The 144179-nt window shown below is 33.8% G+C and overlaps 2 protein-coding genes and 1 long non-coding RNA gene across 4 annotated transcripts; 2 read left to right on the top strand and 1 right to left on the bottom strand.

Moving 5' to 3' along the window:
* Positions 1–45158: 45158 nt before the first annotated feature.
* LOC133189971 (zinc finger protein GLI4-like) lies at positions 45159–114270 on the top strand. Its single transcript, XM_061325423.1, has 17 exons — positions 45159–45853; positions 60945–61074; positions 84136–84375; positions 84675–84810; positions 89308–89477; positions 91902–92039; positions 99307–99513; positions 103611–103828; positions 104718–104844; positions 104977–105122; positions 105478–105627; positions 106488–106652; positions 106891–107052; positions 107322–107597; positions 107814–107931; positions 108299–108397; positions 109686–114270. The coding sequence occupies exons 2-17, from the start codon at positions 60978–60980 to the stop codon at positions 111971–111973; spliced, it is 4737 nt and encodes a 1578-aa protein (XP_061181407.1). The 5' UTR covers positions 45159–45853; positions 60945–60977; the 3' UTR covers positions 111974–114270.
* LOC133189972 (uncharacterized) lies at positions 47204–72663 on the bottom strand. 2 transcript variants are annotated; one of them, XR_009721544.1, is made up of 4 exons: positions 72204–72663; positions 54599–54735; positions 54454–54489; positions 47204–47856 (listed from the first exon to the last, which is right to left on the bottom strand). It is a non-coding gene; the product is annotated as an uncharacterized LOC133189972 (long non-coding RNA). The 2 variants fall into 2 exon arrangements; XR_009721543.1 differs by lacking the exon at positions 54454–54489.
* A 7848-nt stretch (positions 114271–122118) lies between the features above and the next one.
* Positions 122119–140351, top strand: LOC133189973 (peptidyl-prolyl cis-trans isomerase G-like). The gene is made up of 22 exons (XM_061325426.1): positions 122119–122185; positions 122370–122444; positions 122553–122660; positions 123814–123858; positions 124311–124398; positions 124667–124696; positions 124875–125020; positions 127610–127766; positions 130282–130407; positions 130679–130790; positions 131014–131237; positions 131715–132119; positions 133155–133268; positions 134220–134375; positions 134537–134620; positions 135020–135416; positions 135776–135835; positions 135979–136088; positions 136204–136584; positions 136872–137009; positions 138292–138771; positions 139028–140351. Exons 1-22 carry the CDS (start codon positions 122122–122124, stop codon positions 139374–139376), a joined length of 3849 nt encoding a protein of 1282 aa, XP_061181410.1. The 5' UTR covers positions 122119–122121; the 3' UTR covers positions 139377–140351.
* The last annotated feature ends 3828 nt before the right edge of the window (positions 140352–144179 follow it).

Genomic DNA, 144179 nt, shown 5'->3' with positions numbered 1-144179 from the left:
TATCTATTTTTATTAATCCGCAGAAGTGATACGCTTTATTACAAAACGGTAGGTTCAAGATTTTATAAAACTCTCAGGGTCTGTCAGATTTCTTCGATCGTCTTTTTTAAATGCACATTGTTTTTTGCTCACCTAAGCTGAAAGCTAATGTGAGCTTTTCTGATCACATTTTGTCTGGCGTCCATCTGTCCAGCCGTCTGTCTGTAAACTTTTCACGTGCACATTTTCGTCTTATTCTCAAGAACCACTGAGCCAACTGCAACCAAACTTGCCACAGAGCATCCAAGGGAGACGCGAATTAAAATTAGTTCAAATGGAGGGACACGCCCTTCATCAAGGACAGATAATTAAGAATTAGCGAACATTTAATGGCATCTTCTAAAAATCTTCTCAAGAACTACTGGGCCAGAAAAGGTTAACTTACGTGAAATATTCGTTACTGAATAAATCTAAGGCTAAATGCAGGTTAATCCTGGTTTCTTTTGGACACAAGTAATTCCTTAAGCCAAGAAAGGAAACCAGGACTTCAAAAACATCTCTAGTCATTGTATGGGGTATCATTATATATCCTTATTTTTTAATAATGCAACATATTCCGATTTGTTGACAAAAGATTTAGCAAGCTTTTTTTCACTTTCATAGTTCCGGTGTCGTGTAGTAAACCTTCTGCACAGCAAACCTTCCCCCGGAAAAGTTACAATATAGTAACAGCTGAGTAAAGCTTCTCCCTCAGATTAATAGCTATTTATTGCAAAAATTCCTCCCAGATACTCTACTACAAGTTAATTCTCCCCCGGGGAAAGTTTACTATAAAGCAAACATTCCCCCACCCCCACATAGGAAATCATCCCTCAGATACTTTGCTATGTAGTAAACGTTCCTCCTTATTCCGGATAATTTTTCATAATTCGGAATTAAGTGCATTTATGTTTGTTTTGATTGTTGATAACAAAAAAAAATTGATTTGATGAATGTACAAGATTCTGAATCAACACATTTTGTTATACTAGACTTATATACTTTTAATCTGCTTATCTAAAACAAGAGGCCCAAGATCACATGAGTATAATACAAAATTGTAAAGGATCCATGGAAGTATAAAATTAAAAAAAAACAAGAGGCCCGGAAGAGGCACATTTGCTTATCATAACTATGCACTTAGTTGAAGATTTTCAAAGAATTAATTTTTTTTAACTATATAATCAATAAAGCCCCGCCCTTACAGTCCCTGAAACAGGACCCACGATATTCACAGTTTTGGAAGTGGAACCCTTGCGCATCATAACTATATGCTAAGTTTATTTACTTAATACCAAAGAGCAGATTATCAAAGAAATAATGCATTTTCATTATAAAATAAAAGAGCCCCAACTCCACAGGAACCCCTGACCATGGGGCCACACATTTAACAATTTGAAAGAGGCACCCTTGCTCATCATAACTATGCACTTGGTCTATCTGCTAGATACACAGGAGCAGAGAGAAAACTTTCAAAGAATTGATACATTTTTACTATATAACCAATAGCGCCTCACCCTAACATAAGAACTTCTGACCCAGGGGCCAGAGAATTCACAATTTTTGGAAGAGGCACCCTTGCTCTTCATAGCATTTAGTTTGTTTGCTGAATACCCTGGAATAGAGGAGATTTTCAAAGCATTAATTCATTTTCACTATGTATGAAAAGAGCCACCCCGACCCTCCTACTGAATCTCTGATCCTGGAGACACACATTTCACAATTTTGGAAGAGGCACACAGTTCATCAGCACTCAGTTTTTTAAAAGAATTTATGCATTTTCAAAATATAATTAATAGAGCCCCGCCCTTACTCCTGAACCTCTGACCCGGGGACCATGAAATTCACAATTTTGGAAGAGGCATCCTTGCTCAATATAACTATGCATTAAGTTTGTCTGCTGAATACCCCAAAAAACGGGGGAGAAAATTTTCAAAGCATTAAGTCATTTTCAATATATAATCAAAGGACCCCCCCCCGCACTCCACCCCCCCCCCCCACACACACACACACAAACACACAAACACATACACTGAATCCCTCATCCAGGGGCCATGGATTTCACAATTTTGGAAGAGGCATCCTTGCTCATCATAACTGTGCACTCGGTTCATCGGCTTAATACCCAGGAGCAGAGAAGAAGATTTTCAAAGAATTAATGCATGTTCACTATATAATCAATAGAGCCCCGCCCTAACTCCAGAACCCCTGACCCTGGGGTCATGAATTATACAATTTTGGTAGAGGGCTCAATACGTATTACAATCATGCCAACAGTTGGACTACTTGATGTCCAGGGGAAAAGAAGATTATTAAAGATTGCATTGATTTCGATGGTTATAGCCCCACCCCTTAGGCCCCCGGGGGGGGGGGGGGGAGGGCCATGAATTTCACAATTTTTGTTTTCCTTTACCCATAGATGCTATATGCCAAAATTGATTGAAATTGGTTCACTGGTTCCAGAGCAGAAGCTGAAAATGTTCAAAAGTTTACGACCGACGCATGCCGGACGACGACGGACAAAAACAGATAGCAATAGATCACCTAAGTGACTCAGGTGACCTAATTACTTAGAATTATAGTAAAAAGAGGTATCTGAATAGACTATCATCATAAAGTTTTAAATTCACATTAACTAGAGCTTATTTTCTTTTCAAAGTTGAAATTTTTCTCATAATTTGTTGAGTAATGAAATATAGTGGCATTGAAATGAATTAGGTAACGGTGAATTAAAAAGGCATAAACACAAAAAAAATCATTATAGATTTTTTTTTACTGGACTTCAACACAATAACTCTTGATCACCATAAATTTTACATAGATAAAAATCCTAATATGAAAAAACATTAACTGTTAAAGGATATATTTCCCATAGAATACGTAAAATCCGAACCGTTTATGGCTACATGTAGGTGGTAAGGTTTATCATGCGGGAAAAATGCTATATAGTAAATCTTCTATGGAAGAAGGTTAACTATATAGTAAATCTTTCCCCTGGATATTTTATTATGAGGGAGGTTTTACTCTATATGAAACCAGAAGTAATTTGGAACTTAAACAGGAACCTACAGTTTCCGATAATAATTTTATTCTTTTTCCGATCATAAGTAGTTTCAAATAATCTAACGGGTCATTTATGCCTTTTTTTGGCACTAACATTTCATTTCAACGAATGGTAGAGATTATTACGATCAATACATCAATATTTTATCTCAATATATCCTTAACTCTAACAAAACTAAGCTTTTGTTTGTTCTTAGGTCAACAAGCACGATTACTGTCAAGAAATTATCAGCGCAGGTGAATTAACTCGTACTACAATGCACTTACATGAATAATTATAAAACTGATAATTTCTCCACTTAATTTCAATATAAAAGCAAGAGTTGTCAAGAAACCTTTTTTAATATATGGCTTGGATTCACATATAGAATAACAACGTTTCAAATAAAATGTCCATTTCAGGAAACATTTCAGATGTTGGTCCTCCTTATGCAATGTCCCATTCGCTGTTTGTTATTCATGTGGCCTGTTCCATTACCATATTAGTAACTGGAGTTTTTGTGAATGCTATAAGTATTGGTGTCATCATTCATCTGAAACTGTTCCGTGAGATATCTGTTCTCTTTACCCTACATCTGATGACTGTCAATTTTGTAGCCAGCATCGTATCTATGTCCATTGCTCTTGTGAACTCATTTCATCCAACCGGAAAAGCGGATATGTTCTGTAGGCTTACTGGGTATGTTATATTTGTTTTTATTGGAGTAAAATTGGGAAATATAACACTGATGTCCATCACTGCTTTTGTGAATGTCTCCCTGTCGAATTTTGGGAAGGCACTCTTTTCCAAAACAAGGAATGTTGCTGCATGCCTCTGTGTCATTTGGGCCCTGCCTCTTCTTAATATGTTGATGCCTATTACGGAACTTTGGGGGAAATTTACGGTCGCAAGTTACGCACCTTGGTGTTTTCCTTACAAGGGGGGATTTGGAACGTATTTGGTGTGTTTTTCTCTCGTCATGACGCTCTCAGCACTTTTATTTTCTTATGTTGGAATCATACGAAAGGTATTACAAAGCCGGCGTAAGGTCGGAACAGCGAACAAGCTTGATATTCAGAAAAGAAAGAGACTCGGTAACGAAAGACAACTGATCATTTCTGTTGTGGTCATGGTGACGTTATTTATTATCCTTTTTCTTCCAACAGGCATAATTCCGGTTTTAGATCCGGAATTGAATCTTGGTGTAACTATTCATGTGATTTTTACTTATGTCTTGTGGTCCCAAAATATAATAGATACTCTGATATTTTCCATTTTCCATTCCAAAATAAGGAACGGAATTAAAATGTGCTTGTTGTGTAGAGGAAAAAGCTAAAACTGGATTAACTGACTAATTATAATAGAATATTGTTGTAAGGTGTTTTCTTTTTCTTTTAAATTATTTCTGTTCTTTTCGAAAGAGTGAAAAATCTAGCAATTGATTTAAGACTTTTTTTGTGATGAGATCCATTTTGATATTAATTATCTGCACCTCTCGACATTTAAAAAATACAAAAAATAATTTTCTTTTGAAAACTTTGTTGGATTCCAAACAATCGGTTGATTGCGCTTCGTTCCTTACTTCAACAACCGCCAGCTGTTCATGCTCTCGAATCCCTCGTTATATCGACCATTTCAACTAGCTCTTATAGAATCAAAAGTCCTTCATTATCGAAAGAAATGCTAAAACGGGAGGGTGATGATCGATGCTTTTGTATTCGCTTGAACCCCCACCCCTTCCCTTTTTTTTTAGTGTTGTCAAATCGGACATTTAGTAACCGGTTACTCGCTCACTTTTCCGATCGAGTAACCGGTTACTCGGATAGTTTTTCTTTAGACCTCAAAACATCCTTTTTCGCGGTATACATACTCAATGGAAACTGAAATACATTTTGTATATGTAACGTCTTTACCATCTCTATATAAATCTTATCATTTGTATACCTGTATATATATAAAATAAAAATGCACTACTTATGAATTTATTTCTTAATTACGAACTCAAAGTATTAAATATCTTCTAAATATATATATATATATATATATATATATATATATATATATATATATATATATATATATATATATATATATATATATATATATATATAATTTTTTTTTTTGCTGACAAGGTCGTTGTATCGAACATAGAACTTGCGAAATGATGACTTTAAACGAGACTGTTGATATTCTTGTTTCATTTACTTGTTTGTCAATAGCTTGCCTCGTTTAAGAAATTGTTCGTATGTAGAGCATGGTCTTGCGAATCGAATCAGCTGAGAGACATAAACCCCATATGCAGGTAACAAGGGTATTGCTACATAATGCTACATAATGCTAATAACGGAAGTTGACTATTGAAAAGTTGAAGTCATCACGTTTACAAAGCATTTGTTGCGTAACTGACAAAGCACATATATCACTGATAAACCTCAGTCTTGACTCCCTGTCAAGAATCATGCAGCAGAACGTTTAATGTAAAAGTGATAATGTTGTAAATGAGCTGTTATCCAATTACAACGAAAGCGTATTAATTAGTGCCACGTAATATGTTTTAAAAAGTTGGTGACTCCAACCTTAATCTTGGTAAATTCCAAATCAAAAATTTTCTTTTCAAACTTTATAGTTGGATATTTCAACTATAAATTTGGTAATGCCATCCAACATCAAAGTTGGCTTTCCGAACTTTAAAAAGTTGGTATTTGGCTTTTCCAACTTTAAAGTTGACAATTCCAACTTTAATCTTGACTTTTCAACTTTAATTTGAGCTTTTCTAACCTTTTCCTTAGCTTTTTTTTTCTTTATTCAATATTATTATCAACTTCATTTATGCAAAATTAAAATACGGAAACAAATTTATAAGCTATTTAAACTGTGTCAATTATTTTTTACATTGACCTTCCATATAACCTGAAATATAACTTTCAATTTAAAAAAAACCCTTGTATTTCTCTGTGTCCACCTATAATTTTATAGACGTTAACTTCATGCAACTCCGTAAATGAGAGTACTTCAACTATACCTATTTAAGAGATAAAACATCTAAATATTTGTTGAGAATGAGTTTAAACAAATGAAACCATATTAGGTGTTTGATATATAGGATGAATCAACACAATATGTTATGCTACAAAGACAACTGTACTAAATGCACCAATTCTATATACGAAAACAAAATTATTCCTTCTTTCATCACAATTTCATGCTAGTAATTAGATCGTTTCTTTCCATTGTAATTATAAAACAGTAACACGAGTCAAGCTACAAAGTATAGAAATAAAATGCCTACCTACCTTAAATCCTTGCTGCACCCTGAGGCACATGTAGAGCAAGGACTTGGGATTTCCACTCTTCTCTGTCTTTATAGCTATCCTTTCCACCTGTCTAGGTAAGTTTTATGCCTTTAAGTTCTTGCTCGACAGTTTGCCTCCACGCGTTGTTTTGGGTCGGCCTTTCCTCCTTTTCCCTTCTGGGGTCCATCTGAGCGCCACTCTTGTTATATCATTTGTTGGCTTTCTTAAGACATGGCCGATCCATCTCCATCTGTATTTTTTTCAGTAATGTCCTCACAACTGGTGTTTTAGTTACTTCATATAATTTTGGTTGGTTACTTTTGCAGGCCCGAATATCCTCAAGATCTTTCTGAGGCACCCATTATGCAGGCTTGATAGTTTGTTTATGTCACTTTCTGTGAAATAAAATGCATGAAGCCGTAAAAAGTTGGGAAATCCAAGATTAAAGTTAGAAAAGTCCATTTTCAAGTTGGAATTACCAACTTTAAAGTTGGAAAAGCCAAGATTGAAGTTGGAATTACCAACTTTAAAGTTGGAAAAAGCCAAGATTAAAGTTGGAAAAGCTAAGAACTGCGAACGATAGTATTGTTCTCCCGCCTACCCTCAAGTCAATTTTTCAAAAGTTAACACATTTGAATGATTTTTCATATTCATATAGATATTTATATGAATTTTCACATAACATTACCTCTTTGGGAAAACAAAGAGAGATAACACTATAATTTTGGTAAAACTTGTGTTTTTCACTATAGAAATCAACGGAAAACAGAAAATATTTTTTAAACATCCCCCCCCCCCCCCCGTGAAACAAAAATTCCTTTTTACAGGTAATATGGACTGTCATTTCACAAATTCATACCAAAGCTTTTTGTGTTTCACCGGAGGGGGGGGGGCATATGTTTACAGACAAAAAACTACAAAAATGCTTATTTTTTCACCAATTTCAAAGGGTTTTACAACTAAAACATTGTATTTTATTGATAATATATGTTTAATATTATATGCGTAAAACATAAGAAAAGATTTAAGGAACATTTATTCATGTCCAAGAATATGTTAAAATGTGTTGATGCTTTAAAGCCTGATTTCAATGGAAAATATCGTCTACCCCCCTTATTTAAAGAGCTGGAATTAGGGGTAATTAACTACATTAAAATTATCAGTCAATTACCATTGAACTGTTCTTTGCATTCAACAAAGATTTTACGGCCAGATTGTCATTTGTATTGAATTAAATGGGTGTAAAATGTAGGCGGGAATCGGGAGTTAGCGTGCGTAGTTCTTTTAAAGTTGAGATTACCAACTTAAAAAAAATACTACTTGGCACTAATACGCTTCCGTAAATTACAGTGTTACTGCACAGGAACAGAGAGTTATCAATTATTTGATATCATCATAATATCAAACATTTTAAAGATTTAAATTCAATGTCATTTTCAGATTGAACAGTTTTCAAATGAGTAAAAGCATGGACAATTTAACCTTGTCATCATAAAAAATGTCTCATATGCATTGGATAATGGTAATGTTTAATATTTAGAAATGAGTAGAAGTATGAACAATTTAAACATATTAGCATTAAAATATTTCTCATCGCATTGGATAATGGTAGTGTTTAATATTTAGAAATTATGAAATGCCCGTACTTCATATATCGAACATCAGTGTTTTTATTAGATGGTAAAGACATTATACCAGTAACACAACACTATACGGTGTTAAGTAAATCATCACTAAACAGATCGGAATCTGTTAAATCTATTAGTGACATTTCAAATGTATAATTAGTAAAGACTCTTTTCAATGTGACCATTTTTGAAATGTAAAATAAACTTTTGAGACTTGTTTTGATAAATAATCATATCAAGCAGACATCAGCAGTGTGTCAGTATAAAATGTTTGCTAAAAATAAAGGTATTGATATACACAAGAGAATATACTACGCACGAACAATTTCTAAATCGAGAAAGGCTACTGACAAATACGTTGATGATACAAGGGTATCAACAATCTCGTTTAAAGTCAACAAGTCGAATTTCTATGGTCTATACAATGACCTTGATTGCAAATATAATTTGACGTTAGCTCGAATTTTGACTGACGTTTTTTAATGCAAATTGTTAGGCCATTATTTTCAAAATAAATTATCTACGGAATTCTCCGTTTACTTTACCAAATTATGACAAGGGGTTCACGTTTGATGTGTTCGGTCGACAAGAATGCTTACTCCTTCATAACACCTGATCCCACCTCCAGTGATTTCAGAGATTTGTGTTTGCTCTGCTTTCAATTCGTATTCTTTGTTTGACGTTTTGAGCATAGTAATATTCGTTATCGTTACAATTATTAAATATATCGACGACGTTTTTTTTTTCTTCAATAAACAAGTTATTTTCATTTGTATGTCGACTCAATAATGGGCTGATTGAAAAAAAAAAACTATAAAGGTAATTTCACGATTTGGAATGTTTGTGATCTGGTCCTTCAAAGGAAGTATTCAACTGTCTGAGTTTACTTTTTGCGAATCTACTCGAAATGCAGTAAAAAAGATGTGAAATTCGATTATTTATGATTTAGGGAATAACTATCTTCTCAATCAATTTTTAAAATTTAACAAAACCACCAAATACCACAAATATTGGGTAAAATATCCATTATACGACAAATGCAATCTTTGTTGTGGCCTAGATATTTTACGTGATCTTTATTCAACGTTATACCTTCAAAATCAATGACAGAGATATTCAAAATCTTCATTCAAAGACTTTCAATGATTTGCGATGGTTAGAGGAGGAAGTGACTTACATTTGTATTATTGTTAGAAAAATCATACGTTCTACTTTGTTTTAAGTTGCACAATAATTACTGGTAATGAAAAAGAAAATCTTATTGAGTATTTCAGATTCACAAGACCTTTTATTTCAATCTGCCAAAAATTTACAAATAAACGAAACTTTAAAATTATTTTGTTAATAAACATAAAAAAATCTAATACATTTTATAACTATGTGTCGGCTATTAAAAAAAATAAATTAATTAAACAGTTTCAAAAATAAACAATTTGAAGAAAATTTCTTTATTTCTAACATGTACTCTAACATGCAAAGATTTGTGACAAAATCATTGATAATTAAATTATTTCCGTAATAGGTCAAAAAATTATATATTTTTTCTCAATTTGTATTTGTTTTATAGTAACACACCAGAATTCTTATTAAGAATTAGAAATGAGTCTTAACAATATCAGTGATTTAAGCAGAAATGTGGTACTTAGAATACTGGTAATTAAAATTGACCTAGATATAGTAGTGAGAAGTTTAATCTCCAAGAAATTTGGATTAGAATATTTAAGAGGTTTATTGCTCAACTCTAGTTGTTTATGTATATTTAGCAACACATTTCCAATTTCCATTTTATTCCAATATCTGAAGAGTTTTGTTTAATTGTTATATTTATTGTTAAAGAAAATAATGACTCGTAACTAAGACCACTCCCTCCCTTCAGGTAACCGTACGGTAAAAAAATAGGGTCTTTAAAAATTGAGGTATTTCCTGAGAAATACTAAGGGGCCACTAGCATAAAAAGTAGGCCATTGACCTAGTTATTTGAAAATGAGTAACAATGTACAATAGTTGATTTTTCATTTTTATCATAGACATAAGTATTTGCTTTAGGTCTATGTTTTTATCAATGGATTTGTTTTGTCCTCTGCATGAGTAAACTTCTTTCTTAAGATCTATTCTCTGTAACCACTTAACCACTTAAACTGCCACACATGGTCACCGTTTTTGATGAAACTTTGCCCATTATTACAACTTGACATCAAAAACATATATCAAATAAAATTTGGTTGCTATGTGTTTTGGTTGAAATGGTAACAGCCGGAAAAGATTGAAAAATTGAGATTTTCAGCTACTTTGAATCTCTTTATTGAGCTTTAATAAAGACTATGGAAAACAAACGTACCATTCTCACAAAAATATGACACCTTGTTGCCACTTATGCTATGAAAAAAATATATAGAATATATGTATCTTTAAGTAAGTGGTAACCATGGGTACATTTTGAATACATTTTATATGAAGAAAAATGCTCAATATTCACGAATGATAAGGTAACATGATAAATCTTGATCAACAACTCAAGAAAAACGATAAAAAAAATTTTCCTTTAAGCAATAAGGTATTGGCAATATTTTTCTAAAAATAACTTTTATGGTTGCCATGTTAACACAGTGTAACCATACGAAATTTGTTGCTAAGTTTTGGTTAATATAACTATCTTAAGGAAAAACATTGAATGTACATCACCAGGACGTTGTAACACACAGATAACATAAGAAGAATTGATATTAATTGCTACTTTGCAGTGTAACCATGGAAACAACGTACGTCGTACCAGTGGTTTAAAGTGATTTTTGTTGCTTTAGGAATTTTGTTTCCTTTTATTCAATAAACATATTATTTGAATCACCTTGAATAGTACTTATCCGATAGAACTAGAGTTGAATATTATATATTGGTAAAGTCTGATGAAGAAAATAACACTGTTGCTATGGTTACCAAGAAGGGAAAACGTTCGATTTTGTTTATTTTATTGCAATATTAAACCCCATGTGGTAGCTTCTTGCATCCAGTTAGATATTATGTGGTAGTCAAAATTGAAAGTCATGTTAGTTGTTCATAAATATCAATCATAAAAGTTTTGGGAATCTACATACAAGGGTACGTAACCATGGAAACAAAATATTTTTTAGCTTTTTATACATACTTTTCTGCTTATTTCCATAACAACGCTATATTTAAAGGATTTTATTTGAATTTTTTGAAATGTGAAAATTAGGACAACACCAATGCCTTTAAAAATTGATCACCAGTTATACAGAAATTTGCTTTAAAAAAAAAAGCTAAGGGATCAGATTTAAACATACATAGAATAAATTTTAAATCCCTTTGCGGTATGAAAACCAGGCCATCATTGCTAAACAATAAGAAATATCACATATCGTCCTTGATATGTTTTACTAGGATCTTTATCTATTATTGGTTACATTTCAAACCAACAATGACACAAAGCAACTAATTTTTTGCCTGATTTGAGATTATATCAAAGACTTTCATAATAGAGAGAAATTCTAAGACTATGCGTGCCACAGCTCCTATATAGTTTCAAGTCATTACATGTATCGAGAATGACTCTTAAAATTATGTCGTGTTTATGGAACGCCAAATTAACATATATTCAAATATTTGAACCTATCTTCAATTAATTATACCTATCTTCAAATCAATTGTACCTATCTCCAAATGAATTAAAGATAGGTTTAATTCAATTATACCTATCTTTAATTCATTTGAAGATAGGTACAGATACAATTGATTTGAAGATAGGTACAATTGATTTGAAGATAATGCAAATGCCATGAATTAAAGATAGGTATAATTGATTTAAAGATAGGTGCAATTAAATTGAACCTATCTTTAATTATAAAGATACTGACAATAACTACTACTCTCCATAAAAATGCACTGTATAGTTCCCTCCATGTTCAAGTCGCTGTTAGAGGGAGCTTTCATTATTTTCAATAACACAAAACGAATTGAACCTAGGTATAATTGAATTGTACCTATCTTCAAATCGTTTGTGGATATGTTACAATTGTACCTATCTTCAAATCAATTGTACCTATCTTTAAATCAATTGTACCTATCTTCAAATGAATTGAAGATAGGTATAATTCAATTGAACCTATCTTTAATTGAATTGAAGATAGGTGTAATTCCATTAAAGATAGGTGTAATTTATTTGAACCTAGGTTTAATTATTTAGAGATAGGTATAATTATTTACACCTATCTTTAATTCAATTGTACCTATCTTTAATTCAATTGTACCTATCTTCAATTCATTTGGAGATAGGTGCAATCATTTGAAGATAGGTACAGTTATTTGAAGATAGGTTCAAATATTTGAATATATGTTAATTTGGCGTTCCATACGTGTTCGCTGAAAACCATACATATACATGTATGTTGATGTGAGTGGTCTCCCCTTCTCGGGTGCTTACACATTTTTTAAGGACAGATGATACAAACTTTTATAAAAAATCTTGAAAACAACAACTTAAGTTTTGTATATATAAGTAAAAAGTAAAACCGCGTAGTTTTCAATTTTTCACTCAAAGTTTCACAATATTGGGATTTAAAGTGACAAAAGGTTGTATAGATTAATAAGGATGGTTGCAGAAAGGTAGAATTTTGAACATCGTAGAAAGTTTACAACTTCTTAATAAGGAGATGGGTGAACAAGGCGCGCAGAATGCCTATAGCTTCAGATATATAAAATTCATAATCAATTTGTGAATTTAGTATTTAGAGTAATGTTCTCATTATTGAAATTTATGAAATAATGACTTTTCTGGGGAAAATTTGCTCGGCAAAAATTATTCTGTTATTAAACACATAATGTGGTATTTGTGGGGTTCTAACCCTAGCAATAAAAATCGAGAGTATCATCTTCCTTTGAGACTATAACACGCTAACCACTACGCTACATAGCTGTTGATGAATTGTGGCATTTAAATCGTGTTTGTGATATGACCCTTGACTAAATGGACTTCAAGTATTTCTCGGAAAGATGCGAATGTTGTGTCATAAAGTGTGTATTTAAGGTATAGTGGGTCTTTGCTTCATGTTTTTGTTAACCAAAAAAACGTATATTTTTTCGCAATCTCTGAGGATAAACTTTGAAAAATATGGAGCGAAGACCCACTCATATCGAATAATTGTGTTTTAGTATGAAAAAAATGATCCTTTTTGCCCTCTCTAATGTGTGTATACTATTTCACGGGCAAATAAGTTCAATCTTAGTGAGATTTTTGGAAATTGTGGAGATTTTACATAAAGTATTCTTTTAATTTTAGATGAAATATCAAAGAAAATTTTGTTATGATTGAGATTTAATTTTTCACCTTCATGTTTATTGCACTATATAGGCATTGCACTCGCCTTGTTCGCCCATCTTCTTTAGAAATTTATTATTGGCATCATTTACAACCAAAATAGGTTAAAAATATATACTGTTATGGACTTTATGAATAGTGACTTTTATAATTTTAATGTTTATTTTTGTACTTTAATGTTTATTATGGCACGCCGATTGCTTCAAAATTATTTTCTGCACGACCTTAAACAAAAATTACACGAGTAAGTAAAAACTTACACAAAGTGAGGAAAATATACACGAAGTTATTGAAATTTACACAAACTATTGAGAAACTGCACAATCAACAAAATATTTACACGATATAGTGAGAAAATTACACAAACAAAAACGAAAACTGCACGAGTAAGGATACAACATCGACATAATACGCAACGCATCCTCATTGCGCACATTTCATTAATATTCATTAGAGAACAGGTCAATGTGGCTTGGATGCTTGAAACACACTATAAATACAAAAGGAGGAGTAAAGTGTTAGTAATCTTTTTAAAAAAGATTCTTTTAAAATTCCGCTAGACTCTCAAGAACATGAACAACGTATATTATACACGTAGATAAATTGACAGGCACACAATCTTAAACTTGTAGTATATGAATACTCCCGAATAAAAAAAAAAAACATTCTACAAAGAATACATGTATAGATAACGTAAAAAAAAGGGGGGGGGGTGCATATTACAGTTGTGTGTTTAATTGTTGGATTTTTTAGTAGGTCATTCCTCTATATAGCAATTTCTTTTGAAAGTTTAAAACAATGACATAAAGGCCTAAATTAAAATAAATAAAAACAACATGTGATATAATACAGGAGAGTTAACAACAAATCAAACTCTTCTCCTCCACCACCCACTGAGTGTACTTTTGGTAATAATCAAGGATGTGCATGCGTGACCTTTTCATAAAGAGATCCCTCCCTGCTGATTCTGGAACTAAAGACACCTGTACGCTAATCGATTTATAGCTATTTCACACACCAATAATACCTTTTGATTAAAGATTACTGGCAATTCATACAAAGATTTTGAAGCAATGTTGCAATCATCTGGGTTGTGGAATTTGACCGAAAACTTTTTGGAAGTCAACAGTAAAGAAAATCGAGCAAATAATTGCGCAACTGAAATTTCAATATTGAAAAGCATATCTCACTTTTTGATATATGTATGCAACAAAGTAGTACATGTAGTCTTAACTTTTGAGCAACATGTGGTGATTTCTTAAAACTCCATGAAACTGTAGAAAAATTATACAGTCGTTTTACTTACGTGAATTAAAGCTTAATTTTATGTTGTTTTTAATGTACCGGCGGTAGTCTATTTTGAATAGTTAAAATGCACATAAAGGAGTGAAGAAAATTGAAAATTATAAAATACAGGCACGTAGTATCGTTTTTGAAAGGGGGCAGCCAGATTTTTTTTTTTTTTTTTTTTGACAACCTACCTGAAAAAAAAAACCTTGACAAGCAACAAAAAAGGTAAAGTGTCCAAACTCGAAAATCCTATTTTGTGTGTGTGTGTGTGGGGGGGGGGGGGGCACCTTCCACTCTGTTTTCGAAACACATTATAATACCAAATTACTTTGATTTAAACTATCCTACAACAAGGGGGGGGGGGGGGTAACCAGCTTTTCAGTGGACATTTACAATAGAAGTAGGTTGTGTTTGGAAAAAAAAGGGGGCAGGCCCCTACTGATGCTACGTGCCTGAAATATTTTCTAAGAATTTAAGGGTACATTTAATAGTCTATCGAAATCAGGATTGCAATTTAACTGATTTGTAACGATATTGTAAGACCAAACTCAAGAAGATGTACAAGATGAACTTAATTAGCTGGGACTTGGCTACACATGCATATTTATTTTCAATGCAGATTTTGACAATAATAAATTTGCACACGGTAATAAAACAAAAATTTCTTGCAGTTTATATTCATCATATGTTTTCTTATATTTATTCGTAGTCATGCTCGAAGTAAAAACAAGACCTGGTTGATGCCATTGATACACATGTACAATATTGCTATAAAGCAAACTTTTTAATTACTTGGTACATATATACGTATAAAATTCATATTACATAGATTAGGCTTTTCAACTCATAATCTGAATTTTCAAAAATGTTAGATATGCACATGAATAATCTTTTAAAAAGTGGAGCTTGTATCCTTCAATGTTATTGAAGATTATTTTCATTTTATAATTATACAGTCATGTTCTTTTTATAATGACTATATCTTTGGATAAAAAAGTGTTAATACAAAAAAAAACAAGTGTTCGGATAATAATTAAAATTTTATGCATACAAATTCGAAATGTAAAGAAAAATCTTGGAAAATCTTTGTCAAACCGCGAGCTCCATAAAGAACATGATTTATTTGCATTTTTCAAGAGCGATAAAACGCGTTCTATGTTCTTTCTATTTATTATAATATCCATTCCCATTTTCTTATTTGTAACATTGTACCTAGATGTATTTAGTATAATTCACTATGTTTTAAAATTTCTGACATGTCATTATGGTCCAACGATTTGAAACTTTTATAAATACATAGATTCAGATGTTGCGACTCAATCAATCCACGAACCAGATCCGCCACTAATGTCATTAGTTTTTAACCGGTGCCAGGATCATTTGAGCAGAGTTTTGTTATTTCATTTGGACAAATTTTAAGTAACAAAACACAAAACCGCATGTATATTAAGCGCATAGCATATATATTTTTCCTTTATCTTGTCCTTTTTATTAAAACTGAAAACATTTATCAAGTAATCGCCATTAGGAATGAGGATAACGCTTTCCATTAGGAATGTCTTGTTGTTTATTGGGTAGTGTTTGACTGAAAATATGCGATATCATAGGAATTCATAATAGTGTAGGCTACAGATATTCAACCAAAATTGATATCCTCATATTTTATAAGTAAAGATACATGTATGATTAGAAATTTTTTAATGTTTGACTTTAAAATCATACTGTGTATATCTAAGGTATTCAGGTAATCCCCACTTTTTAATCTTTATGAAAATAAAAAAAACATATCCAGCTAACTCCCAAATGAAAAAAAAAATCTGCTCAAATGAAATCATAATTAGTACAAATGAGAAGTACCGAAATAAATTCTACAATTTAATGATTATAATCAGCAATAATTCTGCCATCATTTTCATGAAGAATCCACTTTATTTATCGTTTTATTATGCATGTGTTAATTTTATTTTATACAAATAATTTCCGTTAAAGTTGTATCTATAAGTAAGATAATTTTAAAAGGCCATAGAGCGTATATTTAAAAAAAATAAATTAATAATTCTATCATTTTTTAAAGCAACACCTGTTTATCGTTAAGAATTTAGAGTTTGCTGTGTATTACTTTTAATTCAGAGTCGAGTGCATCATATGCAATGGTACTTTTCCCCCCGAATTATAACACAAACATGCGATTTCTTTCTTGTCACAATTTATGTCCGGCATCATATAATACCTCCATATTTTGGCTAGGATCTCGGTCAATATAAGAAAAATATTATATCTCCGAACAACTTTTAATTTTTTTCACACAGTTCACAAGAAAACACTTCATTCGTTTGATTGGCATTAGCTAGAAATCGGATCGAGTTTTAGCAAAGAAATAAAGAAGCAAACAAACATGCATATCATCGTCAACGCCATTTTCTCTCGATTACATCCAGAATTCAAGAAGAGATAAAGAGTACAGAAAACCAAGAACACAATGAATATTCCATGTGCATAATAATGATATGCGCAGCTGTATGCGCAGTAAAATTGTTTGTGTAATTTTTAGTTTCCTCTGCTCGTGCAGTTTTTGATTTTACGTTTGTGCATTTTATACCCATTAATCGTGTAAAAAATTTCGGATTCGTGTATTTTTCGTTATGTTTGTGTTAAAATCTTTCAAACTATGTGCAATTTTTACCGATACGTGCATTTTTATTTTACTCGTGTATATTTTTCATCAAGCTCGTGTAAAAAAATCGTGATCGTTGTGCAGAAAATAATTTTGAAGCAATCGGCGTGCCATAGTTTATCGTTCTTTGTATAGATGTCGCTTTATTTTTATTTTAATCACGTGAACTTTATTATATGTATATATCTATATATCATGATTTGTGTTGCTTTGGTTAATCTGTTGGCTCGCTTGGTTCTGAATAAGAACATATATAGTTCCTGAATAAGGAAATTAGTGCCAAGAAAGTCCTGAATAATTAAGGCAACATTCCTGAATAAGGAAAGAAAACAATTATCAACCTGAATAAGGTTACTAATACCGTGCAGTGCGTATGCCATATTTTGATGAATGATAGACTTCCAGTAAATTATATAAAAACTACTACATCTTTTATTTCCAAGAATTAAGAGAGCAAAACGAACCCCGTAACAATACCAATCCAGGGATCCATTTTTTGTTTGTATAATCTGTCCTTATCACAACGACATTTTATTCTACCGGTAATTATCTGTATAAATTTGTATTGCATTATATTTTTTGTTCCGTTTTCCGTATTCTATGTTTATGTGCATGTTCAACAGCTGTTCAAGGTTCTTCACAATGGATATACATGACTATTTACTGGTATAAATCGTATTTAAGCAGTTATTTAGATAATTAAGAACAATTATTGGAATATATACATCTGCTAAGTTATTAAGCTGTCCAGAACTATTTTTTTTCCGTTTTCCGTTTCGGTTTTAGTGTGTGGGGCCAACCCCTCCCACACCCTCTGCTTTCGACTTCACAGCATCTTTGCTAACTTCCGGTTGGTTTTGGCGCGAAAAGGTAACCTAACTTTACAGTTTACAGACGGTCTATGTACTGAAGTTAAGGAACAGGTACAAATTAAAGATGTGATAATGTCAATTCTTGATATAATTGATAATCGTAGTAAATTTCTAATATGTTGACGGTGCGACCGTTGGGGCGAGCGCATTGTTCACTTCATTTTAAGATCCGCCTCTTCAAACCGCACGAGACATTTGGAACGTCTAGACTGTGACGTCACATGACGTATGTTAGCTGTATTTCCATAAACAAAGTTTAAAAAGTGCACATATTTTAACAAAGAACGTTTAATCTCCCATATGCATGCAATATCCATTAAATTAAGGTGAGTTTATTTTTTGTGAAATTTTAGTTGTTGTTGCCGCGTGAATGAAGTTAGCAGCGAGAACAAGAAGCGATGCATTGTGGGTCAGAATTACTGCGGAAAAAAATTCTATTGAATGAATGTGCAGTAGTCCGAATTTTCTCTTCGCCCAGGCGTTGTCGTTAGAGCTCGCAGTGACGAGCGGCGCTTCGCGCCGCTCGCTGCGCTCGCTATAAACACAGGTAGATTTAACTTGTTGATTTTAAAAATTTTATTTTGACCAGGTTTTTGCATGTTCCCTCATGAGAGTTGTCTTTCTTTAAACGATTAACACCGAAAGTGTGGAGCACACACATTGTTTTCCGACTCCTACATGTAAGTTCAAGTACACGTCAGATTTCAGCCTAATTCTGATGGAGAGGGGAATCAGTCAGTGTAGTCTGCCCTTAGTACCATGGTATACTATATTCTTGACGTTTTAAATATTTCTGATAAAAAAAATTCCATGCTATAATAACTTAGGACCCTCTCTACACTGAACAAAAATGTTTTTTGGACATTGAGAAAAATTATATTGTATAAAGGTGTAAATATTGAGAATATTTATATCATTTTCAACATAGGGTGCCTGGCTTTTACCCCCAAGAAAAATGTTCAAAGTCAACTAAGTTTTGATGAACAGAAATCACTGTTGTTTACCTAAGTGGGGAAAAAGCATGCAGATGAAGTGTTCAATTAATTTATCTTAGCCCATCAAAATGTTAAGAATGCTTGAATTGATTAGAAATTGATTGATAAACTGTAGATTTCAATTTATCTTATTTCAGATCTAAGGGCAGATTACTCTTACTACATAAAAATACCACAGAATCAGAACTCTTTAGTGTGAAGTGTATAGAGGGTTCTTAATATCTTTTTATGAATGAATATAAATACTGAAAAGTTTTACATCAAGTACCTGTGAACCACACAGGTTAAAAAAAAATCATGTTTCTACATAATGAGAGTATCACATTTGCTCCAAAAATTTGTTGCTTAATTCTTTTTTATAGAGACTAAGGCACACTCAAGGATGCACCACAGAAGTGGCTCAGTGGTCTGAAGACGCCAGAGAGCTACAGATCTGCAGGTAATACCAGGAATGAGTATTTTCTATTCCTATTACTAAACAATGCTAAGCATTCTAAGACACCAATTTAACTTCACAAGTATGGTGACCAAGACATTCTTGGACTACTTCAAATCTTGACATTGATTTTGACCTTAAGTGAAGTGGTGAGATGGTAGCATTTTAGCTCACCTGAACCAAAGCCAAAGGCTCAAGTGAGTTTTTCTGATTAAATTCTTCTGTCTATTGTGTTTCAAGTGTTAGATATTGTCTGTAAACTTTTCACATATAATAGAGGACCCTCTATTATATGTCTCTGTTTATTTATATTGTTTTCCAGAAATTTTTATTGGTCCATTCGGACTAATTAGCCACAGATTTTATTAGTCCAAATGAAAATGTATTAGTCTGAGACTAATGGACTAATGTTAATGTTGAACCCTTAAAGCTAGTGATGGGAATCGGTTAGAATTTCATAATTGATGATCAGGCTACTTAACTAACTAATTATCAATTATAATCGGACATTTACAAAGTCTGTCAATTTTAGTTTATTAAATGGTAAGAATGGTTGAATAACTACTTTCTGTGGTGGCCCAGCTGTAGTTGGAATAACTGTGTCTCGGAACAACCCCTAGTCCTTAGGACAATATCATTTTAACGACAGAATGTTCTATCTAGTCAAGCTGATTCAACGCTCATTTTGTAGAATCCAAAGTACGTCCATACCCCGGAATGAGCATGTTACCCGGGTATGAATACAATGTCTCTTCGTCTGCGCCATTACGATACACAAATAAGTTAATAGAAAAGTTGCGGCTGGAATATTTGGCTTAAAAACTATTAAGCTTTTAAAATGAAATAAATAACCCGATTAATCAGAATAAAAAAATTGTAATCGAGCGCTTAGATTATGCCAGCAATCGACTGATTTTCAATTATAATCGATGATTGGAACACCACTACTGAAAGCTATAAGTCATATCAATATAGATGCATCCTTAGGTAGTGTGAATTCAAGTTTGTTCTAATCATGACCCCCGGGGGTAGGGTGGGGCCACAACAAAGTTATTCATAGGAATGTATAGGAACAAATCTTTAAAAAAATCTTTGAAGAAGAACAACAAAGCCATGATTAGCAATATTGATACAGAAGCATCCTCAGGTAGTGTAGATTCAAGTTTGTTCAAATCATGACCCCATGGGCTACAATTGGGGTCAAAGTAATACATAGGAAAATATAAGATATATTTTTAGAAATCTTCTCAAAAACAGGAAAGCCATGAATAGTCATATAAATGCAGAAGCATCCTCAGGTAGTGTAGATTCAGATTTGTTCAAAACATGTTCAACATCAATCTTTTACACACTACAAATATGTGGGGGAAAATCTTTTAAAGCCACGATTAGTCAAAGAAATATGGAAGCATCCTCAATTAATGTAGATTCAAGTTTGTTCAAATCATGCCCCCAGAAAGTAGGTTGGAACCATTTATATATTTAAATTTTTCAATACCGAACTCATTTCTGCTTTTCTGTGGCCAGTGTGCTCAAGTGAGCGATGTGACCCATGGGCTTCTTGTTTATACATCATGCAGTCTTATAACTTCGGATTTTCCTACAATTTCTACAACTCTCTGCCAGATGTGCTTAATGATTTCCTTTCTGAAACAGACACTGGTAAATAAACGACCCCGAGTACTGTTTTCTCTTACAACAAATGTTGAGTAATTTGCAGTGTGTTTGTGTTATCGTCTTTACCAAAGAGATGAAAATGAGAAGTTAATACGGAGGTTAACCATGGCTGATATAGTGGGATGGGAGTGCACTTTTTTTCACAGTGTGTTTTAAGTGAAACATTAGTAGATTTTATTTGGAGAACCACATGTTTTTTGATAGATTGGATTGAGCTCTTTCAGAGATGGACAATATTTATGGCAATCCAAATTCAATAAAATGAGTTACACATAGTTTTATAAAGCAGGTTAAACTATTTGATAAAGTAGGTTAAATTTTTAGATTTCAAATGTTGTAAACTAAAGTTTATGATTGCTAAACCAAGTTTATCTTCCTGTGAATAAAGGTTAGTGATAGTTTTTGTTGAAAAGTATAAATTAAATGTTAAATGTGATAGCTGTGTACTTGTGAACATTGCCAAGACTTGGGATAGAAAAAAGGAACTTCAACAGTTTCAACTTGTTGGATAAAAATCATATCCCAACTTCAGACCATGGGAAGTTCTATATTTATCAGATAGACCATGTTTTAGGCTTTCAAATGTTATTAATATACAGGTAAAGTATATCATTGAGGAAGTTAGCAAGATTCCAATTCCCTAAGACCAGGACTATTTCCCAAGGCGAAGGAAATAGTCCTGATCTAGGGGAACTGGAATCTTGCTAACTCCTGCAATGGTATACTTTTAACTGTTTTATTATACCGATACAAACATAAAATTTAGAGGATTCAGATAGCGTGATTTCAAGGCAGGGATTAGCTCACTGAACTAACACATGGGGATTAGTCCGCTCACTTATCATACCAATATAAAAGTAAAATCTAGAGGATTACGGATAACCGGGAATTAGTTTTGAAGCAGGGATTAGCTCACTTGACTAACACACGGGGATTAGTCCATTCGTAACGATTTCTAGGAAATTAGCCACATCTAATGATCTTATGTTATATAGGGAAAATATCAGTAGAGGTATAATAAGTATATTTAGAAATCGTTATGAATGGACTAATCCCTGTGCATTAGTCAAGTGAGCTAATCCCTGCATCAAAAGCTAATTCCGGGTTATCCTTAATCCTCTAGATTTTACTTTTGCATTGATATGATATGTGAATGGACTAATCCCCGTGTGTTAGTTCAGTGAACTAATCCCTGCTATGAAGTCATGCTATGATCTGAATCCTCTAAATTTTACGTTTGTATCAGTATAATAAAACAGTTAAAAGTATATCATTGAGGAAGTTAGCAAGATTCCAGTTCTCCTCGACCAGGACTATTTCCCTCAGCTTCGCCTCGGGAAATTGTCCTGGCCTTGGGGAACTGGAATCTTGCTAACTCCCTCAATGATATACAGGTGACTCTCGATGGCTCAAACTCTGATCTTTCCAAATTCTCAATCTCTCGAAGTGAACCTCCGGTCCGGTTTTTTCCCTCTATGTAACTAAGTAAATTTACTGCTGATCTCTTGAACTCCCGATCTCTCGAAGTTCTATATCTTTCGAACCAAGACCTGGGTCCCGTTACACATATTTCATGGTTTTTTACTCTCTATCTCTCGAAGTTTTGATTGCGCATGTATAACGTCCATCAAGCGTAAAATTAATTCAGCTTGGACTTATCTGGATAACAGTGAACGTCTGGGGCTGGGATGGACGTGTTAATTGGGTGTTTACATAGATGATACTACACCTATGAGTCGTCCGAGTGTTGATATAATTAACTGGTTAATTGGTAAATTATAAACAAATCGCTTAACAACTTATTTGACTGGATGAGATGATAATTTTGAGAAAATAATTTTAGGACGTGTCAGTAATTTTCTATAGATTATGAACTTTAATATTATTAGAGTCTACACAATCCCAGTTTGGCAAACATTGCACAAGAAATCCTATCTCAAGAATTGTAAACCGATTATTAGCAATCTTGTGAAGGACCGATCAAACCCGCTCCCGGGGATTAGCAAAATCGACAATTGCTATTCAATTTTCATGTAATCATGAAATGTTGAAACTTAAATAAATCATTTTATTATACCCCATGCAACTTGTTGGGTGGGGTATAATGTTTTTGACCCGTCAGTCAGTCAGTCAGTTGATCCATCAGTCCTTTTTTTTTGTCAGCACAACTCCTCTTAAACCGCTGCACAGAATTTTGTCAAACTTTGCAGATATTTAGGACACAGGGTATAGTTTTGCATATTTCCAGGAAATTCTGATTCCTTTATTTTTCTTGGAATTTTGGCACTTTTAAACTTAGGATTTTTGCCATATCTTGAATAAAGAGAGGAACAGTTTGTCAGTGCAACTCCTCTTAAACCGCTGCCCAGAATTTCAAGAAACTTTGCAGATATTTAGGACACAGTGTGTAGATGTGCATATTTCCAGGAAATGCCGATTCCATTATTTTTCTTGGAATTTTGGCACTTTTCAACTTAGATTTGTGGCTATATCTTGAATATAGGGAGGAACAGTTTGTCAGCGCAACTCCTCTTAAACCGCTGCACAGAATTTTGTCAAACTTTGCAGATATTTAGGACACAGTGTGTAGTTATGCATATTTCCAGGAAATTCTGATTCCTTTATTTTCCTAAGAATTGTTGGCACTTTTCAACTTAGATTTTTGGCCCTATCTTGAATAAAGAGAGGAACAGTTTGTCAGTGCAACTCTTCTTAAACCGCTGCACAGAATTTCATCAAACTTTGCAAATATTTAGGACACAATGTATAGATATGCATATTTCCAGGAAATTCCAATTCCATTATTTTTCTTTTAGAATTTTGGCTATTATTGAAGAAACTCTCCAGCTAAATAATAAGGAAATCAACTGGAATCAGTAATGACATTTTTTGTGAAATATTTCATGACCTTTAAAAACCCCTACTGATTTTCAGATCAAAATATTAATGACATAAAACACACACACAAATCTTGGATAGAAGTACACAAAAAGTTCTCAACCCCCCCCCCCCCAACCCCCCCTTCCAATTAGTGCTTTGCCTTAAATAATTTCATAAGTACAGTTTATAATTAAATTTATATGACTACATCATAATTCTGTTTCCATCAGTTATTTAAAGGTGTAAATTGTCGTATGTTGGACGTGGACTTACACTCATTAACAAATTGAAATCACTGAGGAATTTAAATAACAGTTTGTCAGCATAACTCCTGCACTGAATTTCCTGAAACTTTGTAGGTATTTCAGACATAATGTCTGATTGGTATATTACTAAGAAATTTTGATTCCATTATTTATCTAGAAACTTCAGCCCAATTAAATTTGTAACAGACAAAGATTTGAATGTCCTTATGTGCAAGAAGTTTTGATGTGATGATTTTTTGCAAGTAATGCTCCTTTTTGAATTATACTGTGTATTTAAAGTGCACCTTGCCATTCATTATGTGTTGCATTGTCAAGTTTTGGGGGAGCATGGGGTATGTGAGCTTGCTCACTTTTTCTTTCATTTATACAGAACACGATCATTGTTGTTGAAATCAAGTGAATTACCTGTAAAATACGCATGAAAACGTGTATATAATGGGAAAATCTATAAGCCCGCTTCTGGTATGTAAAATAGTAGAACAATGATGATCGGAACTGAAAATTCCGGATTTTATTCACTTTCTATCTCTCGAACCCCCCCCCCCCCACCCCCCCGATCTCTCGAACTTTTCTTACGGTCCCTTGAACTTCGAGAGATCAAGAGTCACCTGTACTGTAACTGTATAATATAGTTTACACATGTGAAACATAGATTCAGGTGTAAACTTTGGTTTAGAGATGTAAATACAGATTAAAATAGTAAACGATAGTTTATGCTTTGTAATCTGTAGTTTACAATTTATAAACCTAGATTATCAATCATAAAACTATGTTAAGCTCATTTTAGCTCACCTCGACAAAGTCAAGATGAGCTCATGCTATACCCCTAGTGTTGGTGTCAGCATCTGGGTTAAAGTTTTAGGAGCAAGTCCATTCCCAATTATCTATAAGTCCTACCTGAACTAAACTTGCTTGGATCATGCAGCTTGGGATGGACACTAACTAATCTGCTTTGGATGCTGGATCTGACCTATATTTTAAGATGAGTGACAGAGTTAATGTTTTTGGAGCAGGTCCATTCCTAAGGAACTGAAAGACCTACCAGGACATAGGGGTGGACATTACCAAACTTGCTTCGGATGCTGGATCTGACCTACTTTTTACTTATGAATGACCGGAATAAAGTTTTTGGAGCAAATCCATTCCAAAGTAACTTTAAGACTTACCTGAACCAAACTTGCATGGATGATGCATCTAGGGATGCACACTACCTAATCTGCTTCGGATGTTGGGTCTGACCTATATTTTCCAGATGTGTGAATATTTGCCCTACCTGAACCAAACTACCATGGATGAGGTATTTAGGAATGGACACTAACAGACTTGCTTTGGATGCTGGATCTGACCTTTATTTTCCAAATGACTGACCAGGGTATTGTTCTTGGAATAGCTGTTTAACTATATGGCCTGTTATGATGAGACTTGCATGCAGACCTGGGGTCAATTACTTTGAAATGTAATGAATTAAATTACAATTACTTTGGAATTTTTACCATTACAGTTACCATTACCATTACTCTCATTCAGAAAAGTAATTAATTAAATTACAATTACTTTGTTAAAGTAATGAATTACATTAAACATGACATTTTATAAGGGAAAAACACAATTTTTACGACCACACAATTTATATCCATAAATTAACTTTCTCACACTTTGTGCTCTGTTAATATGCTTTCTCTCAGGTCTATAAGTCAGCGTGGTATTTGGATTTTGGATTCATTTATCATGCTCATGTAGTTTACCAATCTACAGTTGACAAAGAAAGTGGAAAGGAACACTTTCAATGTTGTAGTTTTGTTCAGACTCTGATGTTAGTTCCTCTTTTTTTTAATTCAGTCTCTGATGTTAGATCCTCTTTTTTTTATCAAATAAATGATAAACATTTAATACCATAAGTTTTATGTAAAGTCATATTTAATTAACCGATAATTCTATAATTGTAAAACGAGTTTGTATCAATAATTTCATTAATTGGCACTTGTAATTAGCAGTGCAGACATTATCAATGATATAAATTTAACACAATTAACCAAAGGTGATAATTACTAGTACCTAAATATAGGGTTTGAAGTTAGAGGTGACTCTCAAGCTATCCAAATGAATGACAGACAATATCAATATTTATATTTGTCCTTAGTTTCCATTTATGTCTTCAAGCAGATCATGCTGATCTTGTATCTTGCTTACCAAGTCCATTTTACCAGAATGAACTTTGTGAAAATAAAAAAAAACAAGTTGAAAAATATAGTTTGTATCTTAATTGGTAGTCTCAGTTCACATGTATTTATGTCACTTGTTTTGTGACTATCTTTGAAACCTAATGATTTCTTTTCATATTATTTTTTCTGGCTCTCAATTGATTTTATAACTGTCTTGTCAAGAAGTTTTCTATTAAAACAATGATTTAGTTTGTCTATCAATCCCCATAAAATAAACATTTTTAAAAAATGGTAAGATATAGGATTTTAATTTTAGGATATTAAAATACAAAATGTAATTGAAATTAATTGAAAAGTAATGGTCATTACTGATATTTTTTTAAAGTAATGCATTACATTACAATTACTTGTAATTGAAAGATGGATCCATTACACATTACAACCAATTACTTTGAAAAAATGTAATGATTACAATGCATTACCATTACACATTACCATTACCCCAGGTCTGCTTGCATGGATGATGCAACAAGGGATGGACATTACCAGACTTGCTTTGAATGTTGGAACTAACCTACATTTTGTGGATGAGTGAACAGGTAAAAGTTTTTGGAGCAGGTCCATTGCCAAGTAACTATGTGGTCCTACTTCAATTAAACTTGCATGGATATTGATCTCTGAGGATGTGCACAAACTAGAAAAAAAAAACTTGTGTGAGTTACTTATGCATAACATTCTATCTTTGATTACCTATCTTTGTGTTGTAATCAGAATGTTTCAGAACTGCTTTGCTGAAGTTCATTTTGCTTGTTGGGACTTTTAAATATTACGGTATATAACAATCATGGCCACCCTTTTTAGCTCACCTTAGCTGAAAGCTCAAGTGAGGTTTTCTGATTACCTATTGTCCGTCATCTGTCCATCCGTCCGTCTAGCTCTCCATCCATCTGTAAACTTTTCACATTTTCAACTTCTTCTCAAGAACTACTGGGCCAATTTTAACCAAAGTTGGTACAAAGCATTCTTGGGTGAAGGGGAGTTTAAAATGTTAAAATAAAAGGCAAAGCCCCCTTCCAAGGGGAGATAATCAAGAAAAGCCAAAAATAGGTTGGGATCATTAAAAATCTTCTCAAGAACCACTGGGTCAGAAAAGCTTAAACTTGTATTGAAACATCCTTGGGAAGTGTAGATTCTAAATTGTTTATATCATGACCTCGGGGGGTAGGTAGGGGCCACAATGGGGAATCAAATTTTAACATTGAAATATGTAGGAAAAATCTTTTCAAAATCTTCTTCTCAAGAACCACTATGCTAGAAAAGCTGCAACTTATATGGAAGCATCCTGGGGTATTGTATATTATAAATTGCTCAAATCATGACCCCCGGGGGTAGTGTGGGGCCACAATGGGGAATCAAAGTTTTACATTGAACCACTGGGCCAGAAAAGCTTAAACTTGTATGGAAACATCCTTGGGAAGTGTAGATACTAAATTGTTTAAATCATGACCCCGGGGGGTAGGTAGGGGCCACAGTGGGGAATCAAATTTTAACATTGAAATATGTAAGAAAAATCTTTTAAAAATCTCTTTCTCAAGAACCACTGTGCTAGAAAAGCTGCAACTTATATATGGAAGCATCCTGGGGTAGTGTATATTATAAATTGTTCAAATCATGACCCCCCGGGGTAGTGTGGGGCCACAATGGGAAATCAAAGTTTTACATTGAAATATATAGGGAAAATTATCTTTGAAAATTTTTTTCTCAAGAACCACTGGGCCAGAAAAGCTGCAACTTAAATGGAAGCATCCTTGGGAAGTGTAGATTCTAAATTGTTCAAATATTGGCTCCCGGGGTAGGGTGGGGCCACAATGGGAATCAAAGTTTTACATTGAAATATATACGAAAAATCTTTAAAAATCTCTGTGTTTTTTTTTCAGTACTCTGGGACTGGGGGCTGGGGCCCTTAGAATTGGGAATTTCAGCGTCAATTAGGCTAAATTGGGAATCTCCCAGAAAACCCAGTCACTTAAAAAGCATTATCAAAAAGCTTTGTTTTTGTCTTTGTACTACTTTAACAAACAATTGTGATAACAAATCAAGTCTATTCTTGGTATGAATTATCTAATTACTTGCAGCAAGAACAATAGTGGTATGAAGTATCTAATTATGAAGAAATCCAACATGGCTGAACAACAAAATCTGCTTGAACTTCACTGAAATCATGCAATAAACAAACTGAATTTGATCACATATTTTGTCAGTTTTTCTTTGGGAAAACTTCCACTACATTTTGGGAAAATACAGGCATATTTTCATTTGGGACTGGGGCCGAATTTCGGCCCCAAATCGGCCCTAAAAAAATCACTGAATCTTCTTCTCAAGAACCATGGGGCGAGAAAAGCTGCAGCTTATATGGAAGCATCCTGGGGAAGTGAAGATTCTAAATTGTTCAAATCATGACCCCGGGGGTAGGGTGGGGCACAATACTTATTACAAGGGAGAAAATCTGGTCAAGAACAGCAGGGCCAAAGATTCTCCGGTGAGCGTTGTGGCCCATGGGCCTCTTGTTTCTTCTGTTTTTAAAATATGATTTGAAAGTTTACATCGGAACCTTAATGTGAAAGAAAATGACATTTTTTCTTCTAAGGAAAATCTTTGTAGAAAAAGACAAAATATAAAATTCCAGCAGTGAAATAGTAAGGAGAGAAGTAATTGAATATGTAAATTTATAGAGACACAAAGGGAGGGTTGATTGGCCCAGTGTGAGAAATATGATTTATTATGCCTCTATTATATCCTGTCAGGCAGGGGTGATTAAAGTAAACTTAATGGGGTTTCAAGGAAGCAGGATGGGGCTATACTGGAAAAAGGCATACTGGAAAACTGCAACAGGTTTCAATTCAGAAACTACTAGGGTGTCTATTTTTAGAAACCTAAAGGTTACCTGAATCATTTGACCTACGCTAAAAATGACATCATTGATTTAAGTATGAAGGTCTTTAAATGTGCCCATACAGTCTGAAATAATCAAGTCTGCATGTATTTATAAATAACATATGCTTGCTCTTTCAAGTAATGATCAACATTTAAGCATATAAGGATGTTTTATGACTTTCAAATTCCTGATTATTATTAGCCATTAACATTGCACTATTTTATCATCTGTTTTTGTATGTATTGAACTGTTTCAGTCATGAAGACTAAGGATGCAGAGATCTGTATGGTTGGAGCTAGTGGTCATTGGAGATTGTTCTTATAAGGATAATGCTGGTATATTCCGGTAACTACTTGTTCTGGAGTCCAGAAAGCAGATGAACAAAAGAATTTAATCATTACTGTCTTTTGATGAATAATTCAGAATTTGGTGTTAACCATAAGGAGTTTTACTTCACCGTAGGCTGAAAAATATTGCAAAGTGTTACTTTTGATCGACACATTATATCTGCCCATTTATATGAAGAAAAAAAACCATCATATATTTTTCATATAAAGCTGGACCAATTTCAATCAAAGTCCACAAAGTATCCTTTGGTGAAGGGAATTCAGATTTGTACAAATGAAGGGCAATGCCCTCTGCCATGGGAAATGATCAAGAAAAGACAAAAACAAGATATGTTTGTGAAACACTGATGCCCCTGTATGGCAACTTATAGCAAAGGTTAAACTTTCTCAAATGCAAATCAAATATGTTGGTACCCAAAGTGAGGTCTTGTCTCAAGGAATATACCTGTGAACTATAAAAGCCCAAGGAGCAACCATTGAAAAGATAGGGAAAAGGTTAAAGTTTTTTGAAAGTAAGTCAAACATCAAAGTCAAGGTCAAATGGTCAAAATTAATGGTACCCAGGAAAGGCCTTCTCACAAGAAATACACATGTGAAATATAGAGCCCTAACCCAACCATTCAAAAGTTATGGCCAAAGTTAAACTTTTTCAAAAGTAAGTCAAACATTAAGGTCAGATGGTCAAAATTAATGGTGCTCAAGGAGAGGCCTTCTCACAAGAAATACACATGTGAAATATGAAAGCCCTAGCACCAACTATTCAAAAATTATGGCCAAGATTAAAGTTTTTCAAAAGTAGGTTAAACTCCAAGGTCAAAGGGTTAAAGTTGTTGGTATCCAAAGTAAGGTCTTGTCTCAAGGATGACATATGTGAAATAGCTTACCAACTGTTCAAAATTAATGGCAAGGGTTAAAGTTTTCCAAAAGTAGGTCAAACTCCAAGGTCAAGGTCAATGGGATATAATTGTTGGTATCCAAAGGAAGGTCTTGCCACAAGGAATAAACATGTGAAGTATGAAAGCCCTAGCACCAACTATTGAAAGTTATGCCCAAGGTTTAAGTTTTCCAAAAGTAGGTCATACCCCAAGGTCAAGATCAAATGGTCAAAGTTGTTGGTATCCAAAGAAAGGTCTTGTCTCAAGGATTACATATATGAAGTATGAAAGCCCTGGCACTAACCATTTAAAAGTTATGACCAAGGTCAAAGTTTTCAAAAGGAGGTCAAACTCCTAGGTCAAGGTCAAAGGGTCAAAGTTGTTCTTCAAAAATTTTCTTCTGAAAAACAGCAGAGCCATGATTAGTAATATTGATATTAAAGCATTCCCAGATTATGTTTGTTAAGGTTTGTTCCAATCATGGTCTCCAGGGTAGAATGAGGCCACAAATGGAGATAAAAATTTTCTGTAGACAGGGTTGTCCCTAACAATTGAAATAGAAGGGGACATTTATAAAGTAGACAGAGGTCTAGGGTGCCTCTCCAAATTGAGAGCTTATGGGGAATACCAAAATAATTAGGGATTAGATCATAATTATAGGTGGGGAAAATCCCCAGCCCTCCGGGTTTTATTATTAGTCATATTTGTATGCAAACATCCTCCGATAGCATAGATTCAATCAGATAGCATAGATTCAAATTTTGGTGGGGCTACAGTTGAGGATAAGTTTTACACAGGAATATATAGGGAAAAAATCAAAAAATTACTATAGATTCCTTACTTTTCACGAGTACTTAAAGTGACACCGTGACGGAAAAATGGGAAAATTGACAAAAGTATAATTTTTGCATGACACATGCAAATTTTGTTCAGTTCCGAAAGATATTAGGGTTCAGAAAATTACAGGTTTCAGAACCTAAAAAATCTACTTTTATGGAGAAAAATAAAAGTAAAATATATCTTTGTATAACCCAACACAAAAATATTGCTTCACTATTTCCTCTTTAATGTACGCATGCACTGAAAAGTTGAAGAATTTACCATGGTGTCAATTCCATAGATCTATATAAATGTCGGATGAACGAGAATTATAATACAATCTTCAAAAAAGATGATCAGAACTTATTCCTCACTTTTGCTTTCTCCAATTCAATGTTGTTTACAAGTTTCATGCTAAAAATAAAGGACACATGACCTTGACATTGTTGACATTGACGATAAAAACTACGCGATAGCTACAACATTTCTTTTTCCGGCACTTACATTTTGCAGTTCTTCTTTTGGTTTACAGTGCAGTTGAGTTTTCAAAACTTTGCTTTATTCATATTTCACATAAATCTTTTGTTTTGTGATACAATTATCTTAACAGAGACACATGATTTTGACTCATTATGTAACTTTAATATAGCAAAATGGCTCTTTGACGTCAAATTGCCAGAACAATAATTCGCAAGTGGATAATTGATCAAAAGATTTTATATGGATTTCAGTACCATAAAAATAAAAGCGAGTGGATTTATTTTTGCGAGAGGTGCTTCTCACAAAATTACGTGATAATTAATTCAAATCATACATTTAAGAATCTTTTGTATTCTGGAGAGCAGCAGGGCCATCATGTCATATTAATGTTCAAGCAACCTCAGATAGTGCAGATTTATGTTTGTTCAAATCATGGCCCTGGGGACCAGGATAGAGGATCAGAGCTTTATGTGGGAATACATAAAAAAAATTTTAAAAATGTTTCAAGTACAGCAGGGGTACACTAAATCCCACCAAACCTTTGGTTCAGGTACAATAGTGGACATAAGTTTGTCATATATTGAGAATTCATAACAGTTTTGAAAATCTTTTGGTCCTTGATTTAACATTAGGCCCAGGTTGTGGCTGATTATGTCATTTATTGAGAAATCATAACAACTTTGAAAATTTCTATTCAAAAGGACATCTAGTGAGAAAACTGATTTCATGATTACAATGAATGCATAACCCTTTACCAAATTTGGAAAATCCATGTCCCCTGGGTCCAGCTTTCAGGCTCTAGGGTGGGGATAAGTTGGTCATATGTTGAAAATGCATTTTTAAAAAAAATCTTTGTGTTTATTTGTGGACATCTAGCAGGGGAGGGGGACTAAGATGGTTATATGTTGAATTTTTGATACAGTGTATCTTATTTCCTTTATTCCTGATTATCTATGGGGCAAGCTTCATATATATATAGATTCCTCGTCAAACTAAAATGTGATACAAGTCTAGGCCAGTTCAAGGTAACCCAAATTGGTCATGGCCTGAAAAACTTGTGTTACTCAGGTGACCATTAAGGCCCATGGGCCTCATGTTTTACATATTTTTTTTTTTTAGAAAACTAAGATTTAGAAGCTGAATTTGTAAAAGTACAATGGAGGAACATGGATGGCCAGGTATGCAGGGCTTTTAAATGTCACAAGGTAAGAATGTAAACCAGTTATGAATGAATTTATATCACAGTAGTTTATAGTTTATAAAGCTCTTTATGAATTGATACCCTCACCCCACCCCAACAATGTTTAGGGGGTGATACTGGAATGGCCATGTCCCTCTATGTGTCTTGTCTGTCTAACTGCCTGTTATTTTGGCTACATTTTTTGTGCAAAGATCATCTCTGAAATTAAGTGATATATGTATGTTTTAAGAACTCTTTAGAAATGATTTATGCCACTGGATCATTTCAGGGTGATTTTTCAAAAGTAAAATAAAATTACAATTTTTTTACAGATTCGTTGAATAGAAAACTTAATTGTGTCAGAAATGAGGAGACATAAGATTCTTTTCAAGAAACTTCACATGCTCATATATGATACAGTAGCTTGTTACAAGAGGTGTGTTTTGACCCTGTATCAAGATCATTAGCATGAGGTCAAGGTCACATGGGTATTGAATTATTATTCTATCCACAACTCTGAAATGGAGGGCTGGAGTATTATGAGGAGGCTAATATGTGTACATAATAAAAAAAGTTGGTTGGTTGTTTTTTTTTTTACCCTAACCTTAGGTGATTTGAACAAGGTGAAGGTCACATGTCTTACAGGTGTAAATTCTTGCCTTAATTGATTATAATTTTTGAATCGGAGATTAGAAAATTATACTAAGCAAAAGGTTGCATGTTACCAGAGGTGTGTAACAACCTGCATGATAGTCATTTGGACATGGTCAATGTCACTGGGTTTAAAGCAGAAATTTTGAGCCCATACCATAATTTTGTAAATGGATTAATTTTAGAAGATTGGACTGTGCCTTAGGGTTGATTATGACTACATGTATAGGACATTTCAAGACCTTGAACAAAGGGTCATTAGACAGTGTCAAGGTCACAGGTTCAGAAGTATGAAATTGTAAAGGTTTTGAAATGTAAAAATTTTTAAAGACAAACTTCGAATTGGAGAAGCATCAGGAGGTAAAGATTGCTTGTGACCAAGGGGTAGAGGACATTAAAAAAGTAGAAGGGGGTCTTGAGTTCCTCCCCTAACAGGGGGTTGAGGGGGAATACCAGAGTAACTGGGGGATAACATCATTATAGGTGGAGAAATTCCCAACCCCCGGTTCTTAGGGACAACCCTGAAGGGGTTGGTCACAATTCTAAGCCATAACTATTTGGATGAGGTCAGGATCAGAAAACTCAGAAGTATGCACCTTCTTAATTTGCCCAAGATGGGTATTTGTCCCATTAGGAAAGTTCTGGTCATATATAACTAAACAAAACATTCCTCCATTTCATGTTTAAAGTACAGGTAACTCTTGATGGCTCGAACTTCGATCTCTCGAAGTTCTTGATCGCTCGAAGTGAGTCTCCGGTCCCGAATTTTTCCACTATATAACAAAGCAAATATACTCTTGATTTCTCGAACTCTTGATCTTTCGAAACCCTTGATCCCTCGAAGTCAAAATGCAGTCCCGCTATGCATATTCTATTAGAATTTACCATCGATACCTCGAAGTGGCTATGTGTATACAAGGTTATTTAATTAGCACCGTTACATGGACATTTAAATGGTCCCAGACAGAAGACACGGGTCTCGAGGAACGGGATGTTTATTCAGGTGACACTTATGCTGCAAGGTGATAAATGATTTATAATTAATCCTATTTTGCCTATATGTTATCAAAATAATTATCATCGACTGTCTTACGATAATTTAGAGACGCAGTGTCATTGAAAAGTAGTAATTGAGTAAAAGACAAAACACTTATTTAATTTTTATTTCGAGTCAGTGTCAAAGTTAAACAAAATATGAAAAAAGCAGAAACAGCCTCAGTGTCGATATGACGACTATTATTGGACAAATACTTACAGAACTGCGTTCAATGATCATTTTTGGAATAGTCAAAGCTATGTACGACGCTGTAAAATGTCGTTTTCATTTAACGAATGCATAGTATGTCCGCATTACGAAGAATAAATAAATATACATGAAATGACAATATACATTTTTTGCTTTACTCAGTTTAATGAAATATTCATCTGATTTACGAAAAAATATCGTTGTTTTATAAAAACCACGTGTAAAAGGTTAGCACTGCATGAAAAACATTACATCCAGTAAGACTAATTTTAAAACCTAGCAACAATCCCGGAAAATTCCGGACTCTTGAAAACTCGAACTCTTGATCTCTTGAAGTTTTTCCTCGGTCCCGCGGACTTCGAGGTATCGAGAGTTACCTGTAATTGTATAGTACATGTGTATACAGTAATTGTTGCAATGAAATAAATCTGAACAATGACCTTCAAACAAACTCTGTATTCAGGATATGTTCTCTGGATTCAGGCAGAGACTGTAGTTCAATGGGGTCTTAGTCTGTACTTCTAGTTTGTCAAAGACCCCATCTAGCTGGCAACATGACTCATACAATGTATAAGCATGTTAGTGTCTCCCCTCTACACAGACAAAAGATGTCAGAAATCCTAAACGACCATAAAAACTCATTTTTTGTCGACCTGCTTTCCTTTCAAATACCTTGTATTTATGTATCACAATCATGCAAGTTTTGTTTTTTCGGTCATTGTAATTTTTATTTTCTAAAAACCACAGGCAATTTATTAGTGAAACCCACACATACAGCCTTTTTTTGGTGGTGCAAAAGGAAAACATGGGGGAAATTAGGCCATTTCATGTTAGCTTGCCAAAGCAATTTTTCTGTTGACATGCTTAATATATATAAAAAAAGGAACATTTAATTTTTAAGGTAAATATAAGCATTGGAAGATGAAAATGATTTATATTTTATTTTGAAAGTCTTTAAAGAGTATTAAGATGATAATAAAAAGAAAATATCCTAACTGCAGAATGTATTTCACATTAAATTTGTCAGAGTGTTTAAATAAAGTGGCATCTTTCATTATTTTATTTTTTTTTTTTTTGTTTGTTTGTTTATTTTTTGTATTTGCTTGATAACCAATGAATATCTTATTTTGTTTAAGGCCGGTTTACACTAAGCATCTTGACACATGCATCTAAATTCATGCTTCTAGTTTGCCTCATGCATCTGGTTATATTTAGACTATGTGTCTTGACACATGCATCTTCAGAATACTTTATATAAATATGAAGTTTTATCCTCTTAAAAAATAACAAAGCCTTCAAATTTCCTTTCTAGATTTATATTAGCTGAGCGAATCATTCCTAATTTCCTTTTTATGGTAATTCTTGAAAGATATAATTTAATATATATTCTAAAGAAAACTTCTCTTTATGATAATAATCAAATTACTTTCTCTTATTGTATTTTAACCAGTATTTTCTTTGTTTTGGTTCTTTTTGGATGCAATTTTTGCAACAATATGGAGGAAAATAAGGCTTATGATCCAATCTCAACTCTGACCTTTCTTTTAATTGGTCAGTTCCATGCATCTTGACACATGGAATAGAACAATTAAGTTCTATTCCATCTGTCAGGATGCAACATCTATTAAATTTAACTCAAGGCCTATTTACATTGTGAATTTAGATGCATGCATCCAAGATGCATGTGTCAAGATGCATAATGTAAACCGGCCTTAAAGGCTAGAATTTTGGGTTGTATATATTCTGGATTTTTTAGCAATAATATGAAGGGGAGATGTTGAATGTCCATAAATCTGACACGAACCTCTGATATTTATGTAGAATATGTTTGTTAAAATTAATAGCAACATGAGAAAAGTTGAACAGATAAAATCAGGGAGTGACAGAGTTTAACTCAGTCCTAGAGCAGCACTTCTCAGATGTTGGTTAAGGATAATTTCCATTTATTCAACACCATATCCCATAATTTGTGAGAATTAAGTCTTTGAGTACAAGTTGTGATTGATGTATATCTGGTCCAAAACTGTGAGTGTGAGGGGGAAAAATTATCCTTACAAATACGTTATTAAAATAAATAAATAAACAAAGGAGAGATTTGTTATGGGACATTGAGCATGGATATTGAAATGGTTATTGCTTTGTCTATCTGTCTGCATGTAACTAGTATATACCGGTAGTCATAGCTGATACAGTATGATTCTGGGTCATAATAAGAAAAGTTTTACATAATTTAAATGATTTCATAAGTCTCGGGGGGGGGGGGGGGGGGGGGGGGGGGATATTGACACAAATACTGTAAAATCACAAATTTTTGCGGGTTCTTTTTTTGTTGTTGTTGTTTTGTGGTATGAAGAGACCCACAGATTCCTTTCCTCCTCAAATATAAAACTGAACACTTCAACCACAAAATCAAATCTTCACAAACTAAAATTTTTTCCTCAAACCACAAAAATTTGACCCCCACAAAAATATGTGATTCTACAGCGTACCTGGATTTTGTAACTGGTATATCTAGATTTGTGGATCCTATTATGTGATCCATAAATAGATGAAGTGTGTTAGAATTAATTTAATGCCTTTCCACTTCTGCACATGTGATAACCTGAGTAAACGAAAATGCACAAACTATACAGATATCACATATGCATGTCACATTTATACAATAGTGTTTGCCATGCATAGTTTTGTTTACCATGAAACTCCTTGGGCATTTAAGTTTGAAAAAGTAATGCTTCTGAATTATAAGCAGTATTTCAATGGCAGCGATTTCATTGGCTTAAAAGGTTACTTTGATGTTACCCCAAACGGGATGTTGTGAGATGTCTAAAATGTGGTAGCAGATTCAAAACATATAATTTTAATTAGATTTTGCTAAAATGTGGCTAGGACTTTCCAAATGCTGGTGTCCTGAAAAGGGATTACATAAAGATGAGATGGCTTATTTGGGCTGTAGCAATACTCAGTTCTTTAAAAGTTAAATGTATTTGTTTCAGATGATTTCAACATTGATAATTAAACAGATATATATGCCTCCCTTCGAAGAAGGGAGGGCATATTGCTTTGCTGCTGTTGGTTGGTCTGTTTGTCTTTCTGTCGGTCCACCAACAGTTTCCATTCATTTTCTTTGCAGAGGTTGCAAATACTGAAATGAAATTTGGTATACAGATTTATCATAAGAATATCTAGGTCAAGTTCTGTTTTGGGTGCGATTGAGCAATTTTTGATAGAGTTATGCTCCTTGGACTTAAAAAAATTCCAATTATTTGCAGTTTCCGTTCATATTCTTCGCAGAGGTTGCACATACTGAAATGAAATTTGGTATACAGATTTATCATAAGAATATCTAGGTCAAATTCTGTTTTGGGTATGATCGAGCAATTATTTGGATGTGTTAACGATAATAGAAACGGTGTTTTTAATAATTTTACCGATGAAAAAAAAGAAATTCAAATCTGTTGATAATTCTGACTTTTGCAAATTAGCAATCTTACCTCATGTCGCACCAAATCTATCAAAGAGATGTTTGCTATATATTTTGCATCAGCCTAAATGAATTTCACTGGTTTTTATCAATGTTTTCTGTGTTCTATGGTCAAAGAGTTAAGATTCATCATCTCTTTGATATCATCAGCACACAAATATCTAAACTGTCCTTGTAAATGCCTTTTAAGTAAAGAAAGGGACAAAACTTAATTTATACAAACATCTTTAACCAGAAGCTGGACTTTTCAGATGTGTACCGTACATTCTCAAATGTGTGTATAGTTTAGTTATAGATTTAAAAACATAGGATCTGTAAATTAGCAGAAATGAAAAATCTTAGTTCCATGCTGCTATAGTTGGTAGACTATTGGATTGTTTGACTGATGAGGACATACAGGACACCAAACTCAGGTCTTCAGTGAGAAGTACAAAAGTGAATATTTCCCATAGTGCTAAATATTGATGGTTAATTAAGCCTGTTTGAATTTTGAAATCTTAAGAAGTTTACCCATATAGGAAAGACATTGTAGGAGGAATGTTGCTGTGTTAAGCATTAACAAAAGGTCAAGTGTAACTCAAGCTGACAAGGGATCTCAGAGGGAAGCATGTCTTTAACAAGTTTGCTGAAAACTTCCAAATGAGCGGACAACACAAACTATGATGACAATGTGAAATATTTAGGGGAACACCCACATGTCAGATTGAAGGGGATTATCCCTTCAATTTGTCATAGTGACCAAATCCATTGACCTCATACAAAGCCGCCAAAGTCTCTACAAAGAAGAGAGACTGAAGGAAGGGTGTTCGTGGACCACTCACAGGGTTCCAGCCAATTTATTATAAATTTGGGGCATATTAGTAAAATGCTTTAGGAAAGAGCTTAGCAAATTAAAGCCCAAGCAAAAGTTTGTAAAATAGGTAATTTTGTTACAGCTATTGAGAATAGGGATTAGGGGCAAAGATGGTTTAAAAGATTGGGATTTCATTTTTTGCTTTCCTTTACTAGACTTCAAGCTGTGCATTACAGAATCTATTAGTTGAATACTCTGAGATTTAAATGCCCACAGATAGAATAAAAATAAACATTAAAAGCTGTTGTTGGTACAAAAAGGAGAAAATCAAAATTCTTTAATCTGAAAAAAATCTATTGAAATGAAATGATCATTGTAGTTCTCTTGAGAATACCAATTATAGGCAATCTCTACTTAACATAGGCTAACCCCAGGTACAAGGGTGTGAAATATTCCAGTTCAATGTTTGTAAAGTGCTTTTAATAATATTTTTGCAGATGTTTTTAAAAAATGTGATTTAACTAGCTGTCTTGAAATATTAAATGTGTGTGTTCGTACAAACATTTAAATGTGGACTTCCAGGATAGAACACCCAGTATATTCTTTAAACTGTTGTTGCTTATTGAAATGTGGCTGTCAAAGCGAAGATATTAATACCATATAACTCTCAATCTTGACTGGTGAGCCTCTTTCAGTAAAAGCCTTAAAAAGAGTATATTAATTTATAACTATATTGTGATATTAGTCTATTGATACATTAGTATTCTTTTTTTACAAGCAGATAAACTTAATATTTGGACTGATTACATACTGTGTATGTTTGTAAAGATTTTCAAGAGACATTCAGCAAGCCTTGTGTCTCCTGAAAATTAAAAAAAAAATTAAGAAACTTGAGTTTGAGAAAAACTGATTATTAACGAGCACTAGTATGGAACCTATACATCTTTCATTAAATTTTCAACATAAATAACTGAATTCTTCATACTACCGGTAATGCAGTTAATTAATCTTTGCTTATTTTCAAGCAGGAGAATTATAACATTTTATCCTTTACAAGTATCTTACATTCAGGAAAGAGATGCAGGTTTGTTTTCCCCCTTCTGGGCTAGAATAGATTTTTCAGAGAATAATCTCATGATGCAACTAATTTGTGTAAAATAAAATGTCACGTACTGCTCAGCTGAAGACCGGAAATAAACCACACCATTTAGATTTACTGAAGAGGATAGGAACAAAAAAACTAAAAAGAGGTTTCCGTTCAGATAAAATTACCCGCAATAATGAAAGCATTGTGTCAATTGGTTATTCTTTTGTTGTGTGTGGCTTTAAGAGTGGATTCCCCATGTTTGCAAAGAAAACCTATAGCAAACAGTCAGTAAATGGTTATGTGGAATCATTCGGTTTCAATTCTTCGACAAGTGTTTGCTGGTCTTGTAGCCTCTATTAAATCTTCTTAATCTTGTAGGCTCGGAAATTTGATTATTGGTGGCTAGAAACATCTTCACCAGTAAAGAAAATATAGATTTAAAGGTCCATATTTCATTTCCTTTAAATTGATAATGCTGAGTCAATCACCAAGTCTCCACAAATAAAGCATGGGTATTTATGATTAGTTTCCTCAATTAAGATCATTTATACTGTATGAAAAAGTAAGATCGCAAGAAGGCCAAGAACTTAGTACCTGTAACAATCGAGTAATAATTTTTAAAAAAAAAAAAAGCTACAGTAGATCACCAAATTTTCGCAACACATTATTTTTGCAAGATAGTTATTTGCTATTTATAAGCGAGACAAAATTTTCACAATTTCTGGTTATTGTTGTATGTAAATCTTAAATAAAAGTAATGTAAGCAAGAATGAAATTTTCGCAAGCAGACAGTCTCTTAATCACACAAAAAAGTTGGTTAGAAGATGATTTACAGTATCATAAATGGATAAGGCTTCTTGAATAATAATATACATTGCTGCAAATAACTTTTGAGATTAACTTTTGTGTGATATTTGAAGTGAAAAGGAATGCAGAAAATACTTTAGATCTTTGTAGGTTCCATAAAATGGGTCTTGGTCCATTGAGGTCTTATGTCTTGTTGCTTTATGAGATACAGGGTGACATGATGTATTGTTTTAGGGTAAAGTGTTTTTAACCACAAGTTAAAGGAATTCTTCAGAATGCAGTTGTTAATGGTGGGGAATGGCTTGACATGACAGGGGGGCGATATTTGCCATTAATAATGATTTGGCCTCAGTAGTCCTGTGTGCTTTTTATACACTGACTGACAGATGGACAGCCTGGGACATAGCTAACTGATTTAAGTGACAGTTATGACTGAAAATGAAGTAATGACCATTCACTGGACAAACATAGCTGACCTCATCACAGTCCGAGTTCTGTTGGAACACCTGCATTAGATGTACATTGCTTCTATTAGTTCCTTTTATCCATATTTGTCTTTGAAAGAACTACAAACTTTTTTATATGTAAGTTTACTTAGAAAATCAGAATATACTGTTGTACTTCATTTACTGCAATTCTTGTCAGAAAATAATAGCTGGCACACTTAAGGTTTCATTTCAACTTCTGATACAGGGAAAAGGAATTACTTGCTTCATAAAACTCCCATTTGCCTTGTATCTCCAATATGAATTTGATATATGAATATTAGAAAATACCATACATTTTATTTCACCCATAAAATTATTTGTCCAGTATGCTATTAAAAGAGATAAAAAGTATATTTGGTATCATTCTTCAAAAAAGGAATCGTAGGAAATGAAACCAAGAATGTTCTAGTGACCACAGACCTCAATAGTTAAATTTTACATAAAACTGCCACCAAGTAGTGTCTTAATGTCAGGAGATCAATTTATCAGAGTTATCTAGAGTTATCTACCTTGTAAGAATCCCAGTTATTTAGGATCAGTGAGGAAGTTTTGAAATGATTGAGAATTAGTAAATGTTTTTGCATTTTGTTATTATTTACTCTTCCACTACATAATGAATTAATGATTGCAGTCAATTTGGAAGGACATACATACAGTATAAACCCCATTATTTCATTCAAAAAATCTTGAAATTTCAGTAGAGTTAATTGATATACAGTTGAACTTCGGTATCTCAAACATGGATATCTCGAATACCATGGATATGATGAAGTGATTGGGAAGTCCTAACCATGTATTTCTTAAATATTTTCCCCTCGATATCTCGAACCCTTAAATATCTTGAAGTTTCTTCTCTGTCCCATCGAGTTCGAGATAACGTGGTTTGACTGTATTTAAACCATGATGAACGTATACTTAGACTAATAATTTTCTTTCATTCTCCCTTTTAAGAAATCGGAGCATGTATCTTGTTTACATCAACATGCAGATTCAATTTGAAATTTTGTATAGTGGTTGCACAAACATTGAAGATCTTTATTGTCTTGTGCTATGAATAATTATCTATGTGTTAGGGACTATAGGAACCATGGTAGCTTTCCCAACCCTTTTTATGGAACACATGTAGGGCAAGACCTTTGGAAATCTAATGCAGAATCGGAAGGGGTAAATATAACAAAGTACCGGTAGCAAGTTCCCTATGACTAGGTTATGACTAAGAATATGATATGACCTTGAATCATGTTCAAGGTCCTGGTACAGGAATGGAAAGTTTAAGATGCATGTCCAGTTCACAAAATTGTAATGTGAAGATCTATGTGTCAATTCACTCTGAGCACAAAGGTTTGTGTATTTTGTTTTGTCAAAATACAGTCATAGATTCATGCTTGGTCAAAGGCTTTTGCAGTATAACTTTTACCTGGCCAGATTGTTGAAGGGGTCAGTTGAGAAGGTCAAGTTCAGAGTCATAACCATAAATTTTTAATGTACGTCTTTAAATAATAGGTCACAGAAGTTATTAGTGATTGATTAAGGTCATTTTGAAAGGTTAAGATCAGTTAGATATAGATAGAAAAGTCTTGTCTAGATTAAAACTTTGCAGTGCAGGGATTTGAAGCATTTGATATACAGCATATCAATTTGCAGTCAACCAGGAGTAAAGATTGTTTATAGTCAATGTGTAAGGATGAGTGGTTAAGTTCTGCAATATTTCATACACACCCCATTTAAAGTTTACCTCATTAGGGAGGGTAGTGAGGGTTATTCAAGTTCTTAAGCCCTGGTATGTATTGCATTGTGATGGTAGGTGTGCATCCTATGCCCTGTTCATACAGAGAGTTGAATTCAAATTAAACATAAGTTACTGCCAATCAAATTTGAACCACATTCGCATGGAGAATTTAATGCGAATTTGTTTAATTTGAATTAATTTACTGCGCATCAAATGTCAATGACATTATGTCAGATGTATTATCTGATCTGCTTAAGGTGACATGATTTGCAAATGACATCATAATAGCCTGACTGTAGAAATAAAATGTTGATATCCATAAGCTTACTTCGCATTGTCGTGTGAACATACTTTAATTGGCATAAGTATAATTCGCACATTTTACTTTGCATTAATTTACTGCATGTTAAATATTTAATACATATTCATGTCAACAGGGCGCTAGACTTGGATACATTTTATTTTCTGCTGGTGAAACGGTCATCTGTATAACTGCAATGATATTTATCTATTAATTCTTCCCTCAGCACAGTGACTACAGCTAATTACTGCACATAAATACAGTCAATTACTGCACATGTATTGAAGATTATGCAACTGATTTTGGAGAGATCGGTTATCTCTTTGCAGCAACGCATGTCCTACCAAACTTCTGTCCCTCGTGTTCATTGTTCACAAACACGGATCTAGTGAATTTACAGATTTGATGATTTTTTAACAATTCCTTGTAAAATAAATTTGGATATAACAATTTTATGGATATAGTGAATTGATTTTGTGTCCCATAGAAGTTAAAATATACATCTTTTACCATGAATTTTTTAAGATCACAAAATTGTAAGTATTGAACTGACATTATTTTTCATAAATATTTACGTTTGAAATTAGATTTATCTGAAATTTTTCAGTTCTCCAAAATAATTTTTGTATTTAATACCTGAGTTCCCTGAACATATTAATACTTAAAAGAAGACGTGTGTGTATTGTGAATTTGCTATAGATAATTAAACGAACTGGTTGCATTGATATTACAATTACAAATATAGCAAAGTCAATTCACAGGTCCCCAGGTCTTCACTATCACCAAATTTTACTGTAAATACTTTTAAAAAGAATTCACAAAATATACATTGAGTTAAATATATTTAGTGTTTAAGAGGAAGGTAATAGACTCTCACTTTTAAAATAATAAGTATGCATTAAGGTTAATTAGGGTACATCTGATACACTGGCTGAGAATCAGAATAAAAACTTGGAAATTAACATTTTTTGTTCTGATTTTGCTCTGATTTATGACGTCTTAATACGTAATATAAAATTAAAACTGCAATTCCCAGAATAATTTCATTTCATATAAATTAAATTAATGAAGATTAAATTTCAGATTTCTATCTTCTTTCTTTTATAAACCTTCTTTTTTTTCAATTTTATCATAATTGCATGTTATAATGTCCTCTTTTCAAACATAAAAAAATTGTTATCAAAAATCTTTTTGAATTTTGATATGCAAATTGATATACTCTTCATAAAAGTCTTTCTTTTTTTTTCTCCTTTAAATCATATAATATCCCCACCATAAAGAAGATTGCACGAAATCAGCCAGACAAAATTAAGGGGGGAAAGTCACTTATAACATCATCAAAATTTACATTTGGAGCAGAAAACATTTGGATGCCATGCAGGGGTGACTAGGATCAAGTTTCAAATCATGTAAGCAGAAACCTAAGATAGTGACTATGAATCGCTTCCATTCACAAGAAAAATGTTAACGTTCAACTTTGGTATTTCCTGCAAAGAAGGCATGTAAAGGGATTCCTATTAAAGCGGGACCCATTTACGTGAGGTTTTTTTTGTGTATAGTGTGTCTATTCAAAAATGAGTTTGAATGCATTGTGGAGCGAATATGCTTGAGTGAACCTGTGAAGTGTTGGTGTTATACCAGGTATAGTGAAGCACACCGTATAGCCCTGAGGCAACACAGACAGAAAAAAGGTGGGATGGTTTGGTTAACGCTACTGAGCCTATAGATAGTGTATACACACATGCAGAAGGGGGTTCCCAGAGGCAGATGGTGACTGAGGATATAGTTTACAGGAGTTGGCATGCATTGTGGGGGATTTATTTTTCTGTGAATGACTGCCATAGTGGTGTATTCCGATCTACATACTGATTGTCTGTTTTGGTGTTGAAAGCACGTGTGTCTGTTATGAACGGGAGTTAAATGTCTGACCCCAAATTTCTCTCAGCAGTATAGTTGGAATAGATTATTGCTATTATTAACATTCACGCAGGAAAAAAACTGTGTTAACTTGGATGAATTTATTTTCAAAAATCAGTGCCTTCTGTGCAGAATGTGTTGTCTGTAATATGTAAGTATATATACCTATCCTGATATACATGTCTGAATGACCATGCATGTCTTATATGAAGCTATGAATGAAATTGATAAGGGCATGGAGATGCAGTTCTCATCTACAAACATTCTTGCCATAGCGGACATAATACTAGGTATCAATAAGCATGGCCAACTGGGCACCATTTGGGTCCAGACACAATGCTGATCACTTGTTGAGAGATGTTGTAAGCTGCAGATAATTCAGTCAATTACTGCAGATCATTATGTGGTCAGTTATCTGTTAACTTCTGACATAAAGTATGGCACTCTCTTATTTTTTATACAAGCAAAAGATGAAGAAGAGAAATTGAGGAGATAATAATGTCTGTCAAAAATTTGTTGTTGATGTGTGATAATATGTGATGTAATGGTATAAATCTGTGAATCTCTATCCAAGGATAGGGAGGTATTTCTGGAATGAGAGGTGATGTCCAGGTTTGATTTACCTTTTTATAGTACCTATCATCGTTTGGCCTAGGGTCACAAGTGCTGAGTATTTTACTATTAACTTAGCATTGTCATTTCCTCAAAACTTTGGAAGTATGTCCATTTCAAATTCAGGATATATCAGAGATATATTTTATGTTTTCAGTAAGAGTCGAGAAATTTCAGCAGTTAATTAGAATATACATGTAATGTGTTTTTACAATCCCGAGTTGAATGTACTTAATACAATGCTCTGACATCCCCTGCTAACTTGTCATGTATAGGCAATTGTTAATTAATATACATTTAATACTGTAGATCACCAAATTTTCGTGACACCTTATTTTCCCAAGATAGGTATTTGATATCTATAATCTAGGACAAAATTTTCACAAATTCTTGTATTGCTCTATATAACCTATATTAAAAATATACGCGAGATTGAAATTTTGAGAGCAAACTGTCTCATGTTATTAAGCAAAATTAAAGTTCTCACAAATAAAAAGTTATTTACAGTACAATTGTATTTATATTTTTTTCCTAATTAATAAAAGGCATACACATGTACACTGTCAAAATTTCTCATATTGCATTTTATAGGATTATTGATATCTCTTGTGTTGTAGACATCTGCAGAAACTAAAGGGTGAATTTTTATTGTCTGTCTAGAAGGGAGAAGTTTGAAATGTCTAATCATGAAGTCTTTGTACTGTATATTTGTAACAGTTTGATTGATAATGACATATTTTATGAAGAGCTAGATTAAGTTAATTTGTTTCTAATTAGGTCAAGTCTGGAAATTCTCTTGCGTTTTGTGTACATAGCTTATATTTGAGAGGGTATAATCAGAGATTACCAGAATTACAAGGCTATACATTGTGTAGTAAATTTTTTTTTTTTTATTTTTCAATCTTTGCAGTCAAATTTAATATGGATGTAACTTCTTTCCCACCTACATTAGCTAACATTATAAGACAAATGGTACCTAAAATATATGTCTCTTCTTTTACATATTTTATAATAGTCATGAAATTTATGCAATTTAAATTTATGGAATATTCCTCATCATCTTTGAATACAATTTTCTGAGGTTGTTGAAAAGCAAGGTCTTGTTCATGTATATTGAGGTGTTGCCAGTGTTGAATCTCAAGTGTTTCTTCACTTTTCACTTTTGGCTACAAATTTCCCTTCTCCAATGTGTAACAGCAATGTTTTAAGCCACAGGAAGTATAGAATATCTGAGAAAGGTCATACATAGACGTAAAGAAACATGTTTTTTGGCTGTATGATAAATGGATTTACTAGTGATCTTGGTGATAGGGTCGAATTTCTCTGCTAACTGTTTTATGGGGCAATGGAATGACAGCTGTTTTGTGAATGCCATTCCCAATGGTTTGGGGAAAAAGAGGAGGTCAGTTATGCACCGTAGAACGGTGATAATCTGGTAGAAGCACGCCTCTGTTTCCTCAGGAAAACCAAGTTATGAAGATTTTATTAATATCTCCTCTATGGCAGCTCGCATATCACCACCCTGCAGACTGTCAAAGTTACCTACAATCAAATAAAAGTGCAATAATTATCAGAGGTTTACAGGCAATGAATTTAATATAATAATGTTTGAAAAAAAAAAGATAAAATATTTCTTTATTGTACTTTGATTTCACAGAATCAATGACCCCCCTCCTCTCCTCCCTTCCCATTTTAAATCAATAAAGTGAGTGAATGGAGAGAATGTGTGACCAAAGACTACAGTCAAACTCCCTTATCTTGAACTCATTGGGACCGAGAAAAAAAGTGGAGATACCTGAGGACTCAAGATATCAAGGGTAAAATACTTAAAGAATAAGTGTTTTGGACTTCCAAATCACTTTGACATATCCATGGTGTTGAGATATCAGTGTTCGACATGCTGAAGTTCAACTGTATAGTTTTAATTTTTGACAACAAGAAGTATATTTCTCATAAAAAAATTGAGTTTTCCTAATTTGATTTTCAGATTTTTACTTAGATCTGCCATTCATCCAATTATATTTTGTATAACACATGGTAATTGCTAGTGGTTGCAAGTTCAAGTGCAAATAAAATTGCTGGAACAGTAACAGTTTCATCAACAAACCTGCAATTCCCAAATGTGTTATTGCATTACAGTGACTCTATACCATTTGAATTGACCAGTACATTTAGCCCTGCTTATAAGGCTCTTTTGAAAGAGATTGCTAATCACTTGTGAGAAATTAATGCACATGCATTATGCATAAGCAGTTGTTTGTTTTTTGCAGGCTTCATTTTATTTGAATTAATATGCTTCTTTAAAAAAAGTCTATCAGATTTCATGTTCTACTTAAATTTGAAAGAAGTAAATTAATGATTATATTCTAGAAAGATTAACTTGTACATATAGGTATGGCACATCCTGGATACATGTATAAAGGAGTCTTTTTTTTTTTGGTTTGTACCATATACTTCCAGCTTTTGTTGTGCCGTTGGTCTTCTATGTATAGGGTGATTGATCTTTAACAGGTTTGTCTCTCTACCTACTGGGTTGTTAGGCCCTGTAGACAGAATACAGATAGGTCTAGATAGGTGGTATACACTGCTTAAAATCAAGATAACATTCAGCACCCACCAACAGTCAGAGGTACAGTTCAGCTTTGATGGAGGTTTCCATTGTTTCCTCATTGTCTCGGACAATAACAGACTATGTGTGTTTTATAGGTCTTTGTCTTGATGTAAGAACAGAACCTTTGATCTTGCTATTTAATTGAGTTAGGTCTGAATGCAAATGGTATTGTGTATTGGGGAATAACAGTTGACTTGAAGAATGGAATTTGGTCAAATATGGTTAAACAGATAATGAATAAAAGGCGTAGGCTGAAAAAATTCCTCAAATTAAATATGCATGCTTCTGTTGTTTCATTATTATATTTTTATGCTTATTTCTGGAGTCTTTGGTATATGGGTGACAACTCCAGTACCTGTTATAACAACTTGCACAATTTTCAAAAATGATGATTGCATGATATACAGAAGAAATATTGAGAACATAAAAAAAGCACATGATAAACTTGTGTAATAATTACAGTAAGTTGAATATATTTGATGATTTAAGAAATGAATGTAATATTTTTTTCTTTGACTGACGTATCAAAGAAAAAATTTGGAAGGAAAACGTCATCAATGCGCGTAGCGCATTGATGAAAACGTTTTCTGTCCAAATTTTTTCTTTGATACGTCGGTCAAAGAAAAAAATATTACTTTCATTTCTTATCATTTAATTATGATTTTAAAATAATAAAATGAAACTTTCCTTCAGTTTACTATAAAATTTACGCATCAAAAACAGTGCGTAGGAATAAATCACAACAATGTTGCTGAAATTCAAAATGGCTAGGCTATAGGCCTAACGAAGAAACAACGTTCTCAAATATTGTCGTGTCACTACCAACCTTTTCTAATAATAATTAACAGTACTTTAACACAAAAAACTTACCTGTTGTGTTATTAATTTTTTGCTATATCCCAATGGGTATATTTTCCCGGTAAGCTATCTGGGTTCGTAAATTTAAAGGGATGCTACTCGGATATCCTAACAACTCTATCGATCTATAGGTCACAGAAATTTTGGATTTCATTTGCGCATCTCTTCATCTGAATTTTAAACCGAACATATAAATATGTATCACAACCTGTCCATGCTGTAAGATCTGAAAGAGTCTGTTGCCTACTTTTAACATTGAAAGAATTCCGTCCTCATTCATGCAGCGCCCTTTATGCCGTGTCGTTTTTCTCGAACATTCGATTCCTAAGAATTAACAGATTAACGGCATTTCCCCGCTTTGGTAGCATAAAAACATTTCTTCACAGTTCTATTGTTCATACCAGTTATCTCAAAGTCAAACATTTAACATAGGTATGCTGATTTCTTTCCTTCTTTCCCATTACAGTATTGTTGTCATGCAGACGATCTGATTTGTTTAGCAAAGGGGGATAATTCAAAAAGAAACGAAAGTAGACGATAAGTCAGGAACGTAATGGACAAGTTTCGAAATTCAGGAATATATCTATTAGAGAAAAGGTATTCAATTGTTCCTTCATGAACTTCTGGAAGCGGGAAATATACATGTAAAGACAGCGAAAGTAGTTCCGCCTGCTAAGTGCAAGCGAACTACAAATTCTATTGATGCAGTTATCAAAAGAATTTTTTATCCAATCAGAATCAATTATTTTATAGAAATTAAATGATTAGCAACTTTTTTATTGACTGCAGCATGAGAAAACTGTACTAGTGAACAAAAGTACAGTTCATAATCCAGATTTGGAATAAAAAGTGGTTGATGGGTAAAAAATAGGGTCGGTTAGGTTACCGGAAACACACATATTTTTTTTTAGCCTTAAGAAAGGTAAGGACATAATGAAGACATTATTACAATAGGTGTATTTGGAACCCATGCAGTTGAGTTTATAAGAAGTTAATGACAATGTTTGTAATGATTGTGTTATAAATAGTAAATTTAAAATTGATCATGTACTCCTGTAATTAGTTGACCAAATTTGTTGAGTTTTAATGCACAGTATCTCTCTTGTCAAACATTAGATATTAAACTTGTTTCAGATTGATTTCCGCAAATTTTGCAGTAACCTCACATTTATTCTTATGACCTTTGGTGAATAAAATGCAAGCAAATCATCCAATTTTGTAAAATTTTGTCATTTGCATCAACCACAGCTATACATACAAAAATGTTCTATTGAAGAAGACCTCAAAGCTGGTTTTGTATCTGTTTATATTATATAAATCGGACTTTGAATACCCAGAGTGTGCCATTTGAAATCCTAAGGAACTACTTTTGAGAGTTATAGGCAGACAGAAGAACACACTTATAGACTATAACAAGATCTGAAATATGGATGCACCCCCCCCCCCCCCCCCCCCAAGAAAAAAAGAAAAAGAAAGATACCTTATAACATATGATGAGGTGAACATAAAAGGCAAAGGAAAAAAAAGGAGGCAAAGTAAAATTAAAAATTTTTATTTAGTAATTCTGTGTTCCTAAGGAATCCTTAGTTTTACATGGGGATATGTTGGAGGTATAGTGTAAATTATTGCAGACTCCTAGTAAGCTTAAAGATTACATAAACATACATAAGTCTTTTACCCAAGAACAGTAGAAAATTTTTAAAATCATTTCAAAATGCTGTAAATTATTCTATCATGCAGTTTCCCCTTTTAAAGAAAAAGAGAAACTTTGAGTTGTTTTTTTAAGATGCAAAATTCAACTTAAGAAGTTCAAATACATGAACACCTATTTGCCCAATTTTGACTCTGAAAAGAAAAACAGTAAAGCTTCAGATTCATAAGATACTTCTTTCTGATTTTGTAATTACACATACACTGTACCTTTCTTTTGATATGAATTCAAAATTATTTATTTAAAGGAGGGAAGGGCTGGCCAGGGCATCAATTTAGATGTTAGCTGAAAGCAGTGATAAAAAAAGATATATTTTATCTAAAATTCAGCAAATTTTATTGACTTTGCATGATTTTCATAGTTTTATAAATCAAAGGGATCGAGATGCCATATATCATTAATTATGCCTTTGTGAAAGAGACATTATTCTGCTTAACCATGTTAACATAATGTTTTTATTGAAAAACAAATTGCACTTAAATTCAAATAGGAGCACCTGTATTTTAAAAAGTCTAGATAATTTTGGGGAGGTTGATATTTAGTTGTTTTTATGCCCCCGTAATCGAAGATTCGGGGGCATATAGTTTTTGCCCTGTCCGTCCGTCTGTCTGTCTGTCTGTCTATCTGTTTGTACACAAAAACTTTAACCTTGCCCATAACTTTTGATTGGTTGGAGCTATGACTTTCATATTTCACATGTGTATTCCTTGTGACAAGACCTTTCTTTGGGTACCATAAAATTTGACCTTTTGACCTTGACCTTTGAGTTTGACCCACTTTTGCTAAATTTTTTTTCAGACTTTAACCTTGGCCATAACTTTTGAATAGTTGGTGCTAGGGCTTTCAAACTTCACATGTGTGTACCTTATGACAAGACCTTCCTTCGGATCCAACAACTTTGACCCTTTGACCTTGACCTTGAAGTTTGACCTACTTTTGAAAAAACTTTAACCTTGGCCATAACTTTTGAACAGTTGGTGACAGGGCTTTCATACTTCACATGTGTAATTCTTGTGACAAGACCTTCCTTTGGATACTAACAACTTTGACCTTGACCTTGGAGTTTGACCTACTTTTGCAAAACTTTAACCTTGGCCATAACTTTTGGACGATTAGTGCTAGGGCTTTCATACTTCCCATATATAATCCTTGTGCCAAGGCCTTCCTTTGGATACCAACAACTTTGACCCTTTGACCTTGACCTTGGAGTTTAACCTACTTTTGCAAAACTTTAACCTTGGCCATAACTTTTGAACGGTTGGAGCTATGACTTTCATATTTCACATGTGTATTCCTTGTGACAAGACCTTTCTTTGGGTACCATAAAATTTGACCTTTTGACCTTGACCTTTGAGTTTGACCCACTTTTGCTAATTTTTTTTCAGACTTTAACCTTGGCCATAACTTTTGAATAGTTGGTGCTAGGGCTTTCAAACTTCACATGTGTGTACCTTATGACAAGACCTTCCTTCGGATCCAACAACTTTGACCCTTTGACCTTGACCTTGAAGTTTGACCTACTTTTGAAAAAACTTTAACCTTGGCCATAACTTTTGAACAGTTGGTGACAGGGCTTTCATACTTCACATGTGTAATTCTTGTGACAAGACCTTCCTTTGGATACTAACAACTTTGACCTTGACCTTGGAGTTTGACCTACTTTTGCAAAACTTTAACCTTGGCCATAACTTTTGGACGATTAGTGCTAGGGCTTTCATACTTCCCATATATAATCCTTGTGGCAAGGCCTTCCTTTGGATACCAACAACTTTGACCCTTTGACCTTGACCTTGGAGTTTAACCTACTTTTGCAAAACTTTAACCTTGGCCATAACTTTTGAACGGTTCGTGCTAGGGCTTTCATTCTTCACATATGTAATCCTTGTAACATTAAACCTTCCTTTAGATGCCAACAACTTTGACCCTTTGACCTTGACCTTGGAGTTTGACCTACTTTTGCAAAACTTTAACCTTGGCCATAACTTTTGAACGGTAAGTGCTAGGGTTTTCATACTTCACAAAGACCTTACTTTGGATACCAACAACTTTGACCCTTTGACCTTGAAATTTGACCTTCTTTTGAAAGACTTTAACCTTGGCCATTACATTTGAACAGTTGGTGCTAGGGCTTTCATATTTCACATGTGTATTTCTTGTGAGAAGGCCTTTCTTTGGGCACCATTAATTTTGACCATTTGAACTTGACCTTGATGTTTGACTCACTTTTGAAAAACTTTATAACCTTTACCATATCTATTCAATGGTTGCTGCTAGGGTTTTCATATTTTACAGATATATTCCTCGAAACAAGACCTTGCTTTGGGTCCCAACATATTTGATTTGCATTTGAGAAAGTTTAACCTTTGTTATGAGTTGCCATACGGGGGCATCAGTGTTTCACAAACACATCTTGTTTTGTTTTGTTTTGTTTTTTTCATCAATATTTCTTTTTTTTTTGTCATTGACTTTTAATTTAATTTTAACAAAGCTCTTAAAAGATTTTCTTAAAGAATTATTTTTGTTTTAATATGCATAATAAATGATAAAAAACATACATGTATTAATTCTTTGGAATGATGAATGATCAAAATGTATATAAGAAAGTTGCAATAAAAACACTCTGCAAGCAATAATACCCTGAATTTGAAGGAAATGCTTAACTTTGCTTGTGACCTCATTCTTTGTTTCCTGTGTTACCAGAATACAAAAAACTGCCAGTATCTGCTGCATTCTCCTGCTTGATAACTAATGAGAAAGAAATGTGAACTTGATTTTTGTTGATGATTTAGGGCCACATGTTTTGTTTCATGCAGAAATAGGAGGATGCAAGGGTTATCTGTCAGTTGAGTTACAGTAATACTTTTATCTCTATTAGTTACCTGGCAATTACTTCTGTAACTGGGGTCTGGGATGGTAATGTGACTAAATTACTGTATTATAAAAAAAATTACAATTATACCTGATATCACAGGGTAGTTTGTTGGGTCTGCCATTTCTGTAAATGGTGAACAGAATTAAATTGTTCACTTAGATACAGAAGATTTAAACAGCAAACACCTCCAAATAATTTTAAAGTTTTAATAAATGATTAAAAGTGAACAAACCTATGCCAAACAAGTTTTTGGGCACCAGAGATAATACGGTATATGGGTATCCATATGGTATAATGCCTGTGTATTTTGTATCATCGAATGGTATCATCACTTCAGATGAGTCTGGATACAGAAGATTGATAGAAAACCTATAATAAAGAAAGTAAAACTAAGAATGTATATGAAATTGGCAGTTTTATACCACTTTAGGCTGTGTCAAAAGGTTAAGTTGTTTAAAAGCCCATTGTTGTCGTAGACACAAATCATGCAAAAAAATTTCAGTCTTCTACATGTTGTTTGTAGATAGATGAATTATATTTATGACACTGGAACATGAAAACTCCATTTATTCTGAAGCAAAGTTACCTAACCTTGGATTTTTATAAATTAAAAAAAGAATACCAGGTGAAGGATACATGAATTTGTTCATAGAAGTTCACATAATAAATTAGACCTATGAATAAAAAAAAAAATCATCAGAAAATATTTATGTTATTTAGAACCTGATACATCATTACATTTCAAAGCCTTTGAAAGAAATTATATATTCATACAGAATGTTATTTAGTTTTCAAAATAGAATTTAATTGCTTGGAGAAGGAAGGAATTATTATTCAGATTTATTTTTTTGGTGCACAGAAAATTAATAATTCATTGTATTTATTAGTTTGCTTTGTCTTGAATACTAGCATTTGTCTGGGATTTTGCATAGATAATGACACAAAAACTGTATTTGCCCCAATAAATGCCATGATGACTAAAAATGTTTTAAAAGAATATTATAGGGGTTTATTCCCAGCTAGCCAAACATTTTGGGTTATCCATTATTTTTAGATAGCTTTACAGGCGCGGATCCAGGAATTGAAGTTGGGGGGGGGCGCAGAAGGTAGGCAGGGGGTCTGGGGGCTGCCTTGAGGCCCCCAGTGGGTCCACGGTGAAGCCCTGGTGGGGGCCCAGAGGGTGAAGCCCCCGGAAGTTCCTGGATTCTAGAGATTCTGTAGGGTAAAAATGAGGTCTACCAAGTAGACAAATTTCACATTTTCTTGACGAAACTATAATTTACACTAACTTTGTCAGTTTGGGGGGGGGGGGGGGGGGGGGCACGCGCCGGGTGCGCCCCCCTTAAATCCGCCACTGGCTTTAAGAAAATTTATGCTTGTTAGGGATAAAAGATGGTTCAAAAAATGTAGCAGAACTCATAGCTTTCTAAATAAAATTGTCAGATGTACACAAAGGTATGATATAAATATCAAGGTATCTTAATTCTGATTTCATTCAAGTATTGTAATTGCTATTGCTTCAGATATTTTATTTGCTAATGGTTACAAAAGAAATGGTATTCCAGGAATTAAAGTTGGGGGGGGGGGGAGCTGATTAGGGAGTAGCTCATGGGGCTACCCCCTGGAAGCTCCTGTATTCTGTAGATTTATTAGGGCAAAAATGAAATCTTATTAAACTTTTTTGCTATTTTTTTTAATCAAAATTAATGATTTAGGATTAATAAGCAAATTCAGAGAATTGTGGTCCCACACTTTTGGGGTATTATTGTTTGGGATGCATTTATTTATGGCATACCATAATTGTCTTGTCTGTCCATCATACAAAAAAGATTTAAAATTTTGGCATTAATAGAAGTTTGGGCCACGAGTAAAAGTTTCTGAAAAGTGAATGAAACTTCAAGGTCATGAGGTCAGATATCATAATTCCAAAAGGTCTGTTACCATGGTTACAAGTGAAGTAATGCACATGTGAAAAAAATATCAAAGCCCTGTCTCTTCTGGTGCAAAAGTTATGGCCAAAGTTAAACTTTTGAAAAATAGGTCAAACTTCTAGGTCAAGGTCATGGGGTAAAAAATTATATTTAGTTTCTGAGAAGTGATGTCACAGATAATGTACATGTAAAATATGAAAGCTCCACTTTCTCTCATTCAAAAGTTAAGATTAAACTTCAAGGTCATTAGGCCAAAATCATAATACATTTGGAAAGGTCTGGTCTCAGGTAATGTACATGTGAAATATGAAAGCCCTTTCATTTTTGACTAAAAAGATATAGCCAAGGTTTAAGTTTTTGTGACTGACAGATGGACAGCTAGACAGACAGATGAATGAGATTTGATGTCCCCTCGCTTTTGCAAGAGTGGGGGACAATATAAATAATACAAATACTTTAAGGTCTGAGGTCAAAGAGTAGGAATCAATCCCTCAGAACCCCCTGCCATGCAGGAATGTAGAAATAAAACCATTTATTTACACCCCTTTATTTGATAATTCATCCCCCCATAGCAAATAAAGTTTTGGGGGTGTATAGGAATCGCCTTGTCTATCTGTCCATGCAATCTTGTCTGGTTGGAACTTTGTAGTGGAAAATCAATAGAAGCTCATACATGTACAAATATTGTTTATGACATGAGAAAATGTTATGACCTTGACCCAAAATCATTCCTGCAAGTACAAGGTAACTGGCAAAAAAAGTATAAAATCCTTTTCTGGGCTATAACTATGTAATGGAAAATCATTGGAAGCTCTGACACTTGAGTATATCATGACCTTGACCCAAGATCATTCTGGTAAGTTCAAGGTCACAAGTTATTGTAAGGGCTATAACTACTTTGTTGTGGAGAATCATTGGAAGCTCATACTTAGTACAAATATTGATTAAGACATGAGGGCGTGTCATGACTTTGAACCAAAGTCATTCCTGCAAGTACAAGGTCACTGGCAGAAAAAGTATAAAATTTTTATTCAGGCTTTAACTTTGTAATGGAGAATCATTGGAAGCTCATACTTAATACAAATATTGTTTATGACCTCAGGGTGTATCATGACCTTAAACCTAAACATAACCAAAACAAAGACTTTGTGATTATACTCGATAAAGGGGGTACCCATTTTGTTAATGCAACTCCTCCTAAACCCCAGAATGAAATTCAATGGAACTTTTTCACAGAATCTCATTAAATTTACATACTGCCAAGAAATGCACTTTACCATTATACTCACGGGGGTTGGGGGGGGGGGGGGTTGGGGGGGGTTTAATAGGTGATTAAAGGAGCACTTATTATGCACCGCCATGAATATGGCCGGGGCATATAGTGTTTGTCATGTCCGTCTTCCGTCTGCCCTTCTGTCACACTTTGCGTTTAGCTCTGTTCAAAGCTAAGTTTCAAAGAAACTATCCAAGATATTTTTATCAAACTTCATATGCTGATAGATATTGATGAGAGCTATGCAACTGCATCAACATTTTTTGACCTTGACCTTTCCTTTGACTTTGACCTCACTTTTCTTAAATTAGTGTTTAGCTCAGTTTTAAAGATACCATTCAAGATAGTGTTATCAAACTTCATATGCTTATACATACTGATGAGAGCTATTCAACTGCATCAGCATTTTTTGACCTTGACCATTCCTTTGACCTTGACCTCTTTCTTCTTAAATTAGTGTCAAACTTCATATGCTGATACATACTGATGAAAGCTATTCAACTGCATCAATATTTTTTGACCTTGACTTTCCTTTGACCTTGACCTCACTTTTCTCAATTTGTCTTTAACTCAGTTTTAAAGAAAACATTCATGAAAATATTTTTATCAAACTTCATATGCTAATACATACTGATGTAACCTTTTCAACTGCATCAACATTTTTTGACCTTGACCTTTCCTTTGACCTTAATTTCATTTATTTTAAATTAGTGTTTAGCTCAGTTTTAAATAAACCATTCAAAATATTTTTATCAAACTTAAATATGCTGATACGTAAATGTGAGAACTTTTCAACTGCATCAGAAACATTTGACCTTGAACTTTCCTGTGACCTTGACCTCAGTTTTCTTAGATTTGCATTTTGCTTAATTTTAAAGAAACCATTTAAGATATATTTATATAAGTTTATGCACTTATACATAATTTGGTTAGAATTTATCATCTATATCTAACTTTTTAGATTTCAATTTCAATTTTAAAGAAACTTTTCAAGATATTCTCATCAAATTTTATACACTAATACAATTTTTCATGTTGCATTACTAATATACCCTCGGCAGGACATTCATGTCCGATGGACATATTTCTAGTTTGTGTATTAGATTATTATCTATTATTAGGTAGTGGGGAGGCATATAGTAGGTGAATACAAAAAAGATCTTTTAAATACAGACCAGTACACTTAAGATTTTGGGAAGGGCATGTAAACACCCCCCCCCCCCCCCCAAAAAAAATGAAACTGATGATTATTAAAATGTTAGAAATTTTATAAGAATGCTTATATATTGACAGATGGACATTCTCTTAAGTAATAAATTCCTTTCCTTGGAAAGTTATTTGGAAGAAAAAATGTGTGTCACTTTGGTTATTCTCCAGAACAATTATGTACCACTAATTGTATAGGTATGCACATTAACTGGCTTCAAAATATTTATTACCTAATTGTGTATTAAGTTTTGTATTTATATGTGTCAGGTAAAAATGTTGCTTTCAAGGTTTGTTAATAAAAATGTGACGACCAGAAAGTTTTCAGTGCCATGTATATTTACACAGTAGTTTGTACCCGGATTCTTAGAAAGACTCTTTTGTTTTATCTTATGGTTGTCATAGCCTTGACCTAATGTAAGTTTGAATGTGCTCAAGATCAAATTCACAGAGGTGGTAAACATTTGTGATTAAAACTTCAAATCTTAGGGCTGGTCATAACACTAAAGATCAATTTTCAGCTAATACAACATGCCCTTTCTGTCTGTCGTTTGTTGTCTGTATAACTTTTCATATTTTTGACTTCTTCTCCAGAACCATTGGGCAATTTTCAACCGACTTTCTACAAATCATCCTTGGGTGAAGGGGATTTAAGTCTGTTCACTGGAAGTGCCATGCCCTCTTTCAAGGGGAGATAATTAAGAATTCACAAAAATTTGGGGCATCATTTAAAAATGTTCTTCACAAGAACTGCTGGGCCAGAAAAGATGAAACTTATCTGAAAGCTTCATTTAATACATACTGTAGATTAAAATTTGTTCATATCATGACCCCCCTGGATAGGGCCAGGCCACAACAGAGGATCAAAGTTCTACATAGGAATATTTAGGAAATATCTTTAAAAATCTTCTGCTCAAGAACAGCAAAGCGATTATAAGTCATATTAATACAGAAGCATTTTCAGGTTGTGTAAATTCAAGTTTGTTCAAATTATGACTCCCTGGGGTAGGGCAGGGCCACATTAGGGGATCAAATTTTTACATACGAATATATATATGTAGGAAATATCTTTAAAAATCTTTTGGAGAACAGCAAAACCATTATAAGTGATATTAAGAATCCTCAGGTATTGTAGATTTAAGTTTGTTCAAATCATGGGTGTAGGGTGGTGCAGAAATGGGATATCAAAGTTTAAAATAGGAATAGATATAGAAGGTTTTAAAATCTTTTTCCAAGGAACAGCAAAGCCATGATAAGTCATATCTATATGGAAGCATGACCCCCCGGGAGTAGGATGGGGCTACATACATCTTAGATGATAACTTAAGTTTTCTTTTAGCTTTTGCGATGAAACTTAGGTCATGAATTTCTTTCACCGAAAAGACCCTATATATTGACTTTAAGGCCAAAAGCTGAAAGTTCAGGGTTAACATTTTCTTTCTTTCTCCATCTGCATATTTTTTCCAGTTCTTCCACCCTCTTCTTTTTCCCTTTAGCTGGATTCTATAATAAAAAATAATGATCCAAGTGTACTAAAACAAAATTTTTCTTTTGTGATAACTAACAATTGAAAAAAAAAAAATTTGGTGACCTGGAAATGACCTTGACAAAAAAAAAAATCAAGGCTGCTGGCAACTACTCTTTATTTTATTATCATTATAATGTTTCACAAACTTTTACAAACATGAACTCCATGCAGACAGCACAACATGTCTGACTGTTCATAAGCTGGAAAATTTACTTATATTTAACTAAAACTTTATTTAACTAAAATATAATTTTAGCTTTCTCAGAGGAAGCAATTTTTTTAATGAGATTTTATTAAATTAGCATTTTTGAGTGTGTATATGGTATGACTGAGAAATAATATGAATGTAAAAATCGTAAATCTTACACATTGGTTGTATATGATTAAGAAATTGTAAATCATACATATTTTGCGTATTTAACAGTCCTTGTCAACAGCATTAGTTTATGTTCAAACACATGTGTTGATGTGTGATGTAAACATTCAGCTGTTGTAAATTTTTCTTCATTACTACTGTAAGGAATTTGAAAAAGGTGTAAATGTTGGTAAAATTTTGATGCCATCTTGAACAAAGGCTGAACAATTTTGAGAAATGGAACATTACTGTTTAATTATCAGAATATATTTATTCTTTTCTTAGGAGTGATGGTGGTAAGAGGGAAAGTAAGCCATAATGTCAAGCGAGGGCCGTGAATCCAGCAATGGGATAGCTTCTAAATCTGACAGTCCAGAAATCAAGAAATCCAAAGATGCTGCATCCGGGCCTGATGGTAAGTCAGATATTGAGATTTGGGATAGAGTTGGGGGTGGGTGGGTGTGCAGTACAATAGAATAAAGTGAAGGGAGGCATTTGATTTTAAAGTGTGGACTCAAATAATGCAAAGTAAATTTTATCACCATTTCCAACATTTTCATGTGAAGATTTTGTGAAAATGAAGAAATGAAAAGAATAATGAATTATTACCATAAATCAAAATATTTTTTCAAAATATTTCATGTGGGGGCTGTTTCTGCAATTTTTCTCTCATCACAAACTTACAAAGATAAGTTCTACACAAACATTTCACATATACAGAATATGGATTATTCAAATGGAGGTGATACCCTGTAAATTAGTTCAAAAAGCATAATTTTGATAAGATAGAGGGAAAAAAAACCCCAGATGTATGGGAAGTTGTAAAGAAAAACATAAAACTACACCTACTCATAAAAGATACACACAACTTGAGCACATATGCATGCAGGTTCTAAAAGCTGGGCAATTAAAGGCTTAGAATTTTTTATTTTTTCTAAAATTTTGATTTATAACCAACAAAGTTTGAAAGATTTTTATCATTAGGTATTTTTAATTGTGAAGGTATCTCAATTTACAAAGGTGTTATACAAAAGTATAAGCTTTCTCCTTTTGTAGGCCAGTAATAAGGGCTTCAGTTGAAGTTTAATTGCCATAAACTGGCTTGAAAACATGGGTAATATGATAATGTTGGATTCACTGTGGAGAAACATGTGACCTATCCCTTTATCCTATCTTGATTGAAATTTGATGCTTTATAATGAATTCCAAGTTTTACTGTTCAAGGCCATTATTAAATGCAAGTAAAATTTATGGTCTTGGTCTACATTTTGTATAAAATTTAAGGAAAGTAAGGAGTTTTAATTTTAGAGCAATTTTTATTTGAAATTGATATTTCTCAAGTTTTATCAGTCTGATTTTGTAGTCATCATCAAAGTTAATAGTTGTGTGTGTTAAGACCAATGGGCCTTATATTTTTAGCTCTACTGGTCAGAGACCAGAAGAGCTTATACAATGTATAAGATGTACATCCATCCGTCTGTCTATCTGTCTGTTTTATTTGAAACAATTTTTCAAAATGCTACTCCTCCTACAGTTTTACTCCTATTTCAATATAAATTGTTACACAAGTCGACTTCTTGAAATACATAATTCTGAATATTGGTTTTTGATTTTGATTATCAGTGTTGCCATGGCTACTAAAAATAGAATTTTTTGTGAAATTCTTTCAAAATGCTACTTCTCCTACTGTTCTTGTCTGATTTCAATAAAACTTTCTACACAAGTTGAGTACACCAAGATATATTTTTCTTATTATTGGTTTTTGATTTCAATGAACAGTATTGCCATGGTTTATAAAAATAGAAAATTTCCTATGAAATTCTTTCAAAAGCCTACTCTTTTTACATATTACATATTTGATCTGATTTCGATGTACTTTTTACAAAAGTAGACTACACTGAGGTAAATAATTCTGTGCATTGATTTTTGATTTTGATGAGTGGCTTTAATTGCCATGGTTACTAAAAATCAAAATGTCTTTGAAATTCTTTCAAAAGGGTACTCAACCAACAGATTTAGTTGGATTCAATAAAACTTGTCACAAAGAGATGAAACCAAGGATCATTATTCTTTTTATATATTGCTGTCATCATGGTTTCAAGTCCAAGGGCTAGTTCCTTTCTCTTTCTTTGTTAAAAGTACAAACCAGTAGAGCTACAGTCTCATGAGAGACTTTTTGTTTGTAATGTATCCCAAAATTTGCCTGATTGAGAAGTCTCAAGTTCTCAAATTTAAAAAATGAAGGCTTTCTCTAATTTTATTAGCCCCCCCCCCCCCCCCCCCCCCCCGTGATCAGCCTAGCTGTTCTTATATCCATCAGTCTGTTCACCCAATATCACTTGTCTGGAAATTTTCTCTCCCCTTATCCCAATCTGGCTAAAACTTTATCACTTTCATTTCATTTTCATCTACTTCACAAAAAAGAATCTTTGTATAATTAAAATCTTTGTCTGGAGCATATATTTTCTCTTCCTTTAGCCCTATTTTGTTCATTCACCCTTAGAGTGCTTCTTGGTAAAGGGTGTGCAATGATGTTAATTGAACCAAGGTTCTAGGTCAGAGGTCAAAGTCTATTTAAGAAATGAATTTAATTTTTGAAGATTCACGAGGACATGAACTACGACGCTTCACGCCGGCATATTTCATGAAGCGCTTCATGAAATATGCCGGCGTGAAGCGTTGTAGTTCATGTACCTCATGGATTTTCAAAAATTAAATTCATTTCTTATATTTACATATTATTTTTCTGATGATTTGCCACAAATTACGCCATTCAACTGTCATTTTTAAAGCAAAAAAGTTTGCACTATAGTTTTGACGTCAAGTAAGGTATTGTGACGTAACAATGGAGATATTCATGCCCATTCATGGTAGTTCATGAGGAAATGAACTGTACTCTATTTTGTAAAGAATCATAGGGGAAATTTATTGGAAATATAATATATTGTAAAAGATGTCTTTCAGTACTGTATCTATATACAGTGGCGCCTTGTTTATCCGGACGCCTCTGTCCCCAACAAAATCGTCCGGATAAATGAACTGTCTGGATAATTGAATCACATCTCAAAAAGCACTCTCTAAGCATGTATATATGCACATTCTTGTTTCAAATGTGACAGCAAAGAAAAAAAAATTAAATTATATTTTGGTTAATTGTTTTAAAAGCAGTAATTGATTAATGAAAAAATATATTAAAATGTAATTTACACAATGAAAAAAATGGATGGACAATTTTATGCCAAGACCTCCTTTTTAATTCGCCTTTTCTTTGGCATGTGACTTCATGGGTTGAGCAAATTTTGATCTACTGTTGTTTTATTTTGCCATATATTTTAATTATTGAAGCTCATATGATATGACAGAACTGTTCAGCATCATCATTGAAAATGTTCAAATATAAACTAACCCTGTATATTCCCCGTATATTCATTACACAGGGTTACTATAAAATCAACTGAACACTGCAAACTTACTCAAACAAAGTATTAAAAACATTCGTAAACACAGGCCATCTTCATGATTATCAATATTATTTTTTTATCTACAGACGCTAAGTTAGAATTTCGATCATTAAAAAATACCTTGAAAAACGTAATCAACTTCTGTACGTAATGCCAGTTTTAAATGTAATGGACGTTTGTAAACGGTAGTACATTAAATAGAGATATTTCTTCAATTATGTACCTTTCTATACTGTCTTGTGGGGAAAAAAGCGTTTCAAATACATTTATGTTTTTTTAGAAATGGAACATCGTATTTTAAACTAACGCAGTCGAAATGATAAAGAGCATTACGAAATCGCTCGTTATTTATTGTTCATTTTATATTTACAACTCTCCAAAATTCTCCTGAATTTACCGATGTATATACGGTTAGCAATATGATTTTGAACGGATTATTATTTAATCAATGCACACTGTCAGCTAAATTCTTTGAGCTTCATAATAAAGATAAATTGAATTGGGGTAAACACGCGCTAATTATAGACGCTATTGTTTGTAGGTCACAGGTAACCACCTCAAACTGACTGCATGGCCAATGTTTTTACAACAATTAACACGAATGCAAGATAAGTGTGAAAATGTCGTATCTTGAAAAATTACCGTCCGGATAAACGAGTCATTTTTCAATGAACTATTATGTTTTGTAGTAGAAATTGACCGTCCGGATACGGAACGCGAATTTCCGGATTAATGAGTCAAAATAACGTGGAAAAAATCGGTTACCAAAAAATATCGTCCGGATGGTGAAGCGTCCGGATAAATGGCGTCCGGATAAATGCGGCGCCACTGTACTTTTATTTCTTCTTTACACTGAGTAAAAAATTTTCCTCTCAAAATTGAGTACTTTGCAAGTCCCTTTCATCCTTATGTAGCTGGACCCTTTGGAATGAACACCATCTCAATGACATCTGAGTACTACAGTAAAACTCATTTAGTACGAACACGGATATTGCGAATTCATGGACATAGCGAAGTATTCTTGGATCCCCAGCTATATAGATTTAATGAATTCTTTATACGGATATAACGCATTACGGATATAGCGAAGTAATTTCACAGGTCCCAGTGACTTCGTTATAACAGAGTTTTACTGTTAATGCAGTTCAGGTCAGTGAGGACTTCAAATTTTATGAACTAAATCTTCAATTAGACTTGTGTACCATAAACAAAGTAAAAATAAAAAACATGATTTTAAAAAAAGTTAGAATGATAAAAAAGTTACCCAAGTCAATACAAAATATTTGTGCTCTGTGCTAACTGGTACATCGTTGATTAAATCATTTGATTACTCATATCAGGATTAAAAGGATTAGAGTGAAATTTGAAATTATGCAAATTAAAGATGGGGAGAATGCGACCAACAAATTGTAATTTTATACAGAATTTTATATTAAGACAAAAAGTGCATGGGTGAACAAAATGCACTAATCTTTTAAAACCCTTTCATTATTTGAAAAAAAATCATGGTACTCCGACAAGGAGTTGCAATATTCACAAGCTTTATTAGGCCAAAGATAAAATACTGGTATGTTTGTTTATGGTCATCCTAATTTTATGCACAAATATAATTTTATATATATTTTTTTTTAATGTAAAGTTGTCTCCAGTATGTTTTCCTTCAAGCATAATGGCCAGTTTTTAGGTTGTATGGTCACTTTAAAGTAGCTGTTTTTGGAGCTTTTGGGTATAGATCATTTTTTTTAAAAAGAGCCTATATAAAACTATTTCGAAGTTTTGCCTTAATGTTGAATTCGATTTAACAAATTTAATTTGTTTTTGGAATTCAGTTTGTTATAATAAATTTTGGAATTTATAAAACAAATTTAATCTGTTTTAACAAATTTTGGAATTTATGACAAAATCAACAAATTTGTTATAACAGATTAAATTCATTATAATGAATTCAAAAATTTGTTATTACAAATTTATAATATTGAAAAAATGAACAATTTTGATCTGGTCCTTTGATTGATTAACCTCAATGCTTCTAATCTTTGTTGACCTATGTACAAAACTTGAGATAAAAAAGTACTCAAGTTTTCTTGTAACATTAAGTGTTGACGATCAGAAAACCTGCATGTACATATAGATTGGGGGGGGGGGATGAGACCAATTATAAGTCAGATGTATTTTTTTAAAATTTAAATGTACAGTGTTCTGCCTGTTGCTGAAGATATATTCCTTCTATATATTTCAGAAATACTCCAGGAGTTATTTAGCTATTTTAATATGCTGTCTCTCAGAATTTAGTTGCAATATGTTATAAACATGATTCAAGCCGTTCTTTGTCTATATTGGTAGGTCAGATTTAGTGTGTTGTGCTACCCTAATAATAATGTCATCTTTGATATGTCATGTCATTATAAGAAAGTCTATTGGTAGAGGGATGGGTTGAATAAGTGTAAGTTGATTCTAACCCTTATAATTATATGACTCATGGGTAGAAATTTTAAAATGAAACTCCAGCCATATACACAGTTGGATAGGCACTAAACTACTGCAGGCTGTTAAGATATGTTTGTTTATGGGTACGCAAAGGAATCCTTGAAAGACTTAAAAGCCATTAAGAAAATGAAGCTCCATAGAAATGGGGAAAATTCAATTTTCAACTGATTAAACTTTTTACAGCTAGTAGTGATTAAGAAATTGTGGGTGTCTCTCTTCTCTGTAAGGTGGTTTGATTTAAGACTGGAGTCAGAAGATTATTATTTTTTGTTGTGGGGATTCCCGCAAGCCTTTCTGTGTATTTTCTTTGGTTTTCTGCACACATGACATGGGACTGTGGCAGCCGTCAGATATAACACGATTACTGACCTTTTATTGTTTAGCTGCACTGCATGTTCCCTGGGTATATTATTGTTGTTGATAAAGAGTGGCATATAAGGTTTAAGTGTGACTGAGTGTCAAAATTAACCTGTATGGTTAAAGGATGACCTACAAATATGTTGAATCATTGAGAGAGATGTATCTGTACAATGTTCGAATTATTTTAAACAATTTGAACTTGACATTTCAAAGATAATCACTTTATTTATTAGTAAAATTTGTACCAGACTACCTGATAGATATTACTTCTTCATTCTTAAGCAGACTATACCTGATAGATATTACTTCTTCATTCTTAAGTGAAATTTATACCTGACACTTCGTAAACATCACTTGTTCATTTTAAAGCAGACTTTGAACCTAAACCTTTATAAATATCACTTGTGCATTCTTTAAGTATATCATAGATATCACTTGTTATTTCTTAAGCAGACTACCTCATAGATATCACTTGTACATTCTTAAGCAAAATATCTCATAGATATCACTTGTACATTCTTAAGTAGACTACCTCATAGATATCACTTGTTCATTTTAATGCAAAATATCTCATAGAGATCACTTGTTATTTCTTAAGTAGACTACCTCATAGATATCACTTGTTATTTCTTAAGCAGACTATCTCATAGATATCACTTGATCATTCTTAAGCAAAATATCTCATAGAGATCACTTGTTATTTCTTAAGTAGACTACCTCATAGATATCACTTGTTCATTCTTAAGCAGACTACCTCATGGATATCACTTGTTATTTTTATGTAAAATTTGTACCTGATACCTCATAGGTATCACTTGTAAAGCAGACAACCCCATAGATATCACATTTCATTCTTAAGTACACTTTTAACCAGATACTTCATAGATATCACTTGTTCATTCTTAAGTACACTTTTTACCTGGTATTTCATAGATATCACTTGTTCATTCTTAAGTACACTTTTTACCTGATATTTCATAGATATCACTTGTTCATTCTTAAGTACACTTTTTACCTGATATTTCATAGATATCACTTGTTCATTCTTAAGTACACTTTTTACCTGGTATTTCATAGATATCACTTGTTCATTCTTAAGTACACTTTTTACCTGATATTTCATAGATATCACTTGTTCAGTCTTAAGCAGACTTTGAACCTATTAATCATCGATATCATATGTTCATTCCTATGCAGATTACTAAAAAGATATAATTTGTTCATTCTTAAGCAGGACACTCCATAGATATCATGTTCATATTTAAGCAGACCATTTTATAAGATTAAAAAAGACTGTTTTACTAGCAAAGAACTGCTTTTTTGGTAGAATCAAACAATCAAATGTTTTAAGTTTACACTTTGTGCAACAGCTATGAAATAGTTCTGATTCAAACTGGAGAAACTGGTGAGAAGCTAGGAAATTTAAATTGATTTAATTTCAAATTACAGAACTGGAATATAGTTTTACATGGCAATCAATAACTCATTCTTACAGTTGAGAACTTAATCGTGAGTTTGAAAAAAGTATATGTCAATCTGCATGGTTTCAATGTTTGCTTGCAAGTGATTAAAGTTTTGACAAATTGGTGTTTTAGTCTGCAGAGCGAATTATATAGGAGTTGACACATTCTCAGGTGTGAATGATTTTTTTTTTAATTTAGAAAGTGAAGAAAAATTTATGTAATAATTTATTTAGTGAATAATTTTTTTTTACATTAAACTGAGATGGTTTGTGGGATGGAAAAGTGATGATTAAGATTTTTTTTAAAGTTAACAGATTACCAAAAATGAAATTTCAGTAGATCAAGCAATCCCATCTCAATTTAAAACAGAGATCATCAAACAGAGACAGCCATCAATAGCATAAGCTCAGAATTCCCCATCCACCAATCCTCATTCATCTAAACCTAGACAACTCTCTTCCTAAAGGAATTGCCATATTTATCAATCACAATTAAACTCACTTTAATTGGATAAAATGTCATAAAATCCACATGTAATTTACCGTCTCAGCTGACAAACTATAGACAACCAAGTAAATCAAAAAAAGGCACTGCCTTTGTGCAGGTTAATTTCTTATGCAAAGAGCCTTAATAGTTTCATTGGTGATACAGACCACTAATGATGAATTGTCACAAATCTTATTTTAGTCAATGTTCAAGGGCAGGTCCAGACAGGGGATCCAGCCCCCCCCCCCCCCCCTTTCCTTTTTGTGAACAAAAAAACACATACTTATGAAAGATCAACAAAAGAATTCATAAAGATGAATAACTGAATGGGAAATTGTAACACTGTTTCCAAGTCCTCCTAAGATTTTATGTACACAAGCAAAGGGTGTGTGTAAAAAGGGGTGGGTTGGGTTGTGAAAACTGCCGAAACAATCATGTGGTGGACCCTCCCCCCTTTCTCAAATTCCTTGGCCTATTTAAGGACATACGCAATGTATCTTACCTACTGATAATTTTTCAAGATATTCTTAACCTAAATGCCATCAGATGTTCGTAGACAAAAAAATCAGCATGCATTACCAGGGGTTTTGAAAAGATATCAACTGTTGAAGATTCTTGAATGACTGAAAGAAAAATATATTAAAATTACTAAACATATATTCTAGATTTTTTTAAAATCCAAACTTGTTTTAGAAGAAGTGTACAACACCATATATAGACAAAAAATATAGCACACAGTCCCTTCAAGTATTGGAACTCTTCAACTCCATGGAAAAAGGCAGTAAAGTTCAAACTACGTTGCGTATGTCCTTAATATGATGTTATACACAAATTAAGCATGGGATGCCAATATTTATGAAGATTTACATAGTATGAAACATATAGATGTACTGAATTACTCATTTTTCATTTATTAATATTGTACATATTGAATAACATGTTAAAGCACTATGCTAGTAGGTTTGCAGACTTCATTTGATTTCCAGCTCTGTAAATTAAATACATCATTTAGCACTTGCAATTAACTTATTTCAATTACAGATTATACTTTATTGAATTAAATTTTTCATATTCCCATATACATGTATGTCTCTGAATTTTCAGAAATTTTTGTTGGGAGGTAATTTTGCAGAGAAACTTGCTAAATAAACCCCATGCAAACCTAATACAGTATATTGGTATGATTACCTTTTCTCCTTGATGACCATTCCATTTTATGAGAAATTAACATTTTACCGACTAATATACCACCTTAACCCCCCCCCCCCCCCAAAAAATGTTTTGGGAAGCACACAGCCAATGTTTAGGGAAGCCCAGAGGTCTAGGTGGTAAATATTCTGTAAGTCATACTATGTAAGTATTGTAAATCACTTTTATTCATGAGAACTTTATTTTCATGTAATTATAAGAGATCATCTTCTTGAGAAAATTTTATTCTTGCACACATTTGTATTTTATAAGACAATAACCATTGACACATTCATGAAAAAAAAAAATACCAAATTACTCTCTTGCGAAAATAAGGTGTTACAAAATTTTGTGATCTTCAGTATTTTGTACTCATGCATGTTATGCAGTAATGTAAAATGTCTTATTTTTGTGTGGTAAATTTTTTTTTTGCTAAATTGAGGAAAGAATATTGGTTTATAGAGATTCAAGTTTAGTAAAAAAGCAAAAAACTGTTTTTTGAAATTTTAACATTTTATGGAGGCAAGGCTTTCAAAAAGGTTAGAAACAGGCGGTACTTTAACAAAAATAGGAGAATACATGTGGAAGCGATTTTAACGAGGTTCGCTCCTGAGCTTTTGAGCAGATTCTTATCTTAACCTATATTTCAAAAATTCTGCATAATGTTTTAATTCTTACAATAAATTTGGATTCTACAATGCCAATTTAACTATATTCAGTTAAAACTCCATGATTAAATTCCATACCAAAAGCATTAAGTGAGGAACTATATTTTGTGGCGGAAGGTTTTTTAGAAGAAAATGATCATTTTTTCTCTTTTGAAGTATTTAAAGTATGTTAAGTTTGGATTCCTATTTTTACATGCAGGCTGCACACATAGTTATTTTGTGCAGTGGACTGTTTTATACTGGTACTAAATTATCTATTAAATAAACTGTCATGAATTCTATCATCATATTTGATAAATATAGCAAATATATTGTGGAAACGAAGAAAAAAATAGCCCTAATTTAAGCTTAAAATTAGCACTATTTTAGTAATATCTAAAAATTAACATCACAGACCCCCACTTTTAATTTTCTTTTCTGAATATATACGATACTTTTAACCATTCTTCTTAAATTCAGTAAAATGTCATTACTTTCAAATGATTTTTTTTGCTTGTTAAATTTTAATGCCAGAAAAATGAGAATGTTTGAGTGCAAAAAGGTCAAATAATTGAACATGCGGAGTAATTCGAAAATTTCTTCGTTGTTACAAATTTTAATGTGTCTATTTAAGATGAAATAAGATTGTGTTTGTTCACCATAATTTATTTGAACAAAAAATATTGAAGGAAAAACTTTAAAAATTGATTTATGTGCAAGACGTATTTACAGTGCAAAAAGGTCAAACTAAATGCTCTGTAGCGCCAAAAGAAGCGCATTGACCCCCATTTTTTGTTTTGATTTTTAATAAAGCTATGTGTATAAATTCTAAAAATATACTTGATAAAAAATTCTCATTACTTTTGATGGCAGGATCCAACCTCCTTAATTAAATGTTATCAAATTTTTCTCCAGTGAATATTTTGGCCGGGACAATCATGATTTCAGCTGGGTAAAAGTACTGGGTACTGGGAGATTTTGAAAGGCCTGTGGAGGATTCGATTTCATTGGGCTCCTCTTACCATGAAAACAGTGAAAATTAAACCCAGCAAAAATTATTGATTTTACAGTATTTGACAGTGAGAAAATAAAAAAATTTCAATCAAAGAACTTAAAAAATATGGAGGAAAGGGGGACATACTACCAAATATGTCATCTCTTTATGCTACTAGATGCTGACGTACCATGGAAAGAAAGGTATGATGATAGAAATCAAGCCTAACTTTGAAGTTGGTAAATTACGTAAACATTAGCACAAAAATTTATCCTTGAAAATAAAATCAACAACCCAATGTCAATAAATGAATTGAAATCAAGATATCTTAATGGCAAGTTACCTGGGAAATGAAATTGTGAAAGTGATTTGAAAGTAACGAAACCAACATTAAGCTGTAATTTTCATTGCTCAAATTTTGTCAAGTTAATGATGCGAGGCTATAATTACATACTCACCTCTACAAGCTTAACTGTCGAAATCTCCTCCATCTCCCCATTTTATCCAAGTTTTAAATATGGAAAAATGTTTCTTTTATCTGTTAATGAAAAGAAAATAGAACAAAATGGTTAAGGATCACTTTTCCCAACAGGACTGTATGAATAGCATTGACAGACGCATGCAGTTTGAAAGCGTAACTTGGGTGGTCTAACACACTGTTAGAAAAAAATCAGGGAAGCCAAAAAGATAAAACGTCATACGTGGAATATACATAAATTAGAGGCCTAATTAGGGGTTACATGAATTTGAATACAACAAATTTCATAATTAACGGGAGGATTTGATCTAGAAACTACCTGTGGATCCAAGAGAGACATAATTGTGTATTTTGTTGAGAAAACTCTTCAATTCAGGTGTATGTATTGGCTGACTGAACATGTATGGGAGGTATTGACCCACAACAAGGCCCTCATACCACCAGAGAAGAGAGATGTGATCTGTTAGACTGCTTGTAAGCTCGCAAACAGGAGGTGTGCGTTAATATTGCTACAGCTAAAAAGTTCTTTCCATTGTTTTTATCCAGGTTCCATTTTTATCGGATTTAAGACATATCGATTGTTCAAAGTGTTTGATTTAGAAATTTGAGAAAATTCTCTTTTTTCTGCATGAAAGATTTGGATTTACTGTAGCATATTTGTATCAGTGATGGTGTATTGTTTTGAAATGTGATAGTGATGTTAATGATTTGAGTGTTTTTCCAAGAAAATTAACCTGTTGGAGTACTTGAATTTACAAAACATGAAATTTGATCCAGGATAATTTTAATACCAGTACCTATCTTGGAAATTGGTTATCTGAAAAAAATGAAAACTTTGCAAGATTAAAAAGTTGTCAGATTTAGTTGGATTGAAAAGTGTGTACAAGTAGTTTCTTATGGGAACTGGGCATTTTCTGGTGTGTTCTGAGTGAAAACTTTCGACCTGGATATTATAAGTGAGGTTTTGGAAGTTTTAGAAGGTAATTTTTCTCCTTTGTAAAATGTCAAGAGAATATGAATGTCTGTATAATTATTAATTATTGTTAATTTTTTCAAATAGATTTATTTACTAGTGGCTTTATTAATTTTAAGTTATTATTAAATTTAAGAAATATATATATTGAGATTTAGTAACGATATCTAATGATCTTCATATGTAAAGGGCAATTCAAAATTACATTTACCCCCAAAATTATAAATTTCAATCCCCAAACGAGAGCCATGCCCAGTATGTGTAGACCTCTCATCTTTCTATACCATTTTTTTTAAAATTAATTTATTGTATGTATTACTGTACATTAACCTAGATTCTTCCAGCATGTAAAAGTATCATGCATCATTCATCCCCCCTCCCCCACCCCACCCCAAGAAAAATTATCAAAAACACCACATACTTGCAAGTTACATGTATTTTAGTTCAAATCTTTGGTGGAATTTTTAAGCATATTATTTCTTGATTTGTTAATTCAAATTTTAGAACATAACATTCCACTTGAACCTCCACCATATATTTTTGATCTCCTTCATGCAAAATTCATAAAAGGTCTATATGTTCAAAAATACTGATTCCTCAAAATTTATTGAAAGTTAATACATCTTACATCAAAGAAATTTAAGACCTGTAATCAATCAGGGTATAATTACTAGATTCCAGGGCCCCGTTTTACAAAAGAATTGACTTACAATCTTACAACCAAGAACAAAATGTTATTATGGGAATAACTTTAATTTTTACATTAATTTGAAAAAGGGTTGAAACTTTTTTCAAAAGAATTTAAAATTAAAGATATTTTTATGCAAAAAATTTTTTTCTTCACAGAATCATATATTTTGTAAGGTTTTTTTCCCATCAACTGAAGTTTTTGGTCTTGTGCACGTGGTCATAAGTTCTTTTGTAAAATGGGCACCATGCAGTTTGGTAAGAGGGGTCCTGCATTTTCATCTTGTGACTTAGGAATGATCAATGAAATTGTGCCAAAAGGATTCATTTTTAGCTCTACTGGTCAGAGACCAGAAGAGCTTATGCGATAGTAAGGTGTCCGTCGTCCGTCCGTCTGTCTGTCTGTCTGTCTGTCTGTCTGTCTGTCCGTCTGTCTGTAAACAATTTTTCAAAACGCTACTCCTCCTACAGTTTTGGTCCGATTTCAATATAACTTGGCACACAAGTAGACTACACTAAGATACATAATTTAGTGCATCGGTTTTTGATTTCGATGGACGGTGTTGCCATGGTTACTAAAAATAGAAATTTCTGTGAAATTCCTTTAAAACGCTACTCCTGCTACAGTTTTGGTCCGATTTCAATATAACTTGGCACACAAGTAGACTACACTAAGATACATAATTTAGTGCATCGGTTTTTGATTTCGATGGACGGTGTTTCCATGGTTACTAAAAATAGAAATTTCTGTGAAATTCCTTTAAAACGCTACTCCTGCTACAGTTTTGGTCCGATTTCAATATAACTTGGCACACAAGTAGACTACACTAAGATACATAATTTAGTGCATTGGTTTTTGATTTCGATGGACGGTGTTTCCATGGTTACTAAAAATAGAAATTTCTGTGAAATTCCTTTAAAACGCTACTCCTGCTACAGTTTTAGTCTGCTTCTAATATAATTAGGCATACAAGAAGACTATACTAAGATACATAATTTATTGCATTGGTTTTTGAATTCGATGAACAGTGTTGCCATGGTTACTTAACATAGAAATTTCTGTGAAATTCCTTTAAAATGTTACTCCTCCTACAATTTTGGTCTGATTTCAATCTAATTTGGCACACAGTTAGAATACACTACGATACATAATATGTATTTCTGTTTTTTTTTATTTGGGTGAATGGTGTTGTCATGGTTACTAGAAATAGAAATTTCCATGAAATACTTTCAAAACGCTACTACTCCTAGTTTTCATTTGATTTCAATATAACTTGTCACAAAAGTAGACTACATTAAGATACATAATTCTATTTATTGTTGCATGTTGCAATGTTTCAAATCCAAGTGCTACTTTTCTTTTGTTATACAAACAGACCAGTAGAGCTACAGTCTCATCAGAGACTTCTGGTTATAGGTTCTTTTAACATCTGTCACAAAAATTTCAATTACAGTGTGCTATTCAATTTAAAAAAAAAAGATTAAGAAATAGACAAGTTTTTTCTGAGGTACATTGTGAAAAGAGTCATAAAACACCCGGCGGAAATATCTTTGAAGTATGCATTCCATGAGTATGTCATATTTCAAAGACATTGTAACCTCAACTTGTTTGCATTGACACTACAGCACAGTGTCATAAGCCCACCTACATTTAAGTGTCTGTGTGTGGCCCAACGTCTGCAGAACTGTGTATACATGCAGATACATTATTAATATTTAAAATATGATGGCCTACCTGTAACATGAATGTCAAGTAGTGATGTGATTTTCATATTCCATTGTCATCATGTGCAAAGGGAATTATTTGGGTTTTTGTTTTCTCTTCATGAGTTATCAATTGAATTTTTTGGACACCTCAGTTTTTTTTATATATATATTTTTACCATAATCCTAAGAAGATATCTAAATTTGAACTTTGATGTTGATTATATAGATGATACTGGAAGATACCTGCATGGTATCTTTGATTGCTATGAGAAATTAAACTCAGAAAGAAATAATGGTAAAAATCTTAAGATTAAAGTCTAAGTTTTGTTACAGTTGTAATCCTCCTAAGGGGGAAGAAGATTTGTTCTTTGAAGAGGATTCAGGAAATATTTTTGACCACTTGAATCTAATTGTATACTGCAGTTTGAAAACCATTTTAGCCTCTGATGGAAATTTTGTATAGAGGCAGTCTTGTTCTCCTTATTTGAAGTTTAAGACTTGGTTCCTTTATAATAAAACAACCTCAGAATGAGTTCTTTAGATTTAAGTTTTGTTGAAACATTTTGAAAAAAAACTGCCCCTTTATTATTTTTCTCAAAATCAGATATGGAAATCAATTTCTTCAATTAAAAAAAAGCCTTAGCTGTCACCGCCTTATAGCAGTTCTGTATGAGAAAGAAAAATCATACAGAAGTTAGAAATGTCTTGTCAGTATATATGTAATACATGCAACTTGTTTCATTGTTTATTGACTGCTTTGAGAATAAGATATTTGAATGAGTTGGCTAGTTCCTTAAACTATAATGCCGCCATAACATAAAAGAGGGGTTTTAAAGGATAGTCACCTGACACACACCCCCCCACCACCCCCCACCCCACCAGTCCACCCGAAACACAGAGGTACAAGACACAACCAGTAACAATATCAAATTGCTCAGACTGTTAGATTTGAAAATATTGAACTACAAAGCTAGCTTTTTGTATGGAGCTGCTGTGACACTGTTATTCATTATTACACATGTAACCATTGACTGAGTCTGATCAAGTTGACTAGTCTAGAACAGTTCATTAGATCAAAGCATGAGTTTGTTCTGCTGATTTACATCCAGAAGATGTGATCTGACCTTTAGACCTTTAGAACCTTCTGACCTTTAGAACAAGTTTTATTCTTTTAATTATCTTCCATTTTCATCTCACCAGAGCTATAAGCTCAAATGAACTTTCTGATCACATGTAGTCTGCCTTTCCATCCATCGTGTAAACTGTACATGTTTTGACTTCTTTTCCTGAACCACTGGGCCAATTTCAACCAACACAAAGCACCCTTAAGTAAACTTGGTAAAGGGATTCAAAATCGTTCAAATAAAGGGCCACTCCCTTTTTAAAAGAGGAGATAATTCTTACTGAGAACCACTTGGTCAGAAAAGAATACAAAACATGTGAAAGCAATAGGAGGATCAAAGTTTTACACTGGGATACATAAGAGAAATGTTTTAAAATCTGCTGCAGAATAGCAGGGCCATAATATGCAAGCATTCTTAAGTTTAATTTAAAGTCGTATTTGTTCAAATCAGGGTTAGGATAGGGCTAAAATGATGATCCATGTTTTTAAATGAGAATAAATATCACCCTCTACAATTTAACTTTCTCAATGTTCAAAAAAACATTTTGTTTGGTGTGTAGAGGTTACTTTACCATATTAATATACCAAGAATTCCAAGTTTTGTAGAATCAATTTTTTTTTTAATTATGGACTCTATAGGTAGAGGAAGGAGCTAAATTCAGGGATCAGATTTTACATAATGCATATATACAGGGGGAAAAAACTTCTCCAGAACAGCAAAGCCATGCGAGTCATATTGATACTGAAGCACCCTTGTGTTGTGTTCGTTCCAGTTTACTTAGGGCTAGGGTAAGGTCACAATATGAGGTCAACATTTTTCAGTGGAATAAAGAGGGGAACAAATCTTTCTAAATTAAATCTTACCAGTATTCTAAATAACAGCAAAGCCAAGGTTACTTGAGAGAGCCCATAAGCCTCTTATTTCTTTTTTTTTTACTGGGGGATGGGGATTTAAAACACCATGGATATTATTTATATATATATATTTAAATGGACCTTTCTAGACAGTAATCACTTTCTATGACACAGATATAATGAAAGAAGTATTGCTTTCTGTGCAAAATGTCTTCAGTTTTAGAGTGTTTGATATCGACTCTGCAAAATCAGCAGCATCAAAAATTAGAAAGTGGATACATATGACAATAGTGACATTTTCATATTCAGTCATAGGATTTAATCTATTTATTTTCATATTCAAGGACTTGTTTCATTTATAATCAGATCTTTAACTCTAGAATTTTCAACCAATTTCTCTCAACTAAATTTATTTTCAAAATGAGTTACCAAATGAGAAAAATTTATACTCATTAGTCAGATTGTGTCCATCACATTTTGTCAGTGAAACATTTAGTCAGATTGCATCCATAAGACTTTGACAGTTGAACATTTAGTCAGACTGTGTCCATCACATTTTGTCAGTGGAACATTTAGTCAGATTGTGTCCATCACCAGCGATTTTTTTTCTACCCATTGGGAAAGGGTCCAGTACAGTTCAATTGGGAAAAATAGCGTCAAAGTAGAACAAACGAGAATTTTCTGTCATTAAACAAATGAAACGTATTTTGCGTTTATTCCAACCTCATTACCTATTAATCCGTGTTTTAAAGAATAAACAACAAGTATTTATTGTTTTTCGTATCAATGTCCCTTGTTTTCGCATTTTCATGCTTTCAATTTGTCAAAATGTATGACATTACGCTGTCTAGTCTACACAGGTCCCGCCATATTACGACTAATCTCTACTTTCGATTTAAGCGGAAGTAAAGCAATTAGTCAACTTGTACAATGTCACTCTCTACCATCGGCTCATACATTCACCTCTGTCGTTGGCTCGCGTATATCACAGTGATAAACACGAGAAATAGTGCGTTTGTTTAAATTCATTATAATTAAATTCCTGCACTAATATTTCTCTTTTAAGGTAGATATTTACTAAATATATGTAGAACTATTAGTTTAATTTGAAATAATCCTTGGAATGTCATGTTTTTTACGTTATGTCAAAAATCTTGACGTGAGCCCATCGCAGAGGTGTCTGAGAGAGAAACGAACGACAACTCTGTGAGGGAGATTGGTACAATGTTTCATATAAAAAGAAATACGATGTCATCATAGTCTGTTGCTTGGCAGTTGAATTGGGAATTTTTAGTCTCAAAATTGGGAAAAATTAATGGTTTTTGGCATTGGGAATGGTACCATTTATTGGTACCAGTTATATAAGGAAAAAAAACGCTGATCACATTTTGTCATTGGAACATTTAGTCAGATTGCATCCATCACATTTTGTCAGTGGAACATTTAGTCACATTGCCTATACCACAGTTTGTCAGTGGAACATTTAGTCACATTGCATCCATCACATTTTGTCAGTGGAATATTTAGTCAAATTGCATGTATCACATTTTGTCAGTGGAACATTTAGTCAGATTGCATCCATCACATTTTGTCAGTGGAATATTTAGTCAGCTTGTGCCCATCACATTTTGTCAGTGGAGCCTTAGATCCTTCATTTTTTTTTTTCCTGATTGTAATTGATGATGAAATTTTGCAGTAGACTATCTTTACATTATATAATTATAGCTATCCAACTGATTTTTAATTATAGTTAAACATAATGAAACCAAAGAGTAACTGCTTCTCTCTTTTCACAAACAACAAATGATGGAACAGTGAGTGCAGGAGGAATTAGTGATTGGTAGTTTAAAACTTGATAAAAAGAGACCCCGTCATTGAAAATCATGTCTTAATGAAGATCGTCTCCAAAGGTTCATGTTGTGTCACTTAAAACTGCAGTTGATGCCCCTATAAAATGAGTGAAATAATCTTCAAGTGACATTTCAAGCAAAGTGTGTCTGCATGTGCATCAGGAAACATAGTGTTATGTAGCACATTGTGTCCCAAGCTTTTCATTATGCAAGCCCAGAAGAATTCTGTTTAAGAAGCTACACAACAAAGATTTTTGGTTCATAATCTTAAGAAAGCTTACATGTCATTCTTCAAATGAAAGAGCTTGTCCTTTTAAAAGATTTTATGTTAGTATATTTTGTATTTCACCCTGTGCAGTCTATATGCCTTTTAAGGGAACCTCCTTTTGGGCTTTAACACACAGATTGATAATTAAATGAGATGTGAAGTAAACTCTTTGTAGGTTTACGTATTATGACCGATGTAGGTTTATGACATTTGTTAATATGTATTGCGAGCACTCATGAGGCGAGACCACAGTAAATATATCAAGCATGCAAGTCTTGTTCAGATCCTTTTTAAAAAACACATTGCATACAGATTACTTTGTTATCTAGGCCTGGATCAGGCATTTTGACAGATGAATAGTGTTAGATCATATTGTCATCCAGCCTAATTTTTTGCCCACCAATTTCTTTCAATTGAGAAGTATATTTGATCAAATATCCCGATAATTACTGAGAACTTTTGATAAATGCTTTAACAAGAGGAATATATGACGTCTGCACAAATGATTTTAAAAGAATCAAGTTCTTCAACGTGTTGACTAATTCTTCTGAAGGAGACAAAAGCTATTGCTCTTGATTATTATGGTCATTTAAGTGATTAGATTTCCCCTTGCTGCTTCCAAAAAAAAAGATTATTCAAGCAAACAGGTAGCAAGGGTTCAAAATCATCAAAAAATAATTTTTTTTTATGTGACTAAGCTCAAGAAATGACAATGCCTTCTGTTTAAACCCCAAACTTGAAATGAAAGCCCAGTGGAATTTTCTATATCTCTTGATTTTTTTTATTGCACATGAACTGCTTTATAGAAACATATTTTATACCTCCTAAGTGTGGACAATTAGTTCCAGTCCTTGGGTTTGTCCCAGGCTTTGAACTTGACAGATATTCGTTGTTTTTTTATGTTGAAGCAGCAATTTTTTTTTTTTTTAACTTTTCTGTTGTATTCAGGAAAACAACAGTGGGGATCGACACTGTATCTATAGACCAAGTGGGAAGAAAGAGTTATAATCTCCTTTAAGATATGGGATGTGCATACTATTGTATTGAAAAAAAAAAGAAGGTGTTTTTCTATTTAAAAAATAAGTAAATTTGACGTATATTTAAAATAAATTTTAAGAAAAGTACAATTAAAACAAATGAATTTTAGAGTTAGTACTAGGCAAAAAAAGGTCCAATGTCTGCAGACACTTCAAAATTATACATAGCAATTACATTAATGTTCTGAATTAATCATTTTGCATATTGTCTTAAATAGCCAACTCCTGCAAATGAAAGTTAGTGCAAAAAGGGAAATCTTAAATAATGGTATGGTATTCTTAATTAGCATTAGGATGTGTGTATTTTTGCAATGTTTGAAAAATTCATTTTTCAGTGAATGTTTTGGTCCTTATATAGAAGTATAAAATTTGACTTTTCTTCTTTAAATTCTTTAAATTATGCAAATGGATTGCCAGACATAATGAATTTTAAATGAGAAGATTCTTCACAATAACACAATAAAAGTGTCCTTCAAAGGCCCGCAAAAAGGAATTTAAAAAGAAATTTTTCTCATAAAAGATGAGATATGTTTTGAGATTTAATGCATGTATAATGGGTGCTCAGTAACAAAGATATGGGTGTGTCATTCACTTCTCTGGGCATTGGATGCTCAAGTGATGAAAAATACGGGGGTTAAAAAGAAAAAAAAAACTATCCATCAGAAGTTATGAAGGTGATATGGGTAGGAGATGGGCCAATACAGTGTGTGTTCTGGTCCGTGATTTTGTAGACACAGAAGGTAATAGGAGCTTCAGGGTATAGAAGAGATGTCACTAATTTATGGTGGTGTCTTTAGTACACTGTTCACAGGTTGTAAAATAAAGAGTGTTTTTGTTGGGACATTTATTGAAGAACTAGTGACATTTTACATGATGGCACGAACACAGAGTCATGGCTGTATGAGCTTTCTGTCTGAACTGGAAACCTGATCAGTACACTGTAAACAGCACCACTTCTAGTGGGGTTTTTTAGAGCGTGATTCTTACATACACATGTAACTGTATTAAATGTAAATTAAGGGAAAAAAGTCTACATGTATGAAATTATTTTTAACATGCTGGTGACAGGCGTTATTGAAAGAATGTGCAGAGAGTATAATTAAAACATCTTAAAAAAGAGAAATTGTTCTTAGTGCATTGCAAATGGTGGTTAAGAACATCTAAATATTAATGAAGGCATTTGAATTATGAGTAAAAAGAGAAAATGCATGTCTTAAAAAAATAAAACCATCACCCTTCTGCCCTACTGACTTAAGATATGTGTGTTATATTTTTTTAGCTCACCTGATGGGTCAATTTCAACCAAACTTGCCACAAAGCATTCTTGGGTGAAGGGGATTCAAGGCCAAGCCTTCTTTCAAGGGGAGATTATTAAGAATTAGTGAAAATTGAATGGCATCTTTTAAAAATCTTCTTGTTAAGAACCACTGGGCCAGGAAAAATGAAACTTATGTGAAAGCTTCATTTGATAGTGAAGATCAAATTTGTTCAAATCATGACCCCTGGGCATAGGGCCATAACAGGGGATCTAAGTTATGCAAAGGAATATGTAGGAAATATCTTTGAAAATCTTCTCATGTTCAGCAAAGCCAGAATTAGTCATAGTAATACAGAAGCATCCTCAGGTAGTGTAGATTCAAGTTGGTTTAAATCATAACCCCTGGGGGTAGGGTAGGGCCATCACAGGGGATCAAAGTTATACACAGGAATATATAGGAAATATTTTTAAAAAATCTGCTATGCGTGACCAGCAGAGCCAGTCATATTTATACAGAAGCATCCTCAGGTAGCGTAGATTCAAGTTTGTTTGAATCATGACCTCTGGGGTTGGGTTGGGCCACAGCAGGGAATCAAAGTTATGCATAGGGAGATACAGGAAAAATTTTAGGAATAGGAATACATAGGAAAAAATCTGTTAAAATCTTTTAAAGCCGTGATTAGTTATAAAAATATGTGGAAGCATCTTCAGTTAGTGTAGATTCAAGTTTGTTCAAATCATGCACCCTCCCCTGTAGGGGGAGGGGGGATCACTTATCAATACTGAACTGATCTCTGCTTTTTTGTAGCCAAAGTCCTCAGATGAGCAACATGGCCCATGAGCCTCTTGTATGAGCAATTTGGCCCATGGGCCTCTTGTTTAATCCCATATTTATGCATGCTCCCAAATTGGCAGAATTTTGATTTTTTCAGTCATGTTTTGTGTTATCATAATCTTAATAGAATTACAGAGACCAAATAGTGAGCAATTTGCAATTTTTACAGTCAGTGTCATCTTCAATATAGAATTTAAAATTTATTAAAGCTTCTTTGAAATCCAAAACAGACTAACAAACAAACGAATCCCAAGTTAGCAAATTGAAGGCTAAAGAATATTAACCTGTGATAAAAGTGCCAGAGGATAATTTTAGAATCCAGAAGTATTCAACAAATCAGAGAATCATCCCAAATGTCCACATGTGCAAGTCTGGGGGAGTTTATTTATCAGTAAACATTCTGAATTTTCCTCTCAGCTTGCAAGTTAGCACAAATGAATCTAATCAAACCTCCACAGATAACTTCTATGCTGGATGCTGTTTTTTGCAGTTGACTTCTAGAACAAAAATTTGGAGAAACAATTTATACTCCATAGTTGCTCTTTTTAAGCCATATATTTGCCTTGGTATCAAACTTCACTGTATTTATAATGCTGAGCTGTCAAATGCTACTGATATATAGTTTTTAGGTTTGTTTTTTCAGAGGTTTAAAGTTGCACTGAATTCAGGATGTTTTTCATAATTTTTTACCAAGCTAATTCTTATAGTTAAATCATCTGTTGTGCACTTTTTATAGTCGTGTACTTTCAAGGTATAAATTCATCTCATTCAATACAGAAAAAACTCTTTTATAAACATGGATACAGCAAAAATTCATGATTTGTAATCCCAAAGCAACATTCTACATTAATAATTTCTTTCACAAAAATAGTTACGATTTTAGATTCCGGTACATGTATAATAAATTTCTGGAAAAGGTAAACTGACCCCCCCCCCCCCCATTTTATTAGAAGACTTAAGGAATATAAAACCTCCACAATTAATACAATCTTCAGATATCATCCCTGGAAGTCTAGCAGACAAATTGTAAGCATGCCCATGACTAAGACTAAAAATTTCATGATCTCTTGGTCCAGGGTTCAGGCCCCAAGTTGAGGCTAAAATGTTGGCACCATTTTTTATTAAATTCCTTTGTGCCTCCTGTATTCACATGTCAAACAAACTGTCTTGAGATAAAAATAAGCAAATGAACCATCCCACAAAGTACTATGAAATTATTTTACCCTTACTTAACAGCATTGATTGTAAGCTCAAAATTTCTTAATGCATTATGTTTTATACATCAAAATGTTTAACACAGTATTTGTTGGTTTTTTTAGCTGACTCGTCCTCAAAAACACGACGTCCGCCAAACGTTATCCGTCCTCCTAGTAACCTCCCACGAGTGGATGAGGAACCCTCCACATCAGAACCAGTACGGGAGGTTGAGACTGTTGATCGGGGGGTGGGGCCCACCCCACTACCACCCCCAATAGATCCAAGACTTCCACAACAGAGTCCTTATTATGGTGTACAGTCTCTTCTGGACCCCAGAAATGGTTTATTGGACTATCCTTATGGTAATCAGATGGTGAAATTAAGAATTGATCAAGATAAACAATGCAAGCACATGATTTAATTGATTGTGATTCGTTTTTCCTCATATTTACACATTTTTTATATGAAAAAGTATCTTACTTAAAGGTATTTCAGCTAAAGATGGAATATAAACAACATCACTAGTTGTATACTCTTCATTTTGTTCTCTTCAGTTTGAGATAGAGTCATTTTAGATTGGAAACAATATATGATTTATGTATACAAAAAATGCAGTACTGGTAATATTATGTATGGCTGACAGCTAGTGTATGCTTTACAGGATTCAACATTAATCCTTATCGATACTACAACATCCCTTACCACATCAACAACCCAATACCATTGAACTCCCACACACTGGAGGGACGATATCAGTGGCCTCAGCCAGGGCCATATCATCAGCCTATGCCTCCTGGGTAAGTCGTGCAGGATAGGGGCAATATTGAATACTACTAGGGTCACATTGATCAACTTTTGCATTATTTGTAAGCCATAAACAGGAGGAAAGGTATCAAAATGCATTTTAACAAACTCATGTCTCAAGGGTAAAATGTATACTGGCTATGTCTCATGGCTAAAATGTAAACTGGCTATGCCTCAAGATAAAATATGTACTGGTATACTGGCTATGCCATTTGGCTTTTTAGCTCACCTGAGCCAAAGGCTCAAGTGAGCTTTTCTGATCACATTTTGTCCGTCATCCGTCCGTCCGTCTGTCCGTCCGTCTGTAAACTTTTCACATTTTTGACTTCTTCTCAAGAACCACTGGGCCAATTTTGACCAAACTTGGTACAAAGCATCCTTGGGTGAAGGGGAATTTAAATTGTTAAAATGAAGGGCCAAGTCCCCTCACAAGGGGAGATAATCAAGAGAAGACAAAAATAGGATGGGGTCATTAAAAAATCTTCTTCTCAAGAACCACAGGGCCAGTAAAGCTGAAACTTATATGGAAGCATCCTGGGGTAGTGCAGATTCTAAATTGTTCAAATCATGACCCCCGGGGGTAGGGCGGGGCCACAATGTGGAATCAATGTTTTACATAGAAATATATAAGGAAAATCTTTAAAAATCTTCTTCTCAAGAACCACTGGGCCAAAAAAGCTGAAACTTATGTGGAAGCATCCTGAGATAGTGTAGATTTTAAATTGTTAAAATCATGACCCCCGGGGGTAGGGCGGGGCCACAATAGGGAATCCATGTTTTACATTGAAATATATAGGAAAAATCTTTAAAAATCTTCTTCTCAAGAACCACTGGGCCAAAAAAGCTGAAACTTATGTGGAAGCATCCTGGGATAGTGTAGATTTTAAATTGTTAAAATCATGACCCCTGGGGGTAGGGAGGGGCCACAATAGGGAATCCAAGTTTTACATTGAAATATATACGAAAAATCTTTAAAAATCTTCTTCTCAAGAACCACTGGGCCAAAAAACCTGAAACTTATGTGGAAGCATGCTGGGGTAGTGTAGATTCTAAATTATTCAAACCATGACCCCAGGGGATAGGGCGGGGCCACAATAGGGAATCCAAGTTTTACATTGAAATGAATTGGAAATTTCTTTTAAGATATTCTTCTCAAGAACAACTGGGCCAGAAAAGCTGAAACGTATGTGGAAGCATCCTGGGATAGTGTAAATGCTAAATTGTAAAAATCATGACCCCCGGGGGTAGGGCGGGGCCACAATAGGGAATCCAAGTTTTACATTGAAATATGTAAGAAAAATCTTGAAAAATCTTCTTCTCAAGAACCATTAGGCAAGAAAAGCTGAAACTTATGTGGAAGTATCCTGGGGTAGTGTAGATTCTAAATTATTCAAATCATGACCCCCCGGGATAGGGCGGGGCCACAATAGGGAATCCAAGTTTTACATTGAAATAAATAGGAAAAATCTTTTAAAATCTTCTTTTCAAGAACAACTGGGCCAGAAAAGCTGAAACTAATGTGGAAGCATCCTGGGGTAGTGTAGATGCTAAATTGTAAAAATCATGACCCCCGGGGGTAGGGCGGGGCCACAATAGGGTATCCAAGTTTTACATTGAAATATGTAAGAAAAATCTTGAAAAATCTTCTTCTCAAGCACAACTGGGCCAGAAAAACTGAAACTTATGTGGAAGCATCCTGGGGTAGTGTAGATACTAAATTGTAAAAATCATGACCCCTGGGGGTAGGGCGGGGCCACAATAGGGAATCCAATTTTACATTGAAATATGTAAGAAAAATCTTCTTCTCAAGAACAACTGGGCCAGAAAAACTGAAAATTATGTGGAAGCATCCTGGGATAGTGTAGATTTTTAATTGTTAAAATCATGACCCCAAGGGGTGGGGCGGGGCCACAATAAGTATTAGAAGGGGGGAAATCTGGTAAAGAACAGAATGGCCAAAGTTACTCAGGTGAGCGATGTGGCCCATGGGCCTCTTGTTTCAAGACTTAATAATCAGGTCAAGGTCAATATGAAGTCGGGGGTCAAATAAAAAATTGGCAAATATTAAGTCCCAACTAACTGACTTTTTTTGTAAATTAAAACCCTGCCTGTGCCCACCTGTAAAACCCTTGTACCATCCAGTGTATGCTGCTTTAGTATAGATAAAGTTGATAGCGTTTTATGACTTTTTCATCTGCTTTCAATTTGTACATACTATGTATATATAGATATTGTATAGTTTCAAAGTATGTACATCCTTCATATAGCTATGGTCATATCCCACTGGGAGAAGAATTTCACTGGTCATTGTATTTAATTTAGCTTTTCCTCAAGATTTAGAAAAAAAAACTGCATGAACTATGATAGGCAGACATAGAGGTCTTTGATATTGGATCACACACCTAACACCAGAGATAGATGATATTAAGTTTGCCTTTGATATACACACCTAAAGAAGAGATAATTACACTACAGATGCAATGAAAGTCATGTGTAGAGCCCTTCAATGTAATGGACTATTATGTCAGCCAATATCTTGACCATCTATGTGCAGTCAAAACAGGGCTTTTGCCATGTTCACTCAACATGGCTGTTCATAAGGTAGTATGTTTAATGTCACAAATCCTAATTTTTTGTAGGATGAACTTGTGTGTGCTTTTATCCTTAATTACTCCATGATGAAAAACCTTTTCATGGCAAAACCCAGACAGTAAAAAACTGAAATATTGGTTTAAAGAAGATGGACACGTTAATGTGATTTGTCGAGCTATTTACTACAAAAGGATTTTATAGGCAATTAGCATTATTTGTTTGGTTTGGAACTTTTTATCATGTACAAGTCGAGTCACTTTGGTAATCAATCATTCATTGTTATTTTTTAACAGTTATTTTTAATTTCAAAGTTTCAACTAATCTGTATGGTTTTAGTTCTTTTTTTTTCGGGGGGGGGGGGGGTCAATTATTGTGTGTTTTCATACAGAAAAATAAAAATTGTTAATATTTCAAAACATGGTGGTGAAAGCATTAAGTTTTTAAAATTTCAGCCTGACCAGTGTGTGGAAAATCCAGAGGTTATTAACTACTTCTCTGAGTTTATAGGTTGTTGGCAGGTTTTAATATTGTTCTTTGTTTGAAAGTTAGGAGATAATTAATCTGGGTCTGTCCACTACACTTTGTTTACAGACAATATGTCTTTTCGGGAATTATCTTGCAGAACATAATTGTGTGCAACAGAGACTTGGTATTTCTTCAAGGTAGAAGTTTCGGATGAAGGTCATGCATATAGGTCAAAAGTCAAATGCAATATTAAACAAGAGGCCCATGGGCCACAATGCTCACCTGAGTAACTTTGGCCCTGCTGTTCTTCACCAGATTTTCACCTTGTAATACGTATCCCCGGGGATCATGATTTGTACAATTTAAAATCTACACTACCCCAGGATGCTTCCTTGTAAGTTTCAGCTTTTCTGATCCAGTTTCTTGAGAAGAAGATTTTTAAAGATTTTTCTTGTATATTTCAATGTAAGACTTTGATTTCCCATTGTGGCTCCACCCTACCCCTGGGGGTCATGATTTGAACAAGTTAAAATCTACACTACCCCAGGATGCTTCCTTGTAAGTTTCAGCTTTTCTTGCCCAGTGTTCTTGAGAAGGAAGATTTTTAAAGATTTTTCCTATATATTTCAATGTAAAACTTTGATTCCCCATTGTGGTCCGACCTTACCCCCAGGGGTCATGATTTGAACAATTTAGAATCTACACTATCCCAGGATGCTTCCTTGTAAGTTTCAGCTTTTCTGGCCCAGTGGTTCTTGAGAAGAAGATTTTTAAAGATTTTTTTCTATATATTTCAATGTAAAAATTTGATTCCCTATTGTGGCCCCACCCTTCCCCAGGGGGTTATAATTTAATCAAGTTAGAATTTTCACTACCCCAGAATGCTTCCTTGTAAGTTTTAGCTTTTCCCACCCAGTGGTTCTTGAGAAGAAGATTTTTTAATGACCCTACCTTATTTTTGTCTTTTCTTGATTATCTCCCCTTGTAAGGGGGTTTGTTAGTTCATTTTAACAATATAAACTCTCCTTCACCCAAGGATGCTTTGTACCAACTTTGGTCAAAATTGGCCCAGTGGTTCTTGAGAAAAAGTTTAAAATTTGAAAAGTTTACAGACAGATGGACGGACAACAGGTGATCAGAAAAGCTCACTTGAGCTTTCACCTCAGGTGAGCTAAAAAATAAGGATCTGCTACTCACTAACTTGGAACTGTACTTCAAGCAAACTTTTTAAGAACAGACAGGAAGTGCATGCATTGTATTAATGTATTTATGAAAAAGAGGAATTCAGTGATTGACGTAAAGATTAATGCTATGAGCACTATTGCAAAATTCACAATGTTTCAAATATGATCTTTGTATTCTTGGAAGTTATTCTTGTGTTAAAGTCATGAAAGTTTCACTATATATTTTTTTTTTTTTTTTTTTTTTTGCAGCATTCCTCATAGTCCTTTATCAGACGTTCCAGCTCTCAGTCTACGAAGCCCTTTAGCACGAGAACCAGTCACAAACTTAGCAGCCCGCATTCACTGGGAACAGCTTCAGCGAAACTATTATCAACAAAGTCCCCTATCACAACGAAGATATAGTCCATCCAGTTTGCCAGGTATGCATAAAGCATTACATTTTTAAAGATGAAGTTAAAAAGAGAATTAATTTTTATAAGCCATACATGGCAATATTTATAATGTACGTTTTTTCACCCATATGTCAGCTCTTTGTATTTAGCTGAAGTCTTGCATATTATGAGTCGTAAGATCATCAGATCTTATGGTATATAGGAATTATGTGTCCTACTTCATGATTTTTAGCTCTACTGGTCAGAGACCAGAAGAGCTTATGCGATAGTAAGATGTCCGCCGTCCGTTCATCTGTCTAGCTGTCCGTCAGTCTGTAAACAATTTTTCAAAACGCTACTCCTCCTACAGTTTTGGTCTGATTTCAGTATAACTTGGCACACAAGTAGACTACACTAAGATACATAATTTAGTGCATCGGTTTTTGATTTCGATGAACGGTGTTGTCATGATTACTAAAAATAGAAAGGATGATGTGACATAACTGCTATCTGGGGCCCCCTTTTCTACGACGAATTATATTTAATCTACAACGATTTTGATAGTTTTCAAACATGAGTGAATAAATACGACGCCTTTTGAATAGTTTCAATAGTTCCGACATATTTTAATTATAAGGATTACTGCATTATCTATGATTTTTTAGACCCTATGACCAGCTGATGACAGCTTTGTGACAATATGTTCTTTTATGAAAAGAGAATAGGCGGGTCTTAGTACAATAGACGGATATGCATGTCCGAGAAATTTACCTTATATGGCTATAGTCATTATTTCGCACATAGTCACTTACCGAGAACAATTGTCCAATCCGATGACAGAACGACAAACATGCTGTCGTTTACTACATTTACATTTTATCACAGACACATGGTTTAGGTCAATTTACACATTATCTCTACCACATTTCAAACTTTTAATGGTCAGCCAAGGCTGTTTATACATAATAATACGCATGGGACCTCAGCGTTTACCGCTCTGGGTCAAGAAATGCACATGAAACTTGTATTCACTCGTGTAGACCCAGCGAATTGCCCACCAAACGCTTTACAAAACTTTAAATTATGTATATTTAATTATTTATAAATCGATTGTTTGTAACTGTGAGCTGGGAAATTGTAGATCCGTGCCTAATCTGTGACTCAAATGCATAAAAAATTGATTATCGGAACGTAGGTAAAAAAGCCTTTTTTCCAAGCATAAAATTTTCTTAGTATTTTTGTGGTACTCACTAGCTAGTAATGCATCTCATTTAGCTGATTGGTCAGTTAGAAAGTATGGCCAGTGCCTCGATTAGCATATGAATATATTCTTTCGTCAAAAAAAAAAAAATAGTTTCGTCGATCTGTTCATAATAGGAAAGGACAGCTAGATTTTACCATTTTTTTAAAAACAACATGTGAGCGCAGTTAGGTACATTTTTCTCCTTTCACATATAGGTAGATTTCAATAAAATACAATGACCAGCCAAAGGAGAAAAATGTACCTACTTGCGCTCGTATATTTTAAGGGCTTCAAAGAGTGGGGCGGGGCCAAAATTCAATGGGAATCGGATGTAAACATGGTACCCCTACCCAAATGAAAGATCTATATCTTCCAAATTACGCTTCTATTTTTGTTAAAAGTAGTTTTCCATAAGGGTACACATATCAGTGATTAGTTGCATGCAAAAATTAGAGTAAAATTTGGACATTGAATTTTTTGTCAATTTACCGGGGGCCGTATGTCACATCATCCTTTCTGTGAAATACTTTCAAAACACTACTCCTCCAACAGTTTTTGTTTGATTTCAATATAACTTGGCACAGAAGTAGACTAAATTAAGATACATGATTCTATTTATTGTTGCATGTTGCAAAGTTTCAAATCCAAGTGCTACTTTTCCTTTGTTATATGTACAGACCAGTAGAGCTATAGTCTCATCAGAGACTTCTGGTTTTGATATTGGGCTCATTGTGAGGCCAAGATGGTGCACTTTGGATAGAAAGTACTTCTTCATGACCTAATTTTGAAAAAGGAAGTCAATGCATAATGAAAAAGTGTGCAGGTCATTTTGGCACATTTCAGGGAACCTGGAACAATTTTAGATGATGTAATTTTTCTCTGAGAATAGTTTTTGATGTAGTTATACTATGTAAATATTATATGGAAACTGCTGCCCGTCTCCCCTCTTTTTGTTGCTGTATGGTCAAACACTGGCAAATTTCACTAAAAAAAATGGACTGAAAAGTTAGAGAAGGCCATTCCATCGTATAGTCCTGAAGATATAAGGTGTGACAGACAGACAGATGCCAGATAAAGTGCTCCCTAAGCGTCTCTTTGCTCTGCAAGCAACACAAAATTTCTCCATATTGGGGGCCTATGCGGCCTCTGGACCCCCTCCTTATGATTTTTTTATTTCATGATGTTGGTGGCTCTATAAGGTATCTGTAAACCTATATTTTTATTTTCAGGATTACCACTAGGAGGTCCTGGTTCCTTGTATGGTGATTACCCTCCTAGTCATGTGTCACACAGTGGGCGGAGCATGTTTGGGGACATTCCTCCCACCCCAGGAAGTGGAAGTATAACCCTCCCTGGATCATTGGAAGGTAATCCAAAGGACTTCTCAAAATACTGTGTGTTGAGTATTCTAGACAGGGGAATTAATACTATGGTTGTAATTTTACCATGTTCTCAATTTATCATTTTTCCATGAAATTAAACCCATAGTGAATAAGGTTGACTGATCACACAATAAAGTATCTGTCAGAAGGGATGTGCCTGTAGGCTTATAGAGTGGAATTCAAGCCAACGTGATTGGTACACTTGTAACAAATCGTGAGATTTTAGCACAGTGGAAATAAAACAACTTACAGTATACTGTAAACCAACTTTTATTCATGTGCGAGAAATATCCGCTAGTTTTGCGACTTATGTAAATTTGCGAAAAATAATCACCGAGAACTATTTATTTTGCTTTGTATTTGTAGAGAATATTTCTTCAGTCCTGAAAATTAATCATCACAGACTGATTTCAAACTGACGAATCGCGAATAAAAGATGACACGAATAATAGTTTGTTTACAGTATATAATAATTAAATCATCATGTACAGTGAAACTTGTCTAATCCAAACATTGTCTAATCTGAATGTTGTCTAATCCGGTCAATTTCTTTGGAGCCATTGGTGGCCAGATTAGACAAGTTTTACTGTATATTGAATTCAAATTTGTTCAAGTCATGGTCATCAGATGCATAATTGGGACTGGAGTTGGGTAACATAGTTTTTTTTATTTTCTAATACTTTACAAAGAAAAATATATATATATTCTTATTTAATGTAGATGAAGTTTCAATAACTCAGATTTTATTTGTTGATTGACACTAAATTATCATACTTTTATATCATGAATGTGGGTGTTTGGTATAGAAATCTTTCATTGTGATCTATGAAGGCTACAACACTCATTGACTGATAGATCACATAAATTTCACTAATGATTGTTTCAAAAGTCAGAGATACCAATGTAAATTGCATTTGAGTTTGCACTATATTTGCGAGGACATTATCAATAAAAATCAAACTGATCTGATCACATAGTCACAACCTAAAGGGACAATACATATGATTCACCTGAGAGTTCAGGTAAGGGAAAATGGCCACAAAAAACGATATAAACACCTCCCTGCTATCAATGTCCAGTGAGGTATTGGCTTTATGATTTTGATGACTTCTGTGCCTTCCTGCACTAAGAGACCTTCAGTAGCATGCTCTGTCAACCAAGGGTGGCTATCTGGGCCAGGCTGATTTATGTCACAGACAGGTGTTTCTTCTACAGAGTGAAAACAAACGTCCAGTTCATCATGTCCTGTGACTCCAGCATTTGTCAAATATCTACATAGATAATCTGCGGTGTTCAGTGGCATGGTGCTAATGGCAGGTCAATTTTGTTTGATGTGAAGACCAGAATATGAGGCTGTGTCTCAGATATGATGATGAATCTGTTTATTAGGCATAAACTTGATATGTAGGCAGGGCAGAAAAGTGAAATGTGTACATAGATATATCCTGAATGATATGAAAGTTGAAAATAATATTTATACGACTCTTTTAGCCAAAGTTGAATAATCAGCATCAATCAACTTATTAACCACATTTACAATGATGCAGCATTGCCTTGCATGCAAAGAATAACAAATATATTACAAGTGTCTCATTGTAGAAGTTAATTAATGAGCTGGTTAATATTACACATTAATGTTTAATATTAAATCATTGAAGCATTTTTTTTTTTCCTTAAACAAAATTAATCTTTAGGGTTTTGGATCAGAGCTTTAGATGTTACAGAAACAAGATTGACAAAAAGTAGTCTTTTTTGTTATATTTTAAGTAATATGGCTTATTCATTGGGACCTTCTTCTCTGTTTCTTAATTTTCTTAGAGTATACTGTAAGCCAACTTAATTATTAATTGTGAAAACTTTTTTTTTTTGCAATTGTTTGAAATTCAATGGTGACTTTTATTATTGTGATTTTTAGGAGACTTTGTGCAGAAATACACAATTAAGTAAGATAAATATGTCACAGGGAGAAATATTTGCAACTAAACAACAGTCGTGAAACTCATGGTTACAGTACCCGCATCGTTATTCTTTACAGGATACACGATACGATAGGATACACGCACGATACGATAGGATAAACGCACGATACGATAGGATACACGCACGATAGGACAGGATACACGCACAATAGGATAAACGCAAAACACGATAAACGCAAAACACGATAGACCTGATAAACGATCTTCACGATAGGATAAACGCAAAACCTGATAGGATTGTTTCAAAATGTGAAACGTTTTTTTAACAAGACGAAAAATTTCCTGTTTGATATACTGCAGTATGATAATTTTAATTACTTACAAAGCCGCAAATCGAGATGATAAAACATTTTAAATTTATCATGATAAAACATTTGAAGTAATTATGCTTTGTAAAAGATACGGAGTTTTTTTGTCAATAAAATTGATTGTCATCAAATTCAAACTGTAATTATTTTAAGATTAATTCCACTATATGATGGATATAAGGCGATTTTTTGTGTAATAATACAAATGTCGAAATTCCTTCGAATCGTTAAATTTGAATTTTGAGTCCGTAGACAAGCGAAGTTTTACACCCAAGTGCAAAAAATTCACGCTATAAATATATTCATTATTTTAACAAATAAAACCTTATGAAATTCATAACAAACATTGATTATTTTTACGGAAAAACATGTAAAAAAAAATGAAATATTTGGATTCAAAATCTTTTGCTAGAAGTCTGCGAAGTATCCAAAATCGCCTTTAATAGTTTGTATGTAATAATTCAAATCTTACCAAAAAAAATACTAGTCATAATTTAGAGGGGAAAAATTAAAAAAATATTGTTATAATTATTTTAAGGTTAATGCTTTCTCCTATAAGTTTTTACGATTTTAATTTATATTTTATATAAATTAATTAATTTTTTTATGTTTTAAAATTGCTGAAATTGCTAGTTGCATTGAGAAAGACCATGCACTGGACTGTGATTAATTAATCTCTCCCATATATAAATATATATGTCACACATATCCTGTGCACATAGAAATTATTTACATTTTCCAAGTACATACATGTACATTGTATATGTATAGATGAGGAAGGAGACCGGCGAAAGAAATCGAATCTAATAAAATTAATAAACGTCACTAGATCTGTCATCATCTATTATCCGACAAAATATCGCATTTCCATTCTTTTGTATTTATTTTGTTATTTAAAATGTTATAGGCCTGTAAGATTAAGCTAGAAGGAGCATGCAGTCGTATAAATAAAAAAAAAAAATTACAGTGTACCAACATGTGTAGTACACAGTAGTAATATAATGCTTATATAATATTGCCCATCGACAATAATAATGTCTTTAGCCATTTTTGTTTGCTTTTCAAAACATTTCTTTTTAGACCCCCCCCCCCCCCCCCCCCAAATAAATGATATTGCTTTCTTAGCGTGCTTCTGTTATAAGCATTTACAATAACAGAATTTGTATCTACTATAGATACGTGTATACTAAGCTTACAATGTATGTGAATATATTTATTGGGTACTTAAACTTTGTATTAAATAAATAACATTGAATGGTTACGTACAATTGTTTACAACATATTAGAACACACACACAAAATAAATAATAAATCAATTTCCACAATTTGACAAGTGGATTTTCGGATTGAATAATTGTCAATTATTGCTATTAGATTTTGTAATAATTGTTACAGAACTTATCTTATATAGGACGACATCGGTAAAATTAGACAAAACTTATGAAAGCCCCCCCCCCCCCCCAACCCCAAAAAAAAGAATCCGATTTAAAAAGCCCCCCCCCCCCCAAAAAAAAAAATAATAAAATAAATAAAATAATAATAAAATAAATAAATAAACAAATAAAATAAATAAAAATATATACTGACTTCTTCAATATAGTCATGTATTATATGCAATCGATAAACACGAATAAAATTAAATACAAGGTATTTACCAGTCTTGTGTATCACCGCAGAACGGGGCGATTTCTTTTTTTTTCATGTATCTTTGAGACGCCTTTACATGTAACAACGACAGACAACACAGAAAACCCTAAGATCCAGAAGTACCGCAAGCACATTTTTTTATTTGATCACACCAATCATGTTTATGACTGTAAACCTATGAAAATTACATAAAAATATACAAATGAACTAAATCAACGGAGTTTGGAGGACAAACCTCGCCTATATTTTATTTGATTCAATTCTTCATTTTTTATTCTGTAACGGAAGTGTACGTTTACCAATTTTCTTAGTATAAAATCTTTAATTGTTAATTAAGTGTTGTTCATACAAATTATGAACAATATCCAGAAGATAAGTAGATGCATTTCATTGAAACCCAGTTGGGTTCAAGGTAAATACTTGACACCAGGTGAGAGCTGGAGTTCAGATATGTCTACGTTGAATACACACGGGCCGGCAATAAAGGGGAAAGGGGGGGGGGTCTTGACTTGACAAGAAACAGTGTACTGATTAGGCAGGTAGGTGTCAGTTCTCTTTTCACGGGAGCGCTTCCACCTGTCACTAAGTTACGGTATATATTACTTCATTTCCGCGCCGAAGTAGGTAAGATGTATAATAATAAAAATTTGTGTGGTTTTGTTTATTTATTTATTTATTTTTTACATCCTCTAAATGCAGTAGTTAAATATGAATGGCAAACATCTATATTATAATATATACTTATCAGATGATGAATTGAATGGAGCATGTTCATGTATAATAAATTGTCATTAAACTTGTAGGTACATAAGAGAAACGAATGGATAAAAAATAATAATACAAAGGAACAGCAAAACTTGACGCATAGACAAAATTTATGTTTCCGTTATTGTTAAAAAGGATAGACTTCATAAAGATGCTGATTTTTTTTTTTTATTCATAATTTATTTTTGGCACACATACCTAATGTTTTATGTTTCTATAATTATCAAAACAAAGTTAATAAAGGTCTTGCTTTTTTGATTATAATATTTCTATCTTTGACAAAAATATTTTTTACATATCGACAAATTAAAAAAAAAATAACGAATGACTCAAGTAGTAGATCGATTATTTCATATACAAAAAATAGAATTTGACTTTCAATTTATGCTCTCTGCTTGGTCACGGTACTTGGCGTTTATTTATTTATTTATTTGTTTAGTTATTTATTTATTTATTTTCTTAAAAAATTATACCAGAGTTAGAGTATTGATTTCTCTTTCTGTTCAACAGTTAGATTAATCCTAAATAAATTAACAAAACGAAAGATGAACTCGAGATATCTCGGGTGTTTCTTTTCAAGGTAAAGATAAAATGCGAGGGTTTCCGAATGCACACGATAAACGCAAAACACGATACACGATAGAACCTGATAAACGATCTTCACGATAAACGCAAAACCTGATAAACGGAAAACACGATAGAAAACGCAAAACCTGATAAACGGAAAACACGATACGATAGGATACACGCACGATACGACAGGATACACGCACGATACGATAGGATAAACGCACGATAGGACACGATAGAATTGTAAAGAATAACGATGCGGGTACTGTATTTCTTACAGGCAGATAAAAGTTAGTTTAACACAGTTACAGACTTTTGCAGCTCTTTTTCTCATATTTTGCTAGAGAAAGTGATAAACTTATGAGTAAAGATGGACAAAGACTTTCTTTGTGATAAATATCTTTGTGGCTTTTCTTTCATGCTTTTAGCAGTCCTTTATGAAGTACTAAGAGTATAAAATGGCCATTAGTATAGACAAAAAGTGTTCTAAATGTGTACAACTTATAGCTTTATTATTGTTTATGACCTACCATATTAGTAAAGTTGATAGACCAACATTACTTATAGTATGATATAAATATCCCATTGAATAGAATGTTAACTGACACAAATGATAGAAAAATAAAATTAAATGAGTCTTTAAATATTTATCCTATTACGAAGATTTTTATTCGAGTGAATTGTTGTGAAATCTAGCAATATAAAAACAATTTATCCTAAAATCCCTCTCTACCTAAAGCTAGCCCTTGCACAATGATAACATGCTTGGTACACATGATGGTTCTCTTAAATCACGCTGTTTATGGAGAAAGACATCAAATGATAACCAGGAGATCATAAACCCAGGTGGATGGGAGATTTAGATGACCATTTTGTCCCAGAGGCATGCAGACATTCCATACAAATGACTGTATATATACATATTTCTATTCACTGGAAGAAAAACTTACCTGTAAAATGTTTGAAATTATATTTGTTACCATATATAATATATTGTTATTGATACATAATTTGAATTTTCTGATAAATAACAAAGAGTGATGAAATTAGAATTGAACAACGTGTGTTTGTGAAGCTCTGATGTCCCTGTATGGCAGCTCATGGCCAAGGTTAAAGTTTTGCAAAAATAGGTCAAACTCAAAGTCAAGGTTGACTTGACTCAAAGAAAGGTCTTGTCACAAGAAATACATGTGAAAATGAAAACTTTATCCATTCAAACATTATAGCCAAGGTTAAACTTTGGTTAAAGTTTTTCCAAAAGTAGGTCTAGGTCAAACTCCAAGTCAAGGTTGACTTGACCCAAAGAAAGGTCTTGTCACAAGAAATACATGTGAAAATGAAAACTTTATCCATTCAAATGTTATAGCCAAGGTTAAACTTTGGTTAAAGTTTTTTAAAAGTAGGTCATTCTCCAAGGTCATGAGGTCAAAAATGTTGGTAGCCAAAAGGAAGGTCTTGTCACAAGGAAAACTTGTGAAATGTGAAATCCCAAGCATTAACCTTTCAGAAGTTATGATCAACGTTAAAAATGTCACCAAGATCATGAGGTCAAAAATATTGGAATCCAGAGAGAAAGGTCTTATCAAAAGAGAAATACACGTGTGAAATGTGAAAGCCCTAACAACAACCATTTAAATGTTTTGGCCAGGTTAAAGTTTGGTTTAAGTTTTTTTTTCAAAATCACATCAAACTACAAGGTCATGAGGTCAGTAATGTTGGTACCCAAAGAAAGGTCTTCTCACAGGGAATATGAAAGCCTTAGCATCAACTGTTAAAAATTATGGCTAAGGGTAAGGTTTTTGCAGACAAAAAGACAAACAGTCAGGATGGACAGGGCTAAAACTATGTGTCCCAAAATTTCCAATTGTGAGGGCATAAAAAGATCTGAATTCAAATTGTGTCCGAAAAGACAGCATATCAGAAAGGGGTTTTAAGTAGCAAGATCTATTTTTTTTAAAAATTCACTCGAAAATTCTGTTGTAGGTTCGCGTCTGACCAGTCCAAGACCTAGTATTGTTGGTCGCAGTCGGAAGCGAGCCCTGTCCCACTCTCCGATCTCTGACTTCCTTGACATTCAGAGTCTAACTCGCAGCTCCGAGGGGTCACTACAATTCAATCCCTTTAACCTGAGCACCCATAATTCTCGAAGCTCAAGTGCTGCCAGTGGGTCATATGGACATTTGTCTGCAGGTAAGATATTTTGAAACTTAAATTTTTTTTTTTTAGTTCAAACATATCACTTTTAACTCCATTTTTAAGAACAAACTCATTGTCATACTGTAAATTTGAAGTGTTGAAGAAACTGAAACTTTGTCAAAACGGACAAATGAATTAAAATCATCAATATTTTACAATAGTCAAATTTGTCGTCATTGTTCAAGAGAAATGAAAGGTACTAACAGATTCTCAAAATTTCTGTATGCTAAATTTCTAAAAATTTATGGTGAGATTTTCATCCTATCAATATAACTACTTTTACAGTATGATGTATTGATAGTGCAAACATTAAATTAGCACTATCAATATTTCTTTGAAATATATGTATAGAAGAATCAGACATTGGAGCTATTTATGAATTAGCAAAAAAAAAAGGTTGTGCCAAAAATGCTAAAATAAGAATAGTGCTAAAACAAACGTCAAGTAAATGACAGCAAATTGTATTACGCAAAAAAACATTGTTCAAGATTCTCAAATTCATAGAATCTTTGGCAAATACTGGTCTTGAAAAATCATTGGAAAGTCAAGACAGTTTTATTTATAAAAATCCCAACGTATGCTTTCTCTTAATTCTTTCACATAGATCCTATTAAAATGTTCTGTTAAAATTTAACACACCCATGTCTACATGTTCGTTTTTAAATATTACACTATATTCTGTAAACTTATGAGAATTGAGTTCAATATTAAAGAAGCTCTGAAGCAGCAGCTTGGAGTAAAATTTAGAAGTTTTTGTTGGAAACAAAGTGGTGCAGTCTTTCCATTTGTCTTTAAAAAAAATCAAGCTGTGCTCGTGAACTGACCTCTGACTAGATACAGTCTACACTTAGTAAACTTCTTTTGTACAAATGAAAAGAGGTCACTTAAATCTAGTGTAACAGAACTTGCAGTGCAAAAAAACCACACTGAGAATACTTTGGTTCTGTGGTTAGGATAGATAAAATGATAAACTTAAGAACTCTGTAATTGGGATGAACGGGGTTTATCATTTGAATTGACAGTGCTGATTACTAAACACAGTCTTAGTTTTTGGGAAACTTCAGAATTAATTATTAGCTTAATGATAAATGAATTTGCTTAAGAGAAGAATCCATTATTTGTAACAGTGAAGTGTTTTGTGCCAAAAGCTCATTTCTCAGAATTTGTAAAAGCTGCAGGATATTTAAAATTGGAAAATTGTGTTTATATAATGCACAGATTCACCCAAGCTTAGAAAAACCACACATATGGTTTTATCTGCTACAAATCAGACAGTTTATTGTGCAAATTATAAAGTGTAATATTGAGAATGAATCAGTAGCACCTGCATGTGCTTGATCGTTTTATGTGATACAGTTGATCCCCTAATGTCTGCCAATGTTTTCTCACCCTAAACTTCTTTTGCCTCAAAATATTAAGCAACCCTTCAGAAGATCCATTATTTTTGCTGAGAAAAACTCTGATGAGACCTAATAGATGTTTTTATTACTAAAAGGTATAAACAAAGATCAGTGTATAATGTGGGCACTCTGGTTTTCCTTTTTGTGGCCTCACTTCCTCCTTAGTGAGTCTGCTAGTTGGTATCCCGGTGATTTATGAATTGCATCACAAATTCCATGGAGCCTGGTTTTCTGAACTTCTTCACATTAAGTTTTGTACTGTAGGTATACCAGGTTCATTCCATAAGTATTTACCTCAAGAATAATGGATCTTCAAATGGGAGGTTGGAGATTGCTAGAGTGGGGTCTCCCCTACAGCACTGAATGTATGGGGCTCCACCTGGGGAATGTAATGATAATTTAATGGTTTTGATTATAATGAAAGGTAAATCAAGTTGCAATGAAGAGGTTTGATCCAGCCAGTAAATAAAATATCTCTCATTGAAAATTTTATGAACACTACACATGAAAAATAAAACATGCAATAGTCTCTCTGCGCTTTTACACATTGTATTGCCTGTCTAGATAATTGCCTATAGAGCTGGTGTTTGTTGATATATGTTTTTGTAGAGATATATCTTCTTTGAAGCTAGACTTGCAATCATTTTGTGTGTCTAATGGACCTGATGGAATTTCTCAAAGTTTACAGATTTGTTATTTTAACTACATCTGATCTCAAGTGGGGTTCCACAAGGCTTAAACAATTTGACTGTCGTTTCTAATTTTGGCCCTTGTATTTGTATACTGATCAAAGTTCACTCACATTGAACACATACAGGTGCTAGCTTCAAGACAACTTGCAGAACAACTTTGCTGCAGAGCAACCCTATTTTCTTTCATTTTAATTGCCTTCATGTTTTTGCTAATTAACTGGTGACTAATGGAAAATACAAGTTCAGCAAAACCATCTTCTAAGGGTCCCTCTTTTGAAGTTTTCTGGAGATAAACAAAGATTTTTTAGGTTTTGTGTACTTGCTGTTATCTCAAAAAGTTGTGAGCATTCTAATGATCAACCTCCATGTAGAAAATATGGGAAAATAACAAATGAATTGAGTTCTCTCATGATTTTTCTATATTACATGTATTGAGCAGATTATTATTGAAGTGATTTTAGTAATTTTGAGTGCATCTGATGGTAAATTTGCACAATATTTTTAACGAATTCATCTTAGTCATTCATTGATCTGTTGTTATATATCCCTTTCCATCTGCTATGGAACATCTATAAACTTTTAAACATTTTTAACTTCTCACAATAACCATTTTCCAATTTCCACTGGCCAACTTACCTCATAGCATCCTTGAGTGAGAGGAATTCATTGAAGGGTCATGGATTAATTAAAAGTTTTCTTTTGTAGAACCACTTGCCCAGAACTAAAATGCCAAAAATTATTTGGAGCTTAGTCAAGTTTCAAATTGTTCAAAGAATAACCCTTGGACTATAAAAGGGTCAACTGGGAATAGCCCTTGGACTATAATAGGGTCAACTGAGGTCATGCTTAAATTTGTTGCCTTGCCCCTTGGTCCAGGATGGGGCTATAAAAGAAGTTCAAGATGATAAACTGAAATTAATGCTGAAAAATCTTTACAACAATAATTCCTCTCAAGAAATTCATGTTTAAGGGAGCAGATGTAAAAATTAATAAGCAGACATCCTCACAAAGTGCAATTTTTTCCCCTTTAAGTTTAAAATTTTGGCTCATTTGGCAGGAAAACTTGAAACAGAAATATATGGGGGGATATAGAAAGCCTTATATGTCTTTATACTGTTTTTCAAATATATATATATATCTCTATTGTGATTATGCTAAGCTTGTACGTTTTTATTGTACAGTTAAACCTCATTATCTCGAACTCAATGGGACTGAGAAAAAACTTTGAAATATCTAGGGTAAAATACTCAAAGATTAAGGGTTTAATTGGGACTTCCAAATCACTTCGACATATCCATGGTATTTGAGACATCAGTGTTTGAGATGCCAAAGTTCAACTGTAATTACTGTTGTCAATGAGTGCCCGGTTAATTAACTGATTAATTGTCAAACAATGTGAATATTGGTTATATATAGTAACACTGCTACTCTGTTACTTGGATAAAAGACTAAAATAGAAAAGAGATCTTAAATTGTTCATAAATGAATACTTACATGTGTTCCCCATTTTTGTCCACTGTTTTTGTGAAAGCAAGGGGACATTAAATCTCATTCATCTATCAGGCAGTCTATCACAAAAACTTTTACCTTGGTCATAACTTTTGAATAAGAAAAGATAGGTCTTTTTTATTTCACATGTATATTACCTATGACAAGACCTTTCCAAATGCAATATGATTTTTGATCCAGTGACCTTGATGTTTAAACTACTTTTAAAATTTTATTTGTGTTTTGAACATATTTTATTGACAATGTGTCAAAGGGATTGGACACAAGTTCTAAAAACTTACTAGATAGTCCTCTCCCATACATAAAATCTTAATAGCCATACAACATTTGCAAAGATTACAATTTTACAATATTATACATGAACGTAGAAGAACAAAGAATTTTATTTGTATGGGAGTTCATTTCCTTCAGGCAGATTCAATTCTGGTATTTTTGAATGTACAAGTCTGTTACAATATCTCGCTTTCAAACTTGGATATTTTTATTTCAGCATCTTTGGGGGCTGTCAGTCCTGCACATCAGACACAATTGCCCTATTTTAGACCCACTGCCAGCAGCATGCAGGGCCCACCCTTCATGCATCCCATGATGCAACAACCCATGATGGCTCCTGGGAGGATGCACCAGGGTGGGCCCATGGGAATGCCCCCCTCTACACAGACATCACTGCCACCTCAGCAGCCTCCACCTAAGACTGACCATTCACAGGTAAACAAACCACATAGCATCAAATATTTTTTCATACCACAAACAGACTTGCTAATTTTACAAATTTGTCAAAAAAAATTTTCTCTGTAATTTTTTTTCCTCACCTGAGCAGAAAGCTCAAGTGAGCTTTTCTGATCACCTCTTCGTTGTCCGTCCACATTTTCAACTTTTTCTCAAGAACCACTGGGCCAATTTTGACCAAAATTGGTACAAAGCATCCTTGGGTGAAGGGGAGTTTATATTGTTAAAATGAAGGGCCAAGCCCCCCTTACAAGGGGAGATAATCAAGAAAAGACAAAAATAGGATGGAGTCATTAAAAAATCTTCTTCTCAAGAACCACTTGGCCAGAAAAGCAGAAACTTATATGGAAACATCCTGGGGTAGTGTAGATTCTAAATTGTTCAAATCATGACCCCTGGTGGTAGGGTGGGGCCACAATGGGGAATCAGTTTTACATTGAAATATATAGGGAAAATCTTTAAAAATCTTCTTCTCTAGAACCACTGGGCCAGAAAGGCTAAAACTTACAGGGAAGCATTCTGGGGTAGTGTAGATCTAAATTATTCAAATCATGACCCCTGGGAGTAGGGTGGGGCCACAATGGGGAATCAAAGTTTTACATTGAAATATATAGGGAAAAAACTTTAAAAATCTTCTTCTCAAGAACCAGTGTGCCAGAAAAGCTGAAACTTACAGGGAAGCATCCTGGGGTAGTGAAGATTCTAAATTATTCAAATCATGACCCCCAGGGATAGGGTGGGGCCACAATATGTATTACAGTGGGAAAATCTGGTGAAGAAGAGGAGGGCCAAAGTTACTCAGCTGAGCGTTGTGGCCTATGGGCCTCTTGTATTTAGAATAATGATTGTTTTTTTTTTCTTGGAACAGTCACAGATTTCTACAACAACAAAGGATGCAGGCAGCAGTGTTGTAAGCAGTACTGTTGATCCCAACCCTATAGAGGTCAAAAAGTCAAAGATTAAGAAAGAGGCAGAATCACACCATGGATCACATAGTATATATATCTAATATATTAAAGCTTTCTCTTTTTACATGATTAAAAACAAATGTTTTAACAGTTTGGTTATTATGAAAAGATAATGAAGAGGAGGAAAAGAGAGATAACTCAGTTTTTTTTCGTTCTTAGGAGATTTGCATGATGATGATGAAAAGCCCACTATTGACTCTCAGGGAAAACATATCCCAGTGGAAGGGGAGCCAGACTTCATAGAAACAAACTGTCACTGGGAAAACTGTTCCCTCGAGTTCCCCACTCAAGATGACCTGGTGAAGGTACTATCAGTTATTTAAAATAAAATATTTAGAATAAATTATAGCTTGTTAAAAGTTTATAGTCACATTATAACAGCTGATCTTTGGAGCAAGTAAATGGGTAAAACATCTGTCAGAAATTATGTGGCTTATTAGGCATGATAAAACAACACAAAATGTCCACATTCTCTGTATATACAGGTGAGGGAAGAAAAAGGATTTAACAGGTTATTGTGACATTCATTGGCAAAGTCAAGTGTCAATGATATAGATTTTACAGCAACTTATTTTGTTTCTCCTTGGTATTAAAATCTTTTTGTGAATTTCTTTCATACTGTTTAAAAGAAATTTTTATGGTATTTCTGTCTGGTTGTAGCATATTAACATAGACCATATACAAGCCAACAAGAAGATGTTCATCTGTCGGTGGAAGGAGTGTAGTCGTGAGGAGAAACCATTTAAGGCCCAGTACATGTTGGTGGTTCATATGAGGCGCCACACAGGAGAAAAACCTCACAAATGCACAGTACGTCAAACAAACACATCATTATCTGTTTGTGCCTGGTTTCACTTAAAACGTTTATTTGAAGTCTTCATTATCAGTATTTATTATATAAGGCGCAAACCTACAACAAAATTTTATAAGGCACTTTGGTACTCAAACAGGGATAACCAAATTGAATGAAGAATAATGGGCATGCATGAAGACGTTTAAAAAATAGTCATAAAATTAGACTTAGCTATATGTATACAGTAAAACTTGTTTTGTACGAATGCAGATACAGGCAAAATTTTTAACAAATCCCTTGTAAAATTTTAGGGTTATAACAAACTCTGACATAGTGAATTTACAGATATAACAAACTGATTTTGTCCCATAGAGGTTGAAAATAATGAAATTTACATATTTTATAATGAATTTTTGAGATCTAAATATATAAAATGTTGAACTTACATTTATATTTGAAATTCAATTCATGGGAAAACTTTCATATCCCAAGGTAAGTTTTGTATTTAATACTTCCCTGAACAAATTTGAAGAAAAAGATGTAGATTGCAAATTCACTACTGTATGCAGGGAATTTTTTGCCTCCCATTTTATTTTTGCCCTTGTTGGACATGGGCTAATTTAAAATGGGGCAAATTCAAGAAAGACAACATGAACTCTTCAACAAAACTGTGTCTGGGCAAAAAAAAGAGGGCAGAATTGTTTGTAAGGGTATATAAACAGGCAAAAATAACACTGTATGCAGAATTTATTACACAGATATAACAAATTACAGATATAGTGAAGTAAATTCACAGGTCCTCAGGACTGCGCTGTAGCTGAGTTTTACTGTATATAGTTCATTTTGTACCTATAAATTTCTATCTTTTTGTACTTAGTTTGAAGGTTGCAACAAAGCCTACTCTCGCCTGGAAAACTTGAAAACACACCTCCGATCCCATACAGGCGAGAAGCCTTACATGTGCGAGTTCCCTGGCTGTACTAAAGCCTTCAGTAATGCCTCAGATAGGGCGAAACACCAGAACAGAACTCACTCTAATGCTGTAAGTCTCACCAGTACACACTCAATACTAACAGGTGGAAATGAATTATATTTGTTTACTTCAAAAATAAATGTAGTTTATAAGCAATTTTACTTAAATTGATAAAGAAAGTCGGGAGAATAGCATAAGGAAAATTTTATATTCTCAATAAATAGTCATTGATGAATAATCAATGATGAATCATTTCAGTAACAAATACAGCATCTCTTAATTAACTGTGTTCATTGTTACATTGTAGAAACCCTATATATGTAAGGCTCCAGGGTGTACAAAACGTTATACTGACCCAAGCTCTCTAAGGAAGCATGTGAAGACTGTCCATGGTCCAGAGTTCTATGCCAACAAAAAACATAAAGGTGACGGGACATGTAAACAAGAGAGGCGGGAAGAAGGAGATCAGGTATATCTTACTCAGGTTCATCTACAAGTTTATTTCGTATACATGCATCTTGGACTGGGTGTTACAGAATCAAGTTTATCTTTAATTTAGGTCATTCTTGATGTTATGCTAAAAGTAAAATGGCAAGATTGATAAGGTTGTTTTATGTTTGACTTCAGTGACATCAGTAGCATTTTTTAAAAAAATTTTTTGCAAATACACATAGTTTCAGGATACAAGAAAATTACTGACAGTGATTTTAAGATGTATATATATTGTGTCTTGAACAGGACCCAGATAAAAAAGATGACAGTCATAAGAAGGTGGAGGAATGTCTGACAGTAACCCCCCTTCATGCACTGGGAGGAGAACGACGTCAGTCTCAGGACAGTGTGGGGGGTAATGGGATGGGTCCTCACCACCAGTCTTCACCAGACAGCAGTCCTGAGGTGAATGTCACATGTAATAACCAACCAGATCTCATTGAGGACCACACCTCCCATGTGATTGACAGGCATGGTGACCTTGAGGAAGAGGAGGACATTCCAGAGCCGGAGGATGTTGAGGTAGTTTCTACAATACATCAAATATGAATATTAGACACAAGTTTAATATATGTTTTACTAGAGGCCTGTTCAACAGAGGGAGCTCTCACGAACATTTCTGTTGAAAGGATAAGGAATTTTGGCAAACGCTCGCGAAAGTTCACTCTGTTGAACAGGGCTCAGAGCTGCTAGAGTTAATCAAATTCATTTACATGTATTTCCTAATCTTTGTTCCAGATTCATGGGACAGCAACAGTTGTTGCTAGAACTAACAGACTGAACACAACTAGGACTCTTCAGCAAAAGTTAAAAACCCTGCCAAGCAAAGTAACTCTACCTCAGATATCCACATCAGGTAAAAATTGTACATGTAATATATATCTGTCTTTGGGGTGGACATCATTGAGTTCTCAAGTTTTTTGAACCATTCCATGGGCATCAATGAAGAAAGAACTTCTTTTCAGCTGGAGGACTCCAGAGGACTGAGCAATATAAATTTGAAATCTTGATGCTTTGAAATGATATATAAAATATTACCTCATATTGCATTTAGAAAATAGTAAAATACAAGAAGTTTGCAAAAAATTTCATTTAGTTATTCATAAAATAAGTAAATGATACTAAATGCTTGGATTTTTAATCACTTCATGTTTAATGTATATATTTTGATAGATCACTTCCTATGTTTATGTAATACATGTCTGTATTTTGATTTTTCTCAGGTAACCAACAGTGTAATCAGACTCCGTTCACAGACCTCAGCACTAAAGCGCTACACCTTAAAAATCCTCAGATCAAGCGTCTTACTCAAGATCTCAATAGTGAGTTCTCAATTATCACATATTCTTGTTATATCTGTAGTCAAACTTTATTTCAAACTCAGTATGGCTGACAAAAAACTTCGAGATATCCGAGGGTTTAAGATATTAAAGGTTAAGCTAGAACAAAGTATAGTGTAGCTACAATTATTTTGCAATTGATACATGTAATGTTATGTATATTTTTGTCAGCAGTCACTGTGACATGAAATTTTGTCTTTATTAATACATGTATTCTTAATAAGGGTGCAACGATAAACCGTTTGACGGTATATCGCGGTATATTTTTCCACGGTTCAATTCACGATACACTAAACTGATATCGCGGTTCGGTTCAATCGGTCCAGAATTATCCGTTTTGTCCGTTTTATTGAATTCCTTCTCTACTAGTTCAAAATGGCTTCCGCGCAAAACGTGAGGTCGCCGATAACGCATTTATGGCAGTTAAACTCATCTCCAGCATCTTACAGACCTCAGATTTAACACGAAGAAGGACTTAATGTGATTATAAGTTATAGATGTTAAGACAAATGATAAACCCTTTAGATCTATAAACGTATTCTTTGGTACTACACGATATTCCATCACGTGTGTATTTCGATGAAAATTCGCTGTCTTGTTGACTAAAACGTATTATCACAAGAAATATGACAACTGTTTTTCTACGTAAATAAAAGGAATAAAAGAATGAATGTCTTCCTTTTTCATTCCAATTTAAAAGGAAGATTATTAGGAAAGGTCCCCGTAGTTCCCTGTAAATGTTCATCATTGGTTTAGAATGTTGTCACAACTCAAAGATCTACCTAACAATCCAATTCAAGTTAACAAAATGTTATTTTAATTATTATTTAAAAATATGAACGTTTTGTATAACCCTGTCAAGTTTAAAAAAATATGATGACAAACTTGAAAGACTTTTTAACCTTGTCATGTATCGTGATACGTATCGTATCGTGAACTGAATACCGTGATACGTATCGTATCGTGAGGTTAGTGTATCGTTGCACCCCTAATTCTTAAATATACAGTGGTGAAGTTTGTTTAAATATAACTCACTCAATTATATAAAAAGTAAATTTTATATTTAAAAAATTGCTTGGTTGGGACCATTGACTAATTTCGACAACCAGTTATTTGATATATTCCAGAGGTCAACATAATAGTGTCTGACAGCTATAATATTAATTACATGTATATTGGATGTATTTATGTTGCATGCAAACAAGAACATTGAAAGGTAAACAGATGAATATGAAATGAAGTAGGAATTAAATTCTTTTTTTTATTGTAGATCGTAATGAGCTGGTTCCTGGAAATATATATGGAGTTGGCCGTCGAGACAGTAATACAAGCACGATCAGCTCGTACATGTCCAGTATGAGGTCAGAAACGAGTCCTTTCAATCCTGGTAGCAAATTCTCCAGCAGACGCTCGAGTGAGGCTTCTCAGATATCTGCTCGTCTCAGCATTACAAACTCACCTTACGAGTACGATATCACAGGAAACCTACCTATGCACATGCAGCAAGGTCATAGTCGTCGCTCAAGTGAATCGAGCAACAGCAACATCAGCAATATGGCTGCCCAGTTTTCAAAAACTCACTTGGGGAGTCACCCAAATCTCATAGTGCAATCTCAAGCTATTACCTTACGCAGCCCACATAGCAAATCACGAGAACGTGTTCAGAGGTTTTTATCAGCCAGGCATGACCTTGATGGAGCTAGGACAAGTACGCCCTGTAGAACCCCCCTCCCTCACGAGATCCCTAATCAAGAGAGGAGGAGGGCTAGTGACCCCGTTCGGACACTGGATCCAAACTTTAGTGCTCTCAAACGCCTTCAGAGGTTCCACAGCCTTAATATGATGAGGCCGCTACCTGTCCCACAGAACATGAAGTCATTACTGACAAAAACAGACTCCAACTGTACATTTAATTCGTCAAGAAGTAGCATAGCTACTGATAATAGTGTGCAGGAAAATGATGAGTATGAGAACGCTGCCGAGTTTGATAATGAGATGGAGCTCCTGGAGAAGATGATGGATGATAATGAGGATATGTTGATTCCGGATGACATGCAGCGCTTCCTCAATGAGCATTATTACCACTTGGATAACTCAATAGCAGAGACAGAAGTTGCAGCTTCATCTAGAGCAAGTATTATGACTCAAGACATGAACCAGACCACTCCCCTCCCAGGAGATATGGATACCAATATGCAGGTTAATGGTGGTTACTATGGAAATCAAGGCAGTAATCAGGATATGATGTACAACAATACAAGTGGAATGCAACAATTCAATAATAACACCAGATTACAAAACTGTGGTGATATGAATCAAAACAATATGCAACAAAATATGATGCAAACTATGCAAAACCATAATATGCAAGTTATGGGTGGCAATATGCCAATGAATCCTGTGTGTAATCAAGGATTTAATAATTTGCAAGGAACTCAAGCAAACATTCAGAATATACCTCAAGGTTCAAATATGATGCAAACTGGAATGCCTCACACTTCTAATTATGAAAATGGCCCTCTCATGTCTTCCAGTGGACCAATGCCCCATCCCCCTAATGTTCCCATGCCTCATCCTCCAAATGGTCCCATGTCTAATACCCAGAACTCACACTTACCACATCGAAATATATCACAACCTTCCCCCGGAAACCAAATGTACAGGACTATGCAACAAAACATGAACCCACAAATGATGCGAATGAACATGAATCAAAATGTGAACATGAACCAGTGGAATACAATGAACAATACTAACCAAGGAATACCTAATCAGCAATTCATGAATAACTCCCTTCCATCTCAAACAAACATGCCTCATCCCCCAAATATGCCCAAAGGGTTATCTCAGAATGCCATGCAACAACCAATGGGAGGCATGATACACCAACCCCAGCCTCCCATCAACAAACGAGAATCAGAAAGTCCTCAAGTCCAGGTGCCACATATCAGTACATCTCACATTCCACCTAGGGCTAAGGGCAGAAATCAGATGGTAATGCGCCAGCACCAACAACAAATGTACAACAACCAGCAACAGCAGCAGGCCATGTATAACCAGAACCAGACTGGGAACATGATGCCCCAGCCTCCCTGTCCTCCAATGTATCCACAGAATTCCCCAAATATGATGTACAGACAGAACCTAAATATGGAGCCACAGATGGCAAATAACCAGCCCACACCTAACCAGCTGATGCCACAGTCAGCTTACCCAACACAGATGGAGATGTCACCAGGATGTAACCAGGTTACCAGTTCTACGGACAGGAAAGAGGCTCCACCACCACCTCCTCCCCAACCCCAGCATCCCCCACCACCTATCATTGAAGAATTCATGGAAAACATTAACTCAATTTCTTCAGAGAATTTGTTGGATAACATGAGTTCAATTTCAGAGGTGTGCACGCCCACTGCTATGAGCCATCGGTCAGCATCGCAGTCTTCTGTGAGATACAATGCATCTTTGCTGAGTTCTAATAACATGGTGGTCAATGATATGAGTTCTGTATTAACCCAACTAGCAGAGGAAAATAAGTACTTAAATATGAGGCACTGATGATAGCTTCAATAAAAAGAAGGAAGATATAATCTGTTTTCTTGGAAAACGTGTTCTTAAAAGTGCTGTATTTGATTACAGTGATTTCAGCTGTGTAGTGAACGGAACACTTCTTAGTCTTTTTATATCAGGTAGAAGTGAGGATGTACATAAATGTGAATGCCAGATTCATTTTTTTTTTTATAATTCAAGGAAAATTTCTTGTAAGTGCCAAGAAGTTTGACTTCTGACTATGAATTTTGGTGTGCTAGGTTGAAAGAGAATAAAACCTAGATCAGAAACACTTGATGTTCTGCACAAAAGATGTCTTTCACATACATTTCATCTTGGGGAAAAGTGACAACAAGCTGGTTTCGGTGCTGATCAAGTCTTCCAGGACAAATTATTGGAGTGTATATTTCTCTGATTTTCTTAATGCCATTGACATTATGAAGATCAATTGTTTATGATTGATTATTTTTGAAAACACACATGTATGCCTTGTCTCTATTAAACTGGGCAGTCAGAACTGTCAACAGTCAATTACCTTATATACTGTGTTGTCATAAAATGTTAACAAAAATTTGTATCTCATTAAATCTTTTATTATCATGTATTAGTTGCATACATTTTATCACATATTTTTCATTGTACATTTTTTAGTGAAGATTTAGTGCTTTTTTCATCAGTTTAGTGCTTTTTTGAAACCATTTCATTGATGCTCCTCTAATATCACTTGTTTAATATTTAAAGATTTTATGTATCGGTCAAAAAGGACTTTACAAGAGATTGTTTGTCACAAAAAATGTGCCTTGTGGAATATATATATTTTGATTTCTTTCTTTTATATAAAACACATTTTTTGTGTTAGTACTCATAAATAAATGGCTCAAAAACAAAAATCAAATTTATAGTTTAAGAAATACTCAATGGTTTTTTTGGGAAAGAAAGAAGACAAATTGTGTTCCTAAAGAAATGTGTGTCTTCATATTTCTCTGAGCAGAAGAACCTCATTTATTGTAGTTTCATGACATTATGTGGGAGGGGGTGTAACTTTTCATTAGCATGATCAGCATAAGTAAATTTCATGAATTCATGGGTATTTTCTGCCTTAGCTTATTATGTGTTAGACACTTATTTGGTATAGACAGAATGTGCTCGTGAAATCCTGAAACTTTACGGAGACAAGTACAGAGATTTTTGACAGTATTTTGTAGACCTATAACTGTACATGGTACACATTTCTTTTCATCAGGTGTTGATCTCTTCAAAGGGCAGCATTTAATATGGATTCTTCATGTTAAAGAGGAAAAATTTTCAATAAAGAAATAAGATGATATCTGTGCAGATTTTTCAAACCTTGAAAGGTTCTTTAAATTTTATGTGTTATAGAAACCTGCAGTGTACTCTGCATTTTGATGAAGTAGTGATCAAAAGGGCTCAAACATCTGAAATAGTTATTGCATGTAGTAATACTTAAAAGTTACAAACAGGGTATCTGAGAAATTTAACACATTGAATGAACAGGGTAAATGCCAAACTATTAGCTCCCTTTAGCAGATGTGTATATATGATTCACAATCACTTCTGCTTTTGGATAAGGTTTAATTTTCTTAGTTTGAAATTGCAGATTGTCAGAGAGGCAGATTTGGTGCTTAACATGGTCAATACCTGTTTAGATTTGGATTTTTTTGTTGAGCGTCTGGACATGAAGGTAAACATACAATGATGTTAACTCGGAATTTTTTTCAAGTGTTTACTATTTAAGGTTGGGTTTTCATTAAAAAAATAATTAATTTAGTTGTTAAGTTATAGGTGGGGGATGTTCTCAATATCGGAATAACATTTATGCATGTTTTCATGTCCATTTAGTTAAGAGAATATTTTTTAAAGGTTAGTGTATATTTTAGAGGTTTTGAATCTCATTTTGCAACATTTGGTGCATCACTGTATTTCTACAGATTTTTATTAATGTTGAGATTATTATGAATGGTTGTTACATGATATTGATCGAAGTACCTTTTTTTAAGTGCTATTACATGAGGCGTAATAAATTTTTACTTATAAATGTACATACTTTATTTTCTTTTCATGCATTTTCAACATTTTCACTTTGACATTAGTGATTTTAGTTACATTCTTATACAATGTGTACAGAAGCATCACTTAAAATGCAAAATGTTTAATCTATGCAAGTTTTTTTTTTTTTTTAAAGAATCTTATCACTGCATTTTCTGTGATCTATGTTTTGAAGAGAAATTTTTAAAATATGAGCAAAATGTTAGTGAAATATATTGTGTTTGTTTATCAATTATATGTATGTTACATTTACATGTCATAATATGATTCAATAAAATTCTAATACAATTCAACAATGAGGCTTAAACTACTTACTACATAACCCATTTTGAGCTCTTCTGAGCTGAAGACTCGTAGAGCTAATGCTAGGGCCATTTGTGTGGTGTGCATAAACACTTTGGAATGTAGACTATATATCTCGATCCAGAACCCCTTGGCCTTGTCAAATTTGTCACAGTTTTCTTGGGTCAAGAGCTTTCATTTGTGCTAAAAGTAGGATGTGACCCTTGAGCAAAGGGAGATAATGGGTAAATTTAAAAAAAGGTCTTGCTTTTTTTTAAATCCAGTTTATCACCAAAATTGTATATAAGAATATACTGGTACAATTGAATTTTGTTATCTTGGACTTCAATATCTTGAATAACAGATATTTCAAAGTGAGGTGAAAAACTACGTGTAACTACCTTTTCTTCATTCATTTAAAATTTTAAACCTCAGTATCTCGAATCCTGAGATATGTCCAAGATTTTTTTGTTCCTATCCAGTTTGAGACGGTGAGATTTGACTATTGGAGATTAATAAATGTTCAAGGGGGTCCGCATCACCTTAGGGCAAAGGGTGTGGTTTCAAGGCCACTTCAAAATTTACCTTAAATGGTGTTTTGTTGACTTTGTTTTGCCAATTGAGGACTAGAATTATCGAGTCTTGTCAGTTGATAAATCTTAGGACCATGGAGTATGTTGACCAAAATGTAGGTCAAAGTCTTTTTTAAATTTTGCAGCTTTTTATGTTCAAAATGTTTAGGATACATATTTTGGACACTGTTGAGTCTAGGAAAATTAAACCTTGTCAGTTGATGCATCTTGGGGCTTTGGGGTGTATTTACATTCCAAAAATAGGTCACCTACTTTCTGAATTTTATGGCTTTTCATTTTCAAATAGCTACATATTTCTGTGGCTAGAGGCAAAACCTGTCACTTGAGGCCTTGAAGTAATTGAAGTAGAGGTCACAATGACCTACTCTGAATTTTATGGCTTATCATTTTCAAAGTTATCTATATATATTTTGAACACTGTGACCTGTAGGGTCATGATGTATCTTTGTTGATGATACTCATGCATCTTTCTTTGTTGTGTTAATTGGGATCAAAGATGCATTAATTCTAAAGTAGGTCACAGTGACCTACCTATTGAATCTTATTATAAGTTATTGCCTGATCTTTTTCAGCTTGGAAATATTTTTTTTTCAAAACGTTTAAGCTAAATATCTTGGATATTAAAATGCTTAGAGTCAACAAACTTTGTCAGTTGATGCATTCTATGATATTGTAATGGATTGACCATAGATTCTTTTTAATATATAGAATATTTATCACACTGTAATAATGATTTTATGAGTTTGTACACGCCAGACGTCGTAACTTTCTCATTTCACATGTTGAATAGTATCATTTAGTAAATCAAAAAAAAAAAAAAAAAACATAAAAAAAAATGGATTGTCCGGGATTTGAACCTGGGCCTCTCGCTTGCTAAGCAAGCATCATACCCCTAGACCACGGAGGCACTTGATTTATTTCAAAAGGGTAGTGTCAAAAGTCAGTAATGATAATGTTGTAAGAGTTATGTAACAAGAAGTTGATCTACTCATTTCCATAATATGACTTCACTTATATTGAGTTAAGTCTGATTAAATGCAAACATTAGGTCACATGTTTACATTCACGTTCGATATTGTCAAAATTTTACACAATAAATATTGTCTAACTTAGCCTTTACAAAACAGTTCTAATAGATGTAATTAGAATATAAAGTCCGCCGACAACCTGTATTATACGTAATAACTCTCGACATGCCCCTGTGCTAAAAATAATGCCAAGCGACTTTTAAGATACAGTAAATAAAAAAAAAACGGGGCGGGACGCTTTGAGAGGGGCGAGAGATGCCATATTGAATATAAACATTATATGTGACTTAATGTTTGCATTTAATTTGTTGTATAATCAAGTGCCTTCGTGGTCTAGTGGCATGTTGCTCGCTTAGCAAGCGAGAGGCCCGGTTTCAAACTCGGACGATTCTCTCTTTTTTTTTTAAATGTTTTTTTTTTTGATTTACTAAATGATACTCTATTGAACATGTGAAATGAAAAAGTTATGATGTCTGGCGTGTACAAACTCATAAAATCGTTATTACAGTGTGATAAATATTCTGTATATAGTATATTAAAAAGAATCTTCTACACACATATTCAAGAATAAGCAATGAAATCTTTATATCCACATTGGCTTTTTATTAATTTGCTACAATATACATGTATACATTTAATAATTCTACAAATACAGGGGGCAGTGTGACCCCCCCCCCGAACTGCGCATGCTTTTCTTTTTTCCATCATCTTCGCTAGCGGAGATGTTTTTCCATAAGCGGGGACACAAAGAACTACGCACGCTAACTCTTGATTGCCGCCTACATTTCACATCCATTTAATTTAATACTTATGGCAACTTGGCCATAAATCTTTGTTGAATGCAAAGAAGAGTTCAATGGTAATAAATCAGTAATTTTAATACCAGTGTTAAGTAGTTAATTACTCTTAATTTCAGCTCTTTTTATAAGGGGGGTAGACGATGTTTTCCATTGAAATCAGACTTGAAAGCATCAGCATATTTCAAAATATTCTTGGACATGGATAAATGTTCTTTAAATCTTTTCTTATGTTTTACGCATATAAAATTAAACATATGTAATTGATAAAATACAACGTTTAAGCTGTAAACACCTTCGAAATTGGTGAAAAAATGAGAATTTTTGTCGTTTTTCGTCTGTAAACTTATGCCCCCTCCCCCTTTACACACAAAAAGCTTTTGTAAGAATTTGTGAAATAACAATCCATATTACCTGTAAAAAGGAATTTTTTGTTTCACGGGGGGGGGGGGGAGATGTTTTAAAAATATTTTCCGTTTTCCGTTGATTTCTATAGTGAAAAACACAAGTTTTACCAAAATTATAGAGTTATCTCTGTTTTCCCAAATAAGTAATGTTTTATGAAAATTCTTATAAATATCTATATAGATATGAAAAATCGTTTAAATATGTTAACTTTTGAAAATTGACTTGGAGGTAGGCGGGAGAACAATACTATCGTTCGCAGTTCTTCTCTTAATTAGCTTGTTGAGATATCGCCCGGAAACGAAAGTGTTACACACAGACGGAATTTGTGAATTTACGACCTTGACCTTTGACCTTTTGAACTCAAAATTAATAGGGTTCTTCTTTAGGCCATAGGGAGTTGCTATGCAAAATTTCATTGCGAAAGCTCAAAGGGTTCTCGAGATATCGCGCGGAAACGAAAGTGTTACAGACAGACAGAAATACAGACGGACGGACGGACAGACGGACGGATGGATGGACTGAATGATAGTATTCAACAAGTGAAATGAAAAAGTTATGACGTCTGGTGTGTACAAACTCATAAAATCATTGTTACAGTGTGATTAATATTCTATATAAAAAGAATCTTCTATACACATTTTAAAGAATAAGCAATCAAATCTTTATATCCATATTGACATTTTTGTATTTGCTTCAATATACATGTATACATTTACTAATTCTGCAAATCGGGGGGGGGGGGGAGGGGTCCGACACCCCCCCCCCCCGAACTGCGCATACTCTTCTTTTTTCCCTAAGCAGGGGACACAAATTCTCTGAATTAGCTTGTTATATTTTAGATTATACCTAAAACTTCTAAATCTCATCATTCAAAACGTTTTTAGATTTTTTCGAAATTAAGAATTCTTATTCAAACACTCAATTATTAGATAACCAAAATACGTTTTACTTTAATTTCAAAAATTCTAAAAAGATATTATTTGTAATATATGAATTATGATTAATCGTGGTCCTAGCTGCTGTTCTTGAGAAGATTTTAAACGATTTATTCATTCATTCTTTCTTTATTTCCTCCTATTGGAGATTCATTAATTATACAAAATACACATTCAACGAAAGTTACTTCACATAGGTGCTATTATGTACATTAGTGCAAAAGTTAACAAAAGGATGAACTTAATCTGGAAAATATTCGCATGTAAGTTTGCAAAGGAGTTAGAGCACAGAGGCTACAACTGTCCGGTCCATTCAAGGGAACACGGTTGTCTTTCTGTAGTACGCCGTTGCCACATCTCTTATAAAACGAAAATTAAGAAGATGGGGTTCTGACGTGTCATAGTCCGAGAGTGAGGTAGTTAGACATCTACCACCGAGAAGAAACAAGTATAATTCACTTTCTGACAGTCCTGATAGCTCGGCGCCTAGTGAGATGTCGTAGTCCTCAATCACAGTTTCCCACCAGACATCGCGATACAGAGATGTTTCCGGGCGGACTAATGTGCTCGAACACGTTCGTGAAAGATTTTGCACAGATGCGGCACGATTCCGGCGGTGTATCTAGGAGGGTCCATAGTTTTACAATAAATTTACACAGTATAATTTCATGAATATTATTGGGGATGACCCACAGATGCTTAGGTGGTTTGCCTGCACAGAGGATGTTAAATTGAGCAAAGTCAGGATCGGCAAGCATTCGGTTGCGCCTAGAGGCAGGGTGAAACGAGATGACGGAGGATTTCACTGATGTCTTCCACTGAGACTTGTTGGGAAAGAATCCACTTTCGAGATAATCAGTTAACACGTGGTATAAATTGTATTTTAACAGTATGGGAATGATGTCTTGAATAAACCCATAATGCTTAGTACTGACATTGAACAAGTAGGAGAAAAGACGGATGATGAATATACGCTTAGTAAGGTAAGTTGTGTTGAGTTCACAGAGACGGTCAAAGAATTGCAGTTTCTTAATGTCGATCTCTGCTGTAATTGGTAGGAGACCTAGAAGGCTTTCCCACATGTCTGATCTGGTATGATGGGGCAGTCCCATAACATGTTTAACGACAAAATATTGGAATGCGTTGAGTGATCTAATGTCCTTTGTCCGAAGATCGCGCCATAATTCGCTTCCATAAAGAACTGATGGTAAGACAACTTTTTTTAATACACTTTGGCCACTGTTATGGGGTTTAGCTGTTCGGACGTTTTAAGAGCGAAATATGCTTGTCGTCCTTTCCTGCAAGCATTAGATGTTCTTTCGCCAGGGTTAAAATTGGAGCTTAAGCAGTTAAGAGAATTCCAAGATGATTGCTTGAGTTGGAAAATTCAATACGTTCTTTACCGAGACGCCAGTCTATGCGATATCGGTAATTCTTCCACCCTCTTCTTTTTTCTTTAAGCGAGGGCACAAATTTTCTGAATTAGCTTGTTTTGATTTTTGTTTTTTTTTTAAAATCATGGTTCGAGGGGGAGGGTGTGGCCACAGTAGAAGATAACGTTTTTGCGTGTAAAAATATTATTATTGATTGAAACCGTTCTCTAGACATTGATCCTTTATTTTTTAATTTCTAAAAATCTAAAACGTTTTGAAAGATGAGATTTAGAAGTTTTGTCCCCAGCTTTTCTGGTCCACATTATCCCCCATATAACTATATATTAATCTTTTTTACGATTGTTTCACCGTTTTTAAATTTTTTTTATCCATACATTAAATTATCAATAAATATTTGAAATATTATTTGTGGGGCCAGAAAATTGTAGAAAAAGCTCGGGATTGTACATGTATAACAGGAGGAGGGTTCCTGCATGTGGTAAATATTACGGGAATTAAATGCCCGGGATGGTTTTAAATTATAGAAAAATCAAGAGCACTTAACTCCGATCTGCCGCATCGAATCATTGTGGAGGGTAAGAAAAAAAAGATTGCAAAGTTTGCGAAGAAAAACTGTTTAATCGCAAGTATGTTCGATGTGTAGAAAAGTGTCACAGTGTTTTTAATTTGTTAAATTATGTACAACGATTAGAGAAATAAATATGCTGCAAATATTCCCGAAGTAATTAGCGGCGTTTTAGAGAAAATTCGAACTAATTGTGATGGCATTTATCATGCTTTTTCGACTGAGCTTGTTTCTTACTCTTTTCTATGTTTATAAATATCGCTTTCCCCATCCATAACATAGAATTTTAAGTTTTTAATATGTAGACAAGCTCAACTGTGACACAAAATAAAATTGGGCATTTCATGTTTTTTTTTTCCAAAGAAAAAGGACACTCAGTACACACACTCCAGAAAGGAAAGTAAAATCTTAAAGTAAATGTACAGAACTGGGGAAATTCGCAGTATTGTAGAGAAACCAGATTTTGTTGCAAGAAAATAGTATCAGCCCCCTTTATCAGGTTGGGCACACCCCACCAAATGGTCATTTATCCCCCGTTTGGTGGACAATCTCCCATATCGGAGACGAATTTTACTGATCAAATGGTGGACTTTTTTATTCTATTCCAAATTTTATTAAAATAAGGCAAAAGCGCATTTGCATAGGCATTGGTGAATTTTAGTGAACATATTCCTCGCACAATTAACATAGTTCGGTTGATTTTCCATGTACAATTTCTCCATACCTTCCTAAAAACGATACCCATAGTTGTCCATAACAGCCGAACTTCTTGATCATTCGATCAAAAAAAATTTGATTGTGTCTAGTAGGATAAAAATTCTATTTTATCCAGTGGTTATCTCTTGATAAGTTAAGTTTCAATCGCTCTTTGGATCTTCGTCAATATTTATTTCCATAAAATCCCGTTAAACACGAGCTCCTCATTACTTAACTGGTATGGTGGGCACTTATTGCTATAAAGTTAAATTTTTCTAGACTTGAACGTTATATCTGTTGTTATTTTTCTTTTAGGATGAAGTTGCATATTCCATGCGACCTTTTGTGGTTTAATATGTATATTACTGATGAATTAAATATATTTGATAAATAATTTTCAATAAAAGATTTACAAAGTGACTTTTGCAATTATTCTTGTTTTCGTTCCAAGTACATCGTTTTAAAACAATAATTATATCATAATCTAACTTCATTTACTTTTTTGATAGAGAACAAAGCTATTGCGTACAAAATAAAACGAAATAAAGGCGAAAACTTATTTTTCTTTTGATTTCCTAATTGAAAATTGACACAAATGTGCCTCCGTAGTAAAATCCGACTTTTGACCAGGTTAAAAAAAAGATCATCGTTTTTATTGGTTTGCTTTATTTGATTGGTTGCCCGGATAATCGAAATAGAAAGTAAAAAACATGATTGACAGGTGCAGCATCATTGGAGAAGGAGGGAATTTTCTGTTTAAGTAAAAACGGAGAAACGTTGCTCTTGTTTACGTACGTGACGTTTTTTGTCAAATTTTTGAACGACTCTGCGCAAAAAATTGCACGTTGAATTTCCGATTTTTTTCACTCAGAACACCGATAAATTTCTATATTTTATTCCACATGGTTTAAAATTATGCGCCATTCCACGCCATTCTATGGAATTGAACACAACCATTTTTCTCTCCCAAATGCTCAGTAAAATTCGTCTCCGATATGGGAGATTGTCCACCAAACGGGGGATAAATGACCATTTGGTGGGGTGTGCCCAACCTGTTTGTGTGATCAGAAGGTGTAGTTAAGTTATATTTATAAATGAGCCAGGTTAAAAACACACACACAACAAAATACCCCCCCCCCCCCAAAAAAAAAAGAGCTGTATTAGCAACTTTTTCTATAACTTAAGCATTTTTTATTGGGGAGAAGGGATTAAGGAAGGGATGGACAGTAGGATGGGGTTTTTACATGTGCTCATAGCCTAGCTCATACATATATGCTCTGAAGATTTTTAACTTATGGGTCAATAAATCATAGATCTATTTTAAAGACTGACACTATAAAAGTAATTCCTGAGGTTTATTTTTATACAATCACATAGCTTTATTGTTGCAGGATGACCACATCAGCTGGTTATAAACCACGGTGCTTCCTGGACATCGAGATCGATGGAAAGTCAGGTAAATTAAAACCAAATTATTTACAATAATAAATTATTTGTATAAACAAACATATTTGCTCTGAATACCTTTTAATATAAGCTGCAGCTTGTTATTCTAGAAGCTAGTGTTCCGAAGCAATTCTTAAAAGTTTTGTTTCTTTATTATTACTTCTATACATTGAGATTTTTCTGCTTTCTTGTAGAAGGAAGAATTGTGTTCGAGTTATTTGCTGATGTTTGTCCCAAAACCTGTGAAAATTTCCGTTCACTATGCACAGGTGAGAAAAATGTTACTGTTTATTGGCATATAATTTTCGAGACATTGAGTAAAATATATATGTATTTAAGCAATAAATAATGGATTTCCCTGTGATATTTGTTTTCAGGAGAGAAAGGAGTTGGACAGAAGTCGGAGGTACCCCTCCACTACAAGGGAGCCCCAGTTCACCGTGTGGTTAAGGACTTTATGATACAATCAGGCGATTTCACCAAAGGTAATCTTAGTAATATTTTGAAAGAAATTCTTCTTACTGAATAATATCCTTGGATATATCAGGGTTGTGGTTAACTTTTGAAACCTCAGGAGCCATGTGGGCTCCTAACTTTTCAAATTTTACGGGCCCACAGTGTGATCCACGGGCCCACATTATATGTAAATTAAAAATAACAACAACAAAAATCCTGATTTTTTAAACCGATTATTTTTTAAATTCCTGGTATCAATATGTTCGCTGTTTTTGAATTTTCGTCAGGTTTTCTCTTTTCTAAAAACTGAGATCCATTATTATGTTTGTTACATTTTGTAGTGTTTAACCATACAACTAAAGCGTCTGTGGTTTAACAAGGGGGCATATTAAATAATAAATTGCATACAACCTGTGATGAAGTTTGATTCCAAATTTTTATTGTGTGCATTTGACACGATAATTCAAATTCATTCTATGACTACTGTCACTAGTCATGATGGAGTGTCTGGCAACCATGGCCAATTGTTACATTTCTATAAGAACAATCTCAAATGTTTGCTCTTGTATCATCAAATTTAACAAAGATCACAAATTTAACCGCTTCAATAAATTGCATGTTTGATCAGTCATATGCATGTTTGACTAATATGCTTGCATGTGACACAAATAATATAGGTTAGTAGATAGTTTTCTTAAAACTGAACATACATACAAATCTAAAATGTGATTATGTTCCGGAAAAAATCGTTCGCCATGTGGGCGACCAGATTTTTTATATCTAATTGCCCACAGCAAATTTTACTCGCATTTGCAAGTGGGTGAGTCCACAACCCTGTATATGGTTTTGTTAGAAACTGAAATGATATATAATGATGGAACTATACAATAGAAAGTAAAAGTTTTTTAATTGCTATTGTTTTCTCCAATACCCAGCGCTTTACACTAGGATGAACTTGTTTTAGAGAGATTTCATTTCTATGATTCAATGTCTAGATGGAGTGATCAATTCAAGATTATAGATAATTGAATAGAGAGATTGTTCACAAATTTTATAATTCTGGTTCCTAATTAGTGACTGCAGATTTGATTTACTAGTGGCTAGTGAAAATTGATGATAAAATCTTATATTTCTGTTCATGTATTATATATCTGAGAGTCATTATATACATGTACATTACAGGTGATGGTACTGGGGGAGAGTCTATATATGGAGGGATGTTTCCAGGTAAGTTAACATGGTTTTCATATAGAAAAGTTCAAGTATATGTGTATGATTATATCCTGATCAAACGAAGGAATTAAATGTTGGTGGGGATGGGAGTGTATAAGAAATATGCAGGTATCACCAAATCCATCTGTATGCATCATGTTCTGTCCAGATGATAACTTTGTAAAGGATCAGTAGAAGCGCAATTAAAAATTGTGTCACATGGATTTTTCTCATTAATTAATTGAATTTCATTCTGAAAGTTGCTTTAAAAACATAGTTTTGTCATTAAAAGTCCTTAATTTGCTATAATTTTACAACTGTAGTGTTAAATTGTGCTATCATCCTCAGCAATAACATAATTTCTTTATCTTGACCTCTTTAACATAAGGTTTCTATTCAGACATCTTGAAATGAAACAAATCTTTTCCAATTTTCTTTTTGAATTGTCCAATTTGTGTTTTTTTAAGATGAGAATTTTGTGTTGAAACATGACAAAGAATTTCTTCTGTCCATGGCAAATCGTGGAAAAGACACAAATGGCTCCCAGTTTTTCATGTAAGTATTTGTACTATAAATTGTTTTTAAAAAGTTTTCATGAAATTGTAAGTTATGCTTTTCTGCATCTTTATTCTTTCTAAAAGACACAACGACAATCTGTAATAATGTATAAATAAACTGTAAATATTCATTAAGCAGTGTACCTATAAAGCTTCTGTGATAGTTTAAAAAACATGCATATGTCCAACAATTTAGTCAGTTAACTGGTCTAATCAGTTGCTATTTTCTCTTTCATGGGTTTTGACAATTGGCCTTTCTTCATCAGAACAACAAAACCTGCACCACATCTTGATAAGTAAGTTTGTCTACCTTTTTAAAGGAAATTTTAACATTATCCACTTTTACTGTGATTCATTTTTGTTATTTCAGAAAACTGAGAAATACTTTAAGACTGTGAATAATTGACGAAATATAAAACCATCATCCTTTCGTTTGCCAGAGATTGACAATTTAATTGATATATATGATTTTAGCAAGCACACAGTTTTTGGACATGTAATCTTTGGTCAAGAAGTGGTCAAGAAGATTGAGAATTTAGAGACAGATGAAAAAAGTCGCCCAAAGGTTGATGTGAAAATTGCCAACTGTGGAGAATTAGTTCTTCAAGTAAAACCCAAAGGTAGATATTGGAGATTTATTTAGCCAAAGGCTTGATTACAGAAATTTTCAGAATGTTCCTATATACTGAAATTTTTCATCTTGATCTTTTTGAGTATTAAGTCCAACAATTAAAATAGAATATTCTCCTAATTTATATATAAAGTAAATGATTTACATTTGCATTGTACAAATATAGTGGCGTATATTCCATATAGGCAAAAAGGCTGTAGCCTACATATCATTTTCTCAGAGATAAAAATTTGGTTGAATAAAGGGGCAGGAAGTTGATAATAAATCATACCTATTAATTTTATTTTGTTGCAAATGCCCAAAAAACAGTCTTAGCAATCCACACTTTTATACCTATCCAATTATGTTTACAGTTTTGCTTTATATTTAAGGACAAAACTATTCCCATAGCTGGAATTTTTTAAGCCAAAGTTCAAGTGTTATTAATATCAAGTCTGTATCAGAAAATTTCATTGAAAGCAATAAGTGCAGGAAATGAAATTGATAACTTGAAATATATTTGGTTAGTAGGAAATTAAACGTATTGTTCGAATTTTGATTAATAAGTAAGGAGGTTTCCATATTTTCTAAGCAGAGTACCGTATTTGGCTGAATATAATACGCACTTTTTTCCGAAAATAATTTTCTGTGAGAAAGGGGTGCGTATTTTACACCACAATGGGATTTTGATAGGTTTTTCTTTCATATGAAACACGGCTTTCATACGCACATACCGTAGTATTACCTAGAGACTTATGCAATTTCTTGCTGTTTATCGCCGTATTTAAAACTTCGGAAAGTTATTGTTGGAATGTAGGCTTTGTTAAAAATGTTATATTTATAACCTTTTGATAGTTAAATTAAATTTAAAAGCAAGCTAAAATTAATTTGAGCTGCATGTTCATCGTCTCCGTGCAGGCCGCCATTAACGATGTTATTTATAGATGTTCACACATTCCTTTGCCACGTGCTTCCGTAATCATAGTACACATGTACCTAATCAGTCAGACACTCGGTCACTCAAAAAAGTAATAAGTCAATTTTTAATGAAATACAATTAATTAAAATTTAATTTTAGGTTTTGAATAACTCAGTGAAAATTCATTTCAACATAAACACCCCTCTATACGTCCCAATGAATGGAAGCCAATGTTGTGAACACGTGCGCTTGTCACTTGATTACCCCTCAACACCCCTCCAGGCAATTAAATTGTTTACCGACTCCAAAGGATTGTTTTTACAGTTAGAGCACTGATTATTTACTGCCCCTATTAATGGCTTTGATTAATTTCTTTGTTAAAAATCAGGGGTTGGTTTATGATCTTTCGTAGGTATAAGCGTGTGTTGATTACGACACATTAAACAGTTAATGCTTGTTAAATGTAATTTTACTTTATCTTATATCGACCTCGTGTTAAAATGATTGAGAGTTAAAAAAGGAAATATGAAGTATGTTGAAACATATTATCATTTACTCGTGCTCTGTAGAAAATAAGATATCCACGAAGATTACCTCGATGTATGAAGACATATATCCCATTTTTGTACATCATTTTTCACAGCTTTGGAGGTGTGTTGTTAACTACACTTTACACGCTTGTTAAATTTTAATTTTAATTTTATAACATCAGCTATGTATTTAATTAATTAATTTCAAGGTCAAAAGAGGAAAATCGTAGTCTACGAATACTTTGATGTTGCAATATCGCTTGCCCTGTTAAATTTACATAATTTTCAACATGATTACCTTAAACTAAAAATAAATACGTGCTTTGTTGAAATAAAATTATTTCCACAAAGAATAGTTAGAATACGGCGACGTATAATTTCAATATCACCGCATGCTAAAAAAAAAAAAAATTATAAACTCTGTTAATACTTTAATGCAACATTATATCGTGCTTTGTTAAAATAAATAATTTCCTGCAGATTGCCGTGATATGGAAAGTCAAGATTAAGAAATAAAAAGGCATTTGAATAAAATATCGTGTTCTGTAAATTTTCGGCACTTTATCTCCGCGCCGATTTTCATAGCAAATTACTGCGATTTTCAAAAGTTCAGAACACCGCTTGGTAAAATTTTCTGCTGCGTATAATACAACCGAACTGCGTTTTTTCCCCCCGTTTCATGCTCAAAAAGGGGGGTGCGTATTTTACACCAATGCGTATTATATTCGGCCAAATGCGGTAAAAGGATAAGTTAAGAGTTCTCAGTTTTGTTAAGTGGTTTTCATATCACGATATAAACTGAAAACATGTCTACAATATTATTTTTACTGGTTAAATTAAAATTGTAGATGTCTAGGTTTGCAAAAATGCTCCCTTTGACCCCCCCCCCCCTCCAATACCTATCGAGAGTTGCCTACCCACACTTTGCACCTCAGGTTAAATCTGTGACTTCACACTAGCCTACACATTAGCAGAAAGGAATATGCGCCACTGAAATATGCAAAGTCAGCACATTGCATCATTTATTTATTCCAAATAAATGTAAATCTATTTTTTCATTCCATAATCAGATTGAACGTGAGTATTAATGGTGTATGATTATGGCATCAAAGTTACCTTTCACTGTTATCTTTTCCTTTGATGACAATAGCTAAAAAGAGAAAGAAACACTCGGAGTCAGAAGCCAAGAGTTCTGATGAGTCAGATGAGTCATCTTCAGAAACAGAGAAAACCAAAAAGAAGAAGAAGAAACACAAAAAAGAATCCAAAAAGAAGAAGCACAAGAAGAGAAAAAAAGAGGAAGAAAGGTACACAAAGAATTTGATCAGATTTTAAGTTATTTTAATGTACAGTAAATCATATTAAGGCCCTGTATCATGAAAATAATTTTATATTATAATCATGTAGCATCAACCAATTTAAGAAAAAATACATCCATGTTCTTGTTTAGATCTTCAAAACTCAAAATATGATCACCTTCATTGGTGGAGGTTCAAGTAATGCTTAAAAAGATTTTAAAATTGCACCATAATAAATTTAGAAATTGCATGCTGTTTAGATATTTTAATTTTTCTGCAAATGAAATGTCACCATTGATTTAAAAAAAAGTGGGTCTGGGGCTTGCTATTAAAATTTCTGTGGAATTCATTTGAAAAGAGCAAGGGCCACTTAGGGCCTTTTTTGGCCCTGTAAATTTCTGAAAAATCAAAATTGCATAGTTTTAGTCGACAAGGCAATAAATATTACTTGAATACTTGGTGACTGAATTCCTACTAAAAATGACGTAATTTTCTTGCTAGTCAATGCATTATGACGTCATGAATTGCGTCATTATTCACATATCCTGTATATTTCTTCAGAAATGGCCAAAATATGAGGGCCGTTCAAAAATTAAGCGGACTCTGCTATTATTTACTCTTATAGACGTCATATAGAATTGAAATTTCACAGGAACATATTTCTTCAAAATTCCAATAAATTCTTGGTAAAATTTTTTGACTTTATTTAATATCTGATAAAATTATTGCCGTTGTGATACAGCTGATGATGATATACGGAGCACGGCAAAAATGTTGAAAACCAAACATGCGGTATCCAAAATTTTATTCATTTTTTCCCCATATTTCACGATATTATTCAACAATTTTCTGTAAAATTTCTTTTTATTGTTTTATTATTAAGTATTTAGATTTCTGGCATAATATTTGAAGTACTAATAGAAATATTGTAATTTTTCTCCGATGTGACCCCTATGAAATCAACTGCAAAAAATGACGTCTCGTGATTTGACGGAGCAGCGCACTTTTATCAAATAGTGAATCATGCAGGGAAAACGCAAATAGAGACCCAAAATAATCCTAATGAAACATGTAGTAAACCAGAGGAATATCCGACACATCTCTACAAAATGTAATAAAGAATTTTAGACTGTTAGACCTCAGTCAAAAGGCAATCCGGGAGGGATGGAAGAAGTTCATCGACAAAACACTGATCTGGGCTGTTAAGAATGTGATTGAGATCGACTGACGTCAAACTTTACTTCAGAAATATCTGCAGTTTTTTGGGTTTAACACAAACTAAAACACACAATAATAGTTTTATAGTTTTTAAGAGTTTTATGGATGTTTATTCTGAGTGGATAAGGTAATCCAAACTATACAGTATCAAATACTAAGGGAAAATATTGAGAAAATGAAAACTCCCATTTTTTTAAATGCCCTTGACGTTGAAAGTTTACTGCGCCGTGACTTCATGATATGTCCTGTTAAATCACTTGAAATTGGTACCAATTTACAATATTTTGATATGAAATTTTGATGATCATATCTGAAAAGATTCTTTTATATTATATATGACTTTTTGCTTGATTATGTCGTCAAATATATTTTCTGTGCAACAAGTCCGTGTAATTTTTGAACGGCCCTCGTATGATGATATTTTTCAATATTTCATATACAGCACAACCTTCGATCCAAAATGTGCAAATATATAATGAAAGAACTGCTCACTAAGAATATAAAACATACTTTAATTTTTGGATCGAGGGGTGTGCTCATACTGTAATTCTTTGTTGAAGGTTCTCAAATTCACCTGTTTTCTGCAAAATTCAAGAACATTGCAATTTCACACAACATGTTTTCCAGTACCTGGACTCTTTAGAGGAAACTTTGATATACAAACTGAAAGAGCCAAGTCTCTACTTTATATTGATGTTGATAAAGTGACATATTGTGTTAGTGGATAAATTGGTTTATCTACAGGGCCATTTTATGCACAAAGTGAACCTACCTCTTTAGATGACATTGTACATGTAGCACATGTTTCAAACTATAAAGGGATAATGGATGTTTTATACAAGTTCATACCATATTATTTTAAAAAGTGGACTCAAATATTTGGATTTGAGACCATGTCAACATTGACATTTGGAAAGTGTAAGAGTTTAAATTTCTGACATAAAAATATGGAATATATTAGGTCTGTGTAATCCATCCAGAGTTACATACTTTATCTGTTGTAACAAGGCTAGGTCATACCACCATATGATTGAGACATTTCTGTACATGATCAGAAATGAAAAACAGTCAAACATTGTTATCTCAAACATAATGGAACCAAGAATAAACTTCAAGATATATGAGAAATTGAGATGACAAGGTTAAAAAACAGAGAGAAAAAGTGGTTTGGATTCCAAATCACCTTGACATATCCCTGGTATTCCAGATATTGGTGTTCGAGATAACGAAGTTCAAATGTATATTACTTGTGGATTTTCTCAGAGTATTAACATATCAAGATTGTATTATTGATTGTCTTACTTAGTGCTAAGAATGAGCAGAAAGAAGAGGAAATCACCACAGTGTTTGCTCAGATTCGTCCGGATGAAATTCCTGATGTTCCTCAACAGAAATTCTTAAGCAGGTTCAACAGAGAGGAGGAAATGGAAAAGTATTTCATTTATCTACCATTGCTACTAAAAAAAATAGAAAACTTCTTAACATTCAAATAATAAATTCAAATTCAAAGATAAATTCAATTGAATTTGATGAAAGAAAATTCATAGACCACTTAAAGAAGTGATAAATCTGATTTTATGAAATTTAAAGGACTTTGATTCAAAGTATGAAATGCCTTATGCTTAATTTTTGCATAGAAATACATACTGTTTAATGTGGTATTTTCTATGTGATGAAGGTTATAATTTATGTTCATTGAACAGAGAGAAGTCCCCTCCAGGCTATGGCAACCGTCGGAGAATTGATAGGATCCCCTATGGAAACAAGCCCAAATTTACAGCCAGTGGGAGAAAGATAAAAGGCCGTGGCACATTGGTTAGTCTTTAGATCAGAAAAAATATGTTAACCCGTCAGCCTTAAGAGTACTTTTGGAAAAACAAAATGACTTTTCAGAGTATTCATATGTATGAAATAAATCTAGGGTCTATCAAGTACAAGTTTTGAGACAAGTTTTGGGATTTTTTTCGGAATTTGGTGTTACTGATTTTAACATATTTATGCACATAAGTAAAGCGTGTGATATTGTTGATAATTACAGAGATACAGGAGTAGGAGTAGAAGTGAAACACCGCCACACTGGAGGCAAGCAGTGGAAACACGACTGAGATCTACCCAACAACAGCAGCAGCAGCCCTACCCAGGGGAGGATCAAGGTCGAGAAGAGAGGTGGACGAGGGGCGAGAGAATGAATGATCGGAGGGACAGACAGCCAATGAGGGAGAGGCACATACAGGAAAACAATCAAGAATCAAGGAGGAGGAGGTTAAACATTTAATCTTTAGTTAAAGGACTTGTTTTTAATTGTGATTCTGAGTTAAGAAATTGGGAGGCATCAAGAATCAAGGAGGAGGAGGTTAAACATTTAAGCTTTAGTTAAAGGACTTGTTTTTAATTGTGATTCTGAGTTAAGAAATTGGGAGGCATATTGTCTTGGAACTTCACAAGACATGTTGTCTTGAGATGTTATATGTGTTAAAAACTATATGTAGTTCAAGATCATGTATAAAGGTTAGATAGAAAATTGTAATGTTGGGAATGTGCCAAGTGCATCAACTGTGTTTCAAGAATTTTATCCGTCAATCTCTTCGTTTTATGTTCCTGATATTCAAAATTGATAGTCACATGAAAACAAACATGAAATAGGTATGCATATGATATAAAGAAGTAATTCTTATTTTATAGAAATAAATAAGGAAATTCCATAAAATTACATTATAACAAAGTACCAATATATGATAGGGAAGACAAGCCAGAGAGAATGGAAGATGACAAGAAGTTGAGGCAGGACAGATCTGACAAGGTGTCAAGGAGGGATAGACAGGAATCGATGAGAGAGGACAGATCTCCTGATAGACATAGAGACAGAGAGACTGACAGAGGGACAAATAGAAGGCAAGACAGGGAGTTTGAAAGAGAGAAAGACAGAGGAACAAATAGAAGGCCAGACAGGGAGGCTGATAGAGAGAAAGACAGAGGAACAAATAGAAGGCCAGACAGGGAGAGTAATAAGAGGAAAGACAGTATGGAGGAAAGGAGAAAGAAAGAGAGAAGCCCTTCCTCAGAGGGTGAAGTTTCTGATGATTCCTCACCTCCCAGACAGAGGGAGAGGGATAAGTCTGGTATCAGGAATAGAAACAGGAACAGGTATGGGATTTGTTTTTATGTTAACATTGCTGTCTTCTTTTATTATGTCTCCTAAGTGACCTAGATAATGTGTCACCCAAATGACCGATATGTCACCTGAGTGACCTAGATGATATGTCACCTGAGTGACCTAGATGATGTGTCACCTGAGTGACCTAGATGATATGTCACCTGAGTGACCTAGATGATATGTCACCTGAGTGACCTAGATGATGTGTCGACTGAGTGACCTAGAAGATATGTCATCTGAGTGACCTAGATGATGTGTCGACTGAGTGACCTAGATGATGTGTCACCTGAGTGATCTAGATGATATGTCACCTGAGTGACCTAGATGATGTTTCACCTGAGTGACCTAGATGATGTGTCACCTGAGTGACCTAGATGATGTGTCACCTGAATGACCTAGATAATATGTCACCCGAATGACCTTGATGATGTGTCACTGAGTGACCTACAGTGTCGTTGATGACCTATTGCTATTCCTTCCTGTTTACTGTCTTTTGACACCTGTGTCATTTGGTTGTACACTATATAAGATACTTCAGCTTCTCTGAACCGGCTTTACCAATATACATGTATTAAATTTAGGGATGACAACAATTAACTAGTTAACCTATAAATCTGATTGTTTTGGTCCCTTTCGGGCCCTGAGAGGCTAGGCCAATCCTATCAAAATTTATGCAATCTTACGTTATTTCTTTATGGATGAACACTTAGCAGTAGACTGGTATGTATGATTATGATGAACAATGTGCCCAGTGATAAAATGATGACCTCTGGACTCAGGGTTACTAAAATGCATTTCATCTTCTTCTTATTCCTGGACATCTTATAGGCAAACTTGGGAAATATTATATTATATAACAAACTCCTCCACTAACTTATAATATTTTTCTTCTTTTTGATGTGGACTTTTTCATTTGATCCTCAGACATTTGAACAAGGTCTGGAATAATGAAAGCATGACATTTTTTTCCTCAGAATAATAATTTTTTGCTTGTATTACATGTCAAATTGAATTGGATGTTGTAGATCTCCAGATGATTATAGAGAGAGGAGGCGGAACTCGGAGCGAGACGGCAGACGACTAGAGGTCAGGCCAGGTCCCCAGAGGTCATCCACTCAAGACAGACGAAGGAGATCAAGGTAAAAATAATACACTTATAAATGACAAGACAGACGAAGGAGATCAAGGTAAAAATAATACACTTATATTTTAAAAGCAGTATACAGGTGACTCTAGATACTTTGAAGTCCATGGGATGACAGAAAAACATTGAGAGTTTGACGTTTCAAGAGTCAAAATTTCCAGGTTATTTGATTGGTTTTAAAATCAGTCCAACTGGAAGAAATTTATTCTTATTCACAAAAGTGAAAAAAATAGACATTTACTTTATTAACAATATTTTTCTAAAAAGTGTTAATATTGTATAAATAGAGGCATACATGTATATGATATTCAATCAAGTTTGTTGTATTTACTTATAACTGTGTTAAAGAGTTCAATGCCATGGTCATGGGCTTTCACAACACAAAAAAAATGTTCATTTTTAACTTTCATATTTTCCCAAATTATCTTTATTCGTTTGATATTAATGATTTTAAGTGCTGGTGATAATTAGTTGATAAGTATTGTATCATTGACATTTCTAGAAACATCCTGTCACATTTCTTCACCTGGAGTTATTTCATTGTCCAGGTAAAGATGCTAATTAGGTCAACTTAGGAACCCATAGCTACTTCGAGGTATCGAGGGTAAATTACATTATAATATGCATTAGGAGACTATGTTTTGTCTTTGAGAGATGAAGGGTTTTGAGAGATTTAGAGTTCAAGAAATCAAGAGTAAATATGCTTAGGTACGTAGGAGAAAAAAAATTGGGACCAGAAACTAAGTACGAGAGATCAAGAACTTACAGAGATCAATGTTCGAGCCATTAAGAGTCACCTGCATGTAACATTTGGCATGGGAAAAAAACATTATTTGGTTCTTGCCAATTTAGATTGATTTTAAGATTGTATTCAAATGAAGATCAAATTCTATTTTATATTTACAAAACCTTTTCAAATAATCTCTTTTTACCTAATTTGTTACAGCTCAGAAGATTCAGATAAAAGATCAAGGTCAAAAGAGAGGATGCGTAGAAGGTCAAGGTCAGATTCCAGGAGCAAGGCCAGGAGAAGATACAGCTCAAGTAGAAGTAAATCAAGTTCACGGTCACGAAGTCTCGAGAGAAAACCTCCACCTGGAAGGTAGGCATGTCAAGTTTTGTTCTTTTCATCTCCGGTCTTACAATACCATATATACATTTAAACATTTACTCTAAAGTATGTTGTGTTATTGCCTTAAGTACATGTAGAGTATGTCTTAATATACCTATTTAAGAAGCCACACACAAATTTTGTATTTATAGATTTATTAAGAAGAAATCAGAGAGTCCTCCCCCAACACACTGGAAACCTGGTCAGAAGTCACTGAGTTCAGACTCGCGCAATAGGTAAATTACACTCACCCTAAGTTATAACTCGCACAACTAGTCAGTGAGGTTTACCTTAAGTTCAGACTCACACAACAGGTACATGTAAGTAACACTCACCATAATTTATAACTCACACAACTAGTAAGTGAGGCTTACCCTAGGTTCAAACTCACACAACAGGTAAGTAACACTCACCATAATTTATTACTTGTGCAACAAGTCAGTAAGGCTTACCATGAGTTCAAACTTCTGCAACAGGTCACTCAGAAATCCTGAACAACAAAGGAAAATTTCTCAGACACTGAAAAAAATTTTTATTCAAGAAATTCATGTACATAGATTTGCTGAGAGTTGCTGAAGTCATTGATCCTTTTTATTGTGATGTGTACTTGAAATGAAATTTTGTTTGCTTGTTAGGGATCAGCCAAATTCCTCTAGAGTTAATGGTGGACCGAACAGTTCCAAATATAGTCCACCTAGACGAGAAAACCTGGAAGAACGAAGAGAGATCCGGGAAAATGAATTTAGAAATGACAGCAGAAGATCTCCAGATAACAGGGGATCTGACCATCCAAATAAACCCACTGAAATTCTGCAGCAAAGTAGAATACAGTATGACTTGGAGAAGAAGGAAGTCCCCATCAAGGCCCATCCAGTGAAGTCATTAAATGATTCTAAGCAAAGGAGGTCAAGGTCATCATCCTCTAGCAGATCTAGGTCAAGGTCAGATGATTCAAGAAGTTCTTCATCTAGTTCAGGTGAATCTGATGATGGTGGTATTGCTGAAGAACAAAAGAAAGAAAAGAAAGTTGAGGTATTCAAATTGTTTGTGACAGTTTTGAATCAGAATTCAGTGACTAAGTAGGGATATCATAGGGTTCTCAAGTTTTACAAGGAAGTAGATTAGGAAAAAAGATTTTGTTGTTCAGAATAACATGTCTCTTCAGGTGATCTCTTATCTGGTTTTTACATCAGATAACAATAAAACTTTGACATATCAGTAGAAAAATTAATAGCACATTATAAAATACTTGTAATTATTTTGACCTTACCAAAAATTTAGCCGTTGTAACTGAACTCTGGAAATCACTTTATTATTACCATATTGTATCACAGTAAATGACATTTATTTGAGTGCAGATTTTTGATAGTTATATTGATTTCCTTACACAGGAGAGATTTAAATGGCAGCCACCCCCAGAACCAGAAGAAGAGTTTAAGCCCAGACAAAGGGTATTACATGTACTTCTATATAATTTTATACAAAATTTACTTCTATTTAACGTCTAATTGAAAATAAAACTATGATGTACAACATAAATGTATTTAATGTTAGCATGCTAGGTTTATGACATATTTTTACTGTTTGCTGATAGGCTTCTCATGCAGATACAAAAGAAGAGAGTGTACGGACATCATTAAGGATTAAAACTCCACCCCTGCCCCCACTGGGACAAGTGGCAGAAGCCACATCAGAACTAGCCAGGTAGTCAACAATAATCAGAAATACAAAACGCTTCAAAATGTTGTTTTGTTAAATAATGCTCTTTATTTGATGTTGAACTAATGAAGAATGATACCGTTGTTGGATTACTTTACAGAAGGAGCAACAGATGGGACATGCAGACAACTGACAGGCAAAGGAATTTAAGTGAGAAAAGGCCCAGTCCTCCCCCTATAGATAGAAAGCCGGTTAGTCCACGTAAATCTAGACGTTCTTCATCAAGGTCATCAACATCAAGCTCTGGTAGCTCCAGCTCACGTTCTCCATCACCTACAAGCAAGTTCTTGTATGGAGAAAGTGAAAATAAGAAGATCAGTGAACCTCTGAAATCATCTACCAATCAGCAAGCAGCAGCAGGAGGATTCAGTAAGGTGTTAACTAGTATGCTAGATATACCAATCCCAGCAGCACCTGAAAAATCGCCAGAAAAACAGAAGGAAGCAAAGTCTACTCTTGATGAGAGAATCAAAGACTTTAAGTGAGTGATGATAAAATTTGAACCAAATTAACAATGGTTTTGGCAGTAACTAAGTTGTTCTGCATGTTTGAAGAAAAAAAGCTTTTTAGTGAAAAACTGATTTATTTATTGAATATAAGTGATATTCTATCACAATGTGAAAGGATACCAAAGTGATATTCTCTCACAGTGTGAAAGGATATCAAAAATAGTTAGTTAGATTTATATTTCAGCCCATTATGCAATACCAGTAGTTCGTGATCATCAAAGGAGTGGCTTTCATTACTCTATTTGTAATTTTTTTCCAGTGTCAATGTGTCTAAATCAAAGGTGGAAATAGCAACACGAAGGACAAGATCAAAAAGCTCCAAATCCTCCTCATCTGACAGATCTAGCAGGTCAGGGTCACCTAAAACCTTTAAGACCAGACAGAGGTCACCTGAAAGGTAAAAGTCCAAATTACTCGAGGACTTGAATATGTATATGTTTCAAAATATGTTTTATTCCTTTTTACTAGGGATGTCAATTTTACTCGAACAGTTTAGTCGAATAGTCGGAGGCTTTAGTCGAACAATTGTCGAGTACTCGTTGAAATTTAAATTAATTTTTTCATGTCATTTTTACAGACTGCTTATACAATATTTAATCTACACTATTACCATTTCTGAATTGTAAGCATTTATGTATTAATAAATGCATGTATCTAATGCATTTGATTTCAAATATAGTATTTACTGCACATTTTATCTCAATACAGGCTATCAGACGTTCGCTTTTGTCCTTTCTTTTAATGACGCTAGTACATGTACCCGTTATTGATCAATTACCTGAGGCCATTTGAACAGGTCTTGTTTGTGACCCGTGACTGGGAAACTCTTATAAAAACATAGACAGCTTGTGATCAATTTTAATAATGAGATTTTGTGCAAACAATCAAAGCAATCTTGAAATGACTGATATTAATATCAGAAAGAACCACCATTAATTTACGCTCATAACTGACCCCCAATCTACGTGTATTTACAAATATGTAAAAGCTGTTTTATTATTCTTAATTATTAATTGTTACGCGAGACCTTATGGAATTACAGGCTGAAACTTAATAATTTGGATCTATCAAATCTAATAATTCTTGAAAGCCTTCTCCATTTACAACAATAAGAGGTAAACAATCCTTTATAATCATGTTTGTGATAGCCACATTTGTTTCCATCTCTGCATTTTGGCATCTTTGTGGAGAATTTACTAGCAAAGTTTCACTTGAAGATTTCAATATGTTTGATGAATGTCGGCATAAAATATGATACATGTATACGATCTGATGTTTCACTGTAGAATGCAAGTTCAGTTTCACATAACCATGATAACGTACATTTAACTGTTTCCTTTCCTGACATCTTGTAAAGTATGCCAAAATTGTAGACTTTGGATGCATGGTTGCCGAACAAAAATCGACTCTCAAATAATTGCCTATGATCTGTTAATCCTTATCCGGGGTTTTCACTCAAGAGAACACTGATCTGTTAATAAGTGAATTGGGCGGATCCAAATTTATTACCTTGAATTTAAGTTAACTTTTAAGTAGCGAATTTTTAACAAGTAATCGAGTAAGGATATTTTAGTCGATAGTCGGTATGATCGAACGATAGTCAAGTACTCGAATATTTGTTGACATCCCTACTTTTTACCTTATATATTCTATTGATTTGATTTATTTTTTTTCTACAGGAAGCAATCATCAAAATCTCCCATAAGATCTAATAGGAATTCTTTAAGGTCACCAGGGTCAGGAAGAAAAAGGTCTGGTAGTCCTCAACAGAAAAGATCGTCTGCAAATCGGTCGAGAAGTCCAAAAAAGCCAACATTTAGGAGATCAGTATCCCCAAGGAGATCCAAATCCCCAAGGAGGAGGTCATTTTCACCTAGAAGGTCAAGGGCTTCAAGAGGAAGATCAGTTTCACCAAGAAGAGTAAGGTCACCTAGAAGGTCAACATCAAGAAGAAGAAGGTCAACATCAAGAAGACGATCCATTTCACCCAGAAGATCCAGATCCCCAAGAAGATCATCATTCAGACGATCAATTTCTCCGCGCAGACGAGCCCCATCGTATCGATACAGGTCTCCAATAAGGAGAAGGCTGTCTCCTCGCCGTAGAAGTAGGTCAAGGAGTCGATCCAGAAGACGGTCTCCAATCAGATCCAGGCAGAGGTATATTCATTTAAAACTTATTGTTCTGCAGATGAATAACTTTTGTGTCATCATTTACTCCATATCAGATGATCAGCATTTTCAGGGCCAAGATTATAAATCCTTGTTATTTAAACAATAAAAGATATTTATATGCAGAAAATGACTTTTTAAATTGTGTCTTCCTACTTATATATGTGGTATCCTGGAGCTCCTTATTCAAACAAGACTCTTTATGAATCTTGCTAATAATATTTTACATCTACAATGCTTGTAGGTCTAGAAGTCGCAGTCGAAGAAGAGGGAGGAGTTCTAGTTCTAGAAGCAGAAGTAGAAGTAGGAGACGGAGCAGAAGTGGTAGTAGAGGCAGAAAGCGCAGCAGAAGTGGCAGTAGAGGCAGAATCCGTAGCAGAAGTGGCAGTAGAGGCAGAAAGCACAGTAGAAGTGGCAGTAGAGGCAGGAATCGCAGTAGAAGTGGCAGTAGAGGCAGAATGCGCAGCAGAAGTAGAAGTAGGCAGCGTAGCAGAAGTAGAGGACGTAGTGACAGTCCTAGAGGCAGACGGAGAAGTAGGAGTGGAAGTAGGCGGCGAAGTAGAAGCAGACGACGAAGTAGGAGTAGATCATAAATCAGCTGGAGATATTTTCACCAAAAATCTATTTGCTATGTTGATAGCAGTAGAAATAAGTATTGTTTGTAGAAGGTTGACCACTGGCTGATTTATAGTACAATTTTATAACATTTTATAGAATATGGCATATCAGCCATTAAGATGGAATTTTCTTCCATATTCTGATCTTTTATTTAGAAAGTTAATTAATTATGAGTGATGATCATCCATTCAATTTTTACAAGATATGCATAAATTGTACATAATGTACATAGGCAAACCTTTGCCTATAATGTGTACCACTGTCGTTTGGTAGAAACATGCTTTATTCTGTACCTACATTTGTCATTGTGTGAGTGTTTAGGAGTTTTACAAACTTAGGTGTCATGTACATTCATCTGTCTGGTCAGGAATTACTGGTTGTAAACCCAGTGACAACATCCCAGTGTGGTACATTTTGTGTACTTTCCTCTGTTTTGTTCAGTCACAGACATTTTATGTCCAAAGACTTTTAAATATTCTTGTATTGAAATATACAATGATTTTCAATTCCAGAATAATTTCTTAGACATTTTTCACAGTTGTCATTAAATAGTCCTCGTGTTCATGAGTGAATTAACTGTATGAAGAGATATATTTAAAAAAAAAAGCAGGCAATTTTTCATAAGAAACTTGTGTGCAGGGAGATATTGATCTCTGATATTTATCTCCAAAAAGATAATTTTCTTTTGTATCAACCTTTTCACTGTAAAAATTTGAATAATGGAAAACCATTATTGGTTGCTCAAAAGAAAAATATGTGAACTTTGGTTTTAAATTAATATACAGCACAACATTAAATGTTTTCAAACATTGAAATATTGATACTATCCTTATATTTCTTCTCCTCAAGAAATATTGAAAAATGAACAAATATTACAACATTTACTTTTTGGGTTTATTTTCCCTTAGAAATTTCTCTTTGACCCTTGGCACAATTTGTACACTGATATGAATGTTTTTCAATAAATTCACCAATTTCAAAGATTTTTTATTTTTGTTTTAATCAAGGAATTTAGACTGACATAGTAAAGCACACTATACACCATCATGGAATTAATCCCCTGTGCTTCAGGGCCTCAGCTATATTACTTTTATGGAATGGAGATGCACTTGGACATTAACTTTCAATGTATACTTAAAAGTCAAATTTTTCTCATCATAAACTTTTTAGCTCAACTGAGCCAAAGGCTTATCGTCATCTTAAACTTTTCAGAATTTCATCTTCTCCATAACCACAGGGTTAATTTCAACCAAACTTGACACCCTTGGTGGACACCATGAAGAGAATTCAAGTTAGTTCAAATGAAGGGCCACATCCTTTTTCAAGGAGAGATAATTAAGAATTAGTCAAAATTTATTTAAGGACATCTAAAAATCTCCAGAACCACTGAGCCAGAAAAGATGAAACTTTTGTGAATGCTTCATTACATAATTATGTAGATTCAAGTTTAATCAATTCATGACCCCTAGGGGTAGGGCCACAACAGGGTATCAAAATTTACTTTGAAATATACAGAAAAAATCTTTAAAAATCTTCTCAAGAACAGCAAAGCCATGATTAGTGATATAAATACAAAAACATCCTCAGGTAGTGTAGAATCAAGATTGTTAAAATCATGGCCCCCAGGGGTAGGGCGGGGCCACAATAGGAGATCAAAGTTTTATACATATATAGGACAATTTTTAAGATTCTTCCTTGTATGGACAGCAAAGTCATTTTAGTCATATTGATATGGGAGCATTCTCAGGTAGTTTAGATTCAAGTTGTTCAGATCAGGGCCCTCATGAATAGACTGAGGCTCCAATAGAGGATCAGAGTTTTACAAGAGTGTATAGGAAAAAATATTTTCAAGAGTGGCAAGACGACACAAAACCATATTAAAAGCAAACAATGCATAATACAAGCTTAATGGAATCTTGTCCTTTTTTAGCTCATCTTGACGAAGTTGAGATTGCTTATGCTCTATTGTCTGCATTGGCATCCCCGTTAAAGTTTTAGGAGAAAGTCCATTTCCAAGTAACTTTAAGTCCTACCATGACAGAATTTGCATGGATGATGCATCTAAGGATGGACAATACCAAACTTGCTTGGGATGCTGGATCTGATCTACTTTTTCCAGATGAGTGACCAGGTTAAAGTTAGGAGCAGATCCTTTCCAAGTAACTATAAGCCCTCCCAGGACCAAACTTGCATGGATGATGCATCTAGGGATGTACATGTACACTATCTAACCTGCTTTGGCTGCTGGATCTGACCTACATTTTCCAGGTGAGTAACTACTAACCCTACCTGGACTTGATTTGGATGCTGGATTTGACCTACATTTTCTGGATGAGTGATGAAGTTAAATTTTCTATTACATGTCCATTCCCAAGTAACTATAAGCCCTTTCTAGATGAGAATTGCTTGGATAATGCATCTAGGGATGGATACTACCAGGCTTACTGCAGATGCTGAATATGACCTATATTTTCCGGATGAGTGAAAAGGTTAAAAGTTTTTGGAGCAGGTCCATTCCCTAGTAACTATAATCCTTACTTATACAAAACTTGCATTTAAGGATTTACACTACTCAACTTGCTTCAGTTGCTGGATCTGACCTATATTTTCCAGATGAGTGACTATTAGCCTGAATGCAGACCAAATAAGCATGGATGATAAATCTAGGGATGGACAGTATTAGACTTGCTTCTGAATTTGACCTACATTTTCCAGATGAGTGAACAGGTTCCCAAGTAAATTAAGACCTATATGGACCAAACTTTAAAGGTGATGTTGCATTTACCAGACTTGCTCTGGATGCTGGATCTGATCTATATTTTCCAGATGAGTGACCTGTTCAAATTTATCAGTGCAGGTCTATTCTCAAGTCCTACCGAAACCATGGATAAGCACCTAACTAGAATAAATTTACTGTAAGATTTGCATTACTTATAGAAAACATTTGTCAATCTATGATTACCTATATTTTTAAATTATGAGCCCTAAGGTTAGGGTTTGGCCAAAATCAGAGATCCAAATTATACTTTATACAAATGTTAAGGAACAATATCTGCTCCATAAAAAAGAACCATTTTGATAGTATTGATATTAAAGCATTCCAATGTTGTGTAGATTCATGATTAGATGATAAATCATAGCTGTCTTAGGGTTGGATCTTGGTAAACAATATGGAGTCAAATTTGCTATGAAATTAAAGAGGGAAATATTTTAAAAAAGTCAACTTATGATGAACAGCAGGGTAAAGGTGTCTCAGGTGAGCATTGTGGCCCATGGGCTTCTTTTTTTAGCTCACCTCAACAAAGTTGTGGGAGCTTGGCATCAGCATCCCAGGTAAAAGTTTTTGGAGCAGATTTTGTTCTAAGTATTTCTTTGTTCTTTCTTGATTCTACTTGCATGGATGATTATCTGGTATGTTTCATTGTGTTCATCAGGTTTCAGATGCTGCATTTTCAGCCAATATTTTCTATGAAATTGACCAGGTTAATGTTTTAGGAGCAGTTTAAAGTTTTTGGAGCAGGTCTTATTCCCAAGTAACTATTTGGATGAGTTATAGTTTTTAAAGCAGGTACATTCCCAAGTAACTATTAGCCCTTCGGTGACTAAACTTGCATAGAGGAATGCACACTACCAGACTTGGTTCAGATGCTGGATCTGACCTACATTTTTCAGACAACTGGTCACGTTTTTGTAGCAGGTCTCATTCTAAAGTAACTATTAGTCCTTTGATGACCAAACTTGCATTGAGGATGCATCTAGGTCTGCACACTACCAGACATACTTTGGATTTGGATCAGATCTTTATTTTCCAGGTGATTGAAAGTTTCTGAGCAAGTCTATTCCAAAATACTTAAAAATCCTACACAGACCAAACTTGAATAAATGTTGCATCTAGGAATGTTTACTACCAGAATATTTGTTAAGTGTGAGACTTCTATTTTAAGGTCACCTGAGTCACTTATTGCTATCTGTTCTGTTTTCGTAATGCATTGTTTGTCATCTTTATAAGCTTTTGAACATTTCAGCCTCTTCTGGTCATCCAGTTTCAAACAATTTTGGTATACAGCATCTATGGGCAAAGGAGAAAAAAATGAATTTCATGATCCCTGGGGCTTGAGGGATGGGGCCAAAACCATTAAATATTTTGCAATTTTCAAAAATCTTCTTTACTCCTCGACATCAAGCATGCAGTCAAACTGTTGGCATGTGGCATGATTATAACAAGCAATGAGTCCTTTAGCAAAATTGCCATATTCAAGACCCCATGGTCAGGGGTTTTGGAGTTAGGGTGGGGCTCTTTTGATCATATAGCTCTCCTCTTGTATATTTAGCAAACAAACTAAGTGCATGGTTAAAATGAGTAAGGGTGTCTCTTCCAAAATTGAAATTTGAAATTCATGGCACCTGGGTCAGGGGTTCTGACATAAGGATGGGGTTCTGTTGATTACATAGTGCATTAGTTTTTTTTTTAATCTTCTCTGCTCCTTGGTGCTTGGTGCAGACAAAATGAGTGCATGGTTATTACAAGCAAGGGTATCTCCTCTTAAATTGTGAAATTTATAGCCTCTGGGTCAGGGGTTCTGAAGTTAGCATGGGGTTCTATTAATTATATAGTGAAAATGCATTATTTTTTTAAATCATCTCGGCCAAGAATTATTAGTGTAGAGTACAAAACGTACTTTCATAGTTTTAATTTGCCAGGTAGACTTGTAATTAAATAAAAATGAGACAAAAATACTTATCTTGCACATTAGATGTTCTATTGTTTTGTTAAGGCC

This window comes from Saccostrea echinata, unplaced genomic scaffold (genome assembly GCF_033153115.1).
Source record: "Saccostrea echinata isolate AGI-Se365-2 ecotype Australia unplaced genomic scaffold, CSIRO_AGI_Sech_v1 ptg000020l, whole genome shotgun sequence".
In the NCBI taxonomy this organism is placed as follows: domain Eukaryota; kingdom Metazoa; phylum Mollusca; class Bivalvia; order Ostreida; family Ostreidae; genus Saccostrea; species Saccostrea echinata.
This window is presented reverse-complemented; position numbering and strand designations above follow the sequence as displayed.

Coding starts and splice junctions, on each gene's coding strand:
- LOC133189971 (XM_061325423.1), top strand. CDS start 60,978: ATGTCAAGCGAGGGCCGTGAATCCAGCAATGGGATAGCTTCTAAATCT. Junction 99,514..103,610: donor ATATGGACATTTGTCTGCAG/GTAAGATATTTT, acceptor TTTTTATTTCAG/CATCTTTGGGGGCTGTCAGT. Junction 104,845..104,976: donor ATCACACCATGGATCACATA/GTATATATATCT, acceptor TTTCGTTCTTAG/GAGATTTGCATGATGATGAT.
- LOC133189973 (XM_061325426.1), top strand. CDS start 122,122: ATGACCACATCAGCTGGTTATAAACCACGGTGCTTCCTGGACATCGAG. Junction 122,445..122,552: donor TTTCCGTTCACTATGCACAG/GTGAGAAAAATG, acceptor ATTTGTTTTCAG/GAGAGAAAGGAGTTGGACAG. Junction 133,269..134,219: donor GACAGACGAAGGAGATCAAG/GTAAAAATAATA, acceptor AATTTGTTACAG/CTCAGAAGATTCAGATAAAA.